Here is a 141850-nt window from a genome sequence, read left to right on the forward strand (position 1 = left end):
CAGTCTCATCGGGACTTCCTGACATCAAAAAGAACCCTAAATGCATGTTTGGGATCCCCACCTCGGACTGTAATATAATCTGTGGCTGGCAATTAGAAGATGACCCTGCTGGCCCTTGGCAAGCTTTCCCCAGATCGTTGAGTACTTGCTGCTTTCCGTGGCTGGAGGTGCATTTGGCAAGCGTCTGCAACCTATAGGGTGATGGACTGCACACAGGAACAAAACAAGGGCACGGTGTCTGGGTGGTCAAGGCTGTAAAAAGAAGATGGAAGTTGAGAGAGTAAGGAAAACCTGATGAGGGAAGACATGGAGACAAGGAGAAAGGTGAGGAGGGGTGGAAGTGAAGAGCCCTTCTTATTGGAGAGGTTAGGATCTGCTGTCCAGGACATGATATATAGAAACTCATCCCTTAAGTCCCCTGTGCTCCCCTCTCTCCACAGAGGCTGTGGGGCAGGGGTTGAGGGAAAAGTGTGGGACTTTTTCTGCTCCTGTCCCAGCCCTGCCAGCATCAGTATTTGTCTGTCACACCCTGGCTTGATATGCCTGATGGGCAGTGGGATGCACAGTCCCTGCATGAACAGAGTGGGGTATTCTGGTGCCCTTCCAGACTGCTGCCTTTCCCGGTGGATTGGGGAAAATGGTGAGATCAGGTCTTACACTCGTGGGCTGGAGTCAGTCTGAATGGAGAACTGGGGCAAACATGCTGTGTGCTAGGGTGGCAGCAGGGACACGAGACCACGACAGCAGAAGCGTGCTCTAACTTTGCTTCCACTGCTTTTCACCACTGAAAGAAATTGGTTAAAGGTCTCATTGACAGTTTTGTTTTCCATTTTCTTTCTGAGGCTGCCCACCCTGTTTCGTGTGCCAGTACCAACCAGTACTGCAGTGGCCCCTCCCAGAGTGGAAGCAGGGATGTGGGTGCCCTGACTATGTCACATAGGAGACACCTAGTGCCAAAGTCCTCACAGTCCTGCTCTTCCCTCATCGCATGCAGGTAGTGCAGGATGTTGGGATTGTGCTACAAAGAAAGGTTGTGTAAAGGGGAGGTGATTTTACAGCCTGCCTGCCAGAAGGCAGTCAGATGAACCACGATGATATTTCATTATCTTATCCTCTTTCCATCAGAGGAAGCTATCAGGAGTTCTCCTCTCTGCCACCCCACAAAAGGTATCGAGGAGGTGGTTTGGGAGATGAAAAAGGAGGACTTGGCTTTTAAATTCACAGAAACACAGTGAGTCAGGAAAGGTTTCTAGAAAAGATGGATACAATAATAGCACAGCTGGTTTATTTTGATCTTTCCTAAACATGTTCATTGTTCCAGAACAAGAGGACACAGTCTCAGGCTGCACCAGGGGAAGTTCAGGCTGGAGGTCAGGAGGAAGTTTTACACAGAGAGAGTGATTGCCCATTGGAATGGACTGCCCGGGGAGGTGGTGGAGTCGCCGTCACTGGAGGTGTTCAGGAGGAGACTTGACAGGGTGCTTGGTTGCATGGGTTAGTTGATTAGGTGGTGTTGGGTGATAGGTTGGACGCGATGATCTTGAAGGTCTCTTCCAACCTGGTTTATTCTATTCTATTACATCTTTCTGCTGATTTTTTCTCAGCAGAGAATTTTGCCCTGTGAGCCCACCCCCAACACAGACAGGGCCAAGCAGCATCCACCAGTCCCACCTGTACCCACCAAACCCTGAGTCTCAGCTGTGGTCATGAGCTGGGAACAGAGGATCATGTCCTACAGTGAGAGCTAGAAGAGGGTGAGGGAAGACAACAAACACATGGCAGGGAAGATGAATCAGTGGAGTTCAGTCGGAATGCAGTCCCCAGGCCATCACTGAGAGCCTCCAGCATGAGCAGCAGTCCTCAGAGTGCATGTCACTGTTAGCCTGGCTGTCTTGGGGCAGAAGACAAAATTCTCATAATCTGTCAATAGGCATTACCTGAAAATCTCTAGTCCCTGGTTCTGCCCTGATTCACTGCTGCAATGGATTTGTGCCAGGTGGGGACTCTGCTGATAGCATCTAAAAAGAAAAAAACAAACAAACATTACTTTCAGCAGTTTGAAAGACCAGTTCTATCTTTGACAGGCAGCATATTGACTCATTTCTGCTCCTTTGCTTTCCAATTCACTTTTCATTTCACATTTCTCAGCATCGCATCGTAAACTATTTGTCCTGGCTTCAGCTGAGATAGAGTTCATGTTCTTCCTTGTAGCTGGTACAGTGCTGTGTTTTGGACTTAGGATGAGAAAGGTGTTGGTAACACACTGATGTTTCAGTGCTTGCACTCAGTCAAGAACTTTTCAGCCTCTCATGCTTCTGGGCTGAGAGTCCACATGTTGTCATACTGCTCTGTGACTGTCTTGTTCCTGTGTTTTGGAAGCCTTATACCCACATGTTCCCAGAGCAGACTAAGATTGGCTCCGTGCTTCCTTCCAACAGGAATATACAGGTACAATCCTAATAAGTCTCTCTCTAAAGATGTCTATATACTTATCTATAATCATGTATAAAGATGAAATTCATGTAGTAGAAACAATAAGGAGACCCAGAAAGTTTTCCCCCAAAAGACCACACAAAGCAGGAGAGCCAGCCAAGGGTTCATGCATCAGAAAATCTCATTTCAAGGTGGATTTCAAACATAGAGCACAGGTGACGATGAGTTTCCCCTAGTCCATGACTGAGGGAGCCTCCAACTGCTGGTGGGACCTTGGCATGGTGCAGACCAGGGTTTTATGTGCTTCCTTGTTCTCAGGCCAATGGTCTGAGCATCCCCCACAGCCTGGAACCGTAAAGGTGCCCTTTTGTGTGTTTGCTGTGGGGAATCACTCAGCTGCACTTCAGTCCATTGCTCCCTGCTCCACAGGTGGCTCCATGGCAGCAACTGCAAAAGAAGCCCTGGGTCAGAGAGAGTCAAGGTTAAACTGAGGCAGACACAGAGTCCCTTCTTGCCACAGGGCTAATGGTATTACTCACACAGGCTGAACAAGATCTATCCCAGGGCTTATGAAGACTGTCAGCTTTGCGCCAGTGGACAAAAGGCATTAAGGAAACCTCCTTTTTTTCTCTCTTGACGTGTTGTCTTTTCTGGGCCATGCCCATTTGCCAGGGCTGTGCTCTCATGCTGAATGCATTTTGAAGCTCTCCTCAAGTGCTGTGCATTTAATTGGCTTCCAGGCAGGCACCTCGTGTGACACAGCCTGTCTTGTTGGCATTCTGTGAAATATTGGCTGTTGTTCTTTTTCATTTGGCACAGGAGTGTTCGTACACAGTGTCCAAGTCACCGATGACATGATCCCTGGAAGAAAAACTTCCTTGGGGAGCAGGGCCAGAACATGCAGCTTTGGGCTAACTACAAAATAAATCCACTTTTTTTTTTTTTGGGTAGAAAATCAAAACTACACTCAGATAAAAATGACTATATAAGTTGATCACTAGCCAAAGATGTGTTGAATGAGCCCCAAATCAGTACGATTGCACTTCTACCCTGTACCCATGATTACAGCTGAAGGATGAACCCCAGCTCCCGTTGCATTCATCCTTGTCCCTTGGTAGCCTTTTGCCTCTTAGAGGGGCAAGATGTTGTCCAGAATGACTTGCCAGGATTCAGCAGCAGCTGACCTGAGAGGCTCCTCAGCAAGCCTCCTGTCTTGGAAACCCATCCTCTCCAGAGCAGACCCTGCTGGGTCCCAGGTCTTACCATGGTTTCCCTTTTTATTCCTCTATATTTTTGTTTGTTTGGTTGGTTGTTTTTTTCCAAGCTGACTGCTGGTAGCAAACAGTGAAACCCCAGTTTGCTGACACTGCTGCAAGGATGATCATAGATCCCTCCTAGTTTTCAGGAAACATTGAAAACTCCAAGGCAGAGAGGAGTCAGCTGTGAGGAAGGGAGGAGAAACACGGTAGGAGCTACTCAGCTGCCCTGGGAGACTTGCATCCTTCAGCTAATAACTGAAGTAGGGTCTAACAATGGAATGAATTTTAAATTGCTTAAACAATCCAGGAGCAATTACTTCCTTTAATTACAAGAAAGATGGAGGAAACAATAGGATTTCATTCCAATAAAACTTCAACCGCCTGGGCTATGATTTTTATGTAACACCAAAGTGACAGAACTTGCTGCTTTGTGCTCTGTGTGCCTGAAAATGCTGTGCTTTATCTTCATTGCTGACATGAGAAACCATGGTATGGACTTTGCTTAATACTCAGCACCTGAAAAATAAACCAGAGCCCTACACTTTGTTTTTAAATTATAATCTGAAGTCTGTACAGCAGTATCTGCTCTCAGTGCCAAAGGTCACTGGGAGAACCCTGCACTAAGCTGAAGGATGCCCTGTTTGCTTTGATATTGCTTATTAATTGTAGGTTATTTTAGACTCTCCCCAAGTATGGTGATTCTTTTACAGAGCACACAGCTAACTAGGTCTCTCCATGGAGAGGCTGAAGGCTCAGTCAGGGGAATGTGAGTGGGACCTTTGGGTAGTCTCAGGCTGGAAGAACTTACTGAAATGTGGGTAAACAGGGAAATGAGAGCAAAAGTAACAGCTGGATCAGTTGGCTGCTGGAGCACTGCAGGCAAGCTGGTGAGTGGCACAGCTGCAGAGTAGTTTTAGCTTGTTTCTCCCTGCTTTTTTGCCTTTGTAATTGCAGTTGGTTGCTTTTTTTTGCCACTATTTTTAGCATTATTCCAGTTGGTTAGCTTCTAACCTTCCTGCTGTAATGACTGCTGCAGAGATTGTTGTGAGGCAATTTCTTCTGACTTTGTGGATACATTTGTACAGCATGGAATAAAGAAGGCCTGAGGCAAGCTATTGAACAACAAGGAAAAGATGAAATACTGACTCACCAGTTCAGTAAGCATGATCTGCTGGTGTGCAGAACAAGGCAGGGGTCCTATGAGGAAAAAAAATCTCCCTTGATCATGTTATTAAGGAGTATCTCATAAGGCAGAGAAAGAGGAGGACTGGAAGCAGTTGCATGGTCTATAGTAGGCCTGGTAATTTTTGAGTACTTGACTTTGCAGCACATGACTCTGTAAGGCACACAAATCCCCACACATGTATTTCCAGTTCATGTAGATCAGTGGCAGTTTTATTCCTGGCATTAGTGGTTCCATTTATTCTCATCTTGGTGCTCATTGCTTTTGCTTAGTATAACCCTTTCTGACGTCCTGAGTCACTTCAGGAGAGGAGGACATGAGAATCCAGCTTTAGCTTCTCCAGGCAGCTCTCTCAGTCCCATGCCTCGGTTGTTGTCAAGGAGACGTGTCTCTGGCATATATCTTCTCTGTGGTTTCTCCTAGTATGCTTTTCCATTGCTATGGAGACTATCAGAAACTCATTTAGCAACTCCCAATGCCCCACAAGGAGTGGGTATTTCATAACTCACTGCTCAGAACATGGGATACTGTTTAATTTTTGGCCTTGCACCTGCACTGTCCAGCCTGGCTATGCCAGAGACTGTGCTGAGATGTTCTGAACTGACACAGCACAACTTTAAGAGCAAGGCTATAAAAAGGTGTCTTCAGTGGGGGCAGTTTTGAACCTGAGGCAAACCTTGCATGTGGGTGGCAGCTGAAGGCTTGCCTCAGCTACTTGGCATGGATCTTGAAGTCCAAAACTCATTTATCCTCCAGACCTTCAGCTTGCATTCTGCTGAGTTCTCATGTCCTTGTTTTTTCCTTTAAAGAGACCATTTCAGATGAAGAAGTATTTCCATGCTGCAGGTGAACTGTAGCTCTGGGGACCTTAGGATTTCCTAATAATTTCTTTTGAAGAGATGTAATTACAGGAAAGGCTACTAAGAACAAGTCTCTGGATGGCAAGAGGGACTGAATTTGCTGTGATAAAGGCAGAAAAGCTCACAGGTTTGAGGACTGGGTCAGAAAACACAGGTATGGTGGTCTTTCATGAATACTACATAAAGCTAAATGGATGAAATTGTGGGAAATGCCTAACTACAATCATGCAAGAGAGAGGGAAACAGAACCAATCTGTTGGCTACCACTGCAGGGCAGAAGAGAGGGAACCACGCAGTGGAGCTGGTGGTGTGGAGGCATGCGGTGAGAGGGAAGATTGGTGATTTGCATTAGACAGCTGTCAGCATCCTGACACTGCAGATGAAGGCTATGTCACCCTCAGGGCAGTACCTGAGTTTGTGTCAGTCAAACGGTGGGACTTTGACTGCCGGGGAATGGTGAGTCAGTTGTGCTAGAAGCAGCAGCATCCCAGCAGTAGGAGGAGTACTAGCAGGCTGGAGGAATCTGAGCATGTGCTGGCACTGTGCACTCAAACCACTCTGGCCAGTAGAGAAGTGTAGGCTTTACTAAGAAAACAGACATAAGAGAAGTTATCATTTGGGGTTTGCAACAGCTGGTACATAGGCAAGTGGTCACTGCTGGGCTGAAGGGCCAGCAAGCAGTGGGTTTGAGCACACCACAGCATGCTTTCTTCTGAGACAGGAGGGAGACTAATCCTTGCAGCCCAGCCCAAGAGAGCCTCAGTACCACAGGAAGAGCCTTTCAAAGAGGATGCCAGTGAGCAGGCAAAGATTAGAAATAAATAGGAAAGCCTATCAAATAATAAAGTTACACATTTAAGGTGAGAACTATGGCCTCTCTTAAGAGCTCTGTGGCAGTTCCCAGCTCCCTGCCCTATTTGCCCACTCCAGAGCACAGTCTGCCCTACTAGCATCATCCTCAACTCCAGTTTACATCAATACATGGGTCTGTGCCCTGCAGGATCTCAGGAACAGATATGCCAAATTTAGCTGCTGGGCTAGAAGGCCATAGGAGGACTCTTGAGGTTGGAATAGTAACTCCATTACCCTCTTTGGGTAATTCAGAGCCCACCCATAACTTGAAATCTGTAATTAGCCAAATAGTCTCCAAATCACCACCTTAGCACCAGACAGAGCCACAAATATTCAGCAGGTACTAGGAACAGCTGAACTCAGCCAGAAGGACATAAATACATAACTAAAATGTACATCAAATTTCCATATTTTACTAAGACACATGATCTGTAATGATGCAGGGTTTGGGAACCCAAAGGAATCACATATACCCTGTCATGATGCTGATCAGTCCATTCACTGCTTTAAAAATCAGTTAGTTACATGTGCAGCTGCTTTAAGGTGCTGATGGTCACTGATCACCCTGATGCACATTGAGCTGGGTTTCCATTTGCTGGATATGTTTCTTTCAAACTTAGATGTCCTTTTTTTCTGTCTTGGATTCCAGATTTAAAGGATGTTGTTCTGGCTAATGTCTGTAGAATCATAGAACCATTTCAGTTGGAAAAGACCTCTAAAATCATCAAGTCCAACTGCTGACCTAACACCACCATGCCCCACTAAACCATATCCTGAAGTGCAATGTCTACATGGTTTTTGGACACCTCCAGGGATGGTGACTCCATCACCTCCCTGGGCAGCCTGTTCCAATGCCTGATCACCATTTCACTAAGGAAATGATTTCTAATATCCAATCTAAACCTCTCCTGGTGTAACTTGAGACCATTTAATCTCATTCTCTGTATATATATGATTACACCATACATGCAAAAGTATTTCAGAGGGGTACCTAGACCCAAAGAGCAGTTACCTGTGCAGTTCTGGTTCATACAGTTCCATTTCTCAGTATCACTTTTTTGTCTCATCATGGGTTTTCTCCTCAGCATTTAAGCACGCAGCTTGCTCTTTAGCTGTGTGTTTGTTGAAGTGTACAGCCAGGATTTATGGATTTCTGAATGTGTCATTATGGGGTTGGTGAGTCTGCATGCTTGGAGCTGAATTCCATCTATCTGGAGAGTAGGTGTTTAACTAATGGCCACATCAGGCAGGGAATAAATTCAGGGCAGCTTCCAGTGTCAGTGTGTTACAAAAACATCTGAATGGATGAGCTGAGAGAGCAAAACATTGACTGTTTTTATATTCAGTGAACAGAAATAACACGAAGAAGCTCCATCCCTGTGCATTACTGATTTGTTTCAGGGTTAACTTTATTCATTCTGAATGATCACCATATCTGCAAGACTGAGAAACACAAGTCCAAGGAACCGAGAGAACTGAGTCATTACAAACCACAGGCTGAAACCAATCTGACTAATATTTCAAATAGGAATTTAAAGGAACTTACATGAAAAACAACAATCAATTTGTGTCACTTGGCAATTTCTTTCTAGCTGAATGAAAGGCTGATCTTGTTTGTTGAGAAGCCTTTGGGTTAAAGGGCTGTAATGCTGCTGTGCACACGAGCTGTGGTCCAAGGAGGACAGCGGTGTTATGAGCTGGGCAGAAGTTTAGTGTAAACTTTGATCTAGAGAAAGAGTCAATGAGAGAAAGGGAAGAGAGATGTACTCATTCTGCTTCAAATGCTGAAAATCCCCCTGACTTTGTGCACTTGCAGCCCACAAAGCCAATCAGATCCTGGGCTGCATCAGGAGAAGTGTGGCCAGCAGGTCGAGGGAGGTGATCCTCCCCCTCTACTCAGCCTTGGTGAGACCCCACCTGGGGTACTGTGCCCAGTTCTGGAGCCCCTATTACAAGAGGGATGTGGAGGTGCTGGAACGTGTCCAGAGAAGGGCCATAAGGATGAGCAGAGGGCTGGAGCACCTCTCCTATGAGGACAGACTGAAGGAGTTGGGGCTGTTCAGTCTGCAGAAGAGAAGGCTCTGAGGTGACCTAATTGTGGCCTTCCAGTATCTGAAGGGGGCCTACAGGAAGGCTAGGGAAGGACTTCTCAGGATCTCAGGTAGTGATAGGACTAGGGGGAATGGAATGAAGCTGGAGGTGGGAAGATTCAGGCTAGATGTGAGGAGGAGGTTCTTCACCATGAGAGTGGTGAAGCCCTGGAATGGGTTGTCCAGGGAGGTGGTCGAGGCCCTGTCCATGGAGGTGTTTAAGAGCAGGCTGGATGAGGCTCTGGCCAGCCTGATCTAGTGTGGGGTGTCCCTGCCCATGGCAGGGGGTTTGGAACTGGATGATCCTTGTGGTCCCTTCCAACCCTGACTGATACTATGACTTCGGGCTCTTGGACTCTTCTATAGCAGAATTATTAGCCTTCATTTTGTGTTGTGCTACATCAAGGTCTTTTCATGTTAAACATAAAGGAAGATGTAATTTATGCCTAGAAAGCTTTATACAGAGTTTCATAGAGCCACATCTCTTTTTCTACAGGAGAAATCACAAGTATTGGGGACTAAAAAGTATCATTTATATGCAATTCACCAAAAACCCCTCAAAGAACATGTCATACTACCTGATGAGATCTGCTGTCTTTCTTCTGCTTGTTTCTTATTAAAGCTTTGGAATTTTCTCTGTAAACATGCAAAAACTGTATTTTATGAAGGCTGCAAAAGAAAAGCTTGCAAATTGGGAAAAAGACAGTTTTTCAGGTTGGCTAGGGATAATGTATGCTTTTTAAGTACAAGAGCCCACAATCTTTTTTCATCCTGGCCTGGAGATGTGTCAAAGCTGAGTTATTGAAGGAAGCTGTGGTTTGTAAGGCTGTTGTTAGAGAAGCTGGAAATTGTAGTGATTTAGATAGGGCACTACAGGAAGATGATTCGGTGGTTACAGTGCATGTAAGTTATTTGGGAAATCAGATTCTCTTTTACATAATGCCAGACAGCTCTCCCACACTGAGCTTTTCACAGGCTCAGATTAATATCAGGTCTTTGCACTGAATGTATCCTGGCAGTAGAAGGCAATTTATCCTTACCTGATTCGATTTGAATTGTGCCATCATTTAGAAATGGACACAGCCTTTCTCACAAAAATGACATGCAGTAACAGGTGAGATTTCAACCAAGTAGCACTTGGGGCCTCAGTTGCCCCTGTGGAGACTTTGAACCTTCCTGGGTTTGCTCTAGATAGTGCCAGCTGACTGTGGCCACAGGAATACGTCCCCTGCAGTGCCAGGTAGAAGGGCCACAGCTGAGCTGGAGCCGGGTGACTTCTGCTGCTGACCCTGGGCTCACCCCAGCTTTATCCAGACCAACTCCCTTTCTTTTCTGCTGATGAGTGTTTTTCCACCCTGGTAGAGTGTTATCATTCAAACATCCTGAGGTGTGAAAGACTTTTTTTCACTGGTTTCTTAAGGAAGTGGAGGCTATGTGGTCCCTCTAGTAATGACTTTTGGTCCCACTGCCAGCTCTGAGGTCAAATACCTCAACATGTGAGTTTCCACAAAAACACCTTTTGGAAGTACTGTGAGAAAACCCAAGGGGAACTTGAGAAATGTGTGCAGAACTGACAATCTGTTTGTCTTCACATATAAAATCAGTCCCCTGGAAGACTGCTCAGGTCAGAGCAGTGAACTCTGGTGGATAAGGACTTTCTGCTTAAATTTCTGAATGTGGCCCTGTGGCTCCTCCCTATTGTGCTTTGATCCTGTGTTTTATCTCATAAAGATGAGTTATTGAGCTGTCACTCAATGTATGACCCAAGAGACTTCTCTAGTCATATTGAAGTCTATTCTATAGGCTTCAAGGAATGATAGAGAGAAGGACGTGGTAATGTTGAAACTTGGAACACATGAAAAAACAAGTGGGAAAATCAGCCTAGAAAAAGCAGATGAAGTTAGAAAAGATTAAAGGATAAATACCTTGGGGAAGTTTACTGTGTATTTCACTTCTAATTGTACTGCACTTCTTAGAGCAATTTTTCTTTTAATGTTCATAGCACTCCACTATCAGCAATAGGCATCAAAGTGAGCTAAATTAACAAGCTGTATTCATTACATCATCCACACAAATTCCCTTGGACTTACACTTTCCTGTCTTTCTCTTTCAAACTGCCCCTTCTACAAACATGACATAAACTTGGGTCTGTAGAGCATGAAAATACATGTGAGAGAACAGCTATAGTAACAGATGGAAATTCTCAGCTTCACCAGAAAGATGAAGCATCAAGTACACTCCTAATTTTTCAGAGGGCCTCACAGTGCGATCGCCCTTTGCTATTGGCACCCACAGCAAAAGAGAACTGCTTCCTGCTCCAACCTTGTCTTCTTTTCTGCAGTGCAGTACAGTGAATGCCAGCTCTGTTCCAGCACTGTGCAGCATTTCATAATAAGCAATTGCTCCTAGACCTGATTCAGCTCTTCACTCTTGCAGGATGCAGTGTTTCTCATCAAGCTTTTGCCCAGGATCCCCAGAAATAATGCAAGCAGCACAAATCTCCCAACAGCTGCCAGTCAAAGCAGCCAACTCTTGCACCAACATGAATTATTCTGCAGCCACACTGTTTGGCATGCAGATAACAGAACAACTTGGGCAGGACTTTGGGTACAGCCCTGTCTCATTGAGCAGAAGAGAGGTGACTGCTGCTGTTGGCACACATTTTATTCACCATGAGTAAAAGCATATTTGATTCTCAGCCAGCACCACCTACCAATCAAATATGCAACTGCTCCACAAACAGTTTGATTTTCAGAGATGTGAGACATCTCACCTGGATGAGTTCTTGTGTGACCTGGTATAGGTGATCCAGCTTTGGTAGGGGGGCTGGACTAGATGATCCCTCGAGGTCCCTTCCAGCCCCTGATATTCAGTGACTCTGTGATTCTTTTTAACTGAGTTGCTATGATGCTGTCAGTCCAAGTAGGTAACACACTGCAAGCAGTCTATGACTTCACTTGAAGGCACTCTGTGTGGCTTACAAAACTCACCCAAGCATTGCTGCAGTTTCTGCTTTTCTGAAGACCAGCATGCAAACTGCTGCTTTGGGTCAGCTCACCATTTTTGCCCTGGCTGAAATGTAACAGATACAATATGGCTGATTGTATTAACCAAAAATATTACTTTTCTACCATCTTCCCTTGGGTGTTTCAAGACTTAAATATTTAAAGACCTGCAACTGTTTTAGGTGGTGTGATTGTCAGGTCAAAGTAATTCCAATGATGACTTGTTTAGGGACCAGTCATGTAAATGGCAGTCTTCAGTTTATATATGATTGTTGCTGGTAATATGTAAATGATGTCTGTGACATTTAAGGAAACACAGTTAATACCAAACATACTGCTAAAAACAGAAAATGAAGAAACAGCTTGTACACACAAGCAAGGGCCTCTGCAGTTCATGAGGCAATAAATTTATAATCAATGCCTATGACAGGAACTCAGATATTTGTTCACATACTGTACATAAGGTTACGCTACCCAGGAGACAGAAAATACCTTAAAGATGTAAGCCCCTTCAAGAATGGGGTGTCCAGGCAGGTGGTTGAGGCCCTGTCCCTGGAAGTGTTTAAGACCAGGCTGGATGAAGCTCTGGCCAGCCTGATCTAATGTGGGGTGTCCCTGCCCATGGCAGGGAACTGGGTTGGAGCTAGATGATCCTTGTGGTCCCTTCCAACCCTGACTGATGCTATGATACTACAAAATTCAACAGTGCAAAAATGAGAGTTCTGAGAAAGTGAATGTGTTGAATTTGTTGCACTGATGTAGAGGAATACTGTGGAGTAAAAGTTACCCTCTAAAAGACCTTGAGGAAATAGAACAGATGGTTCCATGTGCTATCCCACTTCAATTCAAAGTGGCTTTATAAATACCCAGAAAAAGTAGAAGAATATTTCCCTTAGTCCTTTATGTAAAAAGAAGATCAAAGGCTATTTTTGTTAATAGTATTCAAATCACAGTGCATTTATTATGGAATGTAAGATTGACTTATTTTGCATTGGCAAGATTTTTAACCCCAAACTTCAGGATGTTTGACGTGCCTTGCTATTAGGACTATTTGTCCATTGGATTTCTGTGTTAACACACAGACAGGATGAGGAAAAATTCCAGGTTGGGATGAAACAAGACAGGTCCCAGCACAGAGTGCACCATTTGTCCGTGATGGGCAGTATCTTTGCTCAGCAGCACAACCTCCATACCTCACTATACCTGGCAATGGTGTTAATGAAGAAAACAGCAGGAGTCCTGAGGGCCCTACACCCATGCACCGACGGGCTGCGCCTGTGCCACCAGTACAGAGTGTTCTGGACACCCTGGGCTCTCTGTGCCTGCACAGATTGGCCATACATCACATGTGCTTTGAGTCTGCTGCATCCAGAAAACAGTGCTTAGGGCCACTCAGCTGAAAAATCTGGTAGGTGACTGATAAAACAGGATTCTGCCATTAAGCAATTGGCAAGTAGAGAAAATAACTGTTCTAGGAATCCTTTATACTTTTTAAGAGGCATCCATCTACAATATACAGGCTACAGAATCTTGGCATCTGGTACGTCCCTGGTCTAGTTAAATACTGTTTTGCTCTTGGCTTCTTTCCTGTTTCCAGAAGAGGAATAGCATCTCCTTTCCTCTCACGGTTGGTGATTATTTTTCTCTCAATCTGCAGCTTTGTTATGGATCAGAGAGAGCCAAGGGCCAATAGTGACTTGCAATCCTCAGCACATGCTGGTTTTCCCAGACTTAGTGCTTAGTAAGGAAATAAAGTAAAAGATGCAATATGGTGCTTACTGCCCTATTTCAGCACATTAAATACATACAACCTGCACTTTATTTCAACTAAAAATAACACTCAGATTAATGCAGCTTTATTTTGTGTATTACTCAGAGAAATCATTACCATGCATTACAAAAGCAGGAAAAGTGTGGTTCATAGTATCTGTCACTCCAGAGCCCTGCATTGGGATGCATGGGGACAGTTTGATGGAGTGAATTGAGCATATGCCCAGGAGTGAGACAGGAGATGTATCTCTCCAAGTGACATCAACTCATTTAAAACAGATCTTTTAAGCCTCTATTTCTATTCAGAGAAGGTCCAGATTTAGACACCTCATTTATTTATTTTAACAAGACTCAAGGATCTACAGATACAACTGATACCAGTTCTGGCCACCAAGTCTCCAAACTTGAGGACAGAAAATTAGAAGGCAGTTTTGAAAACCCTGGCCTCACCTTCCTTGGGCTTTTTCATTCATGAAGTGGTATCTTATCCATCTTTGCAAAGCGGCTGACCGAAATCTGTAGCTATCCAAGTGCTCTGCAAATAATTATTGCTCTATCTTACAAATTTCGTTGGGCATTTTAACTATTATCCATAACATCATTCAAGTTTTACAGGATCATTATCCTTGTAGGAACAAATCAAGCAGGTCTTTTCATTTGGAAGCTATATAACATTTTACTGTTTAAAGGCTGTGCACAACAGCAGTTTAGAAAGCTAAACATCACTGATCCATTTTACAAATGGAGACAGCTGCACTCAGAAGGATCTGCATTAGACCTCACAGACTGCAGCAGGTACACCACCAGAATACAGGATATCGGACACAAAATTTACCCTACCAAACACTAAGTCAGTGGTTCTTAAACTCTTGCTATATGTGGGCAGTTCTTGGTTGTTGTATGGCAGCTTTCTTTGTGCCTCCCCTTGCTAAATTAGTTTGAAAGGTAGTTAAAAATAAATTCCTAGCATTACCTTATCCCTCAAGTGATTGATGTTGTTACCAGTGGGATACTACTCAGTTATGAAAGGAAAAGAAAAATCATCACCTGCTGCACTACTTGGGGCAGAGGATATCCGGCAGACTTTGCTGGAGAGTACATTAGCATCAGACCCCTCATTTTGCCACACGTTGTGTGATACCAGATGTCCACATCAACTATAAAGAAGGGTAAAAAAAGAACTATCATGGCTCATGGAAGCAATTGTTTTTGCAAACCTGATGCCCTGAAGATGCCCCAGTGTGTGCCAGTTGAAACGCAGCCTGATGGGTGCTGCACGGTCTTGCATTATGTGGCGATGAAGCCGTGTGACATTTTTTGTCTTGTAACTGACTTTGAAATCTGTACATGTTTTGTGTGCATTACTTATGGACTGTAAGCCAGCAAGACCATCCTGGCAGGATGATGGCTGCCCAGCAGAATCCAAGGGAGGCAGCAGCATGCCATCTGTCTCTGCTAAGGCACCAACAGAACCGTGGCCTATTAGGCACAGGGGAATTTTAAGTGTCTCCTCAGGGTTTTCAGTGATCTCAAATGTAGGATATTGCAATTAGAAAATGGCTTTGATCTATCCAGGTCGCTTTGCTGATTAAACTATTGCAATTTTTTCCGTAACTACAGAAATATTCTACAGCACAGGCCCCTGCACACAGAGGGGAGCATGCCCCCAACTTAACAAAGATTAGCAGCAAGGCACGGGTCCTCCAGCACTCTTCACAGCCTGGGGGTCCCGGCTCCCCTGGAGGCTCACGGGGCTCAGGCTGCCCTCATGCACTGGGAACCTCGTTTCCCTCAGGACCCAGCACCTGGGATCCTCCGAGTCCCCTCACAGCTGGGCAGTAGGAAGCTCCGCCTCCCCTCATGCTGCTGGGACCTCGGTCTGCCGCGGTGCCAGGATCCCCCGGATCCGTTCACGCTGGCCACGCTGCCATCCCCTGCCTGCTCTCATACCCAGCGGCCCAAGGTTCCCCTCACAGCTCAGGGATGGAAGCCTATGAGATGTCACCGGCTCTAACACCGGCTCTAACCAACCTCAGGTTCCTCTCCAGATCCAGGGGGAGAGGCTCCCCCGCGCCTCTCACGCCCCGGGGCGGCGACAATGGCCGCCCGCTCCCCCACGCCTACTGACAGCCCGCACGGACTCCCGAAGCCCCGCGGGGCGGGCAGCCGAGGGCACCCCCCGGCCGGCGGGGAACCCTCTCCCATGACTACCGGGGGCGGAGCGCCCCCGCCCCCGCGCCCCGGCCCCCGCCCTCCCAGCGTGCCCCGCGGAGGGGGCGGGCGGCTCATGTCCGCGATCCCGGCATGCCGTGCGGTCGGGCACTAGCCGGAGCAGCCGCCGCGGCCGTGTCCCCTCCCTCCGGTGTGAGACAGCAGCCGCCTGCGGAGCGCGACTGAGGAGCCGCCGCCCGCGCCTCTACGCCCCGCTTCCTCCTTCTCATCCTCCTTTTCCTTCTCTGCCGCCGCTTCTGTTCCGCGCCGTCGCCCGGCCGGCCATGCCGTCTCGGGCAAGGTAATGAGCCGCAGAGCCCCGGGGTCTCGGCTGAGCGGCACCGGCAGCAGGCAGCACTACCACCCGCGGGGCTGGAATGACTGGCAACCCAGGTAGGCAGGGCTGGGGCAGGGGGCGCGGCCTGGCTGCCTGCGGGACGCGGGGGCCGGGGCAGCGGGACACCGCGGCTGGCCGTTCGGCCCGGCCCCGCCGCCGGGCCTGGGGCTGCGGGGCGGCGCGGGCCGCGGCGGCGCGGAGCGGCGGCAGAGCCACTTCCTGGCTGTCGGGCCTAGCGCGGGGCGGGTGGCGGCGGGCCGGCTCCGGGCCTAGGCGGCCGGGAAGGGGTTGGCTGTGGCCGTGCCCGGGCGGGAGCCGGGCCGGGGCGCGGGGGGGATTTCCGGATCCGTTTCTGCCGGCAGCTAGAGGCGGGACAGGTCTGTCACCGCGCGGGGCTCGGTGGGACCCCGCTCTGGGCTCTGCGCTGGCGGGTGGGAGCGCGCCTTCCTTCCCCCGCTTCTCCCGGTGTCCCTCCTCGCCACGGCCTGCCGCGGCCCGGGGTGGCTGTACCGTGTCTGAGCGGTATCTGGTGTGTGGCTGCTGGCAGCGGCTTCCCTCTCCCCGCGCATCGCGTTGGGAGACGCTTCCCTGGGAAGCTGAAGCTCTGGGGGCCTGCAGTGAGGTGGAAAGCTGGGGGTTGAGCTCGATACCTGCGTTTTTTTCCAGCCTGTTTTTCACCTGACAGTTAATGGGAGAAGATCAGGGGCTGCAGAAGTGCTCGTGGTCTTTCGAGGGTTAATAAAAGAGCACAGGGCTATTATTTTTATTTGTTGTCTGGAGAAGGTAGTTGAGCTGTAAGTAGCTTGGGGTGAGAGCTTATCCAAGGTGTTCGATTTTGATGGTGTATTTATGCTTGGTGCTTCGTAGTAAGTGAAACTGAAAATCTGTTGACCTCCTCAGTCGCTGATTGATAGAATTCATAGAATCGTTTGGTTAGGAAAGTCCTGTAAGACCATCGAGTCCAACCACTGTCAGACTCTACCAAGGCTGGTAGAGTTAAACCATGTCCCTCAGCACCATATCTCTGGGGCTTCTGAACACCTCCAGGGATGGGCATTCAACCACCTCCTTGGGGAGCCTGTTCCAGTCTTTGAGAACCCTTTCATAGAATTGTTTTGGTCTAGTACAGAGTGTATGTCAGGTCTCGATTATTCCTAATCTGTTTGCCATGCTGCTCAGCATTGCTGTTTTGAGTCAGATTTGTGTGGAAATTGTAAATAAATCTGGTATTTCTTAAATTATCTTTTTAGTGGGGAAGATTTGGAGGGGTGTTTTTAGCGGTTTTGGAAGTTTAATGCATTGTGGGGTTCTGCTCTTAAACTTCCTGGCAAAGAAGAGAGTGACATGTGCTGGGGGATGTGCTTACGGATGACAGTCCCAGCCGCGTGTAATTTGGACTGGGAAAACTGGGTGGATGTGAAGGTAGATCTTGTGCAACAGATGGAACTTCAGTATTTACTGTGAAGGAAGCATTCCTTTTGCTTGAACAGCTAGCAGCCCAGCCTCTAGAGCTAATGCTAGAGGCCACTAAATTCTTAAATGGTGTGTTGGAGCATGGTTACTGAAGTTCCAGTTTCTTCTGTTATTGAACTACTTGGTCAAACAGTAGCTTTTCTTCACTTAAGAATTCACAAGCCTCCTTGTTTGCATCTTCTTACAGCATCTAGATTGTTATGGGAGAATGATGAAGTCTGGTCTTATTCCTTTACTACTATCTAGCTTCAGGTATCTGGGCTGCAGTCTGAACTTCAGGACTCTAAGCCTTGACCTTCCCACCTAGAAGAAAGCAGGTTGCATCTTGTGTCTTTGCAGCAGATGACTCCCATAAATGCTTTTTGGTTAGGTATATTAATTTGTCACAAATTCCATGCTTTAGCCTTAAAAAAAAAATGCATCTTACAGAGCATAGAATGCAAATTTCTTCCAATATAACATTGTCTACAGCAGTCAGTTGTGTTAGGGGTGGATGTGAGAGTGTAACTGCAGAAATGCTTTGCCTGGTGATAAGGCTGGTTTAAGAAGTTATGCTGTTAGCTTAGTTCCCGCTGCTGGTCCATTCCCCATGCTACAGTTTGGTGCCTTCTTAGCTCTGAAGTGCAGCTGCTGTAAGATAGGCTGTAAATATAATCATCCCAGAAGCCACAGAAGAAACAAGAAGCTCGAAAGCACTAGAGAAAGTGTGGCAGACTAGAGGAGCTTCATAGCATGGATAGGGCCTAGTTCTGATTCCATCACACTGCTAAGATACATGTAACATATCTTCATTGACCCTGTCAATTGTAAGAATTCAACTTTGTCTTTTCATTTATTTGTTTTTAACCTCATGAGAGAGCCAAAGAATCAGAAGTGTTCCCAAACAGAGCACATTTTTGCCCTTGGACAAACCCACAACACCAATACACCCATGTATTCTTTCCTTCCCCTTTCTCTTCTGTTACTTAGTTTCATTTAGCTTAGGTGACAGTGCTGGTAAATGCTTTCTCATAAGGTGTGGAAGAGGGAATTCACAGGGCTGAGGTATTGAAAACTGCAGCAATTGTGGTTTTTCTCAGGTCCCTAAAGGGCAAAAAAAGGACCTGCTAATGCATGGGTATATTGTCAGATGGGTTGTGTTGTCAAATCGACATTTTTGAGTGTGTAAAATCGACTAATTATCTTTGTTAGGACCAAATGCCTCTCAATTTTTGGTAATGATAATCAACTTTCAGACTTGGGTTGGAAACAGCGTGAAACTGGAAGTTGGAAGCCACATCTTTCAAGGGAGAATTGTTTTTAATTACTTTGGTAATTTTTTTTGGTGCCTGCATGAATGCAGTCCTATCAGTCAGATGCATGTGGGCTGCTTTTCCTATAGGGTATTGATAGAGTTGTGCATTACAGAGAAAGAAACTGCACCAATATATACATGCATATATATAGGCATATTTGTTTGTGCACTGAGGTGTACCAGACTCCAGGTTAACAGCAGCACAAAAACTTTTAGATAGATGTTGGATATGTGTGGCAGAGAACAGTGAAGTTTTGTTGAGGAGAAATGATGAGATCTTATTCTTTCTACTTCTTATCATCATAGTTTTCTAGACCTTTAACTTTTCCTATTGACTTTTTTCCTTTCCTTTTTGTTGGACAGATCTTACTGCATTTTCCCTAATATGACTTCTAGGGAAAAAATTAAGTTGGTGTGCAGGTCTTGTGTGTAAGCAGAGTTAATCTGGCACAGGACTAAGGGTAATTGTATAATGAAACAAGTAATACTTCCCATTGATAGGAGGTGCTCTGGGTGGCAATGCAAGTTCCATGTGGTACTAACCAGGGATGAGAGTGCCATGTGCATAATGGCTTTCTTATTCTTATGTGAAAGTAAGGCAAGAAAGATAAGGTTTTAGTGGACAGGACCTCTCTGTCTCTTCTATCATAAATGTAGGTCAGCTGTGGAGTGTATGGAAGGGTGAAAATCTTTCACCTCTGAGAAGTTCCAGAAGTGTCTTGCTTTTGAAAATGAAGTGTATCCTTCTCATGTAGTGTCAGTTTTATTAGCAGGGTGCCTGCCCAGCCAGGCTACTGCTTAGGTCCCTGTGGGTCTAGACACCATAACACAAGACAGTAAACTGTCTCTCCTTTCAGGTAGTTTATAACCTAACCAGTACAGCAATATTGGCTAGCACTTTATAACTGAATTACCCTGTGTTTAATTAAAGACAGAATGGGAGGTATTGGCAGGGAATAAAGAAACTCATCAGGGCAAATGGGCTAAGAAAGTGATGGTTAGAGCAGTGTGTTTTACATGGCTGTGAAGGGCAAGTGCATGTCTTCTACAAAAGGCATGAGTGGTTGTGGATATTGTCTGTTCACAGTGCTGGGCTAACGGGTGGAATGACAAGCAGAGTGTAAGGGAAGTTGAGACAGACTATTTCTTCTGTTTGCATGTACAAGGTACACCAAGTGTTTGATAGAAATAGGCTGAAACCTTAGATTTAACAGGCCTGTGACTGAGAGACCTGGAAGTTGACAACATCGAGGTTTTTGAGCATGTTGCTGAAATTTCCTGAGGATGGGTGCAGAGTCATGGTTGGGTGAAAGTTGGTAAGGCTTCTCTATCTCCTCAGTGATAGTCGAGGGCTTGAGTGAGATAGGTGTGTACATAGGGAGAGAGTGAGAGGAAAACAGTGCTATGCTGAAGGTGACATAGGAGCATTTGTGAGGTGCCATTGTGAAGAGGTCAGTGGAAACCCACTGGAGAGTTTCAGTGTATTATGTGTAGGAGATGCCTAGCAGGAATGGGTTCAGTTCTGAACTGGCAACTAGCAATTGACTATGTTGATACGTTTGGGGAAGGCATGAGATCAAAGAGCATCTCTGGTTTTTGGTAAAATGGGGATCCTAAGTCTGTAATGTGAAAGCCTTTGTTTTTAATGTGATGACAGAGGAGAATAAGATGTGAGAAAGATCAAAGAGGAGGAAAGTGTCAGTGGGAAGAAAAGGAGTTTGGAGAGCAGATAGTCTTCCATACAAGAATAGCTGTACTAGATCAGGCCAATGATTTAGTTAATATCTGATATAAAACAATACAGCTATTGGGAGATGCCTGTGGAAAATTAAGAACTGTGTGGATGTATACCTTTCCCTGACGTTCCCTCCTAATTCCCTGATTCACTCCTAAGGACATTGGTGAGCTACTATGTAAGGAAAGAATGATACAGAATCAAGAGGTGATTTGAAAAGCTGCTGCAGCTACAGGTAGTTGTCCAGCAGTGGAGATGGCAGAACTGCAGTAGGAGAATAGTTACTTATTTCACTAGCAGAAAACATGGCCATTTACACTCCTGTGCTCTCTTGGCACAAAAGCAGGTTTTGGGTTGGCTCGTTGAGGCTTGGGCTTGGCAGGATGGTCCAAGAGCATGGCAAAAGAAGGCTGTCATCACTCTGCATGCCAGAGGAAGAAAGGTTGGAAACTTGGTGGGAAGCTGCTAGTTTGAGTGGATGCAGGGGCTAATTTTAAATGTTTCAATGGATCAGCTTTTAAGTAATGCAGAATTTGTCTACATTATAGCAAATAAGCTTGGCAAATAGATCAAACAAATAAAACTGGCTTCAACAATAATACAACCCATGTGGCAGAGTTGTCTCAGAATAAATCCTTCATGTAGGTCCTGTACTTAGAAATAAAATCAAATAGACTGAGTGATTTTTGTTCTCAAAATAATATCCATATGGCAGGGTCATTCTGAAAGAGCTGCAGATAATGAGTAGAATACACCAAACTCTTTCTTGGACAAATATTCTTCAGGCTTCCATGTAACTCAAAACCCCATGATATATTTGTTGATTGACCTATTTTTGAGATAAAAAGATCTTTTTTTTTTTTAAAGAGAGCCTGTCATTGTCAGCCATGCTTTCCACAGGCATGCAGGCCGGCTACTCACATCATGCTGATACTTTTGATGGCATGAGATGCACACTTAGTTAATTTTCCTTTTCTGTGTCCCTGGAGAACAAAATTGAGTAGATTTATTTTTTTCCCTCCCCTTTTTCTTCCTTTTTAAAGGCAGGATTTGTGGCCATTTTTGCTTATTTAGTGTGGACTATTTTCTTCTGCTGGACTATTTAGTGTGAACTATTTGATGAGAGTGAACTATTTTCTTTCTGGCTGGTAAAGGCAGGTTGAAACTCACACTGTAGAAAATAGAATGCATTCTTTTCTGTATAAAAGATACAGCTAAAATGGTGTATGCAGGAAATTGCTGCTGCTGGTGGTGATAATCAGGCAGTCTTCCACCCAGAACCAGGCACAGATGAAAACTGTCATGTGAGCCCTTGAAGTACTTTGCTTAGTCTCCATCAATAAGCTTTTCAGGTGGAAATGAAACAGTGTCTCATAAAGTGACAAAAAGGCTTTTGAAGCTGCAGTAGAAGGTGATCACAGTCATGCTGATCCTTGCAATTTTCCATTCCATCTTGGTCTAATATCACATGTGTTTTTCCTTGTACTTTTGTTTGTCTGTTGCTAACGTTGTATGTTGTGATCAGTATTAGTGGTTGTTCACATCTGTGTTGGTGCCAGCCTATGTAGCTGATCAATTTGTTGTTACATTGGCTTCTTTTGAAAGGTGATGCTAAGCATTGCATGTCACATAACTTGCTGTCTGCTTGGTGCAATGTAATTGAAGTGGAAATACCAACATGTGAACAGGAAAAGTGCCCTCATGAAATATTGGAATGAGTTGAGGCAGCTAGGAGCACAGTTCTTCCCTGGTGGAATGGCTGCAGTATGCCTTAAAGGGCTGGCGGGAGGTGGAGAATAATAAATTCTATGACTTTGACAAGTGTCTGTCTGTAGAGTGGCTGTGTTTCGAGCCCTGAGTGGTTCTTTCAGAGTCATGAATATGTTATTGACAAAGAAAATGGTATTTTACAGAGACATGTTTGAAGATTAAATGTCAGACCATGCTTTCTTTCCCTGCGAGTTTGCAGAGCAGTGTCCTTTGTCACCAAGGTGTCTGGGTTCCTCAGTAAGGGAGTGCAGGTGACAGGTACTGGGATCATGTCATCAGGTCTTGATAAGCCCACATCACAAACTCCCAGTGCTGATGCAGGACCCTACAGTACAATTTATAAGTTTGCTTCCCACCTGAGAAATGGTGGAGTCACTGGACAGCCTGAAATGCACCAGCCCCTGAGCTGGTGGGCTCTACTGCTGGGGTGAATCTTACTACCAGTAGCCTTCAGTTCATCATCTTCCTTCAAAGCAATACGGTCTGTAGCAGCCAGTTCCAGAGAACTAGGTTCTCTGGAAACAGCAGATTCCTCTGAAGCATTTTTTCTCTGCCTCTTAAAGAAAGAACAGAAACTACTGAATATCTAAGCTCTACATGTATTGCAGTGTGAACAATGTTTTCAGTGGGAACTGTTGTGGAGGTTAGCTTGCAGAGAGCTGTTCCCAAAGACAGAAGGAAGTGAGCATGTGATTTTTTTTTCCCAGGGAAACAACAGGTTTCTCTATTTTACCACAATGGAAAAATGTTACCAAAACGTTCAAAAGCTGTGCAGTGGGAAGTGAGGTTAGCTGGGAGCATGTATAGTCCCTCAGTTCATTTGGTACACAGAGCAGTCTTAAATTGTACATTCAATCAGCTTGCCTTCAGACTTAAGAATTTCAGACTTAATGCATGATGGTTGGAGGTGATACAGCCTAAAAAAGACAATGCTTTTTGGGGAGGGGGAGGTACATTGGTAACAACCCATCAATACTTACATTTATCAACTGAAAATTTGTCATCATTTCACTGAAAACCTCCATAGTGAACTTTGATGTTTCTCAAAGTGAGCCGGAAGGCTGAGTAAAGTTTTAGGGCAGAGCAAAGTCAAGGGGTCCATAGCTGACTGAAGGGTTGACCCATTGTGTAGGCACATTTAATGTTAATAGTGTTTGAAGGTACAGTTCAGAATGTTGTGGTTCAGCATAACATAGGTAAATGATGAAGGGCCACCTGTGTAAGTATGTCTGCAATGCCATTTGACTGTCAGGACAAAGACTTTTATAAGGCTTCGCCTCTTGGTAGCATAACCTCTTCTAAAATAGTCAAAGCAAGTCCTTGACAGAGCAGATGTGATACTGCAGTGAATGCTGAATGACAAAAATCTTAGTGTGTTTATCTAAAGGTGAATTTGCTTATAGAACAGATAGGAATCATCCCTGCCAAGCAAACCTAGGGTCAACCTTTCACTGTGAGAACAAGGCAAAAGAAAAATCTTCTTTTGAGCCCTGCTGTAAATTGTCTTTTAACATTCCCAAGAGAATAAGTGTGTGTTCTTTAATTGCAGTTGTTTTGGCAGATGTCCACCTGTTAGCAAGCTTTCAGGGTAGCTTAACAACTGCTTTTCAAACATCTTAGCTGTGTTTTCCCCTTTTTTTTCTTTGAGATGCATTTAACTCCTGTTCCCTGAATTTGTCTACCAGTTCTAATCACAGTGTTCTCTTGGAAAGTAAAAAGTACTTTTTCCCCAAGAACGTGGTGTCTGTCCTTACACAAATTGTAGTTTACTTTCAGGAAATGCTGCTTTATTAAACAACCAAATGAGCTGTCCAAAACTCAAAATATAAATAGATCTTTGGAGTTTTCTTAGGAAGAGACTTCTGTCATTACTTTGAATAGTCTGATTCCAAATATGCTTGAGTTGAGCAAACGTCTGTTGGGATGACCACTGTGAAGAGTTGGTTTAAAAAAATGTCACCTTTTCCCTTGAAAGTTTATTCTGGTTGATGGTAGGATGAACATGAGCCTGCAGTGTGCCCAGGTGGCCAGGAGGGCCAGTGGCATCCTGGCCTGCATTAAGAACAGTGTGGCCAGCAGGAGCAGGGAGGTCATTCTGCCCCTGTACACTGCACTGGTTAGGCCACACCTCGAGTACTGTGTCCAGTTCTGGGCCCCTCAGTTTAGGAAGGATGTTGGCTTGCTGGAACGAGTCCAGAGAAGGGCAATGAAGTTGGTGAGGGGCTTGGAACACAGCCCTATGAGGAGAGGCTGAGGGAGCTGGGGCTGCTTAGCCTGGAGAGGAGGAGACTCAGGGGTGACCTTATTGCTCTCTACAACTACCTGAAGGGGGGTTGTAGACAGGCAGAGGTTGGTCTCTTCTCCCAGGCAGCCAGCACCAGAACAAGAGGACACAGTCTCAGGCTGTGCCAGGGGAAGTTCAGGCTGGAGGTCAGGAGGAAGTTTTACACAGAGAGAGTGATTGCCCATTGGAATGGGCTGCCTGGGGAGGTGGTGGAGTCGCCGTCACTGGAGGTGTTCAGGAGGAGACTTGACAGGGTGCTTGGTTACATGGGTTAGTTGGTTGGGTGGTGTTGGGTGATAGGTTGGACGCGATGATCTTGAAGGTCTCTTCCAACCTGGTTTATTCTATTCTAAATCAGTTTTCTGATATGAGAGTGGCTTAAACTTAATGCAGCTATCTTCTTTTTTTCTTTTAACCCACTTTTTATCTGCAAACCTTTATTCTAAGTGATAACAACTCTTAACTTACATTCCAGGTTTTCCCGCAGTAAAGCCTAGTCTCTTATTTTGCAGTTTTTGGTTTGTAAAGTCTTAATGTGTGACTCCTACATTGATTATCAGCTATGTGCTAGTGACACCTCCATCTACTAAGTGTGTCTACATTGCTCAGTAAAGCCCTTACTTCATGTAAATGTTGATGTGTGCCTTAGTAGGTACTTTCACAAATGGCAGGCACTGTATATGCTTAAACCGAGTTGTATCTTTTTTCCCATTTCTGGGAAATAGGTTTTCCTTGTATAGGCATCCAACTGAAGAGAGACTTGAGAATGTCTTGAGAAAAGGCCCTGCTGCACTAGAATGCATTTCCTTTGCATGCTGCTGTGTTAATTAGTCGATTCTAACCCCAGGGTGAATTTAAGGTCACTTTTTAAGAGGCGTACAACCTTTTTGGTGCAGGAAAATACGTTTGGGATTGTCATTTAACTACGTTGCATTTATAAGTGAATGTGAATCCCACTCCTGTTCTACCCCTACATAAAAAACAAATATTTTTCTCTTTGTAGAACTGACAGTGCATCAGCTGACCAGGACAATTTAAAATACTCTTCATCCAGAGATCGGGGCAGTTCTGCCTCCTATGGATTACAACCCTCAAATTCAGCTGTGGTGTCTCGACAAAGACACGATGATATCAGAGTCCACACTGACATACAGAATGAAGAAAAAGGTATACAGATTGCTGTTTCATGTGTGAATTGTGAGGGGACATGGAGAGAGAGGCAGTGAACTGGAAATAGGGGAGAACTGTTCATTGTACAGCTCATTGCCACAGTATCACTATGGTGAGAGATTGATCAGGGATGAAAGAAATGCTGTGCTTGATACGAACAGAGACGAAAAGATGCAGCTGTATTGGGAGAAGAATGCAAGAAAAGAGTTACTGCATTACAATGATCCCAGAGGTCTTTTCCAACCTTACTGGTTCTATGATTCTAAGAGAATAAGCACTTTTTTCCTAGAGAATAACATTCTGGATGTATTTGGTCTGCAAGTTGCAATTTCATCCTGAGTATTATCAGGTGCTTCTGGTATGGGAAATGGACCACCTGATTAAGTGGGCTCCTGCTCAGAGATTGCCCATTGCAGCTTTACTGCAGCAAACTGGAATCATTGCTTGGGAATCAAATCTATGTTTTGTCATGACGGGAATTTTGACCTCATATGAACGTGCTGTATGGATCATACAGGTTTTTTTCCTGTTTGTTGGGGTTTTTTTTGAAGCTGGAAGTACTTTCTTTAGGAAAGTATCTAAAAATTCCAAGTAATGTCCTTTTAATCTTTATGAAAAGTAAATGTATAGTCTGATTTTGGGAAAAAATGCCAAATACAGATATTAGATGGGAGAGTTGTTTTTTTTTTTAACTTGCAGAGTCACTTTTTAGACTATGTAAATCTTAGTCAGTCAGGCCAGACTCAGAAAATTCTCCCAGGAATATTGGTGTGGGAGGTTTTGTTCAAGAACCTAAAAAGCATTCGCACTCCCCCTGCTTCTCTGCCCTGTAACTGTCTGCAAAGACCTGCTATATCTTGGGGCAAATTACAACTGGGTGCACTGATGCAAAGTGATTTTCCTGTAAGTAGCAGGCACATGAAACAGGTATTTGTTTATCTGCATACCTTGAGAGCCTTCAGGTCTGGTTAACTATAAGAGAGAAACTCGCTTGCAAGTGAATGTATTTGATGGTGTGTCTGCTAACGTGGATGATTTTACTGTGTTTCAGGCAGACTGACCTAGGTTATTCCTGTACTTTGAAGTGTGCTGGTATCTAAAGTGCTGGCAGTATAGTGAAGTATGAAGTTTTGGACAAAATCAGTAAAGCAGTTTGGAGATCCTGGGAGAGTGCTATTTGAAAAGAAAAGTGCACCTTGCTCTCCTTCACATGCTGTATCTTGGAGGGCACTTCAGCTATGCTGTTTTGTTCAGGTGTGACTTGCAAAGAGATGATTAAGGCAGTTGGTACTGTAAACCCCAATTCCAAGTATCTCTAGTTTGGTTTTATTTTTGAAGGCATTTTTGTAACCTTAGAGAGGCAGGATAGTTTCTTTGCTTAACAAGGTTTCTATTTATTTTCTTTTTAATTCGATGAATCTGGAGTCTGCCAGTGTGGAGTTTTGGTTTCAAGAGCTTCTAGCTTTGCTCTCCAGGATAAGTCCATGTCATAAGGGCCTAGAATCTTTGAGGAGATAGTCTGCCTCCCACCCCCAGTTTCTGATGTTGATAATAATGGCTTCCAACCTGATCATTTCTGGACATTGTTCAGCTCTGAAAACATGCATGAATGGGAGGTTCTGCCTCCCTTAGCAGCCTGTTTACTGCTTTACCATTCTCCTGGTAAATAATTTTCTCATATCCAGTTTGAGTTCCCCTTGATGACAGAAGAGTGGGAAGATTTAAGTTGTTTTAAACTAAATTGAAGGCTTCTGGGGTTTTTAATTACAGGTATTTTCCCTTCCTGTAACTTTCCTCCCTTTTGATTTGTGACTGATGTGCTCAGTGTCCTCACTGCAAAAAAAGATACTGTACTAGTAGTCATATGTCATGATATCTGTTAGTGACATAGATAATCACATTCTTATTTGGTCTCAGATTTAACCCTGAAATGAAAATAAATAACTAGATTTTGTATCTATTGGGATTTTCAAAGGCTTTTCAGACTGGGAGGTAACTGAAGAAGGTTACAATGTAGTATTTACAGCCTTAAGGCCTCCAACCCTGATTGCCCTGCTACTTTTTAATTCCTCTGAATGACATCTTGTTTTCTGCTGTTGGCAAAGATGTACCATTTATGTATCAAGGGGGAGAAAATAGATTTGTGTTGAATTCATTTAAGATCACGTCAGATGTGCTGCAGCACATGCTTTCACTCCAGCACACAAAATACTCAGCTTCTTAGGGGGTCTGCAAAGACATGTAGTTACTTTTTAGTTGATGTTTGTGGTCTGAGCAGATGATTATCTGACACCTTCAGTTAAACTGATGTCTTTGTTGCTTTGAGTTGGAGTTACACGCTTCAGTTTAGTCATAATTACTGCTTTGAAAAGTAATTTCCTTCATAGGACAGGGTTGGTTTGTTAGGAGAAAGTGATACTAAGGTGGCATACATGGTAGTTCATGTTGAAAATGCTATAAATCCAAATATACACAAATCACCTTTAATTGTAATAGACTTCATAGGAAGCTCTGTAAGGGTAGTTTAGCCCTGTGTGCATAGAAATAAGCTTCCACTGGTAGCTCACAAGTTCTTTTTATCAAAAGCTTTGCCTTCAGGATGACCTTCTCTACACCTACTGCAGTCCAGATTCACCTTGATGTTTGAACTTATTTTTCTTGTCCATCCTATAGCCCTGGTGGGCTGCCTCATTTTAGAGAGCCACACCTCCTTTTCCTTAGGCGTCTTTTATACACTGGTGCAAGTGGAATTGTGGAAGTGCCTTTTCTGAAAGAAGCCTTGCATGTCTGTTTTTGTTCTGGGTTTAATTTTATTAGTTGATTCTTCCCTGTCTCAGACAGGGAAGGTGCTTTGAAAAGCTGCCTTCATGGCTGCCTCAAGTGAGCTCCCATACATTGAGTGAAGTATTGGGCAGACTTGGGAAACACTTTCAATCCTTCACAGCACTGCAGAGGGAGAATCACAGAATCACCAAGGTTGGAAGAGACCTCAAAGATCATCAAGGCCAACCTGTCACCACAGACCCCATGACTAAACCATGGCACCAAGTGCCACGTCCAGTTGCCTCTGGAACACCTCCAGGGATGGGGACTCCACCACCTCCCTGGGCAGCACATTCCAATGGTGAACAACTCTCTCGGTGAAGAATTTTCCCCTCACCTCCAGCTTAAACTTCCCCTGGCACAGCTTGAGACTGTGTCCTCTTGTTCTGGTGCTGGTTGCTTGAGAGAAGAGACCAATTCCCTCCTGGCTACAACCACCCTTCAGGTAGTTGTAGAGAGCAATAAGGTCTCCCCTGAGCCTCCTCTTCTCCAGGCTAAACAACCCCAGCTCCCTCAGCCTCTCCTCATAGGGCTTGTGCTCAGGGCCTCTCCCCAGCCTCATTGCCCTTCTCTGGACACGTTCAAGTACCTGCCCCTCAAAGTGGTGTGGCAGACTGAAACAATCTTTGGTTTCAGCATTTGAGAATGTAAGTTCGTGTGGATATAGGAGTAAAAATAGTTGAATGACTCAAAAGGATACTTTTGTTTCTATTTTCTTGTTATTGCTGTTACCAGAGATGTACCAATGTATATCTTTAGTGAGAGAATGTAGGATTCAGTTTAAGATGTCAGGGTTAGTGTGTGAAAATATTAACTGTTGTTTGTTTAGAGAGAGCTGTTCATTCTGTACATATAAATAAACTGTAGCTTTTAAAATGCATTCTAATACTTTTTGGTGGTGGTTTTACTGAGCCTGTGTGGTGTGCTTTTAACTGAAACAGTGGGGATGTGACATACATGAGCAAGTACATGAATGTTTCTAAACATGTGGACTAGCAATTTGACAGGAAGCACCTTGTAAAATACATGGTCAAAACTTAAAATAAGCCCCCAAATGCAAGGAAATTGATGTTAAACTCCTGTGCTTCACAAGAAGACTGATTCCATCTGTGTGTGTGACCTGGAACCCTGCAGGGCGTAACAAAATGTCTTTGCATGTGAAAGTGAAAAAGGAAGGTAAAGAAGGTGGCAGAGTACAGGGCTGCTATTTTTGCATATGAATTGACTATCTGCCTAGAACCCTACTAAAGACGTGGTCTGATAGCTTGTTTGAATCTCACATTGGTTTTTCCACAGGTGGCTACAGTGTCAATGGAGGATCTGGGGAAAATACTTATGGTCGGAAGTCGTTGGGGCAAGAGCTGAGAGTTAACAATGTGACCAATCCTGATTTTACCAGTGTTCCGCATGGGAATCGTGCTTTAGCCACAAAAGACATGAGGAAATCACAGGGTAAGGACCCCACAGTCTCTCAGAAAAAGCTCTCTTTTGGCAACCTCTCTTGTGTTCAGAATATGGAAGGAGTTCACTACGATGAGACAGTCTACATGGGTGTGTTGGGTTTTTTTTATGGTACAGGATTAGATGATGTTGATGGAAGCTGTCATCTTGTATTTACTGTTCCCTGCATCGAGACTTCCTCCATATGTTAGGCATGTCTCAGCTGTGTGCCTTATGCTATCAATCTCTGTTTCCTTTAACTAGCTTTTCAAGTGGGTTAACCAGACTTGTCAGAGATGAGGGGCTCCAAGAAGGAGAATTTACTTTTAGATCTGTTGAAAATGGGTGCCTGAGTTAAAAGTTGTTAATGAACAAATCCCTACTGTGGGAAAACCTGCAACGGTGAGCTCCACAGTTACCTGTTCTCACTGGCCTGCAGGTCAACTAGTCATCACACCAAACCAGCTGATTAGTCAGGAAATGTGTACTCCTGAATCGGCCACAATTCATGCTCCCTCTTGCTCAGATGAGGGTTAGAGGCTAGGAAGGAACTGGAGGCATCATAGGAATGTGGGCAGGGTCTTTAAAGATGTAGCAAGGAAATTTGGAGTTGCCAGAGGATGCAGGAATGCAGGAGGAATGTTTTTGAGAAAGGAGGCTTCACTTTTCCCATGATTTGGTTTTAAGTAATAGTTGCCTTAAGAGAAAAGAAAGTTACTCCAAGGACTTCTGAGTGAAAATAGAAACTGTTATGACTAAGCACTGTCTTCTGTTGCATCACTTAGTATAAGTGGTAGTTGAGCCACTGGCAAAAACTGTGACTGCTTTCTGCCAGGCACTCTCTAAGTGAGGAGGACATGATGTTTCTCCTCAGGGATTCATGTTTCAGAGCAGGTAAAAGGTGAAGAAAGAGTGGTGGTGTTCTTTTCAGAAGAACTTGAAGTGCAGTTATTGTCATGACTGTTAGAAAGGACTGGTCTTTGGAATGGTTTAAACTCAGACTTCATAATCCCACTCTGACGTCTTGATATAAAAGTTATTCCTTTTTGTGTCTTAAATTATATGTAGAGGAGACAGAGACCTGTCCAATGGAGGACTCTGTAAATAATACTTTTGGTAGCAGGCTTGTGCCTGAATTTGCTATTGGTTCTGGCAGAAAATTTTAGCTGTCCTGTGTATGTATTTAACACCTATGTATGTGAGCACCTCTTACACCTTAAAATGTTTGGTTGCCTATAGTTCCTAGGTAGCTGCCTGTGACTGGTATGTGTGATGTCCCCTGGATGTCAGGGCTCAAGCATTTCTCCTTTTTGGCTGTGCTGTTTTGGTTGGTAAAGACCTCTAAAAGAGATCCATTGACCTACCACCACCATGGCCACTAAACCATATCCCTAAGTGCCATGTCCACAAGTTTCTTTAACACCTCCAGGGACCATGACTCCACCTCCCTGGGCAGCCTGTTCCAATGCATGACCACTCATAAAGACATTTTTTCCTAGTAACCACCCTAACCCTCCCCTGGCACAATTTCAGGCCATTTCCTCTTGCCCTATCACCTGCTAGTAGGGAGAAGACACCAACCCCCACTTCACTGCAACCTCCTCTCAGGAAGTTGTAGAGAGCAATGAGGCCTCCCCTCAGCCTCCTGTTCTCCTGACTAGTTCTCTCAGCCATTCCTCATAAGATAAGTACAAACTCCAGACCCTTCATCAGCCCTGTTGCCCTTCTCTGGTCATGCTCTAGCAGCTCAATGTCCTTCTTGTAGTGAGGGGATTGGTGTAGGTTTCAGTAAGTGAGTTTGGTTTTTCCTCAAAAATCTAGTGGGATTATGGTGCAACAGAGTCTTATGAAAATAGGGAAGGACTTAAAAAATGTTAGGTAGTGTGCAGTAAGCAATGCTTAGAAGAGCTGTCTTCTGTGGGTTAGCATGTGGCTGAGTGCTTGCTGGTTTGTCACAAAGGGGGACTCATACAGATGCTCATTAACTGGTGCTTTGATGAGTGTAGCTTCAGTTGTGCTCCTGGGGAGTTTTTTTTCTTTTAAAAAAAAAAATGTATCTTTAGGGTAAGATTGGAGCTCAACAGCCAGCTAGCAGTAACTCTCTCAGGAAGTAGTGCCAATGTTCATCAGATATTAACTGATAATAAACAAAGCTGCTTTTTACTAGAGAAATGTGAACAGCACATCTTGTTCTAGCAGCAGTGAAATGTGTGTCTCATAGCAGTGACCTTGGTGGTGGTAGGTTTGTGGATACAGTTCTGGGTTTAGGATTGCTTTGTATGTAGAACAGCACAACCACATCTCATAATAAATTGCAGGTTACCTTGAAGAGATTACAAAGAAAAAGATAAATGCAGACAAGACAAAACTAAAAAGTTGCAATCTGTAGATGTAATGGATTTGAGGCTTGTATGTAGTGTTGGCTCTTCATCTTGTACTGAAATGTTCACCAGCATTTTTAGGGACAGGAGAGGGAGATGTTTGAGGGACCTTGCAAAGATCTTAACAGCCACTGCATCTCTGCATACTATATGCTTTTGTTCCTCGAGAGAGGAATCACAGTATCACCAAGGTTGGAAGAGACCTCAAAGGTCATCGAGTCCAACCTGTCACCACAGACCTCATGACTAAACCATGACACCAAGTGCCACATCCAATCCCCTCTTGAACAGCTCCAGGGATGTTGACTCCACCACTTCCCTGGGCAGCCCATTCCAGAGTAGATCTGTTTTATCAGAGGACTACTAGTACATAGTCATTAGTCTTGTGCCAAGCTGATGGAGAAGGTTTTGTTTGTTGGTAGTGGCTTGATCTTAGATCATGTTCTTAGCTTCAGGAAGCAGCTTGCTTTTCCACAAGGTTTTCTTTAGTTATTGTTTGTTGTGTTATCTTTATGTCTGATTTAACCTTACCATGCCACTTTTTTTTCTTTTCTTTTAATTCCATTTATGTAGAAGGGAATTAAACCCAGGGTTTTGTGTAGAAGTGAAACAGTTCTGCTTAGTTCCAAATGTGTCCTACCCAGGTGCTTGGCTGTCCGCTAGGAAGAAATGCAATATTATGGTAGCTGAAGCAGGTTTTCTGTTTCATTTTCCCCATGTTAGCTTGGGGGGAAAAAAAAATCAGAATGATTCTTTTTTCCTTTTTTTCTCCAACTGACTTGCTGAGCTAACAACTGCACACTTCAGACAGCAGAGATGTTGCTGCTGAGGAGAAAAGCAGTAATGGTGTTTTTCAGAGCGATCGTTGTCTTATTCTGACGAGTCTCGACTGTCAAATCTTCTTCGGAGGATTACTCGGGAAGACGACAGAGACCGAAGACTGGCTACTGTAAAGCAACTGAAAGAATTCATTCAGCAACCAGAAAACAAACTGGTTAGTTGGTTTCCCTTTTTCCATAGCACTGGAGTCTTCCTCACTTTAATAGAACTGTCATTTAAAGAATCTGAGTAGTGGGATATATCCGTGAGGAATCCTTTGTTTACCAGGAATTTCTTTTCTGCAACACAGGCAGGCATTCCTGGGTTGCATTTCTAGCATTCAGGACATATTTTTTTATTGCTGGATTACATATGATGTATTACCTCAAAGCAAACTGCTGAGTGTGTGAGCTGGAGGAATAAATAAGGCGTGCATGTGCATGTTTTGTTTTTTCTGACTGCTCTTAGCGCTGTCCTCTGGATCCTTCAGCAAGGAAACAGAGGGAAAAAGGAAGCAAAACATGTTGTTGTCTTGTTCAAGAGCTGTTCCTGTATGTTAAACATGCAGATATTTATACAGTCTTGGAAATGCTTCATCCTTCTAGCTAAACACCTTTGTATGCAGATTCCCATTCATTGAGAAGAGTTTTTAATGAGTTGAACTCTCTTAATGCCCTCAAGTGTTTCTTAAGAGTTTGGGAATGTGTGTGTGGGGGGGGAAGTATCCCACTGTGGGTAGATGTTTATAATATTGTTTATTTTGAAGTGAAGCATTAAGAGTATTTTTATCTGGCACATCTCCCCCCACTGTTCTGGAGAGCTTAGGAGTTCTCCAGGTATTGGGAAAGCAGGAAGTGATGGTTTAATGCTCTGCCACTCATTTACAGACAGTGCTGTGGTATTTCAGTTGCGGGTTGTGTGTCTATCTATGTTTACAAGAAGTTGGTTCTTTGTCTGGCTATATCTTAATTAACCAGTGCTAATTGTGCTCTCTTCCAAAAAAACATGAAACTAAACTTTGAGACTTTTCTTTGTGTGCACTAAGGTTTAGGCAGACCATGTGCAAGCTTAGGCAATGCTTCAGCTTTCCTCTGAAACAAAACCTTTGTTTTAATAGAAGGGTATGAGAACTAGATGCTTTCCACAGTAACTCCCTGGTTATGTTTTTGTATTGCTTCCTTTATTCTCAATTCATTTTTCCCCACTTTTTTTTTCTTGTAGCTGCATTTCATTTAGGTTTATTGATGTCTCAGAATATATTTCAATTGTCATTTAAATATCTAACTCAGTGGTGACAAATTTTGTACTTGATAGTGATCAGAATTTAAAAGATTTGTCACTGAGACTTTTCTTTCAACTTCTCCCAGCTCACTAAGGAAAACAAGATCAGATTGTCAAGGGGTATCCATCATGGCAGGCTTTAAACTGTATGCTGGACAGTGTTTAATCTGGTAGCTCCTGCAGTTCTTGACCCTATTAAGTGCAGTTTAACAGAGTTCATGATCAGGGTTGAACTGTGTGTGATCAGCAAAGTAAAGTAATAAAAGTCACTATGCAGTGATTAATACCTTCTTGAAGAAAAGAGAAAACCCCTTTTTTTTCTTCTGGTTACCTTTACTGAGAAGCACTGCTTCATCAATGTCTCATCCCTCAAGAGTACTCCATTTCTGCGAGCCAGGATTGTCTGAGGAGAAATGTTAATACTTCAGATTGTATTACATACTCTGATAAAATTGATGATTAATATAGGAGACTAGGTCTTCAGTAGAGACTACTGATGAGCTGCATGGCAAGTCTTACATTTGTGATGTGATGTTATCAGCAAGAACTAAACTTAGAACAAACCTTGATAGCAGGCTGCCAGTGTATTTTTGTGGCTACTGTAAATAAATGTGAAATGCAACATGTAGTATAATATTGCAGTATTGCTTAATATAGTTCTTGCTAGTCTGCAGTGCTCATGGAGAGCATAATAGCATTCTGTTAGCCAACAGAATTGGCAGTGGTGTTCTCAGTGTGGGTGTAAACAGGCCCTAGTTTGCAGAAGTTATCCTGCTGTTATTACACTTGTGCCCTTTATGGATCTTGTATTACAGGTACTAGTTAAACAACTGGATAATATCCTGACTGCCATTCACGATGTACTCAATGAAAGGTAAGCTGGAGAAACAAAGCAGCTTGAAGATTTTTAGAGAAGAAAGATACTGACAGCATTAGGTTTGGGTTTCAGTGTAGAAGTGGATGTGAGGAAACAGAAGTTAATTCACTAATTTTGCATGGGTGTAAGATTGCAGCAACAGCACAGAACTGGGGGAGATTCAGTATTCTCTTACTAACACATTGACGCTGTTAGACTGTCTAGAGTGCACTTCACATGGAGAGAATTTGAACGCCCAAGTGTGACTTTCAGTTACCAGGTAGTATGAAGTTTGTCTCAGCTGTATTTTAATCATCTGGGTGAGTAGTGTACTGCTGTGGTTGTCTCACTTGCAGAATCAACTTAAGTTTTTTTACAACCTGATCTAATTAACTTGCAACCAGCTAAGCATAAGTGGAGGGAGCTCAGGTTTGTGGAGGCATTTTGGTGGTTAGTTCAGTCTAGTTACCTAGTATACCTAGGCTAGTGGAGGGTTCAGGATTTTCTTCAAGTAGAACATCTTACTTTCTGCATTGTTTTATTCAAGCTGGTTTATTCCATATAATATTTTTATGTAGTAGAAAAGCAGCTTCATTCAAGCATAGATTTTGCTGCTTTAGAAAATGTTTTGTTCATAGTTTCTTGTCTGAAGATTCCACATTTTGTTTTTCCCCCCCTCACTAAAAATACAGTAGCAAATTGCTTCAAGAACTGAGACAAGAAGGAGCATACTGTCTTGGCCTTCTTTGTGCTTCTCTGAGCTACGAGGCTGAGAAGATCTTTAAATGGATTTTTAGCAAATTCAGCTCATCCACAAAAGAAGAAGTTAAACTTCTCTACTTGTGTGCAACCTACAAAGCACTAGAGACAGTAGGAGAAAAGAAAGCCTTTTCATCTTTAATGCAGGTATGGCATCACGTTAAAATAGGATTATTAATGCCTTTTTCCCCACCTCAATACTGGAATCAACTTTTTGAACTGGAATGCTTGTCTTGGCATAAGGAAATATGATTACACCTGGGGGGGAATTCTCTGACTGAATGGGGTTCTTAGATTCAGATTAGACTAGAAAAGAATGCCAAGTCTTTGCAGGATGATGTCTATTTTGATGCAACTATTTAGTATACATTGCTGATCCAAGAGGAAGAATCTTGTTGAAACTAAACAGAGGACTCAAGTGTTCTCAAACAAGTGTTCTCAACTCAAGGTACACAAAACTCAACCTGTTGATTGCTTTGTGCTACCTCCTATTTACAATTTCTAACTTGAATTATAATTAGATCTGAGAAGAATTAGGATTGAGTGCAGACAAGTCTGGTCCCCTGGCTCAAGTTGTAGGGTCTGTGAGTTTGGATGTAGAACAGCTATGTCCAGATCTGTGCTGCAATTCAATATTTACTTTACAGAGCCAAAAAGCTTCAGCAGGAGAAACAAGAACTTAGAACAATTTAGTTGTTCTGTGGCTAAAGAATTAAAGAAAACAGTATCCCCAGGCCTTGGGTCTGCTGTATTTCATTCAGATGCCTGCCTGAAATTACTATTTTCATGCAATATATGTGATGCTCTGTACATTTTTCCCTCTTGTGCAGAGACTATGGAGATTTTGTTTGAAGAAAAGGAGTTTGCTAAAACGTGTTCAACGCTGAATAAATCTAATAGCATAACTTTTTCACATGCTGTTTTAATGAACTGAAACATAGAGTGACTGTGCTTTGCTTTCTAGCTTGTAATGACCAGCCTGCAGTCCATTCTGGAAAATCTGGATACACCAGAGTTACTCTGCAAATGTGTCAAGTGCATTCTTTTGGTGTCCCGATGCTACCCACACATTTTCAGCACCAATTTTAGGGTGAGATTACTTTGTCCTCTGGATTCTCATTCTCACATAGAAACGGTGGTGTGCAGCAAATTGAGTAATTAACCTTTGTTTTCAAAACTGCTTTCCAGGACACAGTGGACATACTGGTTGGGTGGCACATAGATCACACTCAGAAACCTTCGTTGACACAACAGGTGTCTGGTAAGTGTGGCCAAAGAGTCCCTGCTGTAGTCTGCTCTGGCTTGCAGATGAGGTGGGTTTGCTCCCAGGAGTCTGGTCCTGCTGACATGCAAGTTGATGTAAAACAAAAAATGAGTTTCTGGGTAAGAGACTGTGTTGTTTAGTATGTTTGCATTTGCTGGTTTATGCTGTATCTGGAATAATGGGTTGCTTTATTTGGGTTGCATTTAAACATCAGTTATTTGTGTGACTTTTAAACGGTTTTTAGTTTGATAGATACCTTATTTCCCAGAGCATATATTGGTATCTTTTGCTGTGGACTTTTAGAACATCTGTGTCCTAAAGATACTGTTCTGGCATTGAAGAAACTGGGGAACTCCTTCCTATACCTATAGCTGTTGTCTGGGAGTTGCTCACAGCAAGTCTCTTAGGTTTTCTGTGTCATAGTTCCAGATTCTGTCCTTAATGTTTAACTGCTGTGTTGCAGGACTTAACCTTAAAGTTAGTTTGTCAAGGAAGAAACACAATTTATTTGTTTTAGAAACAACTTGTGCTGAAATTTTTGTGTAGATAACTTTCTTTTACTGCAGCAACTTTAACCTCAAAAATATGCAACTAAATGTAATTTTTGTATGTTACTTTATTCTTTTATTTTAATTGCCCTGATGTTTTAATGCAGGATGGCTGCAGAGCTTGGAACCCTTTTGGGTGGCTGATCTTACTTTTTCTACCACGCTTTTGGGGCAGTTTTTAGAAGATATGGAAGCTTATGCTGAGGTAAATAACATTCTGTGGTGTATACCAGAGTTAGCTGTTGTGCATTTCTTCATAAATCCACTGCTGTGATTCTTATGGCTGTATTAGATTTGTAGAAAATATAGTTGTTGTTTTCCTGGGGAAAAGAGGATGAAGTTAGAGTGTCCTTAAGGTATGTACAATGACAGTTCTCCAGGAATCCTCCTGAACTATTTGAATTGCATCATGGCCAGGCTCTCTGTCATTGCTGCACTAAGAATAAAAGCAATTAACCAACCAGGAACTAATGCCTTAGCTTTAAATAAGCTGTAGTGAATAACTTTCACTGTTGTCTATTTGTCCAGATTCAGAGGTTTTTCAGAACTAGTGATTGTTGAGGAGAGGGGGATTTGTAGTGCCTCTTTAAAAAAGAAGACAAGACAGACTTGGTGTTAATAGTTTCATTCAGGGTTGGAAGGGACCACAAGGATCATCTAGTTCCAACCCCCCTGCCATGGGCAGGGACACCCCACACTAGATCAGGCTGGCCAGAGCCTCATCCAGCCTGCTCTTAAACACCCCCAGGGACGGTGCCTCGACCACCTCCCTGGACAACCCATTCCAGGGTCTCACCACTCTCATGGTGAAGAACCTCCTCCTCACATGCAGCCTGAATCTCCCCACCTCTAGCTTCATTCCATTCCCCCTAGTCCTATCACTACCTGAGATCCTGAGAAGTCCTTCCCCAGCCTTCCTGTAGGCCCCCTTCAGATACTGGAAGGCCACAATTAGGTCACCTCGGAGCCTTCTCTTCTCCAGACTGAACAGCCCCAACTCCTTCAGTCTGTCCTCACAGGAGAGGTGCTCCAGCCCTCTGCTCATCCTTGTGGCCCTTCTCTGGACATGTTCCAGCACCTCCACATCCCTCTTGTAATAGGGGCTCCAGAACTGGACACAGTACTCTGGGTGGGGTCTCACCAGGGCTGAGTAGAGGGGGAGGATCACCTCCCTCGACCTGCTAGCCACACTTCTCCTGATGCAGCCCAGGATCTGATTGGCTTTGCGGGCTGCAAGTGCACATTGAGAGCTCATGTTGAGTTTTTTGTCCACCAGCACCCCCAAGTCTCTCTCCTCAGGGCTACTTTCCAGCCAGTCACTGCCCACAGATTGTCATGCAGGAAATAATACAGCAGGAACCAGTAGAAAACTGAAGTATATTCGTGTGATGTATTTTGTTTTACTTTGTGGACAGGGCAGGGAGTTTATCTGACACTGTTTAGAGGAAGAGCTTTGGGCTTGGAGAGGGTGTCTTGTCTTTTTCTTGTGGACTATGTGCCCATATGTATATGTACTAAATTATATATATACTATATTGCATATGTTAATGTGCAGATCCTGTGGGCAAGATTGTGCCTCCAGTAGCATGGTCTGTTTCATGCAGGGCAGAATAATTAGATTTTATTAGTGTACTTACATGTGCATCAGGACTTCTGATGGGCCAGCTTTATGAGTTAGGATTCCTAGAGCTCTTTGCAGCCTGTGCTGCTGTGACTGCAGGCACAGGGTTGCTAGTCGGTGCCGTAAGTTGCTGCTTATCAGCTTGCCACTGAATTGGACAATGTGCATGTTCTTAGTCACGGAAGAGTCCAAAGATAACCTGTGTGAACTTCAATTGTGGAGGAGGTGGTTCCAGTGAGTATGGTTTTATCTTACAGTGGAGTAGACCAAGGCTATATCTATACTCATGAGGTCAGCACTTCTGGGAATGTTCCCAGGCATTGATGCCAGCTGGCAGGAAGTAGCCCGCTAGTAAACTCATGGTCTCCAGGTCAAGTTAGCTGCATGTAAACAGTGTGATGGAGATGGCCACTTGGAACATCCTGACTCCAGTTTGTGGATGGGAATTGTTTGGGAGGGTGGTAAAGGTGTGCAGACAACTATTGTAGCAGTGCAGCAGCGTGGGCAATCACGTTCCAGGGGCCAAGAACATCCTAATCCTCTGTTTTCAGTTACAAGATGTAGTCAGAGTACTCTGTTTCAGTGACTAAACTGAGGGGCATCTCATTACTGCTGTGACACTTGCTAGGCATTGTGTGCTTATATCACATCTTCCTATGTATGTGCAGTTAGAGATACTAGATAGATATAACTGGATGGTATCCATATGTCTGGAAAATGGATGAAGCATTTTCAGTCTGATATTTTGGTCTGTTATGCATGTGTTACAACTGCTGCTGATGTATGCTGATGTATCAAACCTCTGTGCCGTAGGACCTCAGCCATGTGGCTTCTGGGGAATCTGTAGATGAAGATATTCCTCCTCCTTCAGTATCACTACCTAAACTGGCTGCACTTCTTCGGGTTTTCAGTACTGTGGTGAGAAGTATTGGGGAACGCTTCAGCCCAATTAGAGGACCACCAATTACAGAAGCATACGTAACTGATGTAAGAACTCGGGGGGTTCTTTTCAGTTTTCTTTCTTGCTGACATAACTTATTGCCATATAACAATGCTGGTCACTGCTGAGTTTGTTTAGGTTTTGTGAATTTGCTCCATTTTGGGCAAATGTATTTGCTTGAGGAAATACACTACAAGAATTGTATGAAATGTTAAGGTATGGATTGTGGTAGTGGCACATGGGAATCACATAGAGCAGAAACTCTGGTTTGTGGCATTTCAACTTCACTCAGCTAGATTTGATTGTGTTGTCTTTGTAACCAGAGTGTTACCATTTATTCAGATTGCTCTGATGGTACAAAAACTGAATTCAGATTATCAATTCGAAGTTATAAAATGTAGGGGGTTTTATCCATGCCAAAATTGTGTCAACTGGATCTGATAGCCAAGTCCTCTTGTTCTAAAGCATAGCATAGGATGGGGTAAACTCAGAATAAATACTATATAATAGTATATAGCCACTGTAGAGGATGTGGAAGATTTAAAACCAACCAAACAAAAAACCCCAACAACCCCAAAAAGCCACTTTGCAGTCAGAATGTTATTGTGTGAGCTGTGGAATTGATGCCCTTGCAGAGCTCTGTGAGGGACAGAACTCAGATAAGTGTATGGATTTCTCAATTAAAGCTAAGACAGTTATGTAATTGTGTCTTAATCTGCTGAGGGTTCTTGTGACAAAAAAGCTCAAGGAAAGAAAACTAGACTTGTCTTTTACAGTAGGAGTTCTGTTGACTTCAGTTGGAGCTGAACAGAATTCTGTGTAATTGTGGTGGGTTGAGATTTCCCCCCCCCCCAACATTAACTTTTCCAGACAAACTCAGCTGGAAGCAAATGGAATGTAAGTTTTCTAGGTCTTTGCAGGCCTTTAACTGAGAAGGAAACCAGGCAGTTGAATGTTTTTTTTCTTATACTTCTGAAGGGTAATGCCATGATGTGCATTGTTAAGGATACTCTGTTGACAGAGTTTACCAAGATGCAGAACAAGCAGTGGAACAGGCTATCAAACAGCTGTGAATGTAATAAAATAGTATGAAGTCCTCATCTCTTTCATGTAGTTTAATGTAGATGTGATTTAATTTTGCAGGTTCTGTACAGAGTGATGAGATGTGTGACTGCAGCAAACCAAGTATTCTTTTCTGAAGCCGTGCTTACAGCTGCCAATGAGTGTGTTGGTGTTCTGCTTGGCAGCCTAGATCCCAGCATGACCATACACTGTGACATGGTCATCACCTACGGATTAGATCAAATGGAAAACTGTCAGACCTGTGGCACTGATTATATCATTTCAGTCCTGAATCTGTTGACCCTGGTTTGTGCATATTTTTATTATTGCTGGTTTTGCATTGGAAGATATTATCTTCTGAGCAGCCTTGCTTTGTGTGTGCATTAGATAAACATTTAAAACTCTTCTCTTCTGGATCACAAGCTAGAGATTCCTCTTCTGAATGCTTGTGTTCCTTCCTGTAAAGCTCATAGTGCCTGCTTCTTTATGCAGTTGGCATGTTGATAAAGTGGCATTTAGTTTTAGCTTGAGTGTTCATGTTTTGGTTGATTGCTTTTGTGTGTGTGTATCCCTTCTGACTTGACTGTTGCATGGTGCAGTTCTCTTGCCTCTGCAGGTAGTAACACCACCTGATGGATTTCAGAATCTTAGTGCTTCATGTATTCTTTTTATTTACTGTGCCATGATCTAGGAAATCAGACTTCAGAAGACAGCTCTTAATGTACAGACCACAAACTGTTAAACCCACATCTGTCCAAATTAATCATGCAACGTTTTTTCTCAACTGTGGTGTTAAAGCCTTGGGAAAAAAGCTAATTCTCTGTGACTTTGGGAAAGCAGATACAAAATAATTGCATGACTCAGAAACTGGTTTTTTTTTCCCCTAGATACAGTGTATGCCAGCTAGAAAAACAGTATTTTCATTTTGAATAATCTAATAGAAATTAATGCAAGGAGTTACAGGTACTTATATTGTTGTTTTTTTATCCCCAGATTGTTGAACAAATAAATACAAAACTACCCTCTTCATTTGTAGAGAAACTGTTTATACCAGAGTCTAAACTACTTGTTCTTCGTTATCATAAGGAGAAGGAGGTAAGAGGGAGTGAGTTCTATGGGTGCATTACATCAGCCTTCACGTATTTCCTAGAGTATATTTATTAAGCTGTAAAACTTAATTCATCTTAAATGTTTGGGTTTTTTTAATCTGGCTGTGTATGTGGGGAAACCTCTGAAAAGGTGGATGGGGCTGGTTCTTGGTTTGGCTGTTTAGATTTGCTAAAGACCTGGTAAGTTGTCCATCACGCCAGATAAAGAAGCCCTTAGCTGGTGTTGCTGTCGTACTTGGCATGTTGATGATCCAGAAAGTAATTGCTAGATTAAGTAAATAGTACTGAAGTACAGAAAAGTGAAGATGGATATGTGTGTCAGACTAGGTTATGCAGAGATAGGAGCAGGATTTTAATTCCTTGTTGGTGATTTAATGTATGTTATGATTTCATGTTAATCAGTTATCGCTATTTTATGTTCTCAAGGTTGTGGCAGCAGCTCAAGGTGTATACCAAGCTGTATTGAGCCTGAAGAACATTCCTGTTTTGGAGACTGCTTACAGGTTGATTCTAGGAGAAATGACCTGTGGTCTAAATAGTCTTCTCCATAGTTTACATCTTCCAGAAGCCTGTTCTGAAATCCAGCATGACTCCTTCAAGAAGCGCATATTCAACGTAGACAATGCAAAGTTTGTCGTTATATTTGACCTCAGTGCTCTAAGTACTATTGGAAATGCTAAGAACTCATTAATTGGGGTGAGTCAAAACTCTACAGATAAAGTTTGTGCTGTAAGTGTGAAACTCCAGGGCATATGTTAAGTAGAAAAGTGCTATTTCACCAGTAGTGCACGCGTCCATAATTAAGACAATCACATTTGTTGCCTAACTTCTGTTACAGAAAACCTTCCAGTTTTAAGACTTGGGAATCAGGATGAGTGGACTGCATCTCTAATTGGTGCATTATGAAAAACAATTTCTAGGGAAGAGCATCTTATCAGGGTTATTCATAGACTGATTCTCAGATTGTCACAGTGATTCTTTCTGAAAATCAAGAGAGATAAAAGCAACTTCAGTGTGTCCTCTGTCGGCATATCAGCCATGTGAAAACACTTATTCCACATCTTTCAGTGGGCTGTTTAAGAAGAGGAAAGAAAATAGTTACCATTGAGATCAGAAAAAGAAGAATTTAATTATTTCCCTTGGGAAGAAGGAAGCCACAGTAATAGTATGGAAATGCTTCTTATTCTGTTTCTTTGCTTATGTTGCAATTGTTTTACAGATGTGGGCCCTTTCACCGACTGTGTTTGCACTACTGAGTAAAAACCTGATGATTGTTCATGGTGACATAGCAATCCATTTCCCTGCTGTCCAGTATGCAGTACTCTATACCTTATATTCACACTGTTCCAGGTATGAAGATAAGAATTTGTTAACATTTTAAGAGCACTGGGATGGACTGATCTGAGTAGAATAGGTTTGTTGGAGGGATGAATTAAACAGGATGTTAGAATTAAACTTTTGTCCCAACTTCCTAATCAGTTTTTTACTTTGAATCACAGGGAGCCTGTATTGTAGCCAGGAGAGCATATCCTAGTTCAAAATTTGGCATTTTATTTGACTAGAAGTCTTGTGTTTCAATAGAGATAAGGGAGGGAGAGCTCTACTGAAAGTAAATGAGGAAAGACGATTTTCTGTTTTGCTCACTGAAGTCTAGGAGAGGTTATGAAATGCAAACAGACTTAAACATGTTTTGGACCTAGTTAGTACAAAACCTTGTCACAGGAAGGGGATAGCTACTTTGACTGTTACTCTAAATTTCTTGGATTTTGTGACTTTTCCACCAAGGATACCAGCCACAGCTGAAACCAGGCTACTATGCTGCATGGAGTGATGTAAACTTCTGTCTTTGCTCTTTAAGGCTGAGGATCAAAACAGTTGGATGTGGTTACTTTGAGTGTATATTTCCTTTTGCTCCTGGGTTTTGGGGTTGATTCTTGTTTATTTGTTTGTTGCTGTTATTTTATCCCTCTCCTGCATACTTTAAGGAAGTATCTCTAATCTGGATGTGGGTTTATATTTTCTGTTTGTTCTCTTTGCCTTTTCAGGCATGACCATTTCATATCCAGTAGCCTCAGTTCTTCCTCTCCCTCTTTGTTTGATGGAGCTGTTATAAGTACTGTAACCACAGCAACAAAAAAGCATTTTTCAATCATACTAAACCTTTTGGGGCTACTGCTTAAGAAGGATAACATTACTCAAGATACCAGGTAAGTAACATTTTCCTAGTAGTCTGGAGAGTTTTTGTTTGTCGTGGAATGCCTTCATTCAGAAACAAAGCTAATTTCCATCTGTAAAACTCAGGGTAAATTTACCCAGTCAGGGTGTTTGGCTTTTTGAAATGTCAGTAATGAAACACTTGTGGAAAAAGAGGCTGCTCATTTTAATTATGCATGAAAACTAGAAGAATTGAAACCATCATAAGATATATAGAGTAAAACTGGGAAAGAGTTTTGCTTGCTGTGAAACTTTTCCATTATTTACTGTGTGAACTGACTAAGCCTGGGGACAGCTTTCATGTTAATAAACCTGTTTAAAAAATAGCATTACAGAACAACACCTGCAACATGAAGTAGTTCTAGTGAAAGCTGTCTTTCTGTAGCTAGAAATAGTGACTAATACTTCTGGGTTTTTTGAAGGAAACTACTGATGACATGGGCTTTGGAAGTGGCAGTTCTGATGAAGAAGTCCGAAACATATGCACCGTTATTTTCTCTCCCATCTTTTCATAAGTTCTGTAAAGGACTTTTAGCAAACAGTAAGACCCAAGACATTTTTACTTGTTAACTGTCTTTTACATGGCATAATTGAGTACATAAGTGACCTTGTTCTATAGCACTGATAGCTGAAGCTGTACACTGTTTTATTTACTCTTCAGGGGTGCTTTGGGATTGTATTGCTCAGTAACATGCACTCCTACAAATCCCTACCAATTGCTTATGCAAACAGTTCATGTTCTTAACAGTTGTGATTGTGCAAATCTACCAAAAATGTCAGTGGTGTGCCAAACCTTACTTGTAAGATTGGATTTTATCAAACCAAACCATTCCGTAATGCGATGTATTGTTTCAGGTTGCGGAAGCGGGCACTAGGAGTATGAGAACGAATGGTTTTAGTAGCATAGCATTAGCAAGAGCAGTGGATTCCCAAGGCCAGGAATTGCTAACTTTACTAAAGCTTTTTCTTACTGAAATATATGGATTGTGTATAATGCCAATGCATGGAGGTCATAGGATTCATTTGTCAGTTGTCAGAAAAGGCCCATAAGTAACGTGTAGCACAGGTGACTTTTTGTTACTAAGCATTTATTTGCTGTAGTCAAACCAGACAAAAACGTATTGCTTAAAGCCTGTATCATCTCCTACCAGTTATGCTGTAAAAGTGTCTGTAGGTGCTCTTCCATAAGTTCTCTAATTCTAGCAAGAATAGCATTTTTTTTTTCTTCTCTATTCAGCCCTTCTGGAAGATGTGAACATTTGTCTTCAAGCATGCAGTAGCCTCCATGCCCTCTCCTCCTCCCTCCCAGATGACCTCTTACAAAGGTACCTGCGCAGAATTCTGTCTGTTGTGGGCGTCGTGCTCTTAACAGAAAGGTTACCACTTGTTTTCCTTTGTGCTGCAGGTGTGTTGATGTGTGTCGTGTTCAGCTAGTACACAGTGGTGCTCGTGTCAGACAAACTTTTGGGAAGCTTCTGAAGTCAATTCCCTTAGATGTTGTGTTGAGGTAAGTTGTTCAGATTGCCTTCGATGCGGCAAATGGTTTTGTTCTTCTTCAGTGGTTCTTATCTGGAAAAATTATGCCAGTTGATTATACTGGCTTAATTTAGAATCAAAAAGCATGAAGTGTCTTGTTATCCAGTCTACTTTGTTACAGATTTAAGAACAGTAAGTAGTACATAAAGTAACTAAATCATAATTGCTGCACTTCTTGAAACAAAGACAAATACTTAAGGTCTGTGCTCCTCAGAGTGTCAGCATGACACTGTCCTGTTACTTGTCTCCAAGACCTGAACTCTTTAAGCACTTTGTCTTGGTTCCAAGGAGTATGCTTACTTCCAGTTGTTGCATATATTAGATATGTGTGTAACTCTTTTGCACAGCTTTTTTTGGTTTATTGAGGTACATTATAGCCTGGGTTGGGTTTTGTTGTGTTTTTTTTTCCTCTTCCTGCAGTAACCGTACCCACACAGAAATACAAGAGATTTCTTTGGCTATAAGAAGTCATATGAGCAAAGCTCCAAGTAATACATTCCACCCACAGGATTTCTCTGATGTCATCAGTTTTATTTTGTATGGAAACTCTCACCGAACTGGGTAAGAACTTCTTTGAAAACTGATAGCCATGGATGTTGAATTCATAGTAAACAATTGGAAGCTATGGTTGGGTTAAAATTTGTAATTGGCTTCACAAATTGCATTGCTTTGCTTTCAGTCTTTTCCTTTACACATGTCTTGAAGTATACAAAAAGATGTGTACTTGAAGATCTTTATGAATGTTTGTCTATGTACATTGCTGCTTGGCTATAATCCTGTGAGAGATGAGTCTGAGGGCAAGATGGAAAGTGTGTGCAGTATGAACTTGTTACCATGTCAACGTGTGTAAATGTAAGTGATGTTTTCTTTCAGGAAGGATAATTGGTTAGAAAGATTATTCTATAGCTGTCAAAGACTAGACAAGAGAGAGCAACCAACCATCCCTCGGAATCTGCTGAAGACTGATGCTGTGCTTTGGCAGTGGGCTGTGTGGGAAGCAGCTCAGTTTACTGTTCTGTCGAAGCTACGAACTCCTCTGGGTAGAGCCCAAGACACATTTCAAACAATTGAAGGTAATGTGAAAAATACAGTTTATTTTCAGGGGATTTGTTTGGGAAGCTTGTGCAGCTAAGAGCTTCATGTCAGGGTGAGAAGCACACTGGCTTTATTTTTCAGTGATTATAGATTTTAGCCTGTTTTAGACACACCAAGAGATGTAACAGCAGAGGGGCAGTTGCATGATTGTCATTAACTTTGGAGAGATGTTTGTACTTCAGGGTTGCTATACATTGGCATGTTTCAATAAAACACTGTCTTTTTTCCTTGTTTTGCTAAAATGTGTAGGTATTATTAGGAGTCTTGCAGCCCATACATTAAACCCTGACCAAGACGTTAGTCAGTGGACTACTGCAGACAATGATGAAGGACACAGCAGCAACCAGCTTAGGCTTGTTCTTCTTCTACAGTACCTGGAGAACTTGGAAAAATTGATGTACAATGCCTATGAAGGATGTGCCAATGCCCTTACCTCTCCACCCAAGGTTTGTCTCTCTTAGGGTGATGACATTGCCTGAAACAGTCTATAGAATGAGCAGTGTTTTCAGTGTTGTTCAGGTCTTTACTGTGGAACTTCAGAAGAATTTCCTAAAGTTTGAGACTCTTAGTTTGTCTGGCTTTGGCTTATTCTTTGAATGTGTGAAAGCAGGTTTTACTTCTGGACTGTCAGCTTGTAGAGTGGTGCAAATCTATTGCAACCCTGTTTTGTGGCACTTATTTGTAGACTATCGGCCGTCCTGTTATGAAGTCACAGAAATATCTGGGGCTTCAAATTCCTTTTTTTGAAGAATGTAATAATTATTTATAAACAACATAACCTTTGGTGTAGTTCCAAATGCAAAACATTCTTTACTGTCAAAACAAGCTGCTTAATTACCAGACTTTGACATGTCAGCACTATGTAATTTCTAGTGAGTTTACTGCGAGATTTGTAGCTTGGCAGTGTGCCTGCCCAGTTGTGTGCTGTGTGTAGCTCCAGACCAGCTGCATTAATGAAGTGAGAGATGCAGAGTATGGTTTCTTCATCTCTCAACTGAAAACCCAACTGGGGAAAAGAAACAGTTCTTTACTTGGATTGTTAGAAATTGTTAAATACTGTATGTAACTCTTTTTGATTCATGCAGAGGATTGGTGTTGCAAAACTTCTCTTTTCTGCCCTTAAAGGTTATCAGGACCTTCTTCTACACTAATCGCCAGACATGCCAAGATTGGCTAACACGGATTAGACTTTCCATCATGAGAGTTGGATTGCTGGCTGGCCAGCCTGCTGTGACAGTCAGGCATGGTTTTGATTTGCTCACAGAAATGAAAACTAATAATAGTATCTCTCAGGTACTCTCTTCAAACTCTATGTATAGACTATTGCAAAAATCTTCCCACCTCATGCTAAAATAAAGCTAAGGCAATCAGTAACTATTAAGCCAACAGGTCTGTGAAAGATTGTGTTATTTAAAGCCACATTTTAAACTCTTACTTGTGTATTGTCAGACTTTCATGAAGTGATACTGTAGATTGCAGATAAGTATGTGCTGTATGCATAGCATCAAACACTGCAGATAAAAGAATCTTACAGTTTGTGCACAGTTTGATCTAAGTGCTTTCTTTCTAAGTGGAATGATCTGGATTAACCTTCTGAAACTTCTGGTGTGTGAGGCCTTCACAAGCTTGTGGCAGTGTAATGTATGAGTGGGAAGGGGATGTATTGTGAGGGTATCCTTCCTCTATAAGTAATTAGCAGCTAAGTGCAGAGGTGGGATGCGTGGATAAAGTGTCAAGCCTTCTTAAGAAACTAAACTCTGTATTCTTTTTCAGTGCATGACTTGATGTGTTTAAATATTTTAACAGAGGAGGTTGGATAGATATTTATTGCTGCCTGTTTCTCTAGGAATTCTCATGTTTACATAGATCTAGACCATCTAGTGGTGGCTGACTACTGACCTTCAGGCTGTGGATTCACAGTGGGTGCATATGCAGAGCACTTCACTTGTAGATGCATATAATGAAATACTGCCTTAACCTTGTCCAAGTATTTAACCTTCTATGTGGCATACCTCTTATTTTATATTATACTTGCTAAAGCTTTTGTTTTGATTCTAGGGAAATGAATTGGAAGTGACAATTATGATGCTGGTAGAAGCATTATGTGAGCTTCACTGTCCTGAAGCTATTCAGGGTATTGCTGTCTGGTCTTCTGCAGTGGTTGGGAAGAGTCTTGCCTGGATCAATTCCGTAGCTCAACAAGCAGAAGGGCGGTAAGTTTGCTCAGCTAACTGGGTGGTACAAGCTAGGACACTTTTTCCTTCTTAGGCATAGTCCTGCCTTTTAAAACTGTCAATCAAGGCTACTGTTTTAAGTTCCATGCTAATTAAATTCCTTGTGTCTTTCAGAGATACCTAATGCATCCAGCAATTGTAGATATTACAAGTTCTCCTTTTCACTAAATGCCCAAGATTTGAATAGAATATAAAGAGTGTTCCTAAACTGGGGTTTTTCTTTATCTTTTTTAATACACAGCAATATCATATTCATAATATATTCAGTTGTCCATTGCTTTAAATATTTTCCAATGAAGTTTCTGACCAGTGGCATGATCTGATTTACCTACCACAGTTTGCCAGGAGGAGGACTGCAAGGGAGAGATGCTTTGCAGTTTAGTTCAGCTTTGGAAACGTGGCTTCACATCTAGTGAAGTAGAATCTTTGGCTGCAGATAGCAATAAGTGGGTCAGTGTTCCAGACAGGATAAGCCTTAATTTTAATGTTTTCATTTCCTTAAAGGAATGCACCTTTTCTGCTGTATGAAGTAAAAAAAGGGGCACTTCTCATTATTGACCTGCCATGTAAAAAACTTTGAACCAACCAAAACCCTCATGCTTCATATTTGTAATGATCTTTGTTTCCCCCCCATTTATGAAAGTTTTCTTAAAATAACATGCAGCTTTGTAATCTGTGAGAAGTTTAAGATATGGATTGTTGACCTAGACCCAGTTTTGCAATCCTCTGTTAAATGCTCTGTAGTTAATCAGTATTCAGCTTTACTCATTCAGGCAAAAAAGTGTGACAGTCAAAAGTGAAACTCGTTTATCTCCTTCAGTCTGTACTTAGTTTGCAGTTGTCATTAAAACCTGAATGGAAAAGCTTTTATCCTATGCTATAGGCTGGAAATTCAGCTGCTGAACTTGTATTCTGTGCTAATCCCTTTCTTTTGCTGAAGGTGACACGTGAGCTTTGAGTCTGGTGGTCACAAAACGTTTGAAATGCAATCTGCTTACCAAAACCCAGAAGTGGTTCTGTAAAATACTGACTGAAATATTAAATCATCTTTTAAGGTTTGAAAAAGCAACTGTGGAATACCAGGAGCACCTGTGCTCCATGACAGGAGTGGATTGCTGCATTACAGGCTTTGACAAAAATGTTCTCAAGTTGGCCAATTCAAACAGTGTGAATAATGCCAGCCCAAAGCATTCCTTGAATGGTCAGTATTCATTATTTTCTTTTGAGGAGATATACCATTTTGTAACTGTATGAAGAGAAAATATTCCAATGATGCACACTTAATTCTTAACCTTGAAAACCTGTTTCTGCCTGCAATTCAACCGAACCACTTAATGCCATTGAAACCAATGTTATGTGTAGATAGGAGGCTTTGCAGTACTGAGGTCTAGCTGAATGAAACTAAAAATAATAGGTGAAATATTTTGCCATTTAATAGTCTGAATTATTTTTCCATCATAGCTGGAGGTTTAGCATTTATGACATGGTTGTATCATAAATGCACTAGTTGCTGAGAGTTTTTAACTACTGAGGCTTTGTTGCTGTATTCCGTTTCATCTTTGAAAAGAGACCTCCTTTGTTCCTAATTTAGTTCTCCTGTTTCCCTGCCTTGATGGTTGTTTACTGATGCAGGCTCAGTTTTGAAAAAACTTCCTTTGAAAAGGTTCTGTTTGCTTGTTGTTGTTTGGTTCTCTTTAATAAGACCCCGAAAACATAAGTGGAAGAAGACTACTGTAAATGTTGAAGTGCTTGATTGTTTCTCTTCACAAAAGACAAGGGCAACAAAGTTGGTGAAGGGGTTTGGAACACAAGCCCTATGAGGGGAGGCTGAGGGAGCTGGGGTTGCTTAGCCTGCAGAAGAGGAAGCTCAGGAGAGACCTTCTTGCTGTCTACAACTACCTGAAGGGAGGTTATAGCCAGGTGGGGGTTGGTCTCTTCTCCCAGGCAACTAGCACCAGAACGAGAGGACACAGTCTCAAACTGTGCCAGGGGAGGTTTAGACTGTGGAAGAAGTTCTTCATAGAGTGATTGCCCATTGGAATGGGCTGCCTGGGGAGGTGGTGAAGTTGCCATTTTTGGAGGTGTTTAGGAGGAGACTTGATGGGGTCCTTGGTTGCATGGTTTAGTTGATGAGATGGTGTTGGATGATAGGTTGGACACGATGATCTTGAAGGTCTCTTCCAACCTGGTTTATTCTCTTCTATAGATTAGCAATGCTGTTACTCAAAGGTAGTTTCAAAATATTTAAGCATGACTATCTATTTAAACACATACACTCTTTTTTCATTTCACAGGGGAAACTAGAAAAACTGTTCTGACTAAGCCAAGTGACTCTTCACCTGAAGTGATAAACTACTTGGGTAACAAAGCATGTGAATGTTACATTTCCATTGCTGACTGGGCTGCTGTTCAGGAGTGGCAAAATATGGTCCATGACTTGAAGAAAAGCAATAGTAATACCTCAATCAACCTGAAAGCTGATTTTAACTACATAAAGTAAGGATATAATTAATTTATTCAACAGTGCTTTAGAGGCCAATATCTTAGAAGTGAAATATTGAAGTTCTAGTGATTTTTAGAAAGTATCATTGAGTTAGAGGCATAAATAGAAGAATATTGTATTCTTGGGAGGGGCAAAACTTGGCCATGACATTTACTAGCCATATAGACAAGTAAAGAGGTTACATCTTTCCAAATAGTTACTGTGGCTTTCTGCCTGCTGAGGTATTCAAGTAAAATACCTAGTCACTGAAAGTAAAAGACACTGAGTTTATTCTGCTTTTACTGGCAGAAGGTGTATCCTTTCAGAAACTTCATAGTGAAAAATAAAATGCCTGTCAGTGCTACAGTTCCTTAAAAAGATTGTAATTGATTTGTGAAGTAAAAAAAGTATATGAAGGACATGGTCTTGGCTGCTTAAACTATTGTTTTTTTTTTCCCAATGGAATTTAGAACTGCAGTTTGTGCAGTGAAATTTGTCTGGTTCAGGAAAAAACATTGAATTAGTCCATCAAGTTTTGAAGGTCTTCTCTGTTTGATTAGACAACTTGATTACTTTCCATTTCTCTGCTATTGTGGTGAACATAATAAAATCCTTTTGGCTGAAGTTTCTTGACCTGAAAATAAAAGCGTAGAAGGAGGCTTTCAAATTAAAATCTTGTAGGTCTGAAAAGGTGACTACTTCTGTCAGAGAAAGGGACAATCCTTTTTCTTGTTGTGGTAACTCAGTGTTGTGCATTCCATTAGGAGAGTAAGTCCTTGTTATGAAGGAGCTAGTGTGTCCTTTCCGAGAGTTCATGCATTTGTACACTAAACCCCCCAGTGCTTCTGATAAACATCACCACTGCTTGCTGTACTCTTGCACAGGTCTGATGGATTAAACTGGTTTTGAGTTAGTTTTCATCCACACAATTACTGGGAGTAAGACACTTTATCATCAGAAAATTCTTGTAAGGAGCTCCTGAGAATACATGGCACTTTAAGTGTGCAGCTCATGAGCAGGCTGCAGTGATGAGGATCAAAATAATTCAGTAAAAATGGGAGCTTTCATATGCTGAATACTTTTCTAATGGAGATACTGTAGATAATTCCTTTTTGAAACCTTTCCCTTTTGCCCATCAAGCCTCTTAATCTTTCAGTGCCTTTTTTTGGTGTAGCTCTGTAAAAGTCTAGAATGTCCAAGGTATTTCCTATGGAAAAAAACCCAACAAACCAACAGTTCCATGTGCTGGTTCAGGCTGTTAAACATTGCAGACTTGTAGAATCTGTGACCTGCACAGCGTTCCAGTCTTTCTGGAGTTTTGATCTCATAAACAGAAGAGTTGAGACCATGGCCTCATGAAATTCTGCCCCAGAAATTACTTTCCTGTGCATGTTGGGGAAAAATGTTTTTGGGTTTTCTTTGGTTTTAAACTCTTGCAAAGTCAAACATTACTTCCTGATTGTGGTGGAAGAGCACTCTATATAGTGTGATGATAATATGACCGCCTTGGTCGCTGGAGAGTTTTGTTTTCCTTTGATACTGAGTTTATCCATTTCATGCAGTTCTATTGCCTTTTATTGAGCTATGGGAGAATGGGGATTTTTGATTAGAATTTGTCATAAGAGCTCTGTAGGATTATGAGTTAGGCTTGAGTCATTCTCTTTGGCTGTGTAAGATACTAAGCAACTGGAATGAAGTAAGAAATGTGACTATAAAACTGTAAACGTTGAATTGCAGATCTTTGAGCAGCTTTGAGTCTGGACAACTCACTGAATGCACTGAACAACTAGAATTATTACCAGGAGAAAATATCAACCTACTTGCAGGGGGATCCAAAGAAAAAATAGGTATAAATGCATAAGTTAACATTACTTCAAATACATGAGTAAATATTTCTCCATGTATCTGTCTCTGTCGTTTTCAGACTGAAACTTCTGAATGCAGTTTGCTGTGTTCAGTGGACAGGCCCTAACCTTTTTGAACTGAGCTTCAAAATGATTTGGCAGTGGTCAGTCTAAATGTTGATACAAGTGTTGTTTTCTGAAGTTAATGTGTTTGTTTATAAGTAATCCATCATCAGTTTTTAATATGAATACCTCCATGTATTTTAAAGTTTTCTTTCAAACTTCCTTACTCTCAGAAATGCATTCTCAGACAGTTGATAATATTAGGCAGCTCTGGTTGGTTTCAATTGTTTAATCTCCATGTAGACATGAAGAAGCTCCTTCCTAATATGCTAAGTCCTGATCCAAGAGAACTTCAAAAAGCAGTGGAAGTGCAGCTTTTAAGAAGTTCAGTGTGTTTGGCCACAGCTGTAAACCACCCGGAACAGGAGCAAAAGTGGCAGTCAATCTCCGAGTAAGTTGGAATGTGCTGTGAGTTAAGGCAATATTCTGTGAAAAAAATGTTCTGCTCTGTTAAAAATTCCTTGTTGAAAAGCATGCTCTGATTTGTACTTCAGCAGCTGTGGAAGTTTGCTACCAGTTGTAGCCATTGTGAGTTAAGAGCTTACTGAGGAAAACTAAAGTGACTTTTAAGTTGGAGCTCATGTAGTTCAGGTTTGGAGCACGAGCCCTGTGAGGAGAGGCTGAAGTTGCTTAGCCTGATGAAGAGGAAGATCAGAGGAGACCTTATTGCTGTCTACAACTATCTTAAGGGAGGTTGTAGCCAGATGGGGGTTGGTCTCTTCTCCCTGGCAGCCAGCACCAGAACAAGAGGACACAGTCTCAAGCTGTTCCAGGAGAAGTTTAGGCTGGGTGTTAGGAAGAAGTTCCTCATAGAGAGAGTTGTTAGACATTGGAATGGGCTGCCCAGGGAGGTGGTGGAGTCACCATCACTGGCAGTGTTTAGGAAGAGACTGGATGGGGTGCTTGGTGCCATGGTTTAGTTGATTAGATGGTGTTGGATGATAGGTTGGACTTGATGATTTCAAAGGTTTCTTCCAACCTGGTTAATTCTATTCTTTGAATTGATAAAGTGCTGCTTCTTTCAATTTAATAATTAAGGATCATACTGCAACTCATGTGTGAGACTGCAGGATTTCCCCATGATCTCTTTGAAGATCTTAAATTTGTTTTGGCTTGGGTTCTTATGATATTACTGTTCACTTTTAAAGTCAAGGTAACAAAATTGGCTATCCCGATTCTTCTGTTTCAGAAATGTTATTAAGTACTTAAAGCAAACCTCACGAATTGCTATTGGACCTTTAAGACTTTCAACACTCACAGTGTCTCAGTCTTTACCAGTGTTGAGCACTCTTCAGTTGTATTGTTCTTCTGCTCTGGAAAACACTGTATCCAACAGGCTGACATCAGAGGTATGTCTGTGTTTAAACCCTAAACTGGAGTAATGTCTATCCCCTTGTCATCAAGTAGTGAATATAGAACACATGCTAATTGGTTTGGCCATAGTTAATCATGCTGTAAAAGCCCTTTTTTTTTATCCCAACATGTTTAGTTTTTCTCTTTTAAATTGATATCTCAGTTGGATTCTTTCTATCAATTACACTTACAGTATTTGTAAAGTTTTATTTGTGGTTGCTGTTTGGAGAAGTGTCTATTTCTTCTCTGCATTGTGCCACTTCATTCCTGCAACAGACTTGTAGTTTGCTTTTAAAAGGGACTTCAATATATTGATCAAAACCAAATGACTTCAGCTGTTAAAAACTCAATGCCAAACTTCAACCAACATGAACGAGCTAGTTCTGATTTCTAGTTAATGTTGTTCAGAAAACAACCCTGTTTGATTCTGAGCTGTTCTTACTGTTGTCCTCTCAAAGTGAAGCACATTGTTCTAGAGTTATGTAAAGCATATCTGTGCTGTATTGTTAACAACAGAGTGGCTATTTTGCTCTTGCACTAAAATGCTTTTGCTCTGCACTAAAATGGCCTTTGGTTTTAATACATAGAAATACATTTTAGTGAAGGTGTCTGTCCTTACAACTATGCAACTTCTATGCCTCTTTCAGGACTGTCTTATACCTCTCTTCAATGATGCTTTGAGGTCATGCAAACAGCATGATGTAAGGCCGTGGATGCATGCGCTGAGGTACACAGTGTACCAGAATCAATTGATGGAAAAACTTAAAGGTATACAAGCACTCATTTTAGTGTTATAAAAAATAAACTCAGAATTTGAACCAAAATCTTCTACTGAAGGCTCTCTATTTTTTTTTCTGTTATTTAGATTAATTGGTTTTAAAAGCCAAGTTTTAGTTATTTAGGTGTCTTGCTTTACAGTTCTAGCTCAGTGGCCTTAATTAAGGCCGTAATGTAGACAGTTTTTAAAAGGAAGAAAAGCTGTCCCATAGTACTTGGCAGCTCTGTATTCATTCTTTTAATCACACTTTACTTGCTCATGTCTTCATACTTTTGAGTACTTCAGCACTATTAATGATGGTCGTTTAAAAAACAGTCACAAAAGCCATTTAAATGTGGAGTATGATAGAAGGTACTGGGAGGAAAAACAGACAAGTAGATTTCTTAGTGAAGAAGAATGCTTATAGTGAAAAAATTACTCTTTTGCCTAGCAGATAATCTGTGGATTGGGTTTTTTTTGTTCAGATGGGGTATATAAATGTTGTAGGCAGAAATGAAGTCATGACATTTCTGAAGGAGATGTTCGGAAATAAGAAAGAGCTGAGCAATGTTTTTTTCCCTGAGGGCCACGTACAGAATGTGTCAGGCAGAAATTACTTGTATAACCCAGGTGCAACACTGTTTGTTCAGTGATTTTTGTTTACAATGCCTTGCTTTCTTCTTCAGAACCAACAGTCCCAATTAAAAGCCATCTAATGGAGCTGGGCTTAACAGCAGCGAAATTTGCACGGAAGCGAGGAAATATTGCCCTAGCTACACGGCTGCTCGCCCAGTGCAGCCAAGTTCAGCTGGGGAAAACCACCACTGCACAAGACTTAGTCCAGCACTTTAAAAAACTGTCTGCACCAGGTCAGACAGATGAAAAATGGGGTCCTGAACTTGATATTGAGAAAACAAAATTATTGTACACAGCAGGTAAGTATCTGCTAATTATGGTGTAGATACTTGAGCTTCTTGCCCCTGACCTTGAAGAAATCATAAGAGAGCAGGATCATTGGGAACTGATTACATCCTGTTAGCTGTTGTCTCAGTCTGAAAGTGTTTTCACAAGTCTTTTCTTTCTTGTAATCCTTTTCCTTCAAAAGATAAACAGATTATTGAATCAATATTTTACAAAGAATATCTGAATATAGTGATTCTCAGAGGAGGTATTTTGAATCAAGTTAATGCTCTGTTGAAGATGTGCTTTTCATGATCTGCAGGTCAGTCAACACATGCCATGGAAATGCTGAGTTCTTGTGCCATATCCTTTTGCAAATCTGCCAAAGCTGAATATGCAGTTGCTAAATCAATTCTCACGCTGGCTAAGTGGATTCAAGCAGAATGGAAAGAGATTTCAGGACAGCTGAAACAAGTATATAGAGCTCGACAGCAGCAAAATCATACTGGTCTGTCCACCTTGTCTAAAAACATATATAATTTGATTGATCTCCCAGCTGTTAATACACTAGAAGAAGAATATCCTAGGATTGAAAGTGAATCTACAGGTAGATTTGTTCTCCTCCTTATTATTTTTTTGTTAGTTACTGCTGATTGCACTGAGGGATATTGCTCCATTGCTCATGTATTTCTTTTCCTAATACATATCAAAGCAGTGTGTGATTTGTGCAGTGGGTAGCTATTAACAGTTAAAAACCCCAAACACCTTAATGTGGAAATGTTGTATATCTTCCACAAGTCATGTCCTGAAGAAGAAACTGGAATGCATTTTTAATTTCTGTTGGGGGGTCATGCTTTGCATGCTTTCAGGCCCTGTATTTGCTAAAGCTGGAATCAGATCTTTCAGATTAAGCATTGACAGGGCTTATATTTTGAAGGCTCTGATAAGTGAAAAGCAGTTACCTTAGGTTTTCTCATGATCTTTATACTTAATTTGTCACAAAATGTACTCTAATTCCCAATTTTTGGCAGACTTAAAATGTCAAGATAAAGTTCTTTGCTTAAGCATGGATTTCATAAATTACTTAGTTCCTCTCTGGTGGAGTCAGAACTATTTCAGAGCTGTTAATGGATCATAAAATTGTTTAATTCAAAGAAAATCTTTGACATCATGGAGTCAAACTGTTAACCCAACACTTCCAAGTAAACCCCTAAACCATGTCACCCAGCACCTATATGTCTTAAGTGCCTCCAGGGATGGTGACTCCCAGCATTGCCTTGGGCAGCTGTTCCTGGAACTTGGCAACTGTTTTGGGGAAGAAATTTTTTCTCATGTCCAATTTAATCCTCTCCTGGTAACTTTGAGGCTATTTCCTCTTGCCTTGTCATTTCTTATTTGGGAAAAGAAACCACCACCTACTTCACTGCAACCTCCTTTAAGGGAGTTGTAGAGAGCAATGAGATCTCTCTTCAGCTTCCTTTTTTTCAGGCTAAACAACCCCAGTTCCCTCAGCTGCTCCTCACCAGCCTTATTCTCCAGACCTTCCACCAGCATTTCTTGCCCTTCTCTGGACATGCTCCAGCACCTCATTGTCTTCCTTGTAGTGAGGGGCCCAAAACTGAACCCAATATTAGAGGTGTGACCTCACTAGTACTGAGTACAGGGAGCTGATTACTGGCCTGGACCTGCTGGCGACACTTAAGTAGCAGGTGCTTTCTGACTTGGTGGTGAATACAATAAATACATACACAAATAAGCACAAACACACTGCCCTAGATGCTTCGTAAAAGTGTGCTTTCTGAGGCTCTTTTGAGTTTCTTGCCTTAGTTTCATCTTTCTGTAAAAGAGAAGGCAATTGTAGAGTACAGGCAGTGGTTGTTAGCAACTGAAAACTGGGCTTTGTTTTGCAGCCAGTGTCAGGACTGAAAAGTAATTCTATTTCAGAAAGCTTTACACTCTTGGGTACTAACTTGACTGAAAAAAAAAAAGATATGTTCTAGTGTCACTTTCTATGTTGAATAAGTTAGAGGCAAGTTCTGGATCATAACATACTATTGCTTTTTTTCTCCCATGACAGTAAACATTGGAGTTGGGGAGCCTGACTTCATCTTGGGACAGCTGTATCACTTGTCTTCAGTACAGGCACCTGAAGTGGCAAAGTCTTGGGCAGCCCTGGCTAGTTGGGCTTATAGATGGGGCCGGAAAGTAGTTGATAATGCCAGGTAAATTCTTCCTGCTGTTTACATTTGTGTGGCATAATTAATTTCCTTAAGGTAGACCATAGCTTTGTGTTTAATGGCTACTGATTTTTGTAGTCTGAAGTTGCCCATGAGCAGAAAGCTGAATGTTCTCTTGTTTACTTGCCCTCTGTAAAAAAGAAAAGCAGCGAGTTTAACTCTGAGATAAGGATGAAAGTTTCTTCCTTCAAGAAGTTTTGTATATACAGTCTCAATGGGTTCAGTAGCTCTACAGATACTAAAATATTGAGGATGAATAATTCATTACATGTTACAGTCAGGGAGAAGGTGTTCGTCTGCTGCCCCGGGAGAAATCTGAGGTTCAGAACTTGCTTCCAGACAACATTGCGGAGGAAGATAAAGAGAAGATCTATGGGATTCTGGGGCAGGCAGTGTGTCGTCCAGCTGGGATTCAAGTGAGTGAATATTTGCTTGCTTAAAAAAAATGTTCAACTTCAGTGTGAACTTTTTCTTCCCCTCTACTGATGTGTTAAAGTTCAGACAATACAAGAGTTGTGTGAGAAACCACCTGTTAGCTAAGCGGCATCATAGCTGCTCTATGGAATATGATAGTATCATCAAGTAGTGCGGTTACCTAGACAAAAAGTAGACTAGGAGCTGATACTGCTTGTAGAAATGGTTGGAGGGCTTAAACAAATCCTGTTCTCCCTTTATTTACATTTAGGATGAAGATATGACTCTCCAAATCACAGAGAATGAAGACAATGAAGAAGATGATATGGTGGATGTTATATGGCGTCAGTTATTAACGAGCTGCCCCTGGCTTTCAGATCTTGATGAAAATGCAACAGAAGGGTTAATTAAAGTGTGGAGGAAAGTTGTAGACAGAATCTTCAGTCTCTATAAACTGTCCTGCAGTGCATACTTTACTTTCCTCAAACTCAATGCTGGCCAGGTCAGTGGTGGTGCTGATGAGAAAATCTAGTGACAGACTGCTAAAGGATGATGTGAATTAGATATTTACCTTGGAGTATTTTCTTTCAGGTTCCACTTGATGAAGATGATCCTAGACTGCACTTAAGAAATACCTCTGAGCAAAGCACTGATGATGTTATTGTGATGGCAACACTAAGGCTGTTACGCTTGCTTGTGAAACATGCTGGAGAACTTAGACAGTATTTAGAGCATGGGCTGGAAACGACACCTACTGCTCCTTGGAGAGGTAATTATGTGGTGGGGTCTTTTTCTTAAGCTGCAGTTCAAAATGCAGATCAGAGAAAGATGTGTGGCTCCAGCCAGATGTCTTAAGAGTAGTTGTTTGTCACTACACTACTGGTGCTGATTGCTCAGGCACTTTGCCACAGAAGGCTAGTGAGTTGAAGTGTGGAAGACAGCAGAAAAGGAGGCCAGCTGTTGCAAAGTTGTATTTTCTTTTGAAACATCCAGTTTTGCTAACTTCAACTATTAATGTGACTCTCTTTAATGAATGACAGATAGGATGTGCAAAACTCCATTCCTGGTACTTGACTGAAGGGTTTTTGTATTGCATTTGATGTGACCTGCATTTGAATAGTAGAAGAAAAGAAGCTGTTGCCTGTACTATCAGTTAGTTAAAAGAAGTTTTTCTTGGGGAACTAGACATTTATGCTCTCGCACTGCAAAACCAGCATGCTTTTTAAAGTAAGATGAAATAAAGTTCTGCATCATTTGAAGTGAAGTGAGTTAGCACATTTTCTTCTTGTGTTTCTGCAGGGATTATACCTCAGCTTTTCTCTCGCCTGAACCACCCAGAAGTGTACGTTCGGCAGAGCATTTGCAACTTGCTGTGCCGAGTGGCTCAAGATTCGCCTCATCTCATCCTGTATCCTGCAATAGTGGGGACCATTTCACTTAGCAGTGAATCCCAGACCTCAGGTATGGAGGGGGAAAAAACACATGTTCAGACACACTTAAGCTAGAATCATTTTATGTACTGAATACAATGATACTGAAGAAGTTTGATTTAATTATTTCCCCCCCCCCCCCAATGACTCTGATGCTTTCTATTTTAAGAGTATTGCTCTTATGGGACCTCATTGATACCTTTCATTTGATTTGCCAATATGGCCAATAAGTTTTTTTCAGTTTTATCATTATATACTTTGCCAATGCTTAATGTAGTATGGAGACTTCATGCTAAATGAATTATTTAACCATGTACCTTTGAAGGCCAGAACAATGTAGCTGATACTTTAATATCTGTTTTTTTTAATCCAGGAAACAAGCTTCCATCTGCTATCCCTACCTTGCTGGGTAATATTCAAGGAGAAGAACTGTTGGGTGGTGAATGTGATGGAGGGAGCCTCCCAGCCTCTCAAGAAAGCAGTAAAGATGAAACAAAAGTTGGGTTAAATGAGGATCAAGCAATGATGCAAGATTGTTACAGCAAAATTGTGGAGAAACTCTCTGCTGCGAATCCAACGATGGTATTGCAGGTAAATAACCCAAGGAGCTCTCTGCAAAATACATTATTTGTCTCTCTTGTGGGCAGACCTGCTGGAAGTTTGGTACATCTTCCCTGTAAGGCTGGCATGTTTTTCTTTTGTTCATCTACAAAAAAGTCTGAATCCCAGTAGGCTTAAAAGGCAGCAAGTGTTGGTTTATTTTGTACAGGTTCAAATGCTAGTGGCTGAGCTGCGCAGAGTCACGGTTCTTTGGGATGAACTTTGGTTGGGAGTTTTACTGCAGCAGCATATGTATGTCCTCAGAAGGATTCAGCAGCTGGAAGATGAAGTCAAGAGGGTCCAAAACAACAACACTTTACGGAAGTATGTCCTCGTTGAGTATTATTCAAGTGAGAATGGTAACAAACATTTGTTCTTGGGGAAGCATATGGTCAAATCCATCAGCAGTGTTGCTGCTGCCAAGTTTGTGCTGTCCTAGCTGCTTAGAAGGGCAACAAAGCTTGTGAGGGGTTTGGAGCACAAGCCCTATGAGGAGAGGCTGAGGGAGCTGGGGTTGCTTAGCCTGGAGAAGAGGAGGCTCAGGGGAGACCTTCTTGCTGTCTACAACTACCTGAAGGGAGGTTGTATCCAGGTGGGGGTTGGTCTCTTCTCCTCGGTGGCCAGTACCAGAACAAGAGAACACAGTCTCAAGCTGCACCAGAGGAGGTTTAGGCTGGATGTTAGGAAGAAGTTCTTCACAGAAAGAGTGATTGGCCACTGGAATGCCCTGCCCAGGGAGGTGGTGGCGTCACCACCACAGGAGGTGTTTAGGAAGAGACTGGATGGGGCTCTTGGAGCCATGGTTTAGTTGATTAGATGGTGTTGGGTGATAGGTTGGACTTGATGATCTCAAAGGTCTTTTCCAACCTGGTTTATTCTATTCCTGCAGGCCAGTGGCCTTACTTCAGGAACATCTTGATGACACAGTTAGTACACTGAGCAAAGAGAAACTGCTGCCTACCTGTGAATCCTCATTGAGATTTCCTTAGTAATAAAATGTTAGTACCCAATGTACATTAAGTTGCATATTATGAAATCCTACAGTTCTTCACACGCAAAGTTTTTCTTACAAGTCAGCTGAAATGAGGACAATCATTTAGAGGTGGATGATTTATTTGGAGTAAAAAGAATGCTTAAATCTGTTTTCAAAGTTCAGCAAGTCTCATTCTTTCCTTTTCCTTCTTTCTCCCCACTTCCTCATCTGGGTTCTCCTCTGGATGGGTTTTTGGAAGAGGAAAGCCCTGTACTGGGCAGCTCCCTAGGCTTTTGAGAAGGCTTCTTGAATTCTATCCTTCAGGCTGATAGGGGAAAACAGCTAGTTCCTTAGAGTGGTGTGAGCTCTGAGCTGCTCCTCAGGGTTTCCAGTGGTGAAGTTCAAATGTTCCATCTAAAAAGAAGAAGAAAGTGTGGTTCAGCAGAACATGTTTAATGTGGATTGAAATCCCCTTTTTTTAGTACTGTCATCCTTGAAGACCTCCTTGTAGAGATGTAACAGTTTTCATTAATTCTTAGGTGTCTCATTTGTAGTCTTATTTTAATGCTGTGAACCAAGTGACTTGGTTTTATGGAGTTAAGAGGAAATGTTGCTGTTCTTTCTTCCTAGAGAGGAGAAGATAGCAATCATGCGTGAGAAGCACACAGCTCTCATGAAGCCCATCGTGTTTGCTTTGGAACACGTGCGGAGCATCACTGCAGCTCCTGCAGAAACCCCTCATGAGAAATGGTTTCAGGATAACTATGGAGATGCAATTGAAAATGCACTGGAGAAACTTAAGAATCCTCTGAATCCTGCTAAACCTGGAAGCAGCTGGCTCCCATTTAAAGAGGTACTATATGCACAGACTAAGTACTCCTGATGCTCTTGCTGCACCATGTTTTTGATCCCCTCCTTAGTATTCTTCTGCTTTTCTCTTGCCATACCAAAATTGCAGCATGAAACATTGTCTTCTCTGCAATCACCACAGGCATACTAGACATTGAAGCACAGTAATTTTTGCCTCTGTAACAAGTCCTACTGACTGTCTGGATTATTGCAGTTCTACCCAAAGAAATAATTTGATTCATATCTTGCATCTTCCACTGCCTTGGGTGCTGTCAGTTTTGAGGACAGAGGGCTATTTTGTCCTAAACACTGTCTTTCTGAAACCTCTGTCATTTCAGTTTAGTGGATTTAATTGTTAGCAAGTTGGTACTCTGCTTGTCTAATTCTTGGGCCCTGCAGCAACACTTAACCAACTCTTCCCAAAGATAGCTTGTTTTTTTACTTAAGGATCTGAGGACAAACAAGGTTGTAGCCAGGTGGGGGTTGGTCTCTTCTCCCAGGCAACCAGCACCAGAACAAGAGGACACAGTCTCAAACTGTGCCAGAGGAGGTTTAGGGTGAATGTTACAAAGAAGTTCTTCAGAGAGTGATTTGCCATTGGAATGTGCTGCCCAGCGAGGTGGTGGAGTCGCCATTGCTGGAGGTGTTTAGGAAGAGACTGGATGGGCTGCTGGGTGCCATGGTTTAGTTGATTAGATGGTGTTGGGTGATAGGTTGGACTCAATCTCAAAGGTCTTTTCCAACCTGGTTAATTCTATTTTATTCTAAGACAAAACTACATTAAAGAATAAGAAATATGTTCACTTGGAGATGCAGAGCAATCCTGGTGTTGATTTCAAAAGCCTTGATAGACAGAACCTGGCTGTTGCATGCAGATAGACTTTTATTTTTCTTTAATAGTTTCCCTTTTGCAGAACAAGCAAGCATGCAGATATGTAAACAGGAGGTTGCTGAACACTGCTGCCTTTGACCACAGTTCAGATATATAAAAATGCAAGAGCAGACTGCTTGAGGAGTTTAATTTGATGTGGCTTTGCTGTCTATCACCAGGCAAGGTGTGTTTGCTGCATAAAGGATGGGTTTTAGTTTTTGCTACCTTCGTCCTAAGCTATAAATGGATTAGTAGGGTGCCAAGAATAAAAGGTAGTTCAAAAAGAATCTCCATACTTTCTGGGAGATAACCATTATTAAATCTGTTTGGAGGTAGCTTATTTTTAATGCTAACTTTTAAGTTGAACCTCAGCCTAAACATTTCTTCGGACTAGGTAATGCTAAGCTTGCAGCAGAGAGCACAGAAACGGGCCAGTTACCTTCTGCGGCTTGAGGAGATCAGTCCTTGGTTGGCTGCCATGATGAGCACCGAAATAGCCCTTCCTGGAGAAGTATCTACCAGAGACACAGTCACAATACATAGCGTGGGCAGCACCATCACAATCCTGCCTACCAAAACCAAACCTAAGAAGCTACTTTTTCTGGGTTCAGATGGGAAGAACTATCCCTACCTGTTCAAAGGTATGAAACCAAAGTTTTCTTACACAAGTTTCTGTCTCTTGTTACAAATTAGACTGTGTTAAAGTTGGGAAGTTGCTTGGTTGCAACTTTTTATCTCCATGCATGATATGGCCAAACAGCTGGGGCATGTGCTCCCTCTCTTCCCCACCTCTCACTTCGTTATATGTTTGCAAAGACTTTTCCTTGTGAAGCTTTAGATCCAGGGGTGTTTCAGCTCCCTTATTTTATCAGGGTTGCATCAGAGACAGTGTTCTTCCTGCATACTGATTGGATTAGCAGGACGCACTTTCTAGAAAGTTTATAGTAGCACCCAGAAGAGAGCTTGAGAGACTTTATACCTCCTGAAAGGGAAAGAGCAGGTATGATAGTAGCTATTGCATGTACTGTTCACAGAGAGTGAGCAGTCATGAAGTGGTGATTCTAGTAGGCAAATGCTCTGTAAACATTCAGGTTAGTGCTGAGCAACTCACCTTTTATCTGCATAATTTCTAAAGCTATTTGTAGCCTGAGGTGAAATAGGATTTAAAAGAAATGCTGAATTTTGGGCTTTAAGAGAAGACTATCTGGAAACTAAACTTTAAACACTTATTTCTCACAGGTTTGGAAGACTTACATCTGGATGAAAGGATCATGCAATTCTTATCAATTGTGAACACAATGTTTGCTACTATTAACCGTCAAGAGACACCAAGGTTCCATGCAAGGCACTACTCTGTGACACCTCTGGGAACAAGGTCAGGCTTGATCCAGTGGGTGGATGGAGCTACACCTCTCTTTGGGCTTTACAAGCGGTGGCAGCAGAGGGAAGCAGCTTTACAAGCACAAAAGGTAACAGTTGTTCATGTCAACTGGAGAGCAGCTCAGAAGGGGAACATTCTGATTTGCTTGGCAGTTCTAAGTAATTTAGACCTTAAAATGATTGTTTGGTTCATAATAACACAGAATAGTGCTCTGTATCATATCCTTTGGGATTGCAGCAGTTGTTAATGAAATTGCATGTGTGTGTTGATGTGTATTGCAGTAGGTGACATAAAGATGCTGTTCTGCTATGATAAACTGAGGGGGCAGCTCATTTTTCAACAGAGTTAATCTTGGCTAAAATTGTGTTAGTCCCACCTCTTGTTCTCCCTCATTTAGTTTTAAATACAGGTTTTACAGTTATGCATTTGAAATGTACCTTGATAAGAGTTAGACCAGATCAACAACAAAGTTTATTTAGGCTTTTTTAACTGTTGAATTTTGAAAGAATTCTGAGCTGTGAAAGTCATCCTCAGTAGAGGAGTTGCTATTTCATTCTCCCAGAACCTGAGTTTGGGATACTTTTCTGTGGTAAAAAGTTGCAGTGCATAAACTACCATTTTTACCTCTTCTAGGCTCAGGACTCTTACCAGACTCCTCAGAATCCTGGAATAGTGCCTAGGCCCAGTGAACTCTACTACAGTAAAATTGGACCTGCTTTAAAGGCGGTAGGGCTTAGTCTTGATGTATCACGTCGTGACTGGCCCTTGAATGTCATGAGGGCTGTTCTAGAAGAGTTGATGGAAGCAACTCCTCCAAACCTCCTAGCTAAGGAGCTCTGGTCGTCATGTACGACACCTGATGAATGGTGGAGAGTTACACAGGTCAGTACAGCAAATACCCTCTGGCTCTGAAAGGTTGTGGTCTTAATGGGATGAGGGGCACCAATTGCCAGGGATGTGTTCAAGTGATGGTACTTGTCACTTAGGTGAGCCAGTACTGTTCAAGTGTCCTGGGACAGGGAACATTGGCCATTGTACCATCTGGAATAAAAAATGGGTATACACCTGATGTGTTCCTGTGTGGCCTGCCCTAAGTGGCCCTGCTTTGCAGGGGGTTTGGATTCAATCTCTGGAGGTCTCTTCCAACCCCTAGCACTCTGATAGCTCTACATTTATGATACTAGAAGTATCAGCTTGAGGCATGAAAACTCATGTAAACTATCATCAGACAACAAATAGAAAACAGCTTGAAATGAGTTGGTTTTGATTTGTCTTACATTTAAAATGATGTTTTAAGATGGTAGTCAGTCCAATGTGTTGGCAGAGGATTCCCACAAATAATTTTTTCCTGAAACTCTCTTTAAAGTCGTATGCAAGATCCACTGCAGTTATGTCCATGGTTGGCTACATCATTGGCCTTGGAGACAGACATCTGGATAATGTTCTTATAGATATGACTACAGGAGAAGTTGTCCACATAGATTATAATGTTTGCTTTGAAAAAGGTAATCTAACAAATGCTATATGTTATTCAAATACAAGGCTTCCCTTCTTGTTAATTAAAAGAAACAACTTAATATTTTATCTTGAAGGGAAAAGCCTTCGGGTGCCAGAGAAGGTTCCGTTCCGGATGACTCACAACATTGAAACAGCCCTCGGAGTGACAGGAGTAGAAGGGGTCTTCAGGCTTTCTTGTGAACAGGTAAGTCAGGACATCTGCAGAAAACCAAGGGCTGTCACTTGCCAAATGCTGTCTTAGAAGTCCATTAAACATTCTGTTGCTGATTTATAAAGCTTTCACCTTTCCTGCTGTGATTTAAATCTGACTTATCAACTGCACATTACAGTAGGCATATGAGAGGCGTGAGAATGCCAGATAAATACATCTGCAATTAGCAGTTGCACAACTGCAGTTCACTGGGAAAGGGGACTTGTAGCTTGAGATGTAAAATGTTATGTGTTTCCTGAAGCTTTTGTTGTGAGGTTTTGCTTGCCCCCTTCCTTCATGACTAATCCTTTATAATCATGACAGATAGGCTTTTAAAAAGAAAAATTCTCTGAACACAGGAGAATTTTCTCCCTGAAGTGTCTGTTGCTGGAATCTAGAGGTTGTGTGAAGGCTAGAGTGTAATCTTTTAGTTGTAGTGTTGGTACTACAGGCTAGCTGCATTTGGGCATATGGTGGTGGTGTTCTTGTATTTGTAGCAGCCAGGGACAAATTAGGGATTTCTGTACCTACTCAGGTATGGTGTTTTGCATTCAGAATTCCCCTGTTCTACAAGGGTAACACAAGATCAGAATGAGTCTGTTTAAAACACAATGCAGGTCCTGCATATTATGCGGCGTGGGAGAGAGACTTTGCTCACCTTGCTTGAAGCTTTTGTTTATGATCCTCTGGTGGACTGGACAGCAGGAGGCGAAGCAGGATTTGCTGGAGCTGTCTATGGTGGTGGTGGCCAGCAGGCTGAAAACAAGCAAAGCAAAAGAGAAATGGAAAGAGATATTACACGGAGTCTCTTCTCTTCAAGAGTGGCTGAGATAAAGGTGAGTTTACTACAACAATTTTCTATTTTATAACCAAAGTAGTCATTGCATTTTGGGAGTGGTAGAGGAGGTGATTTAGGAGCAGTTCACAAATTTTATTGAGCCATATCGAGTTTGTATTGAGGGAAATGCTTATATGGAACTTAGAAGTGTTTAGTTTTCACTTTCTGTGTGCTTAGTTAAAAAACATTGTTTTAACCTTTTGCTTGAATCTGTGAGCTAGAGGAATGAAAGTGGAGGTTTAGGGAGCAGTCTAAATTAAGGAGGACTGTTAACCTTTAGCACTTGTAGCATTGGAGGTAGTCCTAGATAAACAGTGTCACTGAAGAGTTAAGTGCTGCCATATGTTACTTATCTGTTTGAATTTAGTGCAGTTCTATGACATCTGTGTCTTGGTTGCAGGTTAACTGGTTTAAGAACAGGGATGAAATGCTTGCTGTGCTGCCAAAATTGGACAGCAGTTTAGAAGAGTATCTGAACCTGCAAGAGCAGTTGACAGATGTAGAAAAGTTACAAGGAAAACTACTGGAGGAGATAGAATTTCTGGAAGGTGCGGAAGGAGTGGATCATCCCTCCCACACGCTTCAGCACAGGTAAAGAGGTGCAAGGAATTCTGTCAAGAATCTCTCACCTCAAAACAGATGGTGGTTTAGTCATGTACTTATGAATTAAATGTGAGAAATGTACATACAAGAAAGATTAATGGGTAGGTAAAAGCTATTCTTAAGGTAAACAAGTCACTGCTTGGACAGGAGAACTACTGAAACCCATTTTCCTACTGAATAATCTGATTGATATCCTATGCTTCATACTCCCCCAACATAACCTGTGCTAGTCTGTTCCACACTTGACCTTCAAGGCAAGACATAGAATGTGCTGAATGTGCTGTCTCATCAGATTAATCCAGATGATACAGCTCTTGATTAAATAGCACAAAAACCTTTTAATCTAGGTTTCTAGTTCTTTAACTTGTTCTTCATGTTTATTTGGAATAGACCAAGTATTTCAGCACTGCATGAATTTATACACATGCAGTATTTTGGAGGAAAACAGCATTTTTTATTAATATAGTTAACACTTTCCTGTAACTGATTAGAATGTGCTCATTTTCTGCTCAACAAGGAGGTTGTGTTGTGTTAATAGATTTTTCAATATATTTAAGTTGGCTGCTTTTTCTTGTAGTACTTACTTGATTCTGTGGCTTTAATAATTCAGGTATTCTGAGCACACACAGTTGCAATCTCAACAGAGAGCTGTCCAGGAGGCAATCCAGGTGAAGCTGAATGAGTTTGAGCAGTGGATAACACACTACCAAACTGCTTTCAGTAATTTAGAGGCCACGCAACTTGCAAGTCTTCTTCAAGAGATTAGCACACAGATGGACCTAGGTATGAAACAGTGTTTGAGTCTTGTTAATGGCTTGAGATAGAGTTCAACATCAGGAGGCATTATGAATATCCTCTAACTGATAGACAAGGTCATCTATATAAGAAATGAAAAGCAAATTAACTCCTCAGAGCATGATTTAGAGCATTTCAAGGTTTCTGTGCCGAGCTGTCTGAAGGAACTTGTTTGTAGTAGCTGGGTTTAAGATTATTTTCTTAACCTTGTGCTTGAAACTCTCAGTATGAATTCTGTGTTTCCTTTAGCATAAGTAAAAAAAGAGCATTTTTGAAAAGATGTTAATGCTTAGTATTTGCTTGCCATAAATTGTGTACTTCAGAGATGCACCTTAGTTTTTAATCATTTTCCCTAAAAAAGGTCCTCCAAGTTACGTACCAGCAACGGCGTTTCTGCAGAATGCAGGCCAGGCACATCTCATCAGTCAGTGTGAGCAACTGGAAGGAGAAGTTGGTGCTCTTCTCCAGCAGAGAAGATCTGTCTTACGTGGTTGTCTTGAGCAGCTGCACAACTATGCAACAGTAGCTCTTCAGTATCCAAAAGCTGTGTTTCAGAAGCACCGGATAGAGCAGTGGAAAACCTGGATGGAAGATCTCATCTGTAACATGACAATAGAACGTTGTCAGGATATCTTTAGGAAGTAAGTTGACAGAATGTTGCTTTGTTTGAAAAATCTAGTTCTCAAGGCACTTCAGGATTTTAATTTCCTAATTAGAATAATTACTTTTGCAAAGACTGATCTAATTACATAAAAAGACAAGTAGTTACAAAAGTTTGGAGAAAGAAGACGAACATCTGATACAGAAATACTGTTTCAGAGTTTAGTCTGTAGCACAAAAAAAACCCCAAGTAACACTGGCTTGCAATGAACAATTGAAGAACCAGGCTTGGAGTTTAGGGTAGTGATATTTAGGGTTTTTTAGAAAGTTCTAGTATTTAAAAATAACTTGAGTCACTATTTCTTGAAATGAAAGCAGATTCTCAAGCAGTTCTGTTCTCATTTTCTCCCAAAGCCAGGCAATTTCAGTATTATTACTTGGTTGGCTTACAACATCTAGGTTATTTTCAAGCTGTGCCAGGGTAGGTTTGGGCTGGATGTGAGGAGAAAGTTCTTCCCAGAAAGAGTAATTTGCCATTGGTATGTGCTGCCCAGGGAGGTGGTGGAGTCACCATCCCTGGAGGTGTTCAAAAAAGAATTGGTCGTGGCACTTGGAGCCACAGTTTAGTTGTCATGAGGTGTTAGGTACTAGGTGTTAGGTATTAGGTTTGGACTTGATGACCTCTGAGGTCTTTTCCAACCTGATTGATTCTGTGATTTGCATGAAAACCTTCCTATTTCTCATGTTCTACACATTCTTTGCCTCAAGGACTACTGATTGTCTTCTGTCCTTGCAAACAGGTGTGAAATATGGTGCATTCTAGGACTTTATGAAAGCATCTTTAGTTTAGCCATCAATTGCTGTGATACTCAGTTGATACGGTGTAGGTGATGTAGGAACTCTTCAAATGCAGAGCATTACTCTTACCCACAAAGCAGGATGCAATTTGCTAGAGAAGGGAGATTTTCTCATTGCCTACTTCTGCTTTACAGGTATGAAATGCAGTATGCTCCCCAGCCACCCCCAAGCGTGTGCCAGTTCATAACGGCTACAGAAATGACTCTGCAGCGCTATGCGGCAGATATAAACAGCAGGCTGATCAGGCAGGTGGAGCGCTTGAAGCAGGAGGCAGTTACTGTGCCTGTTTGTGAAGAGCAGCTGAAAGAAATCGAACGCTGCATAAAGGTTTTCCTTCATGAAAATGGAGAGGAGGGCTCCCTGAGCTTAGCCAGCGTGATCATCTCTGCGCTGTGCACGCTGACGAGGTGAGTTGCCGCTGTGACGCTTGGTGGTTGCGTGGAGCGCGCAGTAGCAGGCGGCTTGACTAAGTGTCCTAACTTACCTAGGCGAAATCTGATGATGGAAGGTGCAGCATCTAGTGCTGGAGAGCAGCTGGTTGATTTGACTTCAAGAGATGGAGCCTGGTTCTTGGAGGAGCTTTGCAGCATGAGTGGGAATGTTACATGCCTTGTGCAGTTGCTGAAGCAGTGTCATCTTGTACCCCAGGACCTGGATATTCCTAACCCAATCGAAGCGTCGGAAGCTGTTCACTTAGCGAATGGAGTCTATATTTCACTTCAGGTGATACTTGCTCTTACTTTCTCTTTACTCATCCTCCACCTTCTAAGGCTTCAGCTAAGCCATTCTTCCTTAAACAGCTCTATGCTTGTTTGTCATGCTGGGAAGGTTTGTTTTTTTTTATGGTGGTTAGTCTTGATTGTTGTAGTTGGCTGAGCTGAGCACACATTTGCCACTACCAGTTAAGTTTTTATTTGTTGAAAGAAACCATTTTGATCTGTACATCATAAAATTGTAAAAACTGCTGTCAAGTAGGTAACCATGAGAGAAGTTAACACCATATTGATAGGCATACCAGCGTTCTGTCTTGCTTTCACTCATTTGTTCTGTTGCTGACAATTCAGAACACTTTCCAAACTGTTCAGTCTGTGCTTTTTCTGATCTTTGTTCCTGCTGAGCATTAATTTATGCTCACCTGAAACCAGTAGTTTGAAACAAATTCTCTAAACTGATTTTACAGGCCCCAAGAAGGAGAAAAAAGCATTTCTAATTTTGAGCTTTAGAAATGTTTCTACTTTAATAAGCAAAGATAAAACAAACACGAGGGGCAGCTTGAGTGAAATACCTGCTGAAGACCTAGGTGGTTTATAAAGTGGCTGCTGTAAATTGCTTTTTAAGGCATTCTATTAGAAAAATGTTTGCCTGCCAACCTGTGTAAATGCATTGACGTTTTCTTCACTGGTTTCTTCACTCTTCAAAGCATTACCATTTCAGAAGCTTTTCAGAAGCTTTTCAGAACCATGCATGCAATTTCACTGCATTGCAGCTGCCATCTTTCACCCACACCCTTGTCCTGTGAGGTCTTAAATAAGATGCCTAACTCACTGAGAAGTCAAGATAGCAATTTTGTGTGTCCTGTCTCATTTGGGAGACAGAGCATGTTGGTTGGTTCTTGCTGTAGCTGCCTTTAGCCCTCTGATGTATTCTGAGGAAAATTGCTTTATGTCACCTAAGGTTCTGGTTTTTCTTACCTCTATTGATTTATGTGGCACGAGTAGGACTCAAGCAAAACAGTCACTATCTGGCAGGGTTTTAATTATTTTCCCTTGTCTGTTCAGTTTAGCAAATCATAAATTCAATAAATAATTAAACTCCCTCTTGTATAGCTACATAATGGAAAAGAACAGCTACATAATTTGGCAAAATTGATTTGCAGAGTGTGATCTCTGCACCACAGGAGGATCACTGCAAAGTATTGCTGCTGGGGGATGCTGTTGAGGTAGTTGTTGCTGCGCTGTGCAACTGGCAAACCTTTGGGTTTATGCATTCTGGATTTATTTACATAAAAAGCCAACCAAAAACCAAACAAAAAACCCACCCAGAACCCACACCACCAAAAATAACCAAACCACAAAACCCAAGAGGAGATTTTGACCCTTGCCTGTCAACCATCATAGAGTCCATCATGGGAGTGTCATACTGAAATGAGAGAGGTGGTGATGTATTATATGATACTTTTTGAGAGGGGAAGATGTCTTAGGTGTTCCTACTTACTTCCCAACAGGAACTGAACTCAAACTTCCGACAGATCATTTTTCCTGAGGCACTTAGATGCTTAATGAAAGGAGAGTACACTTTAGAGAGCATGCTCCATGAACTAGATAATCTCATTGAGCAAACAACTGATGGGGTCCCTTTGCAAACTTTGGTTGAATCTCTTCAAGCCTACTTACGGAATGCTGCTATGGGACTAGAGGAAGAAACACATACTCATTACATTGATGTTGCAAGGTAAATAACTGTTTGTTTTTCAGTTTGGGTTTGAGAGGATGAAGGCTGCAGAAGATGATTTTCTCTGCATTTTATTTTATCTCAAATTTTGATGTCCAGGCTTTCCTTGTCCAAGGATACCTGTAGTACTTTAAAGTGTGCACATGTCCTCACTGTTTCTTTATCTGCAATTTCCAGTTAGCCTGCTTAAAGCTGACTTCTGGTAGTCTGCTTTTTCCAAAAGATGTAATTGAAGTTAAGGGATGTTAAACATGGGAACTGATCCTTTAATTTGTGGGAGGAACCTGGGAAAGGGAGAGCTTGTAAACGTGGCACTCCTCATCAGGAAGTTGGAGCAGCTTTTGCATAATGAATCAATGATGTGATTATTAAATTTGGTTTATTTTTGGTTTTTAAATAAAATTAAACTGCACACAAACCAAACCAACAAACCACAAACAAACCCCCAAGCAAGCCAAAAGGCTTGTGAATCTTGTAATGTGGGACAGTACCTTTCCGGGGCGGTGCTTGGTAGACAACTAAGCTAATTCTCAGCGCTTCCTGTTGAGTAGAAGTGATCTTGGTGCTTCCCTTGAGCCAGTTAGGGTGGCACTGCTAGTGGTAGAGCAGAGGCTGCAATACCAGTTGAAAACATGTTTGTATTTTTTTTTTCTCTTAGGTGAATTTTCTTCCTTGTTTACCTGTTGGCAAGCCTACTAAGCCTGGTAGTTGAGGGTCAAAAGTGATATAAGGGAGGGAGAGGATAAGACCACCCTTTCAGGAGCAGCAAGCTGTTAAACCATCTCAGCCATAAGCTGAGCCCTCATCCTCCACTGGTTTACCCCATACTCCATTCAGTCAGTAGAATGTGTGCATGTTATCAAGCCAGTCCTTGGTTTTCAAGGAGGAAAAGGTGGTATTTACATCATTACTGTTCATTCCTTTTTTTACCATGCTCATAGGAAGGATATGCTCTATCCTTGACCTGTATTTTAAGTTAGCTTTGTAGCTGGCTGTGGGATAAATCAGTTAAGAAAATCTCATTTATTTCATGTAGACTAAGCAAAAACATGCACTTTTGTTTTTTTTTAGAGTACTTCATGCTCAGTATGGTGAACTGATACAGCCAAGAAATGGCTCAGTTGATGAAACTCCCAAAATGTCAGCTGGTCAGATGCTTTTGGTAGCCTTTGATGGGATGTTTGCTCAAGTGGAAACTGCATTCGGTTTATTGATTGAAAAGGTATGGATTTGTTCTTCTTGCATTACTCTTTGAGTCAGGAATATGAAAGCTTTCTGAAAGCAAAGCTAATTTATGTCCTTGCCGTTGCTCAGCTAAACAAGATGGAAATCCCTGTTGCGTGGCGCAAGATCGACATAATCAGGGAAGCCCGCAGCACTCAAGTGAACTTCTTTGATGATGACAACAATCGGCAAGTTCTGGAGGAAATCTTCTTTCTGAAGAGGCTGCAGACAATTAAAGAATTTTTCAGGCTCTGTGGTACCTTTTCTAAAACACTGTCAGGTATGTACGTGTCATCAGGTATTCAGCATCACTTTGCCCACTTCTCATCCCCTGTCCTTTTAAGAAGAATGTAAACCAGTCCTGGTTACTGTAACTCATGTTTCATAAATGTCAAGTGTGCAGAAAGGAATCTTGCTGTGTTTATAAGTCAGAGAATGTTTTGTTTATAACAAATACTATTTCTTTTCCTTTAAAAGGAATCAGCTCACTTGAAGACCAGAATGCAGTGAATGGGCCTGTTCAAATTGTCAACGTGAAAGCCCTCTACAGAAACTCTTGTTTTAGTGAAGACCAAATGGCCAAACCAATCAAAGCTTTTACGGCTGATTTTGTGAGGCAGCTTTTAATTGGCCTTCCAAATCAAGCTTTGGGACTTACTTTGTGCAGTTTCATCAGTGCTTTGGGTGTCGATATCATTGCTCAGGTAGAGGCTAAAGACTTTGGAGCAGAAAGCAAAGTTTCTGTGGATGACCTGTGCAAGAAAGCTGTGGAGCACAACATCCAGATCGGCAAATTCTCACAGCTGGTCATGAACAGGGCAACAGTGTTGGCTAGCTCATATGACACAGCATGGAAGAAGCACGATCTGGTGCGCAGGCTTGAAACCAGTATTTCATCTTGCAAGACCAGTCTGCAGAGAGTACAGCTGCACATTGCCATGTTTCAGGTGAGACCACAATGCATCTCTACACTCTGTGGCAAGTGAGCTTTAGTGTCTGTATCTGAGCACAGAAAGGATTCTATGCTTTGTTGAATGAGCTTTAGAGTGTTTTATGGACTTGATTTTGAATTATTCTTTGTATGTAAGGAAAAGGTTTTAGAGCTAGCTTATTTTGAGGACTAGCTGCTTTACAAGCTGCAGATGTGGCATTAATAATAACATTAATAATACATTAATAATAATGTCAATTCTTTTTGAGTCAATACATGATTTTTTTCCAATACTAAGTCACTTATTAGAAAACCTAAGTCATTCACTGTCTTTCATACTAGCAAGCTTCTCCCCTTCTGTTTGTTTTCAAGCAGCCTGACTTTAAGGGGGGAAGATTACTTAAAGTAGAGGGTAGGCATTGCTGAGTGTTGCCTTCTGCCTTTCCTTTGTTCTAATGCAGTAACTGTTTGTCCTTGCTCCAATGCTTCCCTCATGGAAAAATATAAATAGCAGCAGTATCAATCCTGAAAATATTCTGAGGGTTTAGAGGAATGCCATTGGTCACCTTGAACTGTGTGCTGTGTTGCAGTGTCATTGATCTTAATTTTACAGTGATTTGTAGATTAAAGGTAGAGACTTTGTCAGTTAATAAAACTATTTCCTCTTAGACTGGTAGGTAAAATCATCTTGGTTTTTTGAATTGTTTCTCAGTGTTGATGGATTTTCCTTTAAATCAAGGAAGTGTTTGTAAATCACTTTTAGTAATGGTATAAATATCCAAGCCAGCAAAACATTGTTTACAACTACCTATAATTTAACCCTCTGTAATGATCTGGAGCTTATAATCGTGTTGGTATTGCCTGACTCCTAACCCTTTTAAAATGCCCTTAAAGTGTGCTAGAGTGCTAGAATTGCTGGTGATGCAGAGTATTTTGTGCTGAGCAATATTGGTAATCATATATTCCCATTATTTTCTTCAGTGGCAGCATGAAGATCTCCTCATCAGTCGCCCACAAGCTATTTCAGTTACTCCTCCACCTCGTTCTGCAATTTTAGCCAACATGAAAAAGAAACTTCACACCCTCAGTCAGATTGAAGCTTCAATTGCAACAGTCCAGGTACTACTATTTTGGGGAGGGTTGTTCAGCAGCATATTGGAATGTGGCACTAACACAAACTGCAAAATGGATCTGCCACCTGTTTTCTTTTTCTTCCCCAATGCAGGAGAAACTAGCAGCACTTGAAGCTAGTATTGAGCAGCGTTTAAAATGGGCAGGAGGTGCTAATCCCGCACTGGCACCAGTCTTGCAAGATTTTGATGCCACTATTGCTGAAAGAAGAAACCTTGTACTGAAAGAAAGTCAAAGAGCAAGTCAGGTACTATACATAAATATATTACTGTTGACTTGATAAGTGTGTTTGCTCTTTCCTGCTTGAGATTTATGTAGACAATACATTTCCTTATCAGCATCTAAAGAGCAAACACAGGTAAACAGATACTTCTGGGAATCTCACTTGAAAAGCAATACAAATAATCTCTGGGGTAGTTGTTGAAAGGTTGGATGGCTCTGAAATGATACTACTGCTGGAATGGAGCAGAGGGTTTTTATTGCTGCATTTAAAATTCTCCCTTCTAAGGATATGCAACAAATGCAGTTTGTGTAATAGTTTAATTGGAATGAACCGTCTCACCCTTGCTTTGGTTTTTCAGGTCACTTTCCTCTGCAGTAATATCATTCATTTTGAAAGTTTACGTACTAGAACAGCAGAAGCCTTAAACCTGGATGCTGCGTTATTTGAACTCCTCAAGCGCTGCCAACAAATGTGCTCGTTTGCCTCACAGTTCAACAGCTCAGTCTCTGAACTGGAGCTTCGCCTGCTTCAGAGAGTGGTAAGGAAAGGTCAAAGCAGAATCACGGCAATCATGAGTTCTCATTCTAAATTAATGCTGTGTAGACCTTCTAATGGGCTGTGGATTACAGAGATTATTCCATCAGCTGCTAAACACTTGGCAGTAGCATCTACACCATAATTGAATTTTATCTCTGGATGTAGATTAAAAAAAAAATGTTTCTTTTATTTTTAGGGCACTGGTCTTGAACATCCTATTGGCAGCTCTGAATGGCTTCACTCAGCTCACAAGCAGCTGACCCAGGAAATATCTACACAGAGAACAGTACAAACAGAAAGAGAACAGCAAATAGAAACAGTGTGTGAAACAATCCAGAATCTGGTGGATAATATTAAAACTGTGCTCACAGGTCATAACAGACAACTTGGAGATGTCAAACATCTACTGAAAGCTATGGCAAAGGTATGCCTATAACTTCATGAAATGTGTTCCTCAAACCCATGTCCATATAGTTAAAAATAACACTTGTAGCTGTTTGCTCTTCAAGTATCTAGAAACAGTGAAATGTGTTCATGCATATGGATTTCAAAATGTTAGCTTTATTTCTGGAGTTAGGCTAATTGGGCTTTGGTTGAACAAAGTGTCTTCTGTCATGTAGCAGTTGAAACATTTTCTGTGTGTTTACAAACCCTCTACATTTGTAATCAGTAAAACTGATGCTTCTCAGATTTGTTTTGTGACATGTAACTACTGAAAATGGTGATTATTTGTAGTCAAATGACAAACTGAGGGGCTGAAAAGACTTAAATGCTTACCTTCATTCTGTTGGCCAAAGTACAGCAAATTGGTGACCTTCTTGCGTGTCTTTTGTTACAGGATGAAGAAGCGGCTTTGGCAGACGGCGAAGATGTTCCCTATGAGAACAGTGTTAGGCAGTTCTTGGGTGAATATAAATCATGGCAAGATAATATTCAGACAGTTTTGTTTACATTAGTTCAGGTTATGGGTCAAGTTCGCAGTCAGGAACACGCTGAAATGCTGCAAGAGATAACTCCCACTTTGAAAGAGCTAAAAACACAGAGCCAAAGGTAAGAGTCGCCACCTCTTGGGAGAGAGCATTTTGTTACCTGGTTGTGTGTAGAAGCACAGCAAGGGGCACCTGCTTGGTGATTGTCTTAGCATGCAGAAAGCTTTTTGCAAAACATGCCTTCATGTCTTTTGAGTTTTGAGTCAGTCAAGCAGTTGCCTGAGTGCTGATCAGCTCCTTTCTGTCTCCTAGTGTCTACAATAATCTAGTGGGGTTTGCATCACCCTTAGTCACCGATACATCAAACGAATGCTCAAGCCCAACGTCAGCTGCTACATATCAGCCAACCTTTGCTGCAGGTAATGCTTGAAAAAGTGCAGACATAAAAACATCAAGAATTTATATCAGAGGGAATCATCCCTTCTACTAAGTTTTGAAATACAATCTCTATGAGATTATAAAAGCTTGTGAAATCCATGCCACGCAGTACTGAAATAATCTCTTGATCATAGTCCTTTGACAAGAAAGAAATCCATGCTCATGAGAAAGTTCACTCACATTTTTAACTGTAATGTAATGAAAATTGCACAAGCATGAATGCCTCTGTAGGATTTCAGGGCTCTTCCAAAGGTCACCATAAATGTTAATGTCAACAGTGATGACAGTGACAGTGCCTTCCATGTATTCTGGGCTCTGTTGAATGTATCCAGATGCATGGATTTCTTGCTAGTCAAAGGATTATTCTGCTGTCAATATTTGACCCAAGTGCAGGGTCCTGATTTTGGTCAAGAATAACTGCATTTTATAACTGTCCTACAAAATGATGGAATTAGAGGTGAAGAGAGCCCCTAAAATCTGCTTAGATACATGTATTTCAATGAAACAAAACTTCTTGCTTAGGAAGTGAAAGAAATCAGAAAACAGACCAAAGGGAGCAAAACTGCTGTGGAGTTTGAAATAGAAGTTTTATAAATGCATTTGTACTGCAGCACTGATAGCTGCACTGGATACACATTCAATTGTATTTGTTTTTGCATCTTCAATGTAATGTTTCTTTACAGCTGTACGGAGCAATACAGGGCAGAAAACTCAGCCAGAGGTGATGTCTCAGAATGCAAGAAAGCTAATTCAGAAAAATCTTGCTACATCAGCAGATACTCCTCCAAGCACACTCCCAGGAACTGGCAAAAGTGTTGCCTGTAGTCCCAAAAAGACAGCCAGGGACCCTAAAACAGGAAAAGGTAAATAGAGGTCTAAAACCCCACCCAGCCAAGCAAAAAACCCCAACCAAAAAAATTCCGAACGAACAAAAAAGCCCAAACCACAAACCCACCACTGACAACACAAAAAAACCAAACCCAAACCACCTCAGTGTGCTTCTGTGCAGGAATGGAAAACTGAAATGATTTTCCTTTGTACCTTTAGCTGTGCAGGAGAGGAATTCATATGCAGTTAGCGTGTGGAAGAGGGTCAAAGCCAAGTTAGAAGGCCGAGATGTGGATCCCAACAGGAGAATGTCTGTTGCTGAACAGGTGAGTTGAAAACGGTAAAGTTCCAGTCTTGGTCCTTGCTTTCAGTCTTTGGTAGTGAGCACATTGTGCAGGTATGCTGAATTATGCCTGAAAGCCTAACACCTTACTGTGAATGGGGGGTCCCCTTTGAGATGTGATTTCTATCTCAGTGCAGATTGAGGTGTGCTGCCGCCTTGCATTGCTGAGTTCATTGCTTTTATCACATGCTTTGCTTTTGGTTTCTGTAGTGCAGATCATTATCAATTCAGGAACTGAATACAGCTCTCTGTTCTGTAGCAGTAAGCTAACATTTGTTACACAGCTGCTGCAAGCCAGGGAGAATGTGAGATTTGTACAGCTGTCTGAAGGGCAGAACATAGGTCTGTGTTTACTGGCATAACACAGCCATGGTCCTGTCTCTGGGAAGCTGAGTGAGGGGACCCAGATGTCCACATCAGTTTGAGAATGTCATGACTGCTTTCAGGTTGGGGGCAGAAATGAGCTGCTGCATGATCTTCTTTGGCTCCTGCAGTGCAAGTTTCCATCTCTTATGTGGACTGCACAAAGTTGTGTAAGATGAAGCTTGCAGCTGCTGTAGAAGTATTTCTCTTGTCACTGGAATCCTGTGTTTTCAGGTGACACTTGACAGTAAATCTTAAGATCACTTAAGCTGGATTTTGAAAAATGTTTATTTTTAATTACCTGTTTGACCTTTTTAATAGGTTGACTTTGTGATTAAGGAAGCAACTAATCTAGATAACTTGGCTCAGCTGTATGAAGGTTGGACTGCCTGGGTATGAGTAGGGAGAAAGCAGATCAGTCTGGTTCAGCGAGGTCAGACATCCACCAGAATCAACTCGGCCTCAGGCATCCGTAGCCGCACCACAGTCGGTGGTGATGCATACTGGGGCTTAATCTGAGGAAACCTAGGAAATCTCGGTGCACTGGGAAGTGAATCCTGCAGGATAGCTGCACTCAGGGATACGCTAAACACAATGGTCTGCAACCCCCACGGTCAAGGGTGAAAGCTCACCGCTTGAGCAACACGGTTTGTCTTTCTGCCGCGGAAGAACTGCAAACGTGTCTGGGGGTTAGCCGCAGAAAGAAATCGGGATGCTACAGACCGCAGAGTGATCTGGAACTCAATTCCACCTGACCCTGTGAACAATTCAGGAAACACCGAACCCTGTTCAAAGAAAAACAGCAAAAGTGGGGCCGTGAAGAAATCACAGCAAGGGAAGATTTGATGCATTCAGATTCTTGTTACTCCTGTTGCGTGGCAACAGCGCCGGTCGAGCTGACCGGTGAGTACGAAAAAAAGGCTACAAAATGTAAACTTCAGAAATGGACTGAAAGCAAAGAGCTGTACAACAGATACACGCTGCATTGGAAGAACTTCTGAGATAGAAGAAGAAGCCTCTCTTCTCTTCTCCCTCTCCTCTTTCCTTTCTCTCCTCCCTCCCAGCCGCTCCTTGCACACACCCCTCTCTTGGCTTATTCTTGTAGGCTAGGCGTACTTCCAATATCCTTTTGATTTCAATCCTCCTGCTTCACAGCTTAGTCAAATTCAACAAATTTTGTTCGGTCAAGCAATTTTCCAAAAGCACTGAAAACAGAGAACATCAACAATTCCTTCTGAGTTGGATGGTCAAATGCAAAACCGTGATTTTTTTTTGGGTTATTTTTGAAGTCATTTCTGTGACTCTATTATGTACAGTTTCTCAAAATTGTCACTGTGCATTTAAAAGTAATGAATCCTACAGGCATTTGATTTCATGTGCACTTCCCTCTGCTTGCAGTGTACACTTTTTCTGTAACTCCAGCTGTCCCTCCAATCTCATCCTACCGTGATTGCTGTAGTTTCTTTCGTACGACGTAGCTAATCCAATGTAATCTTTACCTTTTTAAAAACCAGGATAGAGTATCTAGTAGAGTTTTACATTGTTGATGACAGATAAACAATAAAGTGATGTTCTGGTGGAGGTAGAGTGATATGCTTTTTACTTCACTTGCCTAATACTTTTAGTTTACACTTGTAAATTGTAGTGCTTCAGTTCCCAGGGGTATGCGTGCGATCCAAGAAATGAAGGACTCTCCAGTTTTTGTTCACCTAGATCTGTAAGGATTTTCTGCCAAGTACTTTTCCTTTGCCCCCACGCTTCTCTAGAAGGTTGTTCAGTAACGCATCCAGAGTCAACCTTCCACCAGGTTTGGTTTTACGTTTTAATTCAATTCTGCACTCAAAACGTGATTATGATCAGAAAAGTCTCTCTAAAAATGACATCAGCTTGCTTAGATCAATGTCCCGCTCATCTGCTGGTTGTCTTAAAGACTTCTTGCTTCCTTTTGGAAGTGGGACACCTTTAGGAGAAGGAAGGCAACTTCCTTTTATTAGAGCAAATAAACCTAACACAATTCAGTTACAACTACAGCATCTCGCAGGTGCTGATAGCTACAGCAGAGATGCACGCTGGTGTTCCCAACCCAGATGAATTTGCGTAGCTGTGTAGGAAAAGTTTCTCTTTTGTAAGCTTGGTGAACTCAGTAGGCACAGTTGCTGAAAAATGACAGAAGTAGGAAGCTCTTTTATGCCATTTTAGCTACTTCTCAGAGTAAAAACACAATTTAAATACAGCTTGTTTTTTTTTCCCCAGTCCAAATCTAAGTGTTAAAGGATTTGAGCCAAGCCCACTACTGGCATAAAATTCATTGACATGAGTGGGTTTGCAGCAGCTCATCTGGGTTGAAGGCTTGGCTTACCTGTCAGATAACTTAACACTGGGCATGAGTAAAAGACAAACCTGCATCCTTTTCAGTATTTGCACTATGCTAACTGCTCTGCCTCCTCAGTAGGTCTTAGAATTCACTTTCTTCTCTGTTGCAAATTTTCCGTGGAAATGCACTTTGAAGTGTAAGAATTTTCAGCAGACACCACGGCCTCTTTGCATTCTGATTGCCTGATTAGCTCCGGGGAAGTCTAACAATAGCCATGCAAATGCATTCCACTGCCATTGCTTCCTGAACCCTCTGCCAGGCCGTGCGTTGCAAGGGAGAAGGTGTTTGAATGCTGCGGTGGAGAACATTCACATGCAGAACAAGACACTCGTTGGTCCTGTTTCTTTTTCTCCAGTTAAAAACAACCTGAAGAAGAATCTGTTTGGAGTACCACAGTAAGAGAGTGTATTATACATGCTGGTTTATTTCTTGGAAGCTGGGGGGAAGGGAGGGGTAATGCACTCACCTGTGGATCATGTATTATACCTCTGCTATCCAGAAATGAAACACTTGTGTGGAGATGGGTTCTCACTGCATCATTTAATAAAGTTTTTTTTGTTATTAAAAAACAAAAGAAAAAGATAAAATATGTATTCCTAATTTCCTTGTAAGCAAAAAAAATTGCTTGTGCCTGTGAAAATTGTAGGGAAGAATGATGTGTCTAATACAGGCAAATACAAACCAAATCCCTGCTCAGAGCTTTGGACTGAGCGGGGCTCTCAGCTTTTGGGTGCTGCTGCATTTCTCATGGTAAATGCTGACCTGGCAAATCAGTGCAGTCCCAGTGAAACCCAAAATGCAGATTGTGTGTGTGTGATTTTCATACTGAAGGCTGCCTTAGTGTTCCTCTCTTTGAAAAGAGAATACTTCTTCACGGTCTGTTTTTCTTAGCAACAATTAATTTTGCCTTCAGTGACTAGTCTATGTAAACAGTAATATGTTCTGTGCAAAAGACTCAAGTCTCCCATACAAACTGGACATAAATCAGAGGGAAGGGGCGAGTTCTCCAAAGAAAAAGGAAGGAGACCTCCATAAAAGCACTGGTGACAGTTAGTAGTAGTGTGAAGTTACCTGCCTGGGAAAGGACAGTGTTTCACTGCACAAACTGCAGTGTGAGGCAAAAAGCAGCAGCCAGCAGCCCCTGTGACAACCACATAGCAGTGCCCACCCTCTGATAAACTGACTGGATAACATTTATCCTGTTAAGTGCTTTGTGATACCTGAATGAAAAGCATCACACAAAGATAGTCCTTCAGAAATACTGGAGGGGACTGGAGAGGTGAAAGCTCTGCAGTCCCTAATTTACTTCAATTATTCATCAGTCTCTTTTGTGCCATGCTCTTTTAGCACACTCAAATGCTTCAAAGGTTTCTTTGCCCTTTTTTTACTTCCTCCCCCATCCCCCTTCCTAAAATAAGCAGACACATCCCTTCATGCATTAAAGAACTGGACTAGGAGAACAGTTTGAAATGGCACCTGCCATCCATCCATCTTTTGCTTCAACACAGCACCCAATTACTACATGCTTGTTGTTCATGAGCGTGCTGTTAATTTTTTAGCTGGAGAATTTCTTTCCAAACACAGATATTACAGAAAACTACTGTTGTAAGTACTTAAATGCATGGCTGATTAGAGCAATTTTGCCATCCATCAGACTCATTTTTAATTAATAAGGAAAAAGTTGGAGATGCATTTATGATACTAGGAATGATGAATGGGTGGAGGCTTAGCATGTAAAATGTGTGTCTTAAGTGCACAGAGCAATTAAAGTGCTCTTTTTAAGGCTGCTTTGAAGTGAGCTTGGGTGTTTAATTCTCTGTGCAGAGAAACTTGAGGGAATGTCAGTAGAGGAAGAATGCATCATATTACAGTGGGATCTGTGTCATACAGTGGAGAAAACAATGGCTGCCTGCAGCTCAAGGTAGCATATGGGAGGTGAAGAACAGGTTTTCCATGCTGAGCTGCTGTTTATTACCATTGTACATTAGGGCTCTGATTTTAACAACCAAACTGATAAACATATCCATGTTTCCGTGCTCACACAGCTTTTTGCTGGTTTATAGTGGGCTTCAAAAGGCTTGGCTGCTTTAGTGAGGAAGACCACAGAAAGAGTGGTCAGGCATTGGAATGGGCTGCCCAAGGAGGTGGTTGAGTCACCAACCCTGTGTTTAAAAGTCATTTAGATGCGGTGGTTGGGGATATTTTTTAGGGGTGAACTTTGAAGAGGAGGGTTTTTGGTTGGACTTGATGCTCCCGAGGGTCTTTTCCAACCTGAACGTTTTTGTCTTTCTGTGAAGGTGGGGAGTAGCAGGGCAGGGCCCCATGCTGTTCTCTGCATCACAGTGGCCCATCTCTGGTGTTTCTGAGCAGTGAGGACATTCTGCAAGGCTTAAGTTTCTTTCTGCCCCTCTGAGCTGTGGAGAAACACTTAAGGGAACTGTCCCTCTGTGGGCTCTCTAGGGTGGGAAAAATCTGTAAGTGAAGTGGTGTGGGAGCTGGCAGTTGATAGTGGCTGGAAAGAAGTAAATGAAAGCATTTGGAGCTGATGGCAACACCTGGTAAGTGCTTCTGGTTTTGTGGTGAGAATCATGCAAACCAAGGAAAGCAGGAGCTGGCTGATCCCATGTAATAGCTAAAGGAGGAGCTTTTGCCAGATGTACCATGTCTGTTCCCACTTCTTCAAAAGACTGGTCCAAATTATTGCTGGCACTGCTTCCTTACAAAACTAGATTTTGGTTGAGCTTTGCCATGCTAAAATTATGGAGGGTGGACTCTTTTTTTACCTATTGCTCCTGGCTTTTAGCAACATGTAAATGAAAGTTCCTTAAGTTTTCTGCTCTTTACATACAACCTTGAAGGTGTGTGAAAAGCACCCTCTAGAAGAGTACACACTTCAGTACAGCTCTGGTTTTGCTTTACAGTGTCGTCTTTATCTTTTCCATCAAGCTGAGGAGCTGTTCTGGTGCCCAAACTGACAAGATGTTTTCTTTGTCCTTATTTTGGGAGGGTTTTGCACCCCAGGGCCTAGGCTTAAGCTCATTAACACGTGTGACTGAAACACTTGTCGAGTCAGAAAATATAAATACATCTTAGTGCCTTCTTCCTGTGTCATACCATGCTGCTACAGCCTCTGAAAGACACAAAGCGCGGTGGGGAGGTGCTTCTATTATCTGCCTCTCTTATCACTCCGGCGAGGGCGGCGTTGCTAACTCGGTCTGGGCTGCAGGCGTGACGCCTCCCCGGCGCTAGCCCGAAGCTGCCTGGGCCAGGCCTGTCACACTCTTTCCCTGGCCAGGGTCACCCCAGCCCCTGCCCGCCTCAACCGCCGACCCGGAGGCAGCCACCCCCCAACGCCCGCTCCGGCCGCAGTCGCATTGCGACGGAGAGGAGAAGGCGCGGCGGCTCCACGCCGATTGGGTGGCTGTTGCTATTCGAATCCCACCATCCAACCGGCTGCCGCTGTGCCGCGACAGGTGCTCTGGGATTGGCCCATCTGATTTCGAGAGGGCCAGTCAGAGTGCCGCGAGGAGCCGCGGAGGCTATAAAGGGCGGCGGCGCGGCGCGGGAGGGGGCGGCGGTGTGCGGCAGCGCAAGATGGCGGAGGGTGACAACAACAGCGTCTACCAGCTGGTGAGGGCGGCGGCGCTGGGCCGAGCGGCCCCTCTGGGGCTGGCGGCAGGCGTGTGCTTTGTTTCCCTGTGGCTGGGGAAAGCTGGCGGCCGCTCGGCCCTACCGGCGCTGCGGGAGGTGGAGGAGCCAGGCCTGGCAGCGGCTGGGGAGGGCCGGTTCGGGCCGGGAGCTTGTGCGGCGCGGGCGCATTCCCTTCCTGCGCTCGCTTCTGCTTGTGAAGGGTTCCCGTGCAGGGCTCGGCTCATGCCTGAGGGCCTGGTGAGGCTGAGTTTGAGGAGGCTGCCCTGTGCCGTCCCCGGGGGCGGGCAGGGCTCTTGTGCTGCTCGCAGGAAGGAGCTAACAATAACGCTTGGCTTTACCTGGTGTGCGGGGCTTGCGCTTCACCCTCAGCTCTTCGCGTTTCAGCATCCTGTGTGCTGTGTCAGTGATGCAGGAGAGGGTCAGAAGCTGGATGATGAGCTTAGCTTAATTAATTATGCCAAGGGTGGGCTTGAATGCTGAAAATCGTTGAGTGCAAGGCTGTGTCTGTTTATGGCGAGTAGTGAACGTCTGCCGTGGGAAGCGGGGAGATCGCTGTGGAAGCGAGTGAGGGGTGCGGAAGGGAAGCCAGCGCTGGCCGGTGCCGTCCCTTGCGCGGGGCGCTCAGCCTGGCGGGCACAGCCAGACGCTGAGCAGCGCAGCGGTGGGAGGTTGGGAGTTCTGCAGAAGTGCGCAGGGCGGCACTGCCGGAGAGGGGGAGCGCAGAAGTTGCTTTCTATGGAAACTCGATCAGTGAACAAGCAGTTTGGATGCTTGGGCTTTGGAATGAAGATAGTGTTGACTTCTCCCCTAATGGGAAAACAACTTGCAGTGATTGTCTTCTAGGCTGATGAAGGCAGGCTGCTCTTTGTAACACTGCTTTGTTCCAGTGTGATTCCCATTCAGTTTTCTCTTGCTCATGATGTTAAATGAAGTCATGGGTAATAGAGCAAAGCAGTTTGTCATAAAACACCTTCTGGAGAAAGGCAGCCCTTTTTTTCTCCTCCTGCATGTGACAGTTTGTGTTCCTAACATGAGCACAACAGATAAAATAACTGGAAGGTCTTCAGCAGCGTGTCAGATAGTTTCCTACTCTTTTGTTGTTGTTATTCCATCCCGAGCTGTAGTTTTCACATAGTTTCCAATGGTATCACACAAGAAAACTATTCTTTACTGTTATAGCCACACTCAGCTGTCTTTGTTATTCTAGTGGTGTCAGGTGTCTCATTTAAATGTAGCAGACAGCTGAGAATGAAATTTATTCCGCTGTCTCTGTCCAGCACGTGTGCAGGTCTTGCTGACTTTTCACCTCACAGTACTTGGGCAGTGAGTGGTTCTGTTCATGGTTGCCTGGGTTTTGTAATCTCTGAGATACCTTAGCGAGCTAATGCTGTACTTGATAGGGCCTGCTTGCAGAAAATGTGTGGAGAGGCATACAGGAATAATACAGGAAGAGGAATTTGAAGGCTGACTGTCTTGGGCTACCTGTGGAAAAGCTTTGCAGTCCAAGTGCCATCATTGGGTAGCTTCCCTTTACTGTGGATTCTGAGTTTTTATTCATTTTACAAACAATAATAATAAAAAAGTTGCTAGGCAGCAACTAGAAAGCTTCAGTTTAGTATAGTGGAGTTGTCTTTGAAAGCACATCTATTTTAAATAGCTCTCATCTTGCTATTTTGCAGGTGTTGACACTGAAAACTTGAGAGGTTTTAGCTAGAGTTCAGAACTTGACTTTCTACTAATCTCAGGGAAGGGAGTACCATAAATGGGAGACTGGGAGACAGCACCTTGGCAGAATCTGGTAGGAGGCATCACTGGGTTTAATAACATGCACTGCTACTTTGTTAGGATCTTAATTCTGAATGTATCATAGTTCAAATGTCAGAACTTAGTACGAAGCTTACGGTGTTATTGGTAATGTAATTTCTCAGGTGCTCAGTTGGGGACTTAATTACGACGCTTTTTGTAGCTACTCTGGATGTGAGAATCAATTTGATACTGTGGGTAGTAATAAAAGGGTATTCTTCTCTTTTTGTAGGCTTCAGAAACTGCAAGCTTGGAAGAGCAGTTACAAGGATGGGGAGAAGTGATTCTGCTGACTGATAAAGTCCTTCGCTGGGAGAGAGCCTGGTTCCCCCTGGCGCTCATGAGCGTGGTTTCTTTTTCCTTTCTGTAAGTAGCTTGTGGAGTGAGCCTTGAACAGCCATTTCATGGCTGGTAGCAAACCTATTCAGTAAACTAGTAAGGCACCTTAAAAAAAAATCTAACAGGAAGGCTTTTACTCCAGGTGTTGTTTCTGAATGTGTGAGCACTTTCCTGAAAAGAAAAACCTTGAGTACTGAGAACAGGAACTAACAGGAGACATCCTCCTCAGAGGAGAAGGCAGAGCTTTCTGCACAAGCTGTTTGCCAGTAATGGTCGCTGTAGTTTTTTTACCCTGTTCAGCTGTATGTTCATTGTGGTGTGTTCATGTTCTGCCATCATCCTTTGGATCCTGTTTCTTAGTCAAATCTGGTTATCTCCTTTGGCTGTTTTTTTCCCCCAGCAACATCATTATGGAAATCTTGTTTTTGTAGGGCACGTTTCCCTGTCCTGTATATTGTTCTGTTTGGGATGAGTTCAGTCACTTTTGCACAGCTTGGGTTTTGACATTCTCTGCCCTGCCTTCTGAGAAAGGAGGGGAAGGATGCAGGTAACTTTCAGTCAGCAGGGTAGGGGCATGTTGCCAGCAGAACCGGCTGGCTGAAGGCGCTCGTACCTACTTTTATGTAACATGGTAGCAGTCAGGGTGACCCTAGCCTGCCTTGTTACTGATAAGTGTACATGCCAGCAGGTGATTTTGGAGTAAGAAGAGGGTAGTTACAAAAATAACTGTTTAAGCACCAGGCAGGAATAATCACTCTTCTGGCTGGCAGGAGTTGTATGGGAGCTGGAGAATAGTGGAATGAAAACTCAAAGTCACTTTTAGAAGCAGTAACTGCATGCACTGCAGGGTATTCTATTACAAAAGCTGTGATTACAGTAGGAAAGATCTTGTGTTGAATTATGTTCTGAGTTGGTACTTCATCCAGCAGTCACTTCTGTTATCTTCTTTCTGCAGGATGATTTACTATTTGGACCCAAGTGTTCTTTCAGGTGTCTCCTGTTTCGTTATGTTCCTCTGCTTGGCTGATTATCTTGTTCCTGCTCTTGCACCTAGAATCTTTGGCTCCAATAAATGGTGAGGAAAACTTGAATTTAAACAGTTTCCTGAGTGTATATGACTGAACTTTATCAAAATGGATGTCTGACTTGCAAATATCAAACAGGAACCTTATAGAGTCATTGTAGTAAGAGATCAGCAATTTCTGTAATGCATGAAGCGAGGACAGTAGTAAGATGTCCTTCATTCTTTTTATGAAAGATAGCTGCTACAACCTACCTTTATGTTCCTTCTCTTCTAGAAAAATAAGATTTTTTGAAGGCATGAGCACATTATTTGTCCTCCATTAAGGATTCTAGTTAGTTCTGCTATAAACTAGTTTTTAGTAATTAAAGGATAATAGATACTTAGAACTAAAATGGTGAAGAAGGGTGTTAGATTACGTGCTTGGAAGGAGTTGCAGGGGTAAAGAGGATGAAGGAAAAAGGTAATGCAGAGAGTGGTCATAAGTGATTTGAAACAGACTGGGGGAAGAGGCAAGGCTTGTCTAAGGAGAGAACCTTGTTTCAACTACATTTTAAGTTAAAAGTGAATTTTAGTGTGTCTGCTTTGAGATGACCAGTGGATAAACGTCTGTGTCTAATAATGGACACTGGTATCATGTGAGTATTACTTGTGTGTATCACACTTATCAGATAAAGTGAGCAGTTGGCCAGTGTGGATATGGTTCTCTTGGGGGTAAATTGGGGGAAGGTCAGTGTATGGAAAAATTACATGGGCAGCTGCAATGCTGTAGCAAATGCCAGGATAAGTACTAAATAAAATTTAACTACTGGAAAAATGCTGTAGGACACTTCTTCAATTTCAGATGGAATCTTGAATTCTCCCTCCTGGCTTCTTTCTTCTAGGACTACAGAACAGCAGCAAAGATTTCATGAGATCTGTGGCAATCTGGTAAAGTCTCGTCGCCGAATTGTGGGCTGGTGGAAACGTCTCTTCACGCTGAAGGAAGAGAAGCCTAAAATGGTAGCAAGTTCTAGGAGTTCATCTCTGTTGTTGTAGAGATTTAATGTGTTTTGTTTGGTATTGAGTATTTTATCAAGGCATGTGCCTGAATAAAGTGGTAATTCAAATCAGAACCAGCAGTTCTGGCTGTGACTCGGTGCCAGTCACATCTTATTCAAACCTGGAGTGGCAAGATGCCTGATTTCAGACTTGCACTGCTGTTCACTTAGGAGCATTTCCTTGATGAGAAGATAAAGCTAAACTGGGTTTCTTGGTATAGGTCAGGTTTTGGAAACAGCTTGTTTCCAGCAAACACAAAAAGTCTTAGCTTAGGTATATCAGCTGCTGAGCTAACTGTGGTGAAAACAACTTAGGGTTCTGTGTGAGGCTGAAGTTGTATCAGTGGGGATGATGTAGTGTGACAGGAAAGGATATCTGGACAGAAAAGCATCCTGTGAAACAAATGTTCTGAAAATATAAATGAGAACATACCAGTGTAGGCTGTCATCTCAAGCCTTTGACATGGGTTTGTTGTGGAAGAGCCAGCAAATTTCCAGTTTTAAATGTTGGTGTGTTGCAGGATATTGAAGGCAGAGATCTCCCAACAGGTCTGTGATAACTGTCCCCTTTGCATTTTTTAGTACTTCATGACCATGTTGTTTTCTCTTGCCGTGGTTGCCTGGATTGGACAGCAAGTTCACAATCTCTTTCTGACTTACCTTATTGGTAAGTGTGCAGCACACAAAAGAAACAGCTTTTCTGTTAGCTGCTTGAAATGGTAGGGTGCTGGTAGAAGGAATGATTGATTGCATGGGTGTGGTGACATTTTTTTGTTGCAGGGTTATTGTAATGTTTTCAGTGGGTTACTGGGATTTAAGAGCAGTATGGCATTGCAAGGTGACAGGAGCTTGGTGAAGGAACATTCATTAATTCTTTCTGTTTACTTTTTTTTTTCTTCTCTAGTAAGTTTCTTGTTGCTGTTTCCTGGACTAAATCAGCATGGGATCATTACAAAGTATGTTGGAATGGCCAAAAGGGAGATAAACAAACTTCTTAAGCACAAGGAAAAGAAAAATGAATGAAGACTGAAGTGCTGTTCACTCTTGTAAAAGGTTTCTTTGGGATCAGTTTTAAGAATTAATGTATAATTAAGACAATAGAAGTTGTATTGCTCACTGGCTTTTTTTTCTTTTAATTGGCTCTCTGATGAAGTGAAAATGCCACTCTAGCAACTGCTGTGGGTTTGTGTCTCTCACTGTGCTCACTGGGGTTCTGCAGCCTGCAGCTGCTCTTACGTGGAAGATCCTGACCTTTGGTGTACAGAGCTTAACTAAGAGGCCCTGTAAATAAATACTCCAGCTCAACCCAAAACCATCAGCATGGTAATGGGTGATAACAGTAGCTGGGATAGTTCCACTGATAATTAATTTGTGGGTACAGCAAGTACAAAAAGCAGTTCTGAAAGCTTACACTTCTTGGAGGTTTGTTACTACTGATCCTTGTGGAGGGAGGACAATGAGCCGAGTAGGAATGATCATAGCTGAGGATGCATACCCGAAAGCAGGGCAGTTGATGATCCCTTTGTCTCACTGATTCTGTTTGCTTTTTTTGGCTGCATATACCTGATTATCTGTGAATAGGGGTCTGGAATATATAAATCTGTAGTTCAGTTACCTAGCTGTAGTGTAAACTTCAACTCATTGCACTGAGACTGTAGAAAAAGAGTTAAGGTGTGTGTTACCTTAACAGCTGATTGTCCTGAAAACTGCTGTTGCCATGGAGCCATGTAGCACCTTTGGTTTTATGAATGTTGTGTCTATACAGAATCACCTTGATGATGCTAGGTTTGTCTCTGTAAATAAGCCTGTCTGTATTGGTTGTGCTTTTTTTCTATGACCTCTCCTTCCTTTTTTAAAAACTGAACTTGTTTTCTTTAAAAAGCTAAAACCTGTGTTAATGCATTTTGAAAGTTTACTGTTTTAAAAATAAACTCTCTTCAGTGTCTGTTGTAATTGTTGAATAGGTAAATACACAGTAAAAAAAAAACCTTCTCTAAGACTTGCTCTTTGTAGATCTATAGAAAATGGTGTAAATGAGTCTCTCAAGGCGAGATGCTGGGAATGGTGGTGTTAGCTCTGTGGGGTGATCCATGCAGTGTCCTTGCAGAACAACACCTCCGGTTTGAGGCAGCTCACTGTGAGCAGTAAAACTCCTCAACTGTGGCAGTACCCTGGCAGGTCCTGCTGCAGAGGGGTGAGGCAGCCATGTCACCTGCAGCTGATTCAAGTGATGTGTTGTGGGCAAATCAGACCCCAAGCTTGGCAGTAGATCTGAACTGTTGGGAGGTGCTACGCTGTGATCTTGAAGCTGTGATTTGGATGTGCTCTGTACTGGCTGTCACTGGTAGAAGTGCTGGACGTTGAAGGCCAGCAGTAACACTGCAAGGTCACAAAGATGTCTGGGGGAGAGCTGATGGCAGCCCCTCTACCGCCATCTCAACACTGGTTTAGGGTGCTGTATGTTTGCTGTTAGAGTTCTGCGAGATGTCTTCCTGGGTTAAGCTAAGCAGGAACACAACTGCTTGGTGCAGCTTTGATCACTCCTGGCCTTCAGATTCCTCCATGATAGGGCTGCTGTGGTTACACTCTTCTCAAGCATGCATATCCCCATCCAAACCTCAGGGGAAGTCAGATATTTGAGGAAATCCTCTGTTGTGTTCGGTCTTGTGGAAAACCACTTGAAAAGATGAGAGGTGCTTCCCGCTGCCCTCTGAAATGCAGAACTACAGGAACGGCTCTATCAAGGCCCTTTTGTTCTCGCGGATGGGTTGGTTTCTGGTTGTAGTTTTTCCCTGCCGGGGAACCTGCTTTCCGTGGTTAGCCATGGGGGAGGGGGGGTAGGTCGGTGCGTGGCCTGTAGTGGCCGCTGAAAGCCGCGCAGACGTCTACGCTGCGCTACGGATCCCGCAGGTCTCGGGGAGCGCAAACTGCCCGGCTCCACGCTTTTCATCCTTCCCGCCCTGCGGTGCTCTGGCTCGCTGCGAAGCGTGGTGGTTGCCATGGGAACCCGGCTGCAGCGTCGCTCAGGAAGTGCGAAAGAGGCTCTCGACCAATGAGAATAACCAGGCCTGGTCCGAGTCGCTTACCGTCGTGAAGTCTCGCGAGATCTGGTGGGTGACTCGCGGCACCTCGCGCCCATGGCCCTCCCATAATTCCGCGCGGGCGCCCGGCCTCTTCCTTTTCCGCCATCTTGCTGCACCGGTGAGTTGGGAGTGTTGCGGTGTCCCGGTTGCCATCCGCCGCTTCCCGGTGCCATCCGAGCCCTGTGGTCGTCTCTGTTAGCCTCGCCGGGGCTATGAGGATGTGCCTGACCGGACTGGCCAATTTTGAGCTGCCAGCGTCTCTCCTAGCACTTTTTGGAGCCTCTGGAGTGGAGGGTGGGGGGAAACACTCCTGCCTGTGGCTCTGCTCTCTGCAAACATGCAGGGCGGGAGTCGAGGGTGGAGGCTAACGCGGGCGGCAGCCAGGCCCGGGCCAGTGCTCTGGGAAGCCGGGCGGGGCAGAACTTGGGGGACCTGGGCCGCGTAGTCTGCAGACTTAAGGGAGTGAGGATCGTGCATCGAGGCCTGAGAGGAGGTAGCGGACGGCTTGGGGAGCGGGCGGTGGGCAGGGTTCTGGGAGAAGGGCGGCCTTCGGAACTAGGGGTTTGGCTGCAGTCACCCTGAGGATAGGAATTGGCCAGCCTGCTCGTCTGAGGGCCTTTGGCTGAGTGGCAAAAGCTCTCCTGTGCTACAAGACCTGACCGATTTGGGAATAACCCTGCGGCCCAGAACAGGAGCACCTTCCTGGCTGGTGCTGGCAATGCACGGGCTCTTAACGGAGGTGACTACCGTGTCATGTCTTGTCCAGATACTCTTGTTTTTACTACGAGAATGAAAAGGTAATGCTCAAGTTTCCAGAGTGCTGTGCTGTGCTTGTATCCTGCAGGGTTTTTGCGGATAAGCAAGCGCAGCTGCAGTCGTGCTATGCAATGCTTAGTTTTTGAACAGTGGTGGTACCATAAGATTGGGTTTTAAAAGCCACAGCAGTTCACCTGAGAAGGATGCTTTACTGATGAAATGTTGTCTAGATGGTGCCTTTTAAGTCTCCATGTGTGTGTGTTGATAAAGCCAAGTTTGATTAAGTGTGTCAGGCTTCCGAGCCTGTCGGCCTAGCTGTCAGTCGTCTTGAGCATAGCTGAGTACATGATTTGATCTCCTCATTAGCCTGAAGACAATTTTTACGGTGTAATGTAGATTTCTGTCAGTCTTAGATCTTTTGAGATCTGAAATAAACCCTAAAAAAAACGATGCTGAAAGTGCTGAAAGGCTGTTGTGCACAACTGCCTCTCGTCTTGCCCGCAGGCACCATGGTGCGCATGAACGTTCTGGCCGATGCTCTCAAGAGCATCAACAATGCAGAGAAACGTGGGAAACGCCAGGTCCTCATCAGGCCCTGCTCCAAGGTCATAGTCCGCTTCCTAACCGTCATGATGAAGCACGGTGAGTCTCCAGCGTGCAGTGCTGACCTGTTCCTCCTTCCTGACTTCTGTGGATGCTCCTGTGTTCGTGTGCTCTTTGACTGACCCAGGGCGATTTGCCTTTCTTTGTGCAGCACAATTCGCTGCTGAGTGGGATTAACGTAGTGAAGTGCTGTGTATTTAATGTGTCTGTTTGCTCATCTTCTGCAGGTTACATTGGTGAATTTGAGATAATTGATGATCACAGAGCTGGGAAGATTGTTGTCAATCTCACAGGCAGACTCAACAAGGTAGGATTTGTCTTCCTGAATTCACTTCTCTAGGGAGGTGTTTAGATGAGAGGGGGTTTTTAATGTTTGTCTACTTCAGTTCTGAAAGAATGAGTTGTTAAGAAGGTGCTATGTGTTGGCTCCATGTAATATGGGTGCTACCTGTGCTTAGCAAATGCCTGTTGACTTCTCTAGTCATAATGGTATGGATGGCTCATTACATTTGTTTTAAACTCTGAATATGGAAGATGTTTTCAGGGAGGTCTGCAAGTGCACTGTGCCTCTCTCTCTTTAAAGGCTTCCTGGCTACTCAGTGGTTTCTCAGGTCCTTTGGTGTTTAAGCTATACAGAAGACTTGCTTTAAGGGACAGTGTATCCCACTTGGTGTTTAATACAGGTGTACATGTTGAGAATACAAGCCTTTTTGCTGGCACTAGTTGGGCTTGGCTTGCAGCTGAAGGAGAGTTGAATGTTAGGTTAATTAGTGCTTTTAAGGTACCTGGGCTATTCAGAGTATTCATGGGTGTTTGGGAAATGTTTGAAATGCTTTTGTTACAGAATGGTCAGGTGTCTAGTTCTGTGATGACTTATGTGCATAATTGTTTCCAGTTAAGCTTCCTTGGTAAAGAAATTAAAAAGAGAAAGGAAAAAAGACTTGGTTAAAATAAGTTAGGGGTAGTCTCCATAGTGAACAAATATTGCAGCTGAAAATGGCTTGGAGTACAGTAGGCAGAGAATTCTGACACTACCCAAATAACTAGTGTGATGTGTCTGATAAAAATCATTACACCAGCTCTGAGTAGAGTGTTCCTTGCACTCTTCTGGGATGCTCTGGTCACAGACCTGCCAGGTTGCAGCTGGGTGTAATGTCTCTCTCAATAGCTGCAATAAGGGAACAGTTACTTGGTTGAGAGAAATGGGCATCCGTGCAGGGTAGTGTGCTTCTGTTTTGCTCTTGGATATTTATGAAGATAATTGGAACCAGTGAGGCAACTGGAGGTGGTTGGTAGTGGTCAGTAATAGGATTAACTTGAAAACTTCACTAATTTCTCCTTGTTTACAATGTACAGGTACTTTTCTGCTGACTGTATATGATGATGAGAAGCAGAATATCCCTCAGTAATTGGTGGATTTTTGATGATAGGGGATGCTTGATAGTTTTTAGTGGTTTGTAATATGCTGTTGTGCTCTCCCAGGTGTAGCCATTTGTTAGTTTATCTTAGGCAGCAGTGCAAGTGCCTCTGTTTAAGGAAGGAGGAAGAAGAGGCAAGGCTAAGGAAGGAGCAGCTGAATAGCTGTGTGAGGGTCTCAGCTGAGGGGAGGCACTTCTGCATTGTGAGAAGCAGAGTAAGCTTCTTCACAATGCAGTCTTTTGCTGCCAAATAGGTTTTAATTGCAGTTGTTAAATTCTATCATCCAGTGAATTGGAATGGCAAATGTGCAAATCCAGTTTGTAATGGGATTCTGTTTTATAGTGTGGTGTGATCAGTCCCAGATTTGATGTTCAGCTGAAGGATTTGGAAAAGTGGCAGAACAACCTGCTGCCTTCACGTCAGTTTGGGTGAGTATGGAGCAGTGGTACATCTGTCCTGTGTCAAACTGGGGGGGTGTGCTTTATGCTTTCCTGCTGCCTGAGTTAGATTGGCCTGACACTTCCTTTCTGACCAGCACCAATCTAAAAAGTCCCTCTTCAATGTGAAGTTTTAAAGGGGCACTGCTAAGCAAGTACTATTTTTGCCTAGCTTTGGTAAACTTTCATTCCTAGTATTTCTGCAGTTTACCAGGAAAATAGAACTTCTCTTACTGGTTTTAACTCTGTTAGTGGCCATTTATAGACAGGAGAACAGTCAGTCATGTAAATTTAAGCTTTGTGATGGTGTAAATTGACCAGATACAGATAATAAGTGATGAGATGCTTGGAGCCTCTGTTAAACAGACCTCTGTAACACAGAAGTCTGGCCATTGTGCAGTGTATTATTCTTTCCCAAAATTGACTGACTGGAGTAAGAGATCTCAGTGCACCAGGATGACAGAGCTAGAGGAGTCTTCAGGGGCTCAGCCAGCCTGTCCTGTCAAAGGCAGATTAACCATTCCTTGTCATTTCTGTGGTAAAGCTGCAGTGATAAGCTGCTTGCTTTAGCTGAACCTCTATAGCTCACTAGTGTGTCTTGTCATACCTTTAAAAGTATTTTAAAAAGAGTGGTGGCACAAGAGGTGGAGCAGTGTGGATGAAGGTGCTGATAAACCAGGTTTTGGCAGTAGCAATGACTGAGGCTGCTTCAGTTGTCAGCCCAGATCCAGATCCCCCTCTCCATCAGTGCACAGTGTTCAAAACACTGAGAGATAAAGCACTTGGAGCTGAGGAGCTGTCTGGCACCATGGCAACTCTACCTGCTCTGAAGAAAAATGTCTGCTTAAAATAGAAGCAGACTTTGTCTAGGAACTATAAAGCTGCTGTTGCCACAGCAGCTGAGCTGACTTTACACTGGGAAGACGCAAGAAAACTTCTTGCTGAGACTTAGATGTTTGGAGAGCAGGCTGCGAACATCCTTTGTGCGCCGCAGAGTTGTACTTGTGCTAAGTTTCTTTTCATTGTATGGTAACCTGATCTCAGTTTGCTAGGCCCATTCTTAGGGAGAGGGATCTTGGTGTTGCAGTGCAGGAATGAAGTTAGTGCTGTCAGCTCTGCAGGAACCTGAAACAAACCAATAAACTGAAGATTTGTCTCTCTTAACAGGTACATTGTACTGACAACCTCAGCTGGCATCATGGACCACGAGGAGGCTAGGCGAAAACACACAGGAGGCAAAATCCTGGGATTCTTTTTCTAAACCTTGTAAAAAAAAAAGAGGATACTAATAAATTGTTCAAATGGACTCTGGTGTTTCCAGTTGGTATTTCAGTGGCTTCCAGCACTACCTGTGACAGTGCTTGTAACAGCTTAAGCTCCAACTTCAAACGCTTGGGCTTCACGTTGTGCCTGATCACAACTCTACTGCTGTTAATTATAAGACATACCCAATATTTACCACTTTACTGCACAGAAGTCTCAGCAGGAGAGCTCCAATATTAAACTGCATGCTTGGCTATGCTGCAGGGTGATCACCTCTTGGGTGTTAGATACCTGTGTTTCTCTAGTTGCATCTATGTGAATCTATAGTTGCACCTGCTGAAAGGTGGTTGTAGTCAGGACGGGGTTGGTCTCTTCTCCCAGGCAACCAGCACCAGAACAAGGGGACACAGTCTCAAGCTGCACCAGGGGAAGTTTAGGCTCAAGGTGAGGAGAAAGTTCTTCACAGAGAGAGTCATTCATCATTGGAATGGGCTGCCCAGGGAGGTGGTGGAGTCACCATCCCTGGAGGTGTTCAAGAGGGGATTGGACGTGGCACTTGGTGCCATGGTTTAGTCATGAGGTCTGTGGTTACAGGTTGGACTCGATCCTCGAGGTCTCTTCTAACCTTGGTGATACTGTGATACCTTTTGGTTAAATAATGGGAGATGCTTTGCCAGAAGGGATGTTATGGTGTAAAGTGTTAGGAGGTGTGGGATTGTGGAATAATTAAGATGTTGATGCTTGATTTGAGATCACAGATGTGCCACATCTTGCAGTGTAAGAAGCAGCTTGGGGAGGTGAATAGTTTTTCTTGTAATTTCTACTCTGAAAGTCTTTGAAAAGTCAGAATTTTGGGTAAGGTGGTTCCTGTGCAGCTGTTGGGCATATTGCCATGAAGACATATCTTGAGGGTTTCTTCAAGTCTTTTGGAATGAGGAAATCAGGATATCTGAACTTGCAGGTAGTAAATACTAAGTGTGTTGGTCTTTGTTTCAGGCACAACACCATCTTGTACTTGAAAAAAAATTGAGGCAGTACACAGAGTAGGTGAATTCTGAGCTGGAGAGCTACATGCAGATGGTAGGGAATGAGAAGCAAGCTTCTGGGCTGGTGTACTTTGTCAGCAGCTGGAAATCCAGTGCCTTGTTTTCCTTTGGAGTCTCTTGGGAAGGAGCCTATTGAAATGCACCTGGCTTGTTTCAACATACTTTAAAGCAGCTCTTGAATTTGTGGTTCTGATACAAAGAGCTGGAGACAATTATCCTTGGTGTCCTGATGCTTAGTATGTAGTATGGTGTCTTGAAGGTGATAAAACTCTCTGGAAAGCTTCATGATGAGTTAACTCTTGCAGACAGGCAGCATGGTCTTGGCTTTCATGGCTCTTTGAGGAGCAAGAAGACAGCTGTGAAAGTGTGCTTACAGTAAATATGGTGGTGCTGTGCTCCAGCATCCAAAAACAGACTGGCAGCTGACTGAGAAGAGAGGGGCAATAACAGAAGGCTGGCTTGCCTGTTGTCCCAGGTCACAACCTGTGAGTTGTAGATGGCATCAAAATGTGATCAGTATGCTCAGCTGGAAACGCATTTGTTCAGCTGAAGATGAAGATCTGGAAGCTGAATGACAAAGAGCAGTTATGAAGTCAAAAGAAGTCTGTATTGACCCCTCCTTGTCAAATCAAGCTAGTTTGGTACTGGGGCTTTTCTCTCTTTAATGGAGACAGTTCTGCAGTAATAAGCTCTGTTACACACAAGCTTTTGTGTTTCTTGCTGGGAACAACCCTGAAGGTCATACCAAGGTGCTGCTCATGGCATAAAATCCTGATTGTTGTCAGACCAGAATGCAGCACGTGTTTCTGCTTCCTGGTGGGCAAAAGTCAGTGACACTTGAAGGCTTCCTTCAGTTTCACATTCACGTTATAAGCCAATTACAAAGGACATTACACACCAGTTTTCCTGACCCAGTTCATGGCTGTATGCCCTTCCCTATCACAGGCTTCTGATGGAAGAGAATTGCTGATCTCTGGATGGAGCAGTTTGAAATACCCTGGCAGCTCATTTCACAAGGCAGCCTGGTGGCTTTTGTAGAATTATTAAATAGAAATTGGGGTTGCAAGGTAGAAAGAATGACTTAGAGGGAGGCATGCAGCAGCAGATGAGCCTTTTTCCATGGTGCAGTTAATGTGTAACCACCCCAGCTTACTACATGTGGAATCTGATGCAACTGGTCTGAGTTTGTAAGACCATCTTGGAACTTGCACCTTACTGATGTGAGCTTTGCTCCTGGGCAGTTGCTGCTGGCTGAGATCCAGGGAACTTCTGAAGTGGGTCTTGCAAGCTGACATGCAGGGTTATGAGGTGGCCAGCAATGGGCCTGCTTTAAATGGGTTTGCAGAAACTCTTTAAAGTCTGAAAGTGGTTGAGTCTTTTGTTGGAGCCATAGTGATGTTTTCTGAGCTGAGGGCTGGGAAAGCGGTTTGTAGGTAAATGTTAATGATTGCTTTGGGTAATAAAAAGATTAACAGAGAGAGGTGAGAGAAAATGGCACCAAGCTGGAAGTGTGGTATGGATTGCAACTGGCTGTCAAGGCAGTGTCAGTTTAGAGAAGGTGTTTGGTACCTGTGGGGCAAAGGTGGCATTAATGATGGAGGAGTCCCCTGTGGGACAGAGGCAGATGACCTTCAGGTGGGGAAAACTGGGAGGGTGAAGATCTGTGCTGCAAACCCCTGAATTTGCAAGCTTTACCTCTCATGCTGTCCTGGATGCTCTGCAGTATAATGCTGAACAAGTGTGGAAGTGATTGTGTCACCTCCAGACCCTTCAAGGTGTAGATTCTTGAGTTGTGACAATCACTAAATCAGAAGTGGTAGGGAGAGGGTTGGTGACCCATCCGTGGGGTCCAGCTTGGTGTCACTCCTGCTGTCAGAGATGGGTATTTCCAGGTGCTGACTGCCATGTTTCATTATGCCGTTGAAGAGCAGGATGCAACCTGTTGAAAGCGTCGTGGTGCACTCAGGCGAAGGCTCTCTCAGCACCGCAGTGGGAAGCTGTCAACAGATGGCAGCAGCCGGCTGCAAATCGCTGGATTCTGAGGGCAATCTGTGTGAGAGAAGCCCCAAGAGGGCTTTGGCATTGCTGCTGGCGTCCCTGCTGCTTCTGCAGAGCTAAATATCCTGATCTCTACTCTGCTCTGGTCTACAAAGACAAAACTTTTTCTGTCTGATGCAGTAGAGGTGATTGAAGATCTGGGAGGTGAGAATTGGTATGGATCTTCAAATATGCCAGTGGGCTAAAAAGCCAGGGGCATGCAAGTGGCTTTGAGAGAAATGTACTTTCTGCTCCTTGTCCTGTTGTTTGTTTTCTGCTACAGGTAATTCAGTCAGCTCTGCCCCCTGAAAGGAGTCTGTGTTATATCTCTCAAACTTGTGCCAGTTGCAATAGAAATTCAAACAGTAGTTAAACCTTGGTCTCTGGGGTCTGAACAGCCCTTATCTTGGTGATGCTTGCACCCCTGCTGCAGCCTAGGTGAAAGCCAGAAATGACAGACAAGGATGTGTGTGGTGGAGCCACAGAAAACTGGGACAGAAAACGGGTTGAAGTGGTGATTGAGGTGGTAGACCTTGCCCCAGCAGGTTTGGTACTGGGTAGTTATTTGACAGCAGTGAAAGAATGAGAAGTTGCTCGTGGCTGGGGTGGGGTCCCTGGCTGCAGGAACGGGGAGTGTGCTAAAGGACGTGTCAGGATGTGCAGATGGGGCTGATGGTAGAGGCTAGGAGACATCATTTGTTTTGAAAGCAGCTGGCACTGACAAAGGCATTATATGAGAGTTGCTCCTTGAAATTACATGCCCTCAAATGAGAAGCTTTTGGTGTGTTTCATCTAATGCTGTTTAGCTCATTTGGTTTTAAGACAAGACTGTCATCGAGGGTCTTGCTGCCAGTTAATGCAAATATCAGGCTCTCAGGAAATACCTGGATGGTTTTAACCACAGTTTGCTTCAGAGGTTTATTCTAGCAGAGCCATGGTGTTTCAGAAGCTGGTGGCCTCTGTTCTCACTCATGCCCAAGTACTGCCATGAGGTAAGAAGGAATTAGCTATTTTTCTCTTAATTCTGCTCCTGTTCACCCTATCCTTGCTCTGGTACCTTGTATTTTGAAGTAGATTAGTTTGGGTTTGGTTACAAATAGTGTTACAAAGGGAGAAGTGCTGATGTGGCAAGTGACAAGCATAAACACAATTGCTTGATAAACAAAGGTGCACCTTTGGCTGGGGAAAAAACGATACATTCCTTGACCTTCCTTTCTCAGGTGAAGCAAATGAGGATGCCTGAAAGCATAAAAGATTTCCACTTAGTTTTAAGTTGATCCTGTCTGGTTTGTTATGATTTGTTTATCATTAAAACACTCACCTGTGACATCTCTCCTTCATATACTGGTTGTGACACTCAGCTGTTTAAGCAAAACCTCTGTGGACCTGTATTTGGTTTGTGGGTTGGCATCAGGGTAGTAGTTGTTGGGAGGGGAGGGTTGTAGCTGATCAAATTGTAGCACCACACAAGAGCATAATGCAGCAGGACGTTTGAGGTCATCCAGCTGGAAACGCCCAACCACCACCATTTGCACTTTTTATGGTGACATAAAACACTACTGAACTGGCTGCCAAATGGTCTGTAAAAGCAAGTGGGTCAGGTGCAAATTTTAATGACATGAGTAGCTTGTTCTCCTTGTTCTAGGCTGTAATTCTCATCCTCAGGACACCCCAGCTCATCAGTCCTGTGACTGTGATGCTGTCGGTGCAGTTGGGTGGGATGGATGTGGGCCTTTGGGATGAAAAGGGCAGGATGAAGTTCCAAGTCAAGTTTACTTAGGTTAATTGAGGGTTTTAGCTACTAGTGCTGCACTTAGTCGTTGTGTATGCATCCCTGCAGTGTCCTTTGCTTTTGGATAGGGTGCTCTAGCAGGGTCTGCAACCCACCCTACACTTCCTGCTGGCCAAGGAGTTGATTTGCTTCACAATCGGGAGTAGTGTTGTGTGAGGGTAGGCCATGGAAACAGAGACCATTCCTGCTCCTCTATAATCCATTGCTATTCCCTCTTGGGTCTTTCACCCCTCATAACCAAGAGTTTCATGTTTCATATTTCCTGTTTCATGTTTCATATTTCATTCATTTTATCCATTGTTCCCGCTCTGTAAACACATCATGCTACCCTCTCTACGGAAAGCTCTTTCCAGGAGCTTGCTATCCCCTGCCTGTGATCTCTAGGTGTCTCTCTTGCCCTAACATAAGGAAATATGAAAAAAAGCCAGAAGCAGCAAAACATTTGGTGTGTCATCTTGGATAGAAAGTATATGTGCAACACCCCTCCATCTTCACCTCCCCACCTAGATTAGAGTGGGATCTGTCCCTTCTATTGTAGGGAGGCAATGTGGCATACCCATTCTTCTTGCCTTCCACCAGTGCAAGTGAATTGTGCTCTCAGCTGGATCAGGCTGTGAGCAGGGAGAAGCAAGGATTTTGTCTGGGAGCAGGAGAAGAAAATCAGGTGATGAATTAGGTTGAAAGGAAAGCTGCTGCTGAAATCCACCTCTGGGGTTCTTTCCCAGTCTCATTAGCTCTACAGATGGAACCTAACTGGTGTTCCATCCGTTGCTTTGTGCAGTATAAGTTTGTTTTACAAAGCAAAGCCCAGGAGCCTCGATGAGAACTTCAGATTTTTACCATCTTTACAAATCAGGTCTTTAACCATAAGAATGAAAACAATTGTGGGGAAAATGAAAGGATTTGTTTGCTTTTCTCCCCACACCTCTGCAGTTCACATGGATGCTTGTCTCCTGGCTTGTGACTACAGGCCCAGCTGTGTTCTTGCATAACAGGATCCTCGACATACAAGCCACAAGTCTGCGTGGGCTGGTAATTAGTGCTGGCCCTCATTCAGCCCTTGGGATTCGTTCCTTAGGGCAGCAGCAGCAGCAGCCCCTCAGTTAAGCATCTGCACTCCTCAGATTTCAAACCATTGTTGAAACTGTGGGTCCCAGACTGCAGGCACCCCTGGTGTTTGTGTAGAGCCTTGTGCTTGCTCTGGTGTGGATGGGCAGAAGTCAAAGCCTTGTTAGTTTTCCACAACTGGTGGAGGGCTTCTGGCTCACTTCTATTTTCAGTTTGATGTGAACAATAATTACAGTTCACTGCTGGTAGCAGGAGTGTCTGGGTTTGGTGTGATGCCTCACTCACTGTTTCTGAAAGAGTCATCAGGCCAGAGATGTCTGTGGCAGGACCACTCAATTTGTCTGCTACCTGCCAGGCAGACATTACTCTGGGAGGGAAGCAAAAATCAGGAGACCGTTCTTAGCTCTGAAATACTTCTCTTGAGTGACATTCAGTCCTCCCAAGCCTTTGATGAGCAGAGAAAGAATCCCTCAAGTGGATTCTGCTGAAGGTGCCTGGAGCCATGCTTCCTGGCATGGCTGTGGGGCTGCTCTGGGAGCAGCAGGCACTGGGTAAGAGCAAAATGCATGTGGGGTGGCAGGGAGCTGGCCAGTCAGCCATATGGGAATGTATCAGAGCTTGATGGAAAAGAATTCTGAGCCCATTTTCCTGATAGAGTCCCAGGGGAGGGCACAGTGCTGAGAATAAACTTTAGAATAAACCAAATCAGGTTGGAAGAGACCTTCAAGATCATCGTGTCCAACCCATCAACCAATCCAACCCACCCAAACAGCTAACCCATGGCACCAAGCACCCCATCAAGTCTCCTCCTGAACACCTTCAATGATGGCGACTCCACCACCTCCCCGGGCAGCCCATTCCATAGCGCAATCACTCTTTCTGTATAGAACTTCTTCCTAACATCCAACCTGAACCTCCCCTGGCGCAGCCTGAGACTGTGTCCTCTTGTTCTGGTACTGGGTGCCTGGGAGAAGAGACCATCATCTGCCTGTCTACAACCTCCCTTCAGGTAGTTGTAGAGAGTGATAAGGTCACCCCTGAGTCTCCTCTTCTCCAGGCTGAGCAACCCCAGCTCCCTCAGCCTCTCCTCATAGAACCACAAGCCCACAGCAGGTCAGCCCTGTTCCCATACCTAGCAGGGAGAACTCTTCTTGCAAATCATCAAAATATCAAAATACAGCCCCGTGCTGGTAGGTGGCAGCTCCAGAAACAGGCACAGCGAGAGCACAAAACACTCCCTGATAGCTGAAATAGAAAGAATTAAACTGCACAAAAGTGTGCTTTAATTGCTAACTCTCTCCTGTCTGCTGGAATCACTAGAAAGAAAGGTCTCCTCCGTAGTGATGAGCAGTTCCAGGCAGAGCAGACGTGATGGGGGAAACATGTTTGGAATAAACACTGATGTGAATGACACTTATTAGCTACAGTGTGGCGTGTTTATTTCTCTGTAGTTAGCATAACAGCACAGCTTGATACCAGAAGGGCTCTTTGCTGGTGCCTGTGTGTGCAGGTGTGAGAACAAGGAAGGGTTGTTCTGGGCAGAATGCAGCTGATTCTCCTGTCTCTGCAGCTAGCACCGACCTTTGGTGGAGGATGAGTCAGTGGCCTAAGCATGGCTGTGCTTTGAGAAAACCTTTCCTTGCCTGTGTCAAACAGGAGCTGAGTGAGAGGACAGCACCAGAGGCAAGTTCTTTTCTCACCCATCTCCATGCCCAGCAGTTGCCTGTGGCAGCTCTGCTTCTGGGTGCTGCCAAGCTCCTATGAGGGTGAAGCACCCCTTGCTAGCCTCCCCCCAGTACTCCTGACAGCCTGGCCGCTGCCAACAGCCTTAACTTGAGCTGTGACTGCAGAGGGAGGGGAGTGGAATCATCTCAGTTATCTCACAGGAACTTAATCACAGCCGTGTGGGTGGCCAGGTGAAAGCTTTGTCTTCCGAGGAGTTGGGTGCTCCAAGAGGAGAGGGGTGATGGAGATAAGGTTGGTGCTTGAATGTGCAGGTTATCTGCCTTTCTGCTGATGGGAACCTGCTCATCTTATTCTTGTCTTGCAGTTCTGTGCCTGTGTGCTTTCAGCTGCCCCCATACCTGGTGCTCTTAGCTGGGAGTGGTGTTGAAGGCTCTGCAGGAAGATGCCTGTTGCTCACTTGCTCAGAGCCTGCTCAGTCATGCAGACTGTGTCAGGGTTTAGCAGCCCTACTCCTGCTCTGCCCCTTCTCACTTCATGGAGTTTGGGGTTTGTCACCCTTAGAAAGCAAGACTCTGCATGAATTTTAAAAGCATTGACCAGTTCACTGGGGAATTCCCACTATGGTTTCCATTTCTTCCCCAAGGTCACAGAGTGAGGAAGGGAAATGATTGCTGAGGGTCCATGTGTTGGGCAGGCTCTGGATGTCAGCCAGTGTGGGAAGGGTCCCCTTGTAACAGCCTCTGGACAAATTTGTAGCACTCAAGGGGTTCAGTGGGAGTCATCTTTGAGTTGTTGCTTTGCACCTGCAGTAAGGTTTCTCATCTCTTCTGCATATATTTTACTGTAAGAGCTTGTAGAAATGGACAGTCTTGAACCTTTCCTGTCCCATTTAAACTGTGAGAGAAGTAGCTGATGGTTTGCAGAGCTGCTTGGGAAAGGAAAAGACAGCAGGGTGGATGGACAAAGGGACTGTCTGAGCTCTGCTTCCTTAAGGAAAATCATGAGGCATCTCCAATGAGGAGCCAAGAGCTGCTCAGATCGGCTGTGAATGCTGAGTACTGTCTCGGGAGCTGGCTTGGAAGCCTCCTTGTTGAGGGGAATAGATATATTGTGGCCAAAGTATTTCCTTGCCAGGTGTTTGCCTGCCTAACTTGCTCTGTATTCTGCCATTGCTGAAATGGAAGATGAAAAACCTTAAGACATATGCCTGGGAGTAACAAGCTTTCCATTCTTGCCAAGTTCATTTGATTCAGTGCTTGGTTTAGAAATACCATAAAAATGCCAGGCCATAGCTTGAAATATCTCATTACCAGGTGTCAGCCTGCTTATAACTTTCACTCAGGGATTGTTGAGGTTAGGGTGGTTTTTTTTCCTCCTGTTGTTCTTCTGATGAAAATGCCAAAGGGGGGAAAAAATCTATTGCAAAAAATAAAACCTGCTGCTTTGATTGAAAATAAAAGTGCTGAGCCAGCAGTGGCTTTCAGGAGTGCTTGCTCTGACCATATATTATTTCACAAGCCTGTGTTGGGTGGTGTGAGGGTCTTGTACAGGCACGGACCTGCTGGTTTTCAGCATGCTGGGAGGTGTTGCAGAGCTGAGAGCTGAAGGGGTAGCTTATGTCAGCAGAGGGGCCTGGCGAGTGGGCAGGGAGGGGAAAACTCAGATGCTGAGATTAGAGCACAGACATCAGAGCATCCCTGCAGGGTATGGGCAGCATAGCCAGCTGAGGGGACAAGCACCTTGCTGGACCTTTTGGAGCTGCTTGTGACCTGTGTCAGCGTGGCCTCACTGTTTTAATGCTGTTGCCTTCTCTTACAGGGTTGTCTGCTCTAGCTTTGGGTACTCGTGCAATAAGCAATCTGAGTGAGATTGAGACATTCCCAGGCCCTGTTTCATATGTGCAGAGGACCAGCAGGGCTGCTGTGGACACAGGTGAACTCATGGTCTGAAGTATGAGCAAGCAGTAGTGATGCTGGGAAGGGAATGTGGGAAGGCTAATGCTGAGTGCTGCTGGGGAGAGCCTATCTCCTCTGCCTGAAAGCTAGGAAGTGCTTCTCTGGAGACCTTAGTCTTGGTTAGAGGTTCATGTGGCATCTTTAGAAGTCTCCTATCACAGACAGAATGATGCTCTAGAAGGACAGTTTTAGCTAGGTCTAACTCCTACTGACTTTTGCTGGCATTTGGCTGTCTTTATTCCTGGACTTCAGCAGTGCTTCCCTGCTGCCCAGTGCTGGCAGCAGAAGTGATGGTTTCAGGATCTCAGTACCATGCTGTCAAGGATGCAGGTGTACCTGCACCCTGTCCCAGCTGGCTGCTGGAAAGCCTGTGCTCCCATTGATGTCTTTTAGTGAGCTGTGCCCTGGCACAGGAAGGTCCCTGCCATCTGGACCACACAGATAGAGATGCTCAAAGGCACTGCCTGGGGAGGTCAGGGTGCCACGGAGAAGCCTGCATTTGTGGGAGGTTTCTGTTGTCCTCTTCAAGGTTCAACTGATAGGTTCTCTGGGCCTTGAGAGGCTGCACTCCTCTCCTTACAGCAATGCTGGCATTTTCCACAGCAGAGAAAGGGATAGTTGGAGATGTGGCAACTGATTTGCAAATAATAAAACACTTAAAGCTATATGAAAAGCATCTTGCATGGAAAAATCAGACAGGGCAGGCAAAACAGCGCTTACCATCAACATAATGCAGCTGAAAGCTCTTTCTTAGAGATAATAATCTGATTCTCAACAGCAAAACTAAAGGACAAAAGCTGGAAGGAGCCAGAAAGCACAGTCGTGGGAGTGAGCCGTGGTGAAATGAAAATTCAAAACACAATGAAAGGCATAGAATTGCCTTAAGTAAAACCAGAGCTGCCTGCCTAGAGCAACAGCTGAGACTATATGGGAAGCACATGGGGGGTGTGGGGCAGCAGGCTGAGTGTGGGGCTGCAGCAGGGCTGGTGCTGTGGCAGCACTCAGCCATGAAGGAAGGGGGCAAAGAGTCCCTGCTTAGCCTCGAGAAAGACCCACGCTTCAGGTGTCCTTTGTGGTCTATGAGTCATTCAGGTCCTTGCTTTTAGCACCCAGTCTGAAGGATAAAGTAATTTATAGTTTGTCTGAAGGATAATGTCTGATCCTGGCCAGTGATGCTCCTGCCTGGTGAAGCTCATCCCTGAACTGCTGACCTTTAATGGACACTATGTGCTGCACCGGCCTGCCTCACTGAAGCTCACATTTAAAGGTCTGTACAAGTCAGTCCTCGTCCAAAGCTCAAACAATTGACGGGAAGATTTCCACTGGCGCAGTTCCAAACCTCACCAGGCTGTGACAAGCTCTGAGAGGCAGCACTGCCAGCTGAAATGAGTTGGGAGCAGCCCATGGAGTTGGTGGTTGTCCCTTCTCTGTGGGAGTTTGGTCTCATGCAAATCAGAGCCACAAAAACTGAGCCTGAAATGTTGTTTCCCACCTCAGGTTCTAAACAGTCATGCGAGACCTTCATTTAGAAACAGGTATCACTGTGTAAGTGCTACAGGAGATGCACAGCCTTTTGTCTTGTGGTGAGGGGCTTGGAACACAAGCCCCATGAGGAGAGGCTGAGAGAGCTGGGGCTGCTTAGCCTGGAGAAGAGGAGACTCAGGGGACCTTATTGCTCTCTACAACTACCTGAAGGGGGGTTGTAAGACAGGCAGATGTTGGTCTCTTCTCCCAGGCAGCCAGCACCAGAACAAGAGGACACAGTCTCAGGCTGTGCCAGGGGAGGTTCAGGCTGGAGGTCAGGAGGAAATTTTACACAGAGTGATTGCCCATTGGAATGGGCTGCCCGGGGAGGTGGTGGAGTTGCCATCACTGGAGGTGTTCAAGAGGAGACTTGACAGGGTGCTTGGTTGCATGGTTTAGTTGGTTGGGTGGTATTGGATGATAAGTTGGACAAGATGATCTTAAAGGTCTCTTCCAACCTGGTTTATTCTATTCTATTCTATTTTTTTCCTATTTCAGGCTGACCTTGATGGATTTGTTACACTAAGTGTCATAAAAATCAAACTGCTCCATAAGCTATCTTCTATCTCCCACAACCCCGAGGAGCACCTGGGGCCCTTTTGCTCCCCACAGACAATGGCACTCAGAGGCTTATGTAATTCCCCAGCTCTGCTGGTGGCTGCTCCCTTCCAGAGCTGGCATGGTATTTTTAGATGCAAAGGAGAAGTGCCTCCTAACTATATGCTAATCACATTTCCAGAGCTTCAGCTGATATTAAAATGATTCAAGGGCTGCCTGAATTCACTCACTTTTGTTTGTTGCCTTTTGTATGCTGTGTGTAGCTTTTCATCCGACTGTGCCTGCTTTCTCCCAAAATCATGGCTTGGGAGCTGTTGTACAACAAAGGATGTTTTTATCCTTTTTGAAGATCTTTTGAGTTATCCTTGGCCCCAGCTATCTGAAACACAGGCTCATGCACGTATATTCTCTCAGCAGGCAAAGAACAGAGGCAGAAGTAGGCTTTACAGCTATGGTTCTCAAATGTTATTAGTCAAAGGGCTACCTGCCCTTCAGGCAAAAAAAATGAAGCTATCTGGGAACCATCATATCTGGTGCTGCCACCCTGGTGTTCGTTTATGGCCAAATAACTTCTTTATAGGCTTTTTTATTGCTATTATTTTTATTAGTTTTGCTTGCCCTTTTGTTTACTTGCTTGCCTGGATGGGAATAGGCTCAGTAAACGACTTTGTCTGCCTTCATGGGTCACTGTCTGCTGCCCCACACGGCACTCTTGGGCCTGTGGTGAATGCAGGTCTGTAGACCTTGTGGCCTCTGTTCTGTTGATCTCATGTGGTGTCTCCCAGGATGAGGAAAGCAGCCACTCTTCCACAGAGCCTGCAGTGAAATTAGTCCTTTTCTTAGCAAAAAGAGGCTGCAGGCTCAGCCCAGCCCATGGTCTGACACCAAGGACACATTCTCAGATGCAATCCAGCACAGAATAAACTTTGTGCACCTGGATGGATGAGGATCCTGAGGGATTGCTGTGGCTTCTCCTAGGTTACCAGGTGCTGGTGCTGGGCTGGGAATGGAGAGGAGGAGGTGGGAAGACCCTTCTCTGGTGTTTCTATATCTGGGGTGCTGCTTGTGCAGCTGATGAGGGCTCTCAGCTTGGGGCAGGCTAGGGTCATCCCTCTGCAGAGCTAGGTGGGGCTTTGGGGATCCCCATGTATAAACTGGTGCTTCCAAAGCCAGGTCTTCTGCTGGCAAACTGGTGGCTGGTTTTGCTGTTCTCAAAGGCAAGGGCTGCTGCCCTCCCAGGCTATCTTTGCCTGGTGCAGAGGGACAAGGCTGGGGGGTACTGGGCCATCCTCTCAAGCATTTTGAGATCTCTCCCTCTGCCAGGAAGCTCTCCTGGTTCTCTGTCCTGGCCTATGGTCTCAAAGATGGGCCAGGCTTGTATGTGTTTCTTGAGTGGCACTTGGACATGGATAGAGGCTCTGCCTGTCCCTTGGTCCCCTCTCAAAAGCAGTCACTGTGGTTTCCTGTGAGTGATTTGTGTGGGAAGAGAATGGCCTCCTGTGGTACATGTGGCACGAACACCAGCAAGTGTCATGTTGATTCCCTGTGCTCTTCTCACTCAGTTTCTGATATCATTCAGCTGTCCCATTTTCCCCTCTTTCAGCTCAGCAATGGCCATCAGACTCTGAGTTTCAGGATCTTGAGTGTCCTGGGACAGGTTGGGTTGCTGGTGTGGCTCCTGGCCCACCTAGCTCTTGAAAAGCCACACGACCACCCTCAGTGCCAGCTCCTGGAATGTATGGCCATGGCCAGAGGTGAGGCTGCACTGCAGGGGGACGCTGCAGGGCATCCCTGCTTTGGCCAGAGCAGCTGCAGCCATGGCCCTGCTGCCCCTGTGCTGGGCCCAGCCCTCAGTGCTGGCCCTTCTCCTGCCAAGGGCTGGGCAAGGCTGGCATGGAGGGCAGCTGTGGGGTTTGCAGCTGTGCTGGGCTCCTGCTGCTTTGCAGGCACTGAGTCTCCTCTTGCTTTTGACACACCACCTCCAGACCAGTGGCCTCTTGGTCCATTGTGTCCCTTTGGCCTGGCCACGAGGGCTGATCCTGCCTGAGACTGCTGGCCCAAGGGGGAGCAGCAGTGCCAGGGTCCCAGAAGGGCAGCAAATGGCTCTGGTGTGGTCTCTGACAGGGTCCTTGCATTGAGGTGACACGCAGGTGATGTTTTGAGAGAAGTTAATCTTGTGTAATTCAAGCCACAGAGGAAGGGACTTGCACTAGCAGAGGCTTTGCTCGGTGCCCCATCTCCTCCCTGCGTCGCTTTTCTTCCCCTCCTCCCCTCCTTTCATCCTCCTCTTTCTTGGGTTCACCTTTTTTATGCTGATCTACAGGGACCAACACAAAACGCTTCCACTGCTCAGGAAGCTGCTGAGATTTGGATTTAGCACATTTAAATATTTAACATATTTAGGGCTGAATTAAAGCAAAGGGAGACAAAATTTGGAACAGATGGAAGAGTAAAGTGTGTGCGTGCGTGTGTGAAGGGAGAAAGGCAGGGCTTCCAGATACACAGGGAAAAGAAAACGTGGGGAAGAAGAGAGAGCCTGGTCCCTCTTTGTTGTCATATCAAGCACACTGTGACTAATGGCAATAATTTTGCTCCCCCGTATCATTATTTCTAATAGAAGAATAAAACTAATTGTCATCTGCCACCCACTTTACTGTTTGTAAAGCAGCTCCTCTTAAACAGTTCTTATGTATTGAGTTCAGCTGTCAGGAGGAGACACTCTTTTCATGGGCTGCAAAATGCATTCTAGTCTGAAGGCAGCTCGATGCAAAGGTCACCCCATCACAAACGTTTTCCCTCAGCAGTGAGTATAATGGCCCCCCAAAAAAAGAGGCATTTTGCAGCCTATTCTTCCCATTTTACTTGATATTTTGTAAATGGTAGGCAGCTGGAGATTAAATTCCCTTTGATGGGCAGAACTGAGGGAAAATGTTTTGTAGTGTGCTTTGGGTTTCCCCCTCCTCTCTTCCACGCTTTGGTATGGGCTCTGTAATAGGTCCCCGTGACAGGTAGTATGAGCCATAAAAATGGTGGGAGACAGAAGAAAACCATCCCTTGTTTTTCAGGTTGGCTGTTGTTCCTTAGGATATTAGTGTGTGTTCCTGGGTGTGCTAGTGTTTCAGTGCTAGTTTTGTTCCTGGATGCTTAAATTACTCTCCCTGTCAGTGTTTCCCTTTTCTCGACACGTTCCAAATATGAAAAGACTTCAGAAGCCAGCCTGCAGAGTGAGGGAGAGCACGCTGCCTGTAAATATCACTGCAGACAATAGGCAGAGGTCACAGAGCAGTGGGAGGGAGGGTCTGTGCTAACACTTCCGCAGGAAAGTCCAGTTAAGGCAGTTTGAACTGTTAATTGCAGAGGTGCCTGCTCTCTGTCTGCTCCCAGACCCGCTTGTAACATGAACTCATGGTGGGGAAAAGAGTCTGACTGTCTTCACTTAGATCTCTGAACACCAAACACTTGCCCTCAGATGCTTAACTTGCATGTTTCACCCACATTGTTATAACTCTGCTATGATTTGGAATTGCAGAGGGATGTTTGAAGGCTTTAGTCATCCAGGGAGGAAATGGTTTTGCCACTGTGCTGCCTGGATTAACCTGTGGCCACCCTTGCCCAGAGGACTGTGTGCTGACAATGGTGACAGTGGTTCTGCATTGATGAAGCTTCACTCTGTTTATGTGCACAGAGATCTTAAAGAAAAAGAAGACATAAAAAGCAAGCAGAAATGGTGCTAAACCTTGAGATTTAGGACCTGCTGTTAATGGTGGTCCTCAGGAGAAGTCCATATTGTGACAGTGGTTGCTGATCACCATTCAGCAGTGGTGGTAGGTCAGCCTCAACAGATGAGGTTGTGCTGCTTTGAGGAAGGATGAACGCTGTCAACCTGCTGGGAGAACCAGGGCTTGCCTCAGTTAAAGCAAAGTAGTGTCACAGTAGTGTCCTTGTATGGTGCCATAGGTAGACCCTAGCCTTTATTTGTGTGAAAACAGTCAGGGCATAGCAACAGCTTGGACATCTTAAACATCAGCCTTCAGCTGGGGGCCTGGATGCAGAATGCAGTGCCTGAATCACTAAGCCTGAGCTGTTATTGTTTGGTCTGTTTGTGAGGAGCAGTAATGGATGTAAATTTGTGTTGGACCAGCTTCTGAGACAGCACAGGGTGGCTGGGCTAATGTAGACCACACCTCACCTGCAGGGAGGTACTATCCAGAAAGCCCCAAACAACTTTTCTTGTGGTAGGAGTGTTGCTTTTTCTCAGCCACCCATCAGAACAGAAAACTTAGAAGTCTCTCCAGGCATTATTCTATTCTTAAATGTTAGATTTCCCTTTTTTAAAGGGCAGCATGTACCACATGTTAAAGATTTGAACAAGTGTGCTCTGAAAGCAGCAGAACCTGCTTTGTTCTCTTGTGCTAGCACAAACGTGTTGACAGGGTTGGACGCCGAAGCCCCGGGCTGAATTCACTGGCCTGGAATTAGGCAGAGGATGTTTTGCAAGGGTGTTCCAGCTGGGGAAAACCACACAGTCTGGTCTCTTCTTGCTTCCATGCTGCTGCTGTGCAGGCCAGAGAGCTCCTTTGTTTTAAGCTGTGTTGCTCATGGCTGAATTACTGGGATAAAGGAGTCCTTACCTTGTCTCTGGGCCCCTCAGTGGGTGACAGTGCCATGAGCTGGCAGTGGCCACCAAATAATGTCTGGGTAGCAGTATGAAGTCCAGGCAGTGCATTTGTCCATCTCTCTGGTGTAAGGGTGGGAGTACAATTCAGCCCCTAGATTTACACTAGTTTTACTCTAGTTTACTCAAGCTTTACTCTAGTTGCCATTTGTCCTTTGGCCTTCAAGGAGATGCAAAGCAGAGATAGACATCTCTCACCATAAGGTGGTGGCTTTTTGCTGTCGCTGGTGTATGTGCCATAGCCATGTGAAACAGTTGGTAATTGGGAGCACATTTTCCTGGGTGGCTCCAAGGAAAATGACTGGGAAGGCCAGGATGGCTTTTGCATTGTGCACTCAAGTTATTGAATGATCTGAGGGCAGGCCAGGTGAAAGGAATGAAGGCAGCAGTCACCTCTGTTCTGTTGGCTTTTTTTTTGCTGAAAAATCAAGCAGGATGATCACAACACTTAATAAAGCACTGTGGCATTTGAGGTAAAACGTTGTCCATGGGTGAAATGTGCTGCCTGCCCATGATGGAAAGCCTTGCTTTCCATTGTGGGATGCCGTAGCTGTCATGCCACTGGGGCTGGCAGATACCCTGTGCCATAGATTTCTCTAGACAGAACATCAACACCTTCCATTTCAGGTCCTCCTCCATAAACATGGGCTTTGTTTCAGCCAGCAGCAGTGATGTGAGGATGTCTTTGTTGGTATTCTTGGAGTCCTCATCTACTTTTGGGAGAGTGCTGTGGAAGGCTTGAATGGGAAATTCCTTCTGTCAAAGCACCCCCTTAATTAAACCAGTCTGTTTATTCATGACTTCAGGCAGACTTATTATTGTTTTTTCCTAACCTTGATCTAACAAATTGTGCAATGTGATCTGCCAGGCATCTGCTGCTCTGTGCGTGCTGGGGAGGGTGGACACCTGGGGTCAGTGGAGGGAGAGGAGTGGAGTGGAAACAGTGGCCTCACTGGGAATTTCCTCTGAAGATAAAAGACCTGCACAGCTATTTGTGAAACATTTCTTTTGAAGCAGCAGCGTGGGTAGGTTTGTTGTCAAGCAGGAGCCATTATAAAAGCAAATAATTGCAGGTTGGCCAAGTGCTTGATGAGGATCCATGAGCTGTGTCAGGTCAGCTCCTCTGGCAGCAGCAGCAGCACCGACGGCGTTGCTGTGCCACGTGCTGGTGGTTGCTCTTGAGAGACACATTTGGTGCACGTGTTGCTCCTCCTTGGTGCAAGCTGCAGGATGCTCCAAGGATGCAGGCTGTTGCCATCTCCTTCCTCTTGTGGGTCAGACAGGAAAAGATCACACGTGGCCAAGTGCAAGGTCAGTGACTGATGTTGGGAGGAGAAATAGGGGTGTCTCTTTGTGGGCTGGGTTTGGTAGGAGGAGGAAGCAACCTGCTGGAGAGGAGTGGATGCCTGAGCACTTCATCTTCCAGTGCAGACACTTGAGTCTTTGCAACACATAAATAATGGAAAGCGTGTGTGTGATTTTTCTCATTGGGTCAAAGCCAGCAAGCCCTGACCCAGCTGGAGGAAAATAACAATTTGAGCAGAGATCTCTTCTAGCAAGATGTTCCAGCTCATTAGAAAACAACTTACTGTATGCTTGAGCGGTGCCTGTAATGCATAAAAAGAAATGGCTCACTCTTGCATGGGAAAACCTACAGCAGGATGGTCAGACACGGCCTCATCTCCTCATGCTGGAAAATTACTGCCACTTAACTTGGTGGTTTTGCCATCTTAAAGTGATTACTGGAAATTCAGTGATTTGGGAGCAAGTGTAAATGTGGCTCAGCTGATTATCAATTTGGAGCAGCCTGTTGGTTGAAAGTGTGGATAATGACTGGAAGAGCAAATGATCAAGCCATATTGTCTGGCTTTTTCACTGGCCTCTTCCAGGTGTCTGGAAGGCTTGGGAGGAAAGAATGTCAAGTGAATTGTGTTGCCTGGACCTTACATTGAAGGCAACTACAGTCTTGTTATTCACAGTACAGGCTTCTGGGCTGGTGCCCCACCATGTGGGAAGCCTGGTCCCAGTGACAGACACCGCCTTAAGTGTTTAGGGAATACTTCTCTGGGGTTTGTTTTAAACAGAGCCCACATTTTTCTGTTTAAATGCAAATATTTCTTCTTGACACCCTGCCTGAGGACAAACAAGATGATTGCTCCTCGTGGCTATGCTGGTTTCCTCATTTGAATCCCCTGCTGTAATGGCAGTCAGACTGAAAGCAAACAAACAAACAAAAATAAACCCCCAAAGGCAGATGGTTGGGCGGAGATGGGACGTTAAACATTGCAGAGAGCACGGAAACCCTGTGTCAGCCCAGAGCTTGTAAAGGGAAAACCATCACTTGGCAGAGACAGCTTAATAGGCTTGTAAAATCTGGCACCATCAAAACCATGATTTGGGTTTTATCAAAGCATGGCAGGGGAGCCTTGAGAAATGACAGCTGTATTATCTGTCTTCAGATCATTCTGCGAGCGACATCGGGAGCAGGCTGGAAACAGCTCCGAAAATGATTTCATATTGAGGGTTTGCTGGGGGCAGAAATGTATAGGGGAAAACTGAAATGAAAGAATTAATAACAGTATCAATACCTTTCCTACAGCAGCTATGAGGCGTGACATGAAAATGACTTGAAAGTTGTCATCTACTGTGTATTTTATTCCCATCAGGAAGGTTTGAGGGATGAGAGAGGAATTCAAACAAGGCAATTAGAAGACTGGCACGTGTAGGGGAAAGGAGGAATGGCTGGTGTGTAGAACCTTTCAGTGTAAAATTCCCCATCAGACACAGGGGCTAGGCCAAATGCTGACTCAGTGGAGCCAATACTTGAGCAAGCAGATTTCTGGAGTGACACTAGTGACTGGAGTGGCAGCTGGTGTGCACGAGGGTGGTCTGTGCAAGATGCTGATCATTGTGGCAAGCGACACGACACAGCTCTTCCTAGAAGTGTGTCCTAGAGGCAGAAGGCTCCAGCTAGGTTTTCTCACCAGCAAAACCTGTGAGTCTTTGAGTACGATTCAAAGTCACTGAAGTCATCACAAGATTTCCAATGCCTTTTCTGGGCTGTGGACCAATCCTGCTTAGTCCAGTCAGTGTGGGTGTAGGGAAGGCTGTAATGTCCTATTTTTTTTGCTGTCAGTGTATGTTGACTTTTAGCCATTTGCACTCATTTCTTTTCCTCCAAGATGACTTGATTCACAGCCAGGAGTTTCCTGTACTTGTCTCAGGTTTTGGGACTCTGAGCCCAAACTGGAACTCTCCATAGCTACTGGAAAAGGGAGCCCAGCACGTAGGTTAAACCATTAATAAATGATGGCATGGCTGAGGCATCCAAGCTCTATTTCTGCAAGTGACTTAGTCACTTAAGAAATGAAACCACACTGCAAATTTCCCCTTCCTGAGGTCCAAATGTTTTTCAGACATTACCTAAGCCATCAGGCTGTGATGGGACAGACTACTGTGATCCCCTTTGCCAGTTGCAGGTCATTAATGTGACTTTCCCAGAGACAGTTTCTCTCAGAGCTGCTGTTCCAACTCAGCCTGCGAATCACCCAGAATAACACTGGGTTTTAATTTTGCCACATAGCTGGCCAAAGTTGCAGTGCTTCCAAGGTAAAAGGGAAGAAGTGAAGCCTGCTGCCTCCATTTTCTGAGTTAGCAATGGTATGTCTGGGGGCTTCAGAAAGCTGATCAGGGACACCAGTGAAGAAGAGAGGGCACTTGTGTGAATTCAGGGTGAATGCCAATACAATATGTTGATACAGAGAGGAGAGAAATAGTATGAGATGAGCAAGTTAGGCCCTTGAGCAGGAGGTCAGTCAGTGTCTTCTTGCTTTCAGAGCAGTCTCTGAAATGAATTGGTGACTCCTGTGTTATGGAGATAGATACAAGTAAAGAGAGGTGTACTTTGAGATGGAACATAAGCACTGAAACACAGCTCATGTCTCTGCTGGAAGAGACAGACTGAGGTCTACCAAGCAGATGGAAGTTTCTGGGGAAGCCGGGAAGCAGGTTGAGAGCTGGAGTGATGTTGGCAGCCCCCACGCTTCTTGGTCCAGTGCTGCACTAGTGACAGGACTGTATGCTGTTCAGTTCCAAGCCTTGGCCCACAGCAGGAAGGCTCTGATGCAGTAGTAGAGACCACAGATCCTAAAAGGATGTTTGTGCAGCTAGGGTTGCTTGTGGGGTGGGAATGTGCCAGTTCTGTAAGCTTGACACAGAAGGAGAAAATGCCTTTTCAAGGGGAACAAGTCAGTGTATTCACTGGTCACAGCACTTGGTGGCTCTACTTGTCAAAACAACCTGTTGTGCACCCAAAGTAAGGGCAGACCTCTGTGGCATCAGGTCCATGAGTTTAGGTCCTTTCTCTCTTTGAACATTCCCTTTTCTTCTTCAATATGCAGTTGGCTGGGAGTTATTCAAAGGTAGCTTCAAAAGATCAAAGTCAGATCCAGTCTTTAGAGCATTCATGCCTCAGCCATTCAGTTTAGGCTGATATTAATGAGGTGCATTTTATATGGCCTGACAGTCATGTCTTCTGTTTACTCTAACGAGACTGTTCTGCTGTCCCTCATGTTTTAATAAGCAGCAGAGTCTCCAAGATCATGTTCTACAAAGATATTTTCCCACTTTAGGATTAGCAGGAGCAGAACTAGGAATGATAATTTTCACAGGCATAAAACATCAGGCTCTTGCATCTGATGCCTTCAAAGCAGTGCATTCTCCTCTGCTTCGCCTACTCTGCATTATCACAGGTCTCAGGCTAACACATTTCTTGGCCATTTATCTCTCTAATTGTTTTCACAAGTTCATTAATGATTTTGCAAAAGCTGCAGTGAAACTCAATGACATGCTCATAAACCTTTAAAGGAGAACACTCCAGGCCGGTGATGGGCAAAGTCTCATTAGTCTTTTCAAATCACTCCCAGCAGGTTTTTCTCCAGATCAAAACTTGTTAGGCACATAAATCTGCTTCTCCAATCAGCTGTGCTGATTGGGTGATAACTGAAGTTTGCTCTGCTTTCAAGTAGCCACTAAAATCACCTTCCTGAAGAGGATGTTCTGAGAGCCAGAACAAGGCTAAACTCTGGGTTCTTCTTTGCAGTCCGTGGAATTCCTTGGGCTCTTGATGTCATCCCTGCTTTGTTTCCTAGAAAACTTCCTTGGGAAATAACAGTTTCTCTCTGAGATGGGATTATCGAGATGATAATGATGCAGCATCTGCAATGCATGTTCAGGCCAAGGCTTATGATGGTGTGGGAGTTTTGCTGGGACAAGGACTACATTCTGCAGGATTAAACACAAGGTGATAAGTGTGGTGCTTTATGGTCTCTGGAGACAATACGTTCTGACATGTGCACAGGTCAGGGAGAAGAGCTGGGTACAAATGAAGGCAGCTGCAGTGTCTGTATGAAACCATGCAGCACTACCATGGGAGATGGTCCAAACCCTGTTGAGTTGTGCCGGGGTCATGCTTGGCCCCAGCGAGGAGGTTAAAGACATTGGTATTGGTGATATTCTTCAAGAGTGCTGTGGGCATGAAGCAGTGAAGAGAGGGAGAGCCTGCAACAAGAGCTGCCTGATAGAGTGCTGGGGCAAGTGCTCAGCGCCTCGGTGCCAAAGTGTCCATGGCAGGAAGGGGGCTGGAGGCTGAGTAGGGTGGGCACGCAGGTGCAGAGGCTGAGGGGAACCAAGACCAGAAGGCTTGCTGCTTCTGCAGAGCGCAGGAGACATCCTGAACTGCTAGAGCAGCACGTTTCCACCCTCTGTCATCTCAAAGCTGTTCTTTCTGTGCTCAGATACAGAATGGAAATGATTTCCCAAGTCTTGAGAGCATTTTCCTTTGAACTCCTCTAGATGAGGGTATTTCTTAATTGAAGTATTTGATTTCCCTTCTGTATGTGGAGTTGATGTGACACCATGAAAATACATTTTATTTATACAATGGGACTTTAGAACTGGAGTAGGTGATTAAAAGAACCAATTTTCACTTTGCTAGGAGCATAATGATTTGTCACCATGATACCCTAGCTGGATGGGTTTGAAAGTAAGCTAAATATAAGGATGCATTTTAAATAAATACTTTACTATTGCAGGCATTATTTGGCACCTGACACCAGAAAATTTGGAAGAGTTTCAGTTGAACTAGGCAGGGGATATTAATATCTGCTTTGGGCCTCAGTGCTCCGAATTGCCTGAATGAAGTTGAAGTGTCTGGTAGGGTCACTTCAAAGGGGTGAAAAAAGCCTTTGGGCTGTGCTTATTGTGTGTTGTGTTGTCACATCCCCACTTAAAGCTACTCAGCACTGAACTGGTGCTCTCACATTAGAAAGTGAGTAGTTCTCGATGACACGTTGACAAACAAACCTCTTTCCCCAAGGAATCAAAATAAGCACGGCCAGAGTCAAACCCAGGCGCAAGCTGCACTCAGTTGGGTTTGCATCACTGCCAGTGACAGACAGCTCGCTCTGCAGGGTGCTTAGCATACGGCAGAGCTGTCCCTTTCTGCTGCAGCCTGCACAACTGCCATGGACTGCTCTTGCACAGCCCTCTCTTGGAAAGGGGTTTCATCTGTATCTCTGTTTTTAAGGCCTCATTTTGACCGAGACTGTGCTGAAGTTGTAAATGGCTATTTCTGGTTGCTATAACTGACAGCTGCCAAACCCTGCACTTTTGCACAGCGCTGCCTGGACCCCAGGAAAGTGCAGCCGTCAGCCCTGGCCAGCCCCGAAAACAAGACGCCCAGCTGCTGACGTTTAACCTCAGCTACTGAAAAGAGCAAAGCCTTTCCCAAGGTTAATTGCTCAGCTGAAATGTTTTAGGCTTGATGCTGCACGTGTAGGAGCCGCCTGACCTGCTGAGCGCAGCTGGGGGTCGTTGATGGCCTTCGCGCCTAACCGCAGCCTCTGCCCCTTCAGCAGGCTGGTGCGAGTGGAAAATTGAACACACCTGGGGATCCTCCCGCTCCCCGGGGCCCCCCGTGCCGCTTTTACCGCCCGCTGCCGCCCTGAGAGGGGCAGATAGCTGTGGCTGCGCTCAGGCTTGTTCACCCTCCTGTTAGTTTTGCTGGCTGCTCCACACTTTCTCTGGGACCAGAAATCTGGAGCTCAATGTGGTGCAGAAAGGTAGGTTCCCAGGGAAGTGCAAGTCTCCCGAGCTGGGTTTTGCTGGGGACTAACTGGAACTGCAGAAGCAGCATTTTAGGTTTCCCCTTGAAAATTGGTTTGGCAAATCTGCTTGATTCTGTAACAGATGAAACTCCTCAAGTTTGCTGTTGGTTTCTTCGTGAATATGTTGAAATCTTGACCTGATGTCCTGGGGTTAAGTGGAGAAGGGCAAATCTCACTTTTTTTTATGTCTTTGTTACTCTTGTTGGTTTTGGATTTTCTGTTTTATTTCAGTTTTCCACACAAATCTCTTAAGCCTTCATTGTCTGAGTGTCACAAGTTCCAGCCACTCATCCCTTTGGCTATTTTAGTCACTTTTTTTTACTGCCTAGTTTTGATTAGTTGTTCTCAGTTTGTGTAATAGAGCAAATGTTTCCTTTCTGACAGCATAGTTGTGCTGCTGCATTACTGTGTGCAAGTGTTCTGAGGCCTTTGCATGGGAGGTAAGAGTTCAGGGGAAAATAATTTGCAGCTGATGAAGTTATTGGAGGAATTCCTCCTTTGTTCTCTCTGAAAATGGCCTGTGAGCAGATTGCTATGTCCTGAAAACGATTGCAACAAATGCACTTGGTGCCATGGTGTAGTCATGAGGTCTGTGGTGACAGGTTGGACTCGATGATCTTTGAGGTCTCTTCCAGCCTTAGTGATACTCTGATACTGTGAAATGGAGTTTCTTCCTCAAATAATTCCTGGTCTGACCAAAACAAACAGTTCACAATGTGCAAGTGAGATTCATCATTTCTTAGCTTCTTGAGAAGTCTCCAGTCCAGTGTGCTTGCAGGTAGCACAAAGCATGACCCAATACTTACTTTCATTCTGTGCTTAAATACTGAGATGTTTGGTGAGGTACCTGGGTTTTCATTATCTTGAGGTCCTGAGCCTACAGAACAGGAAATGGGGCATGGGTTGAACTTTGCTTTCAGGTAGATATTTGCAGAGGGGAGGTGGCTGGCTGTGCAGATGGGCTGGGCAGTGGAATCTTAGGAGGGTGGGACTGGGCCCTGCAAATAGGCAATCTTAAAACTCCCAAGCATTGCAAGTGGGAGGGGAAAAAAATGTAGAGGAGGGAGAGAAGAATAAATGAGAACTGCTGTGTGGCTGGATTCTGGGGAGTTAGGGAGCCCCAAGATGAAGGGCTGGACAGGCAGGACAGGCTGGCTGTGTAGCTTGTGTCTGGCAGTGCTGGTGGAGATTGTGTGGCAGAGCACTTGACTGCCAAATCATCACCCAGCCTGTCCAGCTAGTAAATATTACAGGAGCTGAAAAAATAGGAATGAGAGCATAACAGAAAATGTCACCAACTGTGCCAGCAACTGAAAAGGGCTGGACTCAGCGATGTGCCAGTGGCAGCCCTTTCTGTCACTGCTGCAGCCATAGCTCCTCTGTGCTCCTTGCAGGCAGCTGTCAGATTCTGTGATCTGCATTCCTCTGCTCTTGGTGTTTGGAAACTGCAGAGGATGCAAAAATAGACACCAGTTTTTGCTTTATGGCATTGTGTCACTCTCTCCCTGTGCCGGTTTTGTTGCCTGACTTGGTTGGAGCCTTTTCTCTGTTGTACTCCAAATCTCCTTTTTGCACTGTTCTTCCTCTCATTTCAAAGATTTGAATGTGGCCCCAGTAAAATCTGCCTGTGCTGGCTCACCATGGGCTGGTAATACTGAAGTGAGAACCAGCTAATGCAGGTGGAAGCCTTGGCATTCAGACTACTGCTGCTTTGCTGGTCTCTGCTCTCAGTATCTTTGCCCCCCGTTAAAACTGACTAGGCAGTGTATGCTGCTGCTGGGTAGAATTAGATTGGATGTTAGGAAGAAATTCTTCCCCATGAGGGTGGTGAGATACTGGCACAGGTTGCCCAGGGAGGTGGTGGAAGCCTCATCCCTGGAGGTTTTTAGGGCCAGGCTGGATGTGGCTGTGAGCAACCTGCTCCAGTGTGAGGTGTCCCTGCCCATGGCAGGGGGGTTGGAATTCGATGATCTTTGAGGTCTCTTCCAACCCTTACAATTCTATGTCTATATGCCACAGTATTCACCTTGTCAAAATGCTGGCTGTCCTTCCAGATTAGTGCAGCTCCCAGACCAACCACACTGGCATCAACAATTAGTTTATTCTGCCTCTATTAATTGAAACAAACTAAAAGCATTGCATGTTATCAGGGGGTTTAAAAGCATGTGAGCACACTGGTGCCTGCCAGCCTGTTCCCACAGCTGATCGTTGTTGACTGATTTGTGTTGTGCCTTTGTCAGGGTTGCTAAATTCGGAGTAAAACAAGAACAACAATTAGTGAAGCCCTGAAGATTTCTTGCTTCCCAGCTGTCTTTGGCTCGGTGGTAGCTTGTATCTCTACCATCTCTCTTGTGAAGCATTAAAATGTCCCTTGGTGCTTGGGTGGTGGAGTGAGACGTGGCGGAGCAAGAGTCAGTAGATGGCACTGTTAGACCCTGCTGGGGAGGTTACAGGGCAGGTGAACGGTGCAGGGACAGCTCTGAAAGATGCTTTGGTGTTTGGACCTGTCTGCCTTCCTGGACAATTCGTTGAAAGTAGCGGGTGGACATTTTACCCCTTAGTCTCCCCTGCCAAGGTGTAATGGTGAGGCTGAGAGAACGCATCAGTAGCGTTTTGGCAGAGGTTCCTGCTGGAAGGGTCCAGCCTCTGAATGTTTTGTCACCTCTGCTCAGGCACCGTGTCAGGCAAAGCAGTTGGCATTAGCTCCTCAGATATCTTGCTGCATGAAAGATAACTGATGAAAGTGCCTAGATGGGTTTAGCAAGGAAAGTTTTAGTTTTGATCTCTGTGGAGGTCTCCAGGGCGTTTCTAAGGGGCAGGGAGAGCTGTGGCTGCTGGGGGGAGCAGCGCAGAAGCAGCCTGCTGTGGAGATCAGCACTGTGCTCTCCTGTGTGAACCTGGCTCGTTCTGTGTGGCAGCAGCTCACTAATACTTCCAAACTGCAACATGGCTTTCCAAAGAACAGCCTGTCCTGTGCTGCTGTGAGAGAGCCTCCTTTCCTTAAGGCTCATTCCTAGAAAACTAACAAATGCTGCTGTGAGATGAGGATTTGTGTTTTAATAGTTACCATGGGAGCAGCTCCAGGAGTCCCTCTGCTGCACAGTCCCTATCCTGCATGGTCCCTATCCTGCACCAGGCTTCTCCATGCAATGCTTTTCTGCCAGCTTCTGGACACTGAGCCTGGCATCACCTTCCTCTGTGCACAGGAATATTGGCAGCAACATGTAGTACTTTAGGGATCTTTGACTTCCAGTGACATTTGGAGCAATCTCTGTGGCCAACGTGAGCTACTCCTCTGTGCTGAAGAATATAAAAGAGAGTACTGCATTTAATATATCAGAGCACATGAGACAGGGCAGCAGTTTGTGTGATTTATTGGGGAGACAACAATGTGCCATGGCATGTTCTGTATGCAGAGGCACAAGCAAATCTGCTACACCCTGCTGTAAATTTCCTTTACTGCTCAAGGGCCTAAATTAATAAATGCAGCAGTAATGGATTAATTCAAACAATAGGTTCTACCCCAAGCTGCTTAGCCATGAAGTCTCCTTCTCTGCCTGGATGCTTTCCCATGTGACCTACCCTAGATGATCCTGATTTGGCAGGGGCATAGGACTAGATGATCTCTACAGGTCCCTTGCAATCCCTGTCATTCTGTGATAGGGGCAACTTGGGCCCTGAAAAGGATATAGGATATATATCTTGGGTATAGATAATGGTGACATGGGACAAAATAACATGTCACTTAGGGTATGGCCTCATGCCTTTGAGTCTGCAGGAGGAGGTTAGTCCTGGGAGACTGGAGAAAGGGGCTGCCTCAATCTCTGTGCTATAGCCCACCCTTTCTGAACTACTTCTGAATCCTCCAGAAAATACTAACCTGCATCTGTTGCTGGCTACCACCCCTTGACCTCACTTTAAATACATTTATCAGGCACAGACAGGTGATTCTTACATTGCAGTGCCTGAATCCTCTTCTATTGGATTCTTATTCTGCTCTCTTTCTATCTGGAGGGTAGGAGCAGGGAGGATTGCTCTCACTTTCTTTGGACAGATTCCCAAAAAGGAAGGAACAAGTGAATAAATTGATGCATTTATTTAAAACAATATCCACTTGTGCTTGCAGTGGGGCTGACAGAAGAGTGAAGCTGACTGATGAGAAGCAGTGTGGTGTGTCTGTTATCACAGCTCATACAAAGTTTGATGTAGCCAGCTGGCAAATACCAGCAATTCTCCTGAGTTCATAGCTCACCCTGTTTGTGTTGACATTTCTGGCAAGGAAAGGTAAAGAGTTATCCCAGCTGCAATAACCTGTGAGCTCTTGCTCTGCATTTCTCTTCATTTGCCTGCAATTAAAGTCTCCCTCAGCAGGAGCTGCTGTGCTTTCACACACCAGCCTTTCCCACCCTTACTGCTGCCTGGGGGACCCGCAGCAGGATGATGACGTGGGAGATACCACCTGCAGTGATCCAGTCCTAACTCCATCAGTAACTTCAGAGATCATACCTTCCTTTCTTCCCTCTTAAACCCTGACTTTGTTTTAACCTGGCTCCCTCCAAAGATAGCACAGAGCTGGTGTGAGGTGCTGAGCCCTACGGTGCTGCTGGTGAGGCAATGTGGGGGGATGCTCCAGGAGTTCCTGAAGAAAAGCCTTCAGATGAGTTTCTTGACTATGTCCTTGGATGGGGACTTGATATTTTACTAGGGAGGGCTCTGTGCTCACCTTTGGAAGGGAGAAAAGCACAGTGCTACTGCTGACTGCTGAGAGGAGATGGTATTTTGTGTGCTCAGAAGAATCCTTTCTTTACTCCCAAGCCCACACTATCTCAGTTGAGAAAGTGTGTTTATGTACACATATAAGTCTCATGTCAGCCTGAAGAAACAGTACAGTCAGGGACCAGAAGGGAAGCCAGAGAAAGGATGTGACTGAGCACTGGCAATCACTTGCAGGCTCCAAGTTGTCCCTTGATGTCACATGCTGCTTAGTTGAGGCCATCAGTCACTAGCTGGACTGGATTCTGTTTCCCACCAAGCTTTTAATGTAACTTAATCATTATCCTCCTTGTTACTCTACAGAGAATACTGAGAGCCCTACCAGGGCTGTCTGATGTCTTCAGCTTTCTTGTATCAAATACTTCTCAGTCTCTGCCCAGGTTCTGCTAAGACATAATCTCTTACTGAGAGGTGGCAGCAGTATATTTGGCTTCTAATTCTTCTCTTCCATTTCCCCCACCCCCAGAAAGAGAGGCTGAGGGAGCTGGGATTGTTTAGCCTGGAGAAGAGGCTCAGGAGAGACCTTATTGCTGTCTACAACTACCTGAAGGGTGGTTGTAGCCAGGAGGGGAATGGTCTCTTCTCCCAGGCAACCAGCACCAGAACAAGAGGACAGTCTCAAGCTGTGCCAGGGGAAGTTTAGGCTCGAAGTGAGGAGAAAGTTCTTCATGGAGAGAGTTGTTAGCCATTGGAATGTGCTGCCCAGGGAGGTGAAGGAAATCGCCATCCCTGGAGGTGTTCAAGAGGGGATTGGATGTGGCACTTGGTGCCGTGGTTTAGTCATGAGGTCTGTGGTGACAGGTTGGCCTTGATGATCTTTGAGGTCTCTTCCAACCTTGGTGATTCTTCCTACAATGTTGAACACGTTGTAGAGGTTGTTGGGCAGCAGCCTTGCTCTCACAGGTGTGCTCTAGCAAGGCTGTGGTGGCACTACTCAAAAGGTCCACAATTAAAAGTCAACCAGAAGAAAGTGCTTAAGAAGTGTTGATAAACTGTGAGCTAGATACAATTTTTGAGCCACTGCAGTGAAAGCACCCAGGCACTGAGGAGGGAAGATCCTTCTTAACTCTTTGGCCTTTTTAGCCTCTTTAGCCTTTTCTTTGTCCTTTTGCTTAGGGATGGCAAGTCTTCCTGAAATCTTAGCAATAGGCCCAGCTAAATAGATGTGCATAGTTTAAAAGTCACTTTCTCTGTGCCTTTCTCCATCTTCAAATAGTTCTTGTTGATTTGCCCTCCTATGAGCCAGGTTTTTCAGGAGATTAGATTGAACAGAGCAGTTAATTGCTGAAGTTATTAAATGTTAAAGCACTCTTTATCTGAAAATGAAGCTCTGCAGACAGCTATTAAGGTCTGGAGAGGGTCTTTTCTCATTGCATAGGAGGTAAACTTCAATTTGAATCAATGTTTAGTGTTCAGTGTCAGAGCCCCAGGAGATCTGTGAGTTATTGATAAGTGGGTTCAGATGTCCTTGTTTAAAGTATTTTGTTATTTATATCTCTGTGTCCTCCCCCCAAAGAAATGAATTGTCAGATTTGGTGTAGGTGTTAGTAGTTCTACTGCCAAATCTAGTGAATGAGGTTGTATGGCTCCTGAAACGTACTTGAAAGGCCTCACACCCTCATGTGGTGCTGCCTGGAGACTTTGTCAAACCCAACATTCAGTGATTTGGTGCTGGCATTACAGTTGTAAAAGAGAAGAAATGCTGGCTGTATGGGGGGCTGTGATGCTGAAGTGAGGGACTTGCAACCCAAATTCTCATTACAGGTCATAAGCAGGTTGGGAACGTGGCAGAACACAATGGTGAGGACACAGAATGAGAATATGCATGCCCAGCTCTTTTCAGGTGTCAGCTCCTATTCAGGACAAGCACTGACAGGGTGTGATCCCAAGCCTGTTGAAGTGAGGGAGTATTTCTGATGAAGCCAGGTGGCTGTGGCCTGGGATTGTGATGAATAACGCAGAAGGTGGCAGAGTCAGTGTTTACCTAATGCTCTCTCGGGTGGTGGAGCTAAACTTGCAGGGAGTATGTTCTGAAGACTTCATCTGGGAGTAAATTTCCATTCTTGGCTCTTGACTCCTGACCCAATCAGCCTGTGTCCAACTGGCTCTGATGAGAAAGTCCAGAGTGGCCACCACAGTGATGAATCTCTCAAGCAACTCTTTCCTTCAAATACTGCACATGGGAGACACCAGGGAGACTTTTGCTCTCCGTGAGTGGACCTGTGTGGTCCTACTTCCTTGGGCAAGGCTTTGTGTAAGTTTATATTGCAGCTGATTCTCCGTGGAGTGGATCAGTTCTTGTCTCTGTCCTGGGTGTGATGATATTTTGGGTTGTGCTTTGGTCTAAATGTTCCTTGTCCCCACCTGGTCTCTTCAAAAGATCACTTCTGTCGGTGCTGCACTCCCCTGTCCACAGACAAGTGGTTGTTATTAATTGCTGCTACCATACTGGTTGCTCTCCAGGGGAGTGACCATCGCATCAAAGGCTCTGCTGAGCGCAGGATGTTTGCTGCTCCTGCTGCTTCAACTCCAAAATCTTACTTTTCAACAAAGGGCAGATCTTTTCTTCTGTCACCACCCCAGCTGTGCTGTCAACTCCACTCATCGAGGCACTCTGAATAATTGATTTCTGCCTTGTGCAAAATCAAAGGCCAAGGAAAGTGTCATTGACACTGCTAGATAATTTGGCTCAGGAACCTTAGTGAAGCAATGACCTCGGATAACAGAAAGGCTCTAAGATAAGGGCCATCAATTCTGTAGTCTACATGATCTTGTCAGCACTTGAAGGCTACTTGGGGGCAGGTACTGACTAACTCTGTGCACACACACTTCTGTGCTGGACTGCACCAGTGCAAGAGTTAATGAGAGACAGATCCACGTGTAAGCAAGTTATTGACGGCCCATGCGGCGAGCTGAGCTCAACCACTGCTGGCAAATGCCTTGTGAAGCCTTCTTTCTCTCTGCCTTGATAAGCAAACACAAATGCTTTCTTATTCTTCAGAGCTGACAATTAGCCTTCACAGACAGGGGAGGAAACAAAAAAATAAATGACATGAAACCCAAACAATTTGGTTCTCTTGCCAGCATCCTGTGTTTCCTTAGGCTTTGCTCCAGTGCTTGCAATGTCTGTGCTGCTCCTCACACTGTGCTCTCCCTGGGAAGTTAGCTCCTTTTGTATTCTTGCCTCTTGTTTAAAAGAAAAAAGTCACCTTTAGCTTTTGGGCTTTCATAATTGCTCTTAATCTGTTCAATAAGGAAAAATAATAGAAAGGGCAAAAATTATCATCTGCTCTGTCTGACATCAATCTTTGACCCCACTACTTCCTCGTCTAGAAATGTGTTGTTTCCCTTGGGAATGCTAACCCCTGCCTGGAGGACAGCTGCTGAGAGCACAGACTCCTCCTGTGTGCATCCACAGCAGCCCTGTGTAGAGACAAACAGGCTGCTTCTTGTTTCTAATTAGGCCTTCATGTCCTGCCCTTCCCACTGCCTTTTTGACCTGCTATTTGTATTCAGTAGCCACAGTCATCCTCCAGCTCAACCTTCTGTGCCCAAGAGGCCTCTCAATGTCTTGTGTTCCCTGGAGCTGTGCCTGGGGTGTTGCTTTATTATTCAAAACCTCAGACTTGGTCATTGCAAGCTGATATTCCTGTGATCAAAGCTGGCTCTAAACTACCTTGTATGCATTGCAATTTCAGAGCAAACGTACTTTAAACCCTAGCTGAGTGATGGGAAGTTGGCTTTTTCAGCCCTTCTCACGGAGTTTCACTCTGTCAGTGGACTACTTCTGAGTGGGATTCAGACCTGTCTCTGACCACTGAGTGTCCCACTTCAGAAACACCTGATATGACAATATGGTACAAAGTGAACACATATTGCAGAGAGAGCTGGAGGTCAGAAGCAAATTCCTTTCCTCTCATCTTTAGCCATGTATACCATGAAAACATCTTTCCATCACCCCAATGCTTGAATAATTCTTGTTAATGCCTGAAAGCTCTGCTCAGCCCTGCCTCGCTGGCTGACTGAACTCCTCCTGCCTGTGTCTCCTTCCAGGATAACAGCCAGGAAATTATTACAATGCAATTTAAAGACCATAAAACACAGGATGAGCAGATGGCAGGTCACGTCTCCTTCCCATGAATAACCTGTGTCACCGTGGCACTGCTCCAGCACACGCTGAGCTGCGCTCCTGGGGCCCAAAAAGGAAGCCTCACCAGCAGAGGTGTCTGTCAGGGCACCATCCCAGCGCTACAGACCTTACGACTGTGACAAAGAATCTGGGCGCTGGCGAGAGGCTGTGGTGACAATGAGCTTTAAGTACCTGCTGCTAAGATAATCACAATAATCTGTCTGCCAGCTTTTTCCTAATGTGCATTTTCTAATTCATTGTGGGAGGCAGAATCCTTCGGCTGGTGGAAGGCAGACGTGGCACTGTGACTGTAATTTACGTAGTTAAACAATTGAAGGAGCAGCTATCAGAAGCTGGAAATCCTACCCAAAGCACAACTGCTGCCTTCAGGGATTTTTTTTTTTCTTCTCTATAGACAAGAAAGGAATGCTTTCTTAGAAAGGAATTCCTGATGTGAGGCATCCTCAGCTCTGTGAAAACCATCTGAAAAATGAAGGTGCCAGTCGCAGGATTTACTGGGATTCTGCACCCGTTCTAATCGTTATGAGCCTGCCCTCGGGGCAGGGGAAGATCCTTTCACCCCTTCTGCCTTTCACTTACTGTGCACTCACTTTAAGAAAGATGTTGCAGTGCTGGAAGGTGTCCAGAGAAGGGCAACAAAGCTGGGGAGGGGTCTGGGGCACAGCCCTGTGAGGAGAGTCTGAGGGAACTGGGGTTGCTTAGCCTGGAGAAAAGGAGGCTCAGGGGAGACCTTATTGCTCTCTGCAACTCCCTGAAGGGAGGTTGTAGCCAGGTGGGGGTTGGTCTCTTCTCCCAGTGAACCAACACCAGAACAAGAGGACACAATCTCAAGCTGTGCCAGGGGAGGTTTAGGCTGGATGTTAGGAAGAAGTTCTTCACAAGAAAGAGTGATTTGCCATTGGAATGTGCTGCCCAGGGAGGTGGTGGAGTCGCCATCACTGGAAGCGTTTAAAGGCACTCAGTGCCATGGTTTAGTTGATTAGATGGTGTTGGGTGATAGGACAGACTTGATGATCTCGAAGGTCTTTTCCAGCCTGGTTTGTTCTGTATTCTGACCAGTGTGCTTTGTGGGGACAAGTTACTGGAATAGCTGTCACAGTCATTCCTCTCATCCCAAAGAGGATGTTTTTGAGCAAATGTATTTCTGTCTAAGTGGGGATCTCAAACAAAGCTCTGTCATAGCAATGGTAATTAAGATGATCACTCTTACCCTTTCAGCACTAGTTACACAACACCTCTGCTCCCATGAGCAGCACTCTGTCAAGGAAGGGTCTTTGTCAATCAGCAGCACAGTTGGGTCTATTTGATGCTTAGGGACATATCATGGTGTAAAGTTGGTCATTGTTCCTTTCTAGGAGTGGTACTAGAACAAAAGAAGGATCTAGGATTCAGAAATTCCTTGGTAGGAAGGTATCTTAAAAAAAATGAGGGCAACCCTGAGCAATAACAGCAGGGCCAGCAGGTGAGTGATGTGTACAGAGAGAAGCACAGCTATCTAAAAAGCATTCTTTACATAGTTTATTTGCTGTTGAAGAAGGTGATTGTTTTTCTTCCTTTCACACTCAAAGCCTCTTTCTTTTCTTTCCCTGAGGTAAGAGAGGGTGGCAGGGAGCAAGGAGAAAGGAGCAACTTGTCAACCTGCTGACTAGGTGGCAGGTCAGGACCTTGGTCCAGCACCAGTGCCTGACTTGAATGAGATTTTTCTCATGCAGATTTGGATGTTGCAAGGAAAACACGTTTTCCTTGTTCCCCTTTAGGTGGAATCTGCTGTGATGTCATCCCATATGAGCAGTCTGTGCCCTGCTGTATTTGGCACACTTGTTGACAAAACCATCTGAGAGGCAGACATTCATGGAGCTGAGACTTACAACTCCCTGCTCACCTCTGGGAATGGCCTTTCAAGGACATTTTCAGGGCGCATTTGCAGAGGCTTGCATTGCTGCTTGCTGTTCCTGCTGAGGAATAAATTGGATTTGACTACCTGCAGCTGCTTTTGGCACCTTTCACTGGTGCAGAAATTCTCAGTGTGATCTGTGGGGGGAAAAAAAATATATAACCACCAAAAATCCTTCATTTTCTAAGAAATATTCCAAGGCAAAATATCACCTTTCACCCAGGCTGGCCAAACACAGCCACTTGTACCCTTAATCCACTTTGCATTCTAAGAGTTGACATTGCTAACTGGAGCACTTCCCACTGACAGGGCCAGACTTGTGCTGTGCTTTTTGCTGGTTTTGGTTTTGGGGTTTTTTTTGGAGGTTGTGTTTTTTTGCAGGTGGAAGCCTTTTTTACTTGTACCATACAGCTTCTTAGCCCTGTTGAGTCTGGCTTAGTGTTTCTCAGGGGATAGAGGAAGGATTGCTAATAGCTTTTCAACCCACTTTAGTCTCTCTCTTCATAATGCAAACTCTCAGCAAAAGAGACTCCAGCAAGGTCTTTGTCCTGGATGACTTTTTGCTAAATAAGTTAGCAATGCTCTAGTTAGCAAAAAAATCTCTTAACCCCTGTGGATGTGTTCAAGCTTCCTGGCACACTACAGCGGGGCCCTGGCAAAGATAACCTGAGGAATGCTAAGAGGGGATTTGTGCCACATCTAAACCTTAATGCAGCCAATACCCAAAATGCAGGCTCAGATCTGCTAGGGAGAGAAAAAAAGCCAGAATTAACCAGGTTGGAAAAGACCTTTGAGATCGAGTCCAACCTATCACCCAACACTATCTAATCAGCTAAATCATGGCATCAAGCACCCCATCCAGTCTCTTCCTAAACACCTCCAGTGATGGTGACTCTACCACCTCCTTGGGCAGCACATTCCAATGGCCAATCTCTCTTTCTGGGAAGAACTTCTTCCTAACATCCAGCCTAAACCTCCCCTGGCACAGCCTGAGATTGTGTTCTCTTGTTCTGGTGCTGGTTGCCTGGGAGAAGAAACCAACCCCCACCTGTCTACAACCCCCCTTCAGGTAGTTGTAAATGGCAAGAAGGTCTCCTCTGAGCCTCCTCCAGGCCAAGCAACCCCAGCTCCCTCAGCCTCTCCTCATAGGGCTTGTGCTCCAAACCCCTCCCCAGCTTTGTTGCCCTTCTCTGGACGAGTTCCAACAACTCAACAGAAAGAAACATTTTAGCCTGAATCAGAAACAAACAAAATCTGTCATTTTCTCAAAGAGAATCTGCAACTGCTCCTTCTTTTTCACTCTCACAGCTGGACAGGCAGTAAGCTGTCCACCTTCAGAGGAAGTGTTGACTTTGCCTTTAGAGAAGAACACTTGGTTCTTCTGTGTGGATTTTATTAACGAGTGTGTTTCCCACAGCAATCTTACTTCCTAAAAGCAGCTAGTTGTGGAAGCTGTATGCTGTAGGACCATGCAAATGGGAGGAGCAGGTAGGTGTTAAAACTGAGTGTAGATTCTTCCAGACTAGACATTTTAGAAGGGAAAAAACAAAACCCCAACCCATAAACCTCCAAGCAAACCCCAACAAATCCCAACCCCTTCTTTCTGTCATACAGTGTAACGGATCTTTAGATGATAGATACAGGCATGTGACAGGCATCTTGCATTGAGGCTAGTGACAGCCTGAAAGAAATTGCCCATCTGAGTCAACAGCCAGCCTCTCCAATTGTGTTTGTCTCCAGTGCTAATTTCATTTCTTTGCTCAGTTTTCTTGGAATCTGGGCACACGCTGTCCTGATAAATAACTGAAACTGGCAATAAAGATAAAGGAAAGTTCTGTGCTTCAGAGGTCAAGCTAGCCTCCAAATCATATTTGCCCTAATGGAGAACAAATTCAACACTACCAAAAGTCAAATGAATGTTTAGTCACCTGAGAAAAGGCCATTATAAGCTGAAATGAGCTCTCATTAGTTTTTCCATTTTATTTCTTTAATTTCTCCTTGGTTCCTGCTACACACCTAAAAATAGGGGCATTAGTCACAGGGTACTTCAGAGGCACCCTCAAGGCAGAAGCAAGGTTCTAAGGTAAATCAGAGCTGGTGGCTCTTAAAATGGATGAAATCACTTGAATCAGGCCTTCAGGATGCATATTTTCATTTACTTGATTTATTCCTATTGTTTAAGCCCTGATGCGAAGAGGCACGGATGCGATGGAGCCAGGCTGATGAGGAGCTTTATAGTGAGCTGTCAGGGCAGAAAATCCCATTGCAAAGGGACCTTTTCCTCAGGGCTGTTTGTGAGGATGGTGCAGCAGAAAGCTGAGTGAATGATTTAAAACAGTGGTGGTGGGAGGTAAAAAGCCACATGGAAAAACAGGCTGGGGAATTATCTGACCTGCTGTTAGGCACCAAGGCATTGGACCACCTCATGCAAACAGCTGCGGAGCTGGGAGGAATCAGACCTCCTTCTGGAAGAGAGGTGTTGATGCATTTCTGGATGTGAGGAGGATATCTTGGCCCCTCATCCTGCTCTGCATAGTAGCTGATTTCTCTTCAGAGGCTTTCCCTTCCCACATGAGCTCATCCAATTCTCTGTCCTGCCTGGGGGATGCTTGCAACTTGTATCCTGATTATATCAAGCCTCCCTTATGCCTTCTTACATGCTTTGACTCTGTGAATGCAAAAGATAGCAGCTGGCTAATGCAGTATTTCTGACAGTACTTCTGTGTCTGTGATGCCAAAAGTCATTCTGAATGATTGACTTCCATGTTAATGTAGTACCTGGAAAGGGATGGACGCAGCAGTAATGCCTTTGAGTTTCCTTGCTACATTGTGCATCGTAACAGAGCTGTCAGCAACTTGCAAGGAAGCTGAATTACCGCTTAAACTGAATTGTTTCCACCTATGTGAGATAGTGTGGGGGATTTATAGCAAGTAAGCTTGGTCCTGAAGAATGTCTTACTGCATTTATTTGCTTTGGAATATCAAAAGCTTCATCTTAATTTGTGAGCAGCTGTATACAGAGGCCAGCAAGAGATGTGGGGTTGGGGTTTTTATTGCTGTTTGCTCTATCAAGGAGTCAAAACAACTTCCTTGGAAGCATGCCATTTTTCTGTTTTAATACAAAATATCCAGTTTTAATGACCAAAGAACAAATTCTTTCCTGGAGGAGGCAGGTTTGATGATTTGCAGTGGTAAGGACAAGTTCATTCCAGGGCTAAACTTGGCCAACTTTTTGTAGGTGTGCACAAACCAACAGATGTAAATGCAGTGTGTATTGTTTGGCTGCTCGAGAAGGAGTGCTGCTCCTGGCACAAGAGCAACAAAGCAGGTGAACCTGAGAGCTAATATGATATCCTAGGCACTCCTCTATACATCAATAGTAAGTAAAAAGGCTGCTTCTCAGATTTTTTAATAAGGTGGTGTCTGTGAAGATTACATTTTGGCTCCCAGCAGGATATTTCATTTCCCTCAGTTTTTAGACTCCTTTCTCAGAATACATCTGTGTGTACATTTTGTGGTTGCAAACATATTTTAGGTCACTCAGTCAAGTGACATCAAAAAAAAATAAAGAAGGGGGAAAAAAAGTGCTAACAACAGATTTGAAATGCTGCTGGTAGCTGGGTGCCATGGCTCATCTGGCAACCAAGCTGTTACTGAGGGAAAGTCACTGGTGCTGTGTATGACGATTATGACAACTGAAAACGTTAGTTCAGCTCCGTGTCACCGATGCCAGCAGCCGGCAGATGGCTTCCAGATAACCTCGGTCAGGCTGGCCATGACTGTTCCAACAGCACAAATAGAATTGTTTCTCCTGTCCCTGTGTTTGATGTGGCCTATACCAACCCCCTGACTTGTTGCACAACTGGTTATGAATTTCTCAAAATCGACCATTCAGAGGAACTCCCTAGTTCTCACTCGACACAGGATCACAGGGTGTTGGGAGTTGGAAGGGAGCTCTGAGGTCCTTGAATCCAACTCCCCTGCCAGAGCAGGACCATAGAATCTAGAGCAGGTGGCATAGGAATGCATTCAGACAGGGTTTGAGAGTCTTCAGGGAAGGAGACTCCACAGCCTCTCTGGGGAGCCTGTTCCAGTGCTCTGTGACCCTTACAGTCATAGAATCAACAAGGCAGGAAAAGACCTCAAAGATCATCAAGTCCAACCTGTCACCCAACACCTCATGACTACTAAACCATGGCACCAAGTGCCACGTCCAATCCTCTCTTGAACACCTCCAGGGATGGTGACTCCACCACCTCCCCGGGCAGCACATTCCAATGGCTAACAACTCTCTCTGGGAAGAACTTTCTCCTCACCTCCAGCCTAAACTTCCCCCGGTGCAGCTTGAGACTGTGTCGTCTTGTTCTGGTGCTGGTTGCCTGGGAGAAGAGACAAACCCTGACCTGGCTACAACCACCCTTCAGGTAGTCTTTCTTGAGCTTATGACTTGCTGTGCCATTTGTAGGGCTGCTTGGCTCTTGATCCAGCCATGCCTTAGAACCAGATCTCCTGGAAGTTGGAGACAAGAGAAATTCTTCTATGCTGTTGCTTTAATTTTCTTGACAACATTTAAAATCTGTCTGCTTGAGCAAGCGTGACACCAGTGCTGTTTACTGCAAAACAAACAGCAGTGGCAGTGGTGGGAAAATTGTCTGTGTCTCATCTTAGATTTGATACCTCTGTCAACATTCCCACATGGATAAGAACAGTATATTCCTGTTAGTAGGCAGCGGCTCAGGCAACCCAGCCAAGTATAAACTGCACCCCTGGAAATCCCTGTTGCTGTATCTGGGGTGGGAAAGAGTGACATTAGTCTTTTGAGCTGAAAGCTCAGAGCTGGCTGTTGCTGCTCTAGGTGAAAATGGCATTTTCTACTCCATTCTGCACATTACTCTTATGTGAAGTGAGCAAAAACATGCAAATCAGGGAGTGTGCAGCAGGCTTTTAATGCTCTTGAGAACAAATTCATCTGTATAAGTTTTACTGTAACTTATTTACTGGTGAGGCCAAATTTCGTGAGGGGGAAGGAAAAAAACCCAAAAGCTCACAGAAATTATTTGTTGATTACTTTTAAACTCCTCTAAAGGATCTAACTGCCTGAGGTTCATGTGCTGGAATATTTGCAATAAACAGTTGAGGGTAAAGGTGGCTCAGAGTAAAACTTGTTGGTGGGTAGAATTATGGATTTAATGTGTTCAGCACCATTAATTGTACCTGCTATTTACTTTAGTGTTTTACAGGGTCAAATTGCCATCCTAACTGATGTATGCAACAGTCAATATCTTTTATGTATTCTAACCTTGAAGCAGGACAGTAAAATGACCTGCTGTATATCAGCCAGAAAGACAGTGGTAGTGCTAAGGATGGTCCCATACTTGCTGGGAACACCTGGGGGCTTCTTCCTCCTCCATTTTACTGGTCATAGTATCATTCAGGGTTGGAAGAGACCACAAGGATCATCTAGTTCCAACCCCCCTGCCATGGGCAGGGACACCCCACACTAGATCAGGCTGCCCAGAGCCTCGTCCAGCCTGGTCTTAAACACCTCCAGGGACGGGGCCTCGACCACCTCCCTGGACAACCCATTCCAGGGCTTCACCACTCTCATGGTGAAGAACCTCCTCCTCACATCTAGCCTGAATCTCCCCACTTCCAGCTTCATTCCATTCCCCCTAGTCCTATCACTACCTGAGATCCTGAGCAGTCCCTCCCCAGCCTTCCTGTAGGCCCCCTTCAGATACTGGAAGGCCACAATTAGGTCACCTCGGAGCCTTCTCTTCTGCAGACTGAACAGCCCCAACTCCTTCAGTCTGTCCTCATAGGAGAGGTGCTCCAGCCCTCTGATCATCCTTGTGGCCCTTCTCTGGACACGTTCCAGCACCTCCACATCCCTCTTGTAATAGGGGCTCCAGAACTGGACACACGGTCATGGCTGAGGTTTAATTTAGGGAATTTTTCCCAAGGAAAGGCAAATCCTTTTTGTGTGCAAGAATTACAGAATTTGCAAAAGGAACAGTGAAAAATTGTTTTCATAATCAGAAATGTTTGATCCGCCTGAGGGAATCAATATTCAACAGCCATGGACACACAGGGTGCCAAATAGCCACCAACAGTTTAAGCTCTCCTTCTGGCCACCTGCTGGGTGGTGGTCTGCACTCTTGAATGCATTAAAGCAGCTGTGAGTAATGAACAAACTTGTGAAAATTAATATGTTTTTTTGGAGGGGGAGTTAATGAGCTGAAGAAGGGCTACATTTATTGAACAAGTAATTTAGTTTAATGAACAGTTTGCCTCAGTAGTATGGCATCTCTGCCTTGTAGCTGGACCTAAGTGGCCTCTACGTTTTACTCCAGTACAAACTGCCTCCTGGAAGTTTTATTGCTGTGGCAGGTTTCTGGCCCTTCCAACAGGATGTGAACAGTTAGACAATGACAGCAAGCAGAATGGAAACAGTGGAGTTAAGTCCTGGAGGAGCATCACTGTAGCCAAGATACAGCAAGATGAAAAAGGGGATTGGAGTTGCAACTGAACTAGCAAAAACTTCCTGAAGGCTGATGTTAACAAATTTTGGAAGGGAACTAGTAGGTCATTCTGCAGGTTGTAAATTAAACTTTATTAGTGACTTGGATTAAGCTTTTTTTGGAATGAGAAGATTATCTCCTATGTCCCTGCTGCAGCCTCTCTCTGATGGATCAGAAGTCGTCTGGTGTCCTGCAGCAGGAGCTATGCAAGCCAGAATCTTGATCCATTTTGGCAGTTCCCATGCATGTTTTAAATCTCTGAGACACTTCCAGCACAGCCATGGTGTAGACATATATAACAGAGTACGATGGAGTGGCTGCTTGCCTATTCCCATGGCAAGTTGTTAGTAATTAGTTTTTCCTGAGGTGTCTGGGACTGCTCACTAGATGCTTGACTTAGCTGGCTGATCCCACACAGTAATTCCAACATAGTTTTCAGCCTTTCAGCCTTAAAGCTAGCTCAATCTGGGAGAAGAATTTAGTTTTCTGTATACCTACTGATGCCTGCACTGATGTTTGAAAGGAAACGGCTGACCATAACTTGTACATACAAGCCAGACAGAGCAACCCAACAAATAAGCTGTGTGAGATGATGACTAGAAAGCCACTTCCCTGCACCTGCTGTATGTGAAAGGGGATGTAGCATGGCTGGTTTATAGCCAGGGAATACTTGGCTCCAAGTTGGTAAACAGGATTAATGGATAACTGTTTTGTTGCTGAAAAACACATAGCATTTGTGGACTGCTGAGGGAATCAGGTGCCATGAAGAAGATGTACTAAGGAACTGCTTTCAGCCCTGAGTGGAGAGAGCGCCCTTGGAACTAGGAAAGGGTATGTTAAAGACTGGAAAACAGAGCATCAAGTGGTTCTCAGAGAGGAAGGTTTGATGTTGGTTAAATGGTCAACCTGCAGGGAGCTAGAGAAGGAAAAGTTCTATGAGGAAGGATGAGAGGATCTATTTTTGTTCCATTGCCTCTGGTCCTATCATTACCTGACACCCTAAAAAGCTGGGGGGGAGGGACTTTTCAAGCTGTCAGGTAGTGATTGGACTAGGGGGAATGGAACCAAAATAGAAATGGGTAGGTTCAGATTAGATGTTAGGAATAAATTCTTCACCAGGAGTGTGGTGAGACACTGGAACAGGTTCCCCAGGGAGGTGGTAGAAGCCCCATCCCTGGAGGTTTTTAAGGCCAGGCTGGATGTGCCTCTGAGCAACCTGATCTAGTGCGAGGTGTCCCTGGCCATGGCAGGGGGGTTGGAACTGGATGATCCTTGAGGTTCCTTTTAGCCCTAATCATTCTATGGCTCTATGATTCTACAAGAGGGATTTAGCTGTTAAAAGGAGGCCCACACTCCAATCAATATTTTTAATGTTTAACAAAAAAGGGGAAAAAAAGCAAACCAAACCCTGAGTAAAGCATCAATTTTCCTACATTTTAAATGAGACTTAAAAAAGAACTCAGTAATGGCATTGGTTGCCATGGTTTTTAAAGGTGCAGCTCCACAGACACTTCAAATAACAGGAGATGCTTTTATCTGCCTATGTAGCTGGGTTAATTTTCATCTGCTGGAATTATTCATTTAGTTTGCTTTAATTATTCTATACTGGCAGTCTCATTAAAAGGCCTGATCCTGCCACCTTAACAGAGACAGTCTTTTTGACTCCAGAGCAAGAAAGATTAGATGCAAGCTGAACTAGTCAGGAGATGCAGACAGGAATGCTGCAGCTCTGGGCTTGCAGAGATGCACAGAGAAACTCCTTAAGTAGTGGTCAGGGCAGAACTGGACAGAGAAACAACAATCACCAGGCTCTGGGATGTGAAGGTGCATGGAAAGCCCACAGAAGAGGTGCTGTGTCCTGTTAATACAGGCATTGATGTTCTCCCAGATCTATTTGGAGAACCTAGTTGGAAGATTTGCTCTTGTTTTGCCCGTCTTTGGCCACCAGTCATAACTCTAGCTGGGCTAGAGAACCATTAGTGAAGCAGACAAAGCCTGCCCCTTCACTCTACTCACTGCCAAGCTGCTTTTGTGTTGGACTGCCCTGTGCAAACAGGCTTTTGGTCTCACTCTTTTGTGTCTTTTATGGCTCTGGGAATTGTTAGTGACTGAATAAAAAGGCTGCTAAGAAGATGGGACCTGCAGTTAGGTTCCCAGGTCCCTACTCTGCACTTTGGTCTGACCTTCAAAGCACTGAACACTTGGCTTTTTCCACGGCCTTCAGTGGTACCAGCAGGGCAGTTGCTCCCACCCAAAGCAACACTGCTTGGGTGAATGCAAAAATCCCCACTCCTGGGCTCTTCTTGCAGCAGCATCCCCAGGCTCATGAGAAGCCTGGAACTCATTTTGGATCTTGGGTCACATTTTATGGATCCTGTGCCTTGCTACCTTTGTATCTCACTGGCTTATCTCCCTCTGTACCCTTGTATTTTGGCCAAGAAGACAGCCATCAACACTGTCATTGCATCTCTAAACACAAACACCTCTTTCTTGT

At 44.0% G+C, this 141850-nt stretch overlaps 3 protein-coding genes across 5 annotated transcripts; all 3 read left to right on the forward strand.

Moving 5' to 3' along the window:
• Positions 1-15790: 15790 nt before the first annotated feature.
• SMG1 (SMG1 nonsense mediated mRNA decay associated PI3K related kinase) lies at positions 15791-83683 on the forward strand. 2 transcript variants are annotated; one of them, XM_068146845.1, is made up of 63 exons: positions 15791-16056; positions 25560-25723; positions 29846-30001; positions 33228-33364; positions 35286-35344; positions 36019-36232; positions 37050-37175; positions 37274-37346; positions 38005-38102; positions 40332-40505; positions 41602-41826; positions 42514-42615; positions 43056-43325; positions 43849-43979; positions 44675-44836; positions 45266-45384; positions 46081-46168; positions 46249-46350; positions 46800-46940; positions 47253-47452; positions 47724-47920; positions 48600-48767; positions 49533-49687; positions 50764-50909; positions 52003-52204; positions 53928-54037; positions 54401-54548; positions 55347-55506; positions 56158-56278; positions 56954-57202; positions 57490-57774; positions 59245-59389; positions 59682-59820; positions 60090-60320; positions 60410-60587; positions 61118-61279; positions 61622-61839; positions 62018-62172; positions 63452-63674; positions 64936-65182; positions 65781-66010; positions 66556-66804; positions 67289-67427; positions 67515-67624; positions 68248-68466; positions 68869-69059; positions 69682-69854; positions 70228-70507; positions 71459-71731; positions 71813-72047; positions 73549-73775; positions 74847-74997; positions 75090-75279; positions 75477-75946; positions 76912-77049; positions 77156-77308; positions 77643-77822; positions 78018-78245; positions 78660-78871; positions 79063-79169; positions 79872-80051; positions 80236-80342; positions 81044-83683. In XM_068146845.1, the coding sequence occupies exons 1-63, from the start codon at positions 15968-15970 to the stop codon at positions 81119-81121; spliced, it is 10989 nt and encodes a 3662-aa protein (XP_068002946.1). In that variant the 5' UTR covers positions 15791-15967; the 3' UTR covers positions 81122-83683. The 2 variants fall into 2 exon arrangements, with proteins under 2 accessions (XP_068002946.1, XP_068002947.1); XM_068146846.1 differs by lacking the exon at positions 25560-25723 and having other exon boundaries at positions 15959-16056.
• Positions 83684-86635: 2952 nt separating this feature from the next.
• On the forward strand, positions 86636-92903 carry ARL6IP1 (ADP ribosylation factor like GTPase 6 interacting protein 1). Of its 2 annotated transcripts, none has more exons than XM_068146847.1 (6): positions 86636-86726; positions 88783-88916; positions 89845-89964; positions 90795-90912; positions 91533-91617; positions 91855-92903. In XM_068146847.1, exons 1-6 carry the CDS (start codon positions 86691-86693, stop codon positions 91971-91973), a joined length of 612 nt encoding a protein of 203 aa, XP_068002948.1. In that variant the 5' UTR covers positions 86636-86690; the 3' UTR covers positions 91974-92903. The 2 variants fall into 2 exon arrangements, with proteins under 2 accessions (XP_068002948.1, XP_068002949.1); XM_068146848.1 differs by lacking the exon at positions 86636-86726 and adding an exon at positions 88495-88545.
• Positions 92904-94080: 1177 nt separating this feature from the next.
• Positions 94081-98554, forward strand: RPS15A (ribosomal protein S15a). The gene is made up of 5 exons (XM_068146849.1): positions 94081-94151; positions 95294-95431; positions 95620-95699; positions 97154-97239; positions 98416-98554. The coding sequence occupies exons 2-5, from the start codon at positions 95299-95301 to the stop codon at positions 98507-98509; spliced, it is 393 nt and encodes a 130-aa protein (XP_068002950.1). The 5' UTR covers positions 94081-94151; positions 95294-95298; the 3' UTR covers positions 98510-98554.
• The last annotated feature ends 43296 nt before the right edge of the window (positions 98555-141850 follow it).

Source organism: Melanerpes formicivorus, unplaced genomic scaffold, assembly GCF_026170545.1.
Source record: "Melanerpes formicivorus ecotype bairdi unplaced genomic scaffold, bMelFor1.0.p_v2 SCAF_14, whole genome shotgun sequence".
NCBI lineage: Eukaryota > Metazoa > Chordata > Aves > Piciformes > Picidae > Melanerpes > Melanerpes formicivorus.

Bases quoted from the DNA above. Each gene is read 5' to 3' on its own strand.
- SMG1 (XM_068146845.1), top strand. From the start codon at position 15,968: ATGAGCCGCAGAGCCCCGGGGTCTCGGCTGAGCGGCACCGGCAGCAGG. The intron at 45,385-46,080 runs GTAAGACCCAAG...TTCTCTATTCAG, and splicing joins TAAAGGACTTTTAGCAAACA to CCCTTCTGGAAGATGTGAAC. The intron at 48,768-49,532 runs GTACTCTCTTCA...TTTTGATTCTAG, and splicing joins CTAATAATAGTATCTCTCAG to GGAAATGAATTGGAAGTGAC.
- ARL6IP1 (XM_068146847.1), top strand. From the start codon at position 86,691: ATGGCGGAGGGTGACAACAACAGCGTCTACCAGCTG. The intron at 89,965-90,794 runs GTGAGGAAAACT...TCTTTCTTCTAG, and splicing joins ATCTTTGGCTCCAATAAATG to GACTACAGAACAGCAGCAAA. The intron at 91,618-91,854 runs GTAAGTGTGCAG...TTTCTTCTCTAG, and splicing joins CTTTCTGACTTACCTTATTG to TAAGTTTCTTGTTGCTGTTT.
- RPS15A (XM_068146849.1), top strand. From the start codon at position 95,299: ATGGTGCGCATGAACGTTCTGGCCGATGCTCTCAAGAGCATCAACAAT. The intron at 95,432-95,619 runs GTGAGTCTCCAG...CATCTTCTGCAG, and splicing joins AACCGTCATGATGAAGCACG to GTTACATTGGTGAATTTGAG. The intron at 97,240-98,415 runs GTGAGTATGGAG...CTCTCTTAACAG, and splicing joins CTGCCTTCACGTCAGTTTGG to GTACATTGTACTGACAACCT.